General features: G+C 49.5%; 2 protein-coding genes across 2 annotated transcripts; one reads left to right on the top strand and one right to left on the bottom strand.

Annotated features, from left to right (window-relative positions):
* Positions 1 to 4087: 4087 nt before the first annotated feature.
* CHAF1A (chromatin assembly factor 1 subunit A) lies at positions 4088 to 42330 on the bottom strand. Its single transcript, XM_056843970.1, has 14 exons — positions 42282 to 42330; positions 39099 to 39874; positions 25104 to 25160; positions 23675 to 23916; positions 22268 to 22349; positions 21713 to 21781; positions 20788 to 21011; positions 18019 to 18187; positions 15636 to 15716; positions 14353 to 14445; positions 12797 to 13055; positions 9240 to 9736; positions 4876 to 4966; positions 4088 to 4191 (listed from the first exon to the last, which is right to left on the bottom strand). The coding sequence occupies exons 1-14, from the start codon at positions 42328 to 42330 to the stop codon at positions 4088 to 4090; spliced, it is 2793 nt and encodes a 930-aa protein (XP_056699948.1).
* A 7435-nt stretch (positions 42331 to 49765) lies between these two features.
* SH3GL1 (SH3 domain containing GRB2 like 1, endophilin A2) lies at positions 49766 to 129898 on the top strand. The gene is made up of 10 exons (XM_056844185.1): positions 49766 to 49876; positions 105984 to 106052; positions 107224 to 107296; positions 113963 to 114106; positions 118082 to 118215; positions 119995 to 120153; positions 123953 to 124056; positions 124889 to 125013; positions 126844 to 126897; positions 129702 to 129898. The coding sequence occupies exons 1-10, from the start codon at positions 49832 to 49834 to the stop codon at positions 129896 to 129898; spliced, it is 1104 nt and encodes a 367-aa protein (XP_056700163.1). The 5' UTR covers positions 49766 to 49831.
* The last annotated feature ends 1890 nt before the right edge of the window (positions 129899 to 131788 follow it).

Raw genomic sequence — 131788 nt, 5'->3', positions numbered from 1 at the left:
GGCAGGGCATAAATGAAATAAGTATCGACACCTTCTGCTCTGGGCCTTTGGGGTATTTTGGATAGCCAGCGTGGTGTAGTGGTTAAGAGCAGTGGACTCTGATCTGGAGAACTGGGTTTGATTCCCCACTCCTACACACGAAGCCAGCTGCGTGACCTTGGGCTAGTCACAGCTCTCTCAGCCCCACCTGCCTCACAGGGTGTCTGTTGTGGGGAGAGGAAGGGAAGGAGATTGTCAGCTAGGTTGATTCTCCCTTAAGTGGTAGAAAAAGTCGGCATATAAAAACCAACTCTTCTTCTTAGATGGGCAAGGGTTTGAAAGAGGAAGGAGAGCAGCAGGCATCAGAATTGTGATGTCTTTCCATCACTCACTTTAAGTCTGCAAAGGCACAAGGACTAATATTTCCTTGCAAACATTGTGCTGGTTGTGTTGTGTTTGTATATGTGGTGGGTGAGTGCTGTTCTCTGCTCATCTGTGGGGATGAATGTATAAGGAGTAAGTCCTGAATTTCCCACTGGAGGAGTCAAAACAGCTCACTTGATTCAAGTCCCCCATCTCTCAGCTTCTTCCATAAAATGTGGAGGGGCTATCCTACTCCAAACCCAAGGGCTTAAGTCCCGTTCTGGGCAGGGTCTGCAAGCTGTTGTTTCATCCCCTGCCCTTCAGGATAAAGGTAGTCCCCGGTGCAAGCACCGGGTCATTCCTGACCCGTGGGGTAATGTCACATCCCGACGTCTCCCAGGCAGACTATGTTTACGGGGTGATTTGCCATTGCCTCCACCAGTTGTCTAGACTTTACCCCCAGCATGCTGGGGACTCATTTCACTGACCTCGGAAGGGTGGAAGGCTGAGTCGCCCTCAGGGCGGGGGTAATAAACACTAGGGTAGATAGCTTTGAGTAAAAGGGGGAACATAGCAGCAGCAACTGTCTCTATTCTGGCAGGTTTCATTTTTAAAAGCATCTAACCCAAAGAGTTCTAAAGATTCCTGTGGCGCAGAGTGGTCTGCTGCAGTACTGCAGTCCAAGCTCTGCTCACGACCTGAGTTCGAACCCAACGGACGTCGGTTGCAGGTAGCTGGCTCAAAATTGACTCAGCCTTTCCATTCTTCTGAGGTCGGTAAAATGAGCACCCAGATTGCTGGGGGTAAAGGGGAGACGACCGGGGAAGGCACTGGCAAACCACCCCGCAAACACAGTCTGCCTAGAAAACGTCGGGATGTGACGTCACCCCATGGGCCAGGAATGACCCGGTGTTTGCACAGGGGACCTTTACCTTTTAACCCAAAGGGTTACAGTTTTACTTTTGAGGTGGAGAAGCACTCATATTGGACATCACCAGCTCACATGAATATTGGAGGGCTTCCAATAGGGGGAGTGGTCCTGCTGTAGGTGCTGCTGAACTCTTACTGTCCATTGGTTCTTGTAGGTTATCCGGGCTGTGTAACCGTGGTCTTGGAATTTTCTTTCCTGACGTTTCGCCAGCAACTGTGGCAGGCATCTTCAGAGTAGTAACACTGAAGGACAGTGTCCTTCAGTGTTACTACTCTGAAGATGCCTGCCACAGTTGCTGGCGAAACGTCAGGAAAGAAAATTCCAAGACCACGGTTACACAGCCCGGATAACCTACAAGAACCAATGAACTCTGACCGTGAAAGCCTTCGACAATATTTCTTACTGTCCATCTTTTAGAAAGAGGATACTACACCAGGGAGACGCTTTGGCAACTCAGAGGTTCTTGGCCTTAATAGAACCATGGGTTCCGCCAAGATTGCAGGTGCTACTAACAGGCTGTCCCTTGATAAGGGGAAGGGAGAGAGAGAAACATAACAGCATCTCTGCTGGTACAGGCCAGTCGTCCACCTAACCCGACAGAACCATTGGGCAGGGCTGGGAGAACAAGGCTTTCCCTTGAGGTTGCCTCCTGGCACTGGTAGTCAGAGACTTACAGCCTCTGCATGGGGACATTTCCTTCGGTCACCATGCCTAAGTAGCCGTCGCTGGACCTCTGCTCTGTGGATCTATTTAACCTAGCCTCCTGTGCTCGTGGCCATCACTACACCCATGGCCAGTGAATTCCACAACTCATTAAGTAGCATTTCCTTTCATCTGTCCTGACTGTATTGCCCATCAGCTGCATTGGGTGCCCCTGAGTTCTAGCATTATGGAAGAGGGAGAAAAACGTTCTGTGCCTCTTTCCGCCACCCCATGTATAATTTTATGAACCATGTTTCCCCAATTATCTTTTTATCCAAACTGAAGGTTTGAGTCTTTCATAATAGGAAAGGTATTCAAAACCCCTTAATCATCTCTTGGTTCCCCTTCTGCAATGTCCTTTTCGATATACAGTGACCAGAGCTGCACATGTAAAGACTGAATGAGGCCACACCACAGATCTACAGAGGGCACTGCAAGATTGGCCATTTTATTTTCAATCCCTTTCCTAATAATCCCTAGCACGGAGTGAGCCTTTTTCGTCACGGCTAGCCACTGAGCTGACATTTTCATTGAGCTCGCTGCAATCCTGAGAGCTTTTCCCCTATCATCTCGACCAATTCAGGTGCCATCAGCATATAATTACTTAGAATGTTTTTGCTGTAATGAGTATTTACGCTTACCTAACTTCATTTGCCATGCTGTTACCCAGTCATCTGTTTAGAGAGATCCTCCCACAGTTCTTCACAATGCATTTGGGTTTTTTAACATCATGAATAATTTGGTGTCCTCCGCAAACTGGGCCACTCTGCTGCTCACCGCCCCCCAATACCAAATCATAGAGTTGGAATGGACCACCAGGGTCATCAAGTCCAACCCCCTGCACAATGCAGGAAATTCACAACTACCTCCCCACACACACCCAGTGACCAGAAGATGCCCTCCCTCTCATCATCTGCCTAAGGTCACAGAGTCAGCATTGCTGACAGATGGCCATCTAGCCTCTTCTTAAAAACCTCCATGGAAGGAGAGCTTACCACCTCCTGAGGAAGCCTGTTCCACTGGGGAACCGCTCTGTTAGAAAATTCTTCCTACTCTAGATGGAAACTCTTTTGATTTAAATTCAACCCGTTGGTTCTGGTCTGGCTGCCTTGGGCAACAGAAAACAACGCCGCACCATCCTCTATATTAAAGCCCCTTAAATACTTGAACATGGTTATCATATCCCCTCTCAGTCTTCTTCAGGCTAATCATACCCAGCTCCTTCAACCTTTCCTCATAGGACTTGGTCTCCAGACCCCTCACCATCTCTGTTGTCCTCCTCTGGACACGTTCTAGCTTGTCTACATCTTTCTTAAATTGTGGTGCCCCAAACTGAACCCAATACTCTAGATGAGGTCTAACCAGAGCAGAGTAATAATCATTTATAAGCTACCTAGGAAGGTGTTGAGCTCCCCCTCGCAGTCTTTAAGCAGCGGCTGGACAAGCACTTGTCAGGGATGCTCTAGGCTGATCCTGCATTGAGCAGGGGGTAGGACTAGATGGCCTGTACAGCCCCGTCCAATTCTGTGAATTTATAAATAGACAGTACTGCTCACTTACTGTCCCCTTATTCCTTCTTTCTGTTTCACATGGTTTTACCAATTTTAACCCATAAAAAGCCCCATCCTTTTATTCCATTGCTGAGAAGTTGGTTTGGGAAAAGAGGGGAGGATAGGCTTATTTTTAAGTAGAGGCCAATGTTAAGTAAAAAAAAAAAAAAAAAAAAAGGTAAAGAACACAAAAGCAGAAATCCACAAAGTTTCACAAGGCACCTGAAAACTTCCATTTCAACTTAACAGGAAAGAGACGCACCACACATCTAATTACCTTTGTATGGGCCCCCCACCCAAAATTTCAATAATGCTTTTATTAGAGAGATTATGTGTAGTACTTCGCTAAAAAAAAAAAAAAAAAAAAAAAAACCACAGCTAAGCCTCTAAAAATACATCTTGAGCTTCCACTGGTCTGGAGCAGAACAAAGTGCTGTCTTCTCTTTACAAGGAATACAGAGTATGTTCAAGTATCTTGTACAAAAAAAAAGATACAAGAGTTTTTTAAAAATATTCTAAAAGGAATTCTACATACATACAGAGCAGTCAAGTTAGTCGAATATCAAATAGGGTGAGTCAAGTCGGCGGCCTCTGGCTCCAGGATCAGGTCCTCCACTGCTTCCCCTTCCGTCACCGCCGTGATGACGGGGTCCCTCGGTGCAGGCTCTGCAAAGACAGGACCTTTTCATGGGGTTGCAACATAAGCAAGCCTCATGATGGGGCAAAAGCCAGCGTGGTGTAAGGGTTAAGAGCAGTGGAGTCTAATCTGGAAAACCAGGTTGGTTCCCCACTCCTCTACATGAGCAGTGGACAATAATCTGGTGAATTGGGTTTGATTCCCTGCTCCTCCACATGAAGCCATCTGGGTGAGCTTGGGCTAGTCGCACTCTCTCAGCCTCACCTACCTCACAGATGTCTGTTGTGAGGAGGGGAAGGGAAGGTGATTGTGAGCTGGTTTGATTCTCCCTTAAGTGGTAGAGAAAGTTGGCATATAAAAACCAACTCTTCTATACAGAGCAGCAGACCCAATGTGTCTCTTCTCCCATTGCTTCTCTTCCCAATTGGGTTGTGTGTGTGAGAGCAGCTCAAAAGAGGGGGGAAATCTCAGTGGGGGGCAAGTGGGGGCTCTTCAGCTTTGCCAAACCAGGACGGGAGCAGAGGAGTGAGGAAAAGGGAGCTTTTCTAATCGGCTAGTCCTTTTCTCATTTCTGACATTTTCATGTGTGTCTCATTGGGAGGGTTAGTTGCTATTCCCGACAGCAGAAGGAGCCTTAGAGAAGCCCACAAATGGGTTGCACAACAAGGGGCACGCGGGACAAGAGGGCCCGTCTTCCGCACCGGTTCTCCCACCTGTGCTCTGCTGTACGTCCACCAGGATGCATTCGTCCTCATCCTCTTCCTCGGTGTCGGCCTGAAATCCGTCCGTTTCCATGGTTTCAGCCTGTGAATTAGAAAAGAGAGATGCTGTCCAATAATCAGGTTAACTGCACAAACACATGAAGCTGCCTTCGACTGAAACAGACCCTCGGTCCATCAAAGTCAGTATTGTCTACTCAGACTGGCAGCAGCTCTCCAGGGTCTCAGGCAGAGGTCTTTCACATCACCTATTCAACTAGTCCCTTTAACTGGAGGTGCCGGGGATTGAACCTGGGACCTTCTGCATGCCAAGCAGATGCTCTACCACTGAGCCACCACCCCTCTCCATGTCTCTCCACAGTCTCAGGCAAAGGTCTTTCACATCACCTACTTGCCTAGTCCCTTTAACTGGAGATGCCGGGGATTGAACCAGGGACCTTCTGCATGCCAAGCAGAGGCTCTACCACTGAGCCACGGCTCCTCCCCACAAGGGAGACTGGACAGTCGGGGGGGAAAAACACAAAACAAACACCATACCCTATTCTTCACGAACAAATGCCACAGGACAGGCTGTGTGTGCATGTCGTCACTCTGAAGGAGTGGGAGAAATGCATAGAAGCTGGCTTCCTGTTTTTTTAAAGCATGTGGGCCAGAGACATACTTGCACCAAGCTGCCTTCCACCAAGTCGAGCTGTCTACTCAGTACTGTCAACTCCAACCATGGGATTGGGGTAGGGCAGAAGGGCATGCAACCTGGTTATTTTCCTGGGCCTCAGCAGCTTTCAGCATGATCAGTCCTGGTATCATACTGGATTGACTCTTGAAAGGCCATGGCTCAGTGCTAGAGCATCTGGCAGGCAGAAGGTCCCAGGTTCAATCCCTGGCATCTCCAGTTAAAGGAACTAGGCAAGAAGGTGATGTGGAAGACCCCTGCCTGAGACCCTGGAGAGCCGCTGCTGGTCTGAGTAGACAATACTGACTTAGATGGACCAAGGGTCTGATTCAGTATGAGGCAGCTTCATGTGTTCATGAGGTTACTGCTTTACATTACTTCAATGATTCTGCTCGAATGACCAATAGGTCTTAAGCAGGACCACATTAAAGCACAAGCCGGCTTACAATCACCTTCCCCTCCCCACAACAGACACCCTGTGAGGTAGGTGGGGCTGAGAGAGTATGACTAGCCCAAGGTCACCAAGCTGGCTTCGTGTGTAGGAATGGGGGAAACAAATCCAGTTCATCAGATTAGCCTCCGCCGCTCATGTGGAGGAGTGGGGAATCGAACTCGGTTCTCCAGATCAGAATCCACCGCTCCAAACCACCGCTCTTAGCCACTACACCATGCAGATCTCATAAAACCTAGAATTTTGCTGGTTACAGGAAGAAGAGTTGGTTTTTATATGCCGGCTTTCTCTACCACTTAAGGGTGAATCAAACCGGCTTGCAATTATCTTCCCTTCCCCTCCCCACAACAGATATCCTGTGAGGTAGGTGGGACTGAGAGATTAATCTCTAATCACCAGATTAGAGTCCGCTGCTCATGTGAAGGAGTGGGAAATCAAACCCGGTTCTCCAGATTAGAGTCCACCACTCCAAACCACTGCTCTTAACCACTACACATTTTTGTAATCTTTACCATCTCTGATTTGTTATTAAACAAATATCAGGAAAGGTGAGTGCCTTCCTTTCCATTATCAAATGACTCAGCCAGTCTCTATCAACCTCTTAATAACAGACAATGAAAAAACAAGTGACTTATTGTACCTATACTGCCAGACCCACAAGGGCAGAGCCTACTGCAAAATGGAACCTCACTAAATCTGCCCTTCGACTCAGGCGACAGCAGAGCATTCAATGGGGCCACCAGATAGGCTCTCCTACACTTGGGAAAGGTGAGCAGATTTAAGTACTCTGGCATACTTTGCGGGAAAATACCCCAAAAGAGGCTGGAGCAAACTCTCTGTGCTCTATTGTGCAAGGTTACTGCTTTATGGTGGGTTTGATCCTTCGGTAGCAGCACTGGGGGGCAGAACAGTTGCACAGGGGAGGGGCTGTGGCTCTGTGGTAGAGCATCTGCTTGGCATGCAGAAGGTCCCAGGTTCAATCCCCAGCATCTCCAGTTAAAGGGACTAGGCAAGGAGGTGATGTGAAAGACCTCAGCCGAAGAGCCGCTACCGGTCTGAGCAGACTTCGATGGACCCTGGGTCTGATCCAGTATAAGGCAGCTTCATGTGTTCCTCCCCCCCATGAGAACTGCCTGATTGTGTCTGTGTAGTGGAGCACATGTTTTGCATGGAGAAAGCCTCTGGCATCTCCAGCTAAATGGATCTCGAGTAGCAAGTGTTGGGAAATCCCATTTTTCCCCTCCCAAAACCCTGGAGAGCCAATGTCACAGCAGTGGATCCATCATAGCGCTCTGTATTCTCCTCCGACTCTGCGGAAGGCAGATTCACATGTTCGGAAATAAGCGGGGGGGGGGGGAGTGAACAGGCCTGCAAAGGAAGGCGAGAGTCCTGGAGACTTGAGTGCAAGCCATGAAAGCTGGGAAGCTCCACAGTTGGAGTAGTAACTGGATCTGGCAAGCCTCTAGGTTGGATGCACCGCCAAAGGAAGTCAGCTCAGATGTATAAGGGAGCGGGAAGGTCTTAAAATAAACCATCATAAATCTAAGATTATGATCTTCACTAAGAGAAAAATGCCTCTTTTTCGCTGGGTATTAGATGGCTTTGAGGTTGACCAAGTCAAGGAGTTTGTTTACCTTGGCATCCTGTTTTCCCATAACCTAAATTGGAATGCCCATCAAAAAGCAGTGTCCAACAAAATTAAACCTGGGGTTAGTTCTATTGTCAACTTTTTTCACACCAAAGGTGGCAAATATATTCCAGGGGCTATTCAGGTTTTTAACCTGAAAATTACCCCAATTATCCTCTTTGGTGTTGCCATCTGGATAACAGTCATCAATGAATCTATAGATCGTCAGTTCTTACGAAAACTCCTAAATGCCCCTCGATGTGTTGCTGGCGTTACTCTTCGTTCCAAGTTTGGCCAAATGTCACTTGAAGCTAGGGCATGGTTGGCCGCCTTTAAACTACACCTTAAACTGTGCTTTAGCACTGAGGGGTTCCTAGCTTCTCTGAAGCATGACCCTTTTAAATCCTCATGGCAAAAAATCTTAGATGAGAAACTGTCTTTGTTGGGCTTCTCGCAGGATATGTTATTAGATCGGGAAAACTGAAGCTTTTACCAAAATTAAAAAGCGCATTAAAGAGCTTGACTATAACAGTACTAGTTTTCATTCTCGTCGCGTCTGTTCATCCCAGTTCTTTGGAATACCCCCTCCACGTGGTCTGCCTGCCTATACATATTATCTGACAACCCCTCGTCTCTGTAGAGCTTTTTGCTTGGCTAGATTGAATGCTAACCCTTCTATGGTAATGCAGGGCAGAATTCTGAATATACCATACTCAGACAGGGTCTACCCTTGCTCTTCTGGCTCTATTGACTCATCAGCCCATGCCCTTTTGGAATGCCGCTTTTACGAGGAACTTCGATCGCACTATATTTCCCCCCTTTTAATATACAAATCCAATGCCTCTGTGACTGACATAATGCCTTTTTTATTAAGCGATAGGGACCACAAGGCTACATTGTCAGTGGCAAGATTTGTTTCAATCATATCCCTCCAACACTAGATATATGCTGATCAAGATCAATTGATCAAGGAGCTTCTAAGGGATAAAAGGTATAAGGGAGCTGCCATAGAATCATAGAGTTGGAAGGGACCACCAAGGTCATCTAGTCCAACCTCCCCCCACACCCCCAGTGACCCCTGCTCCATGCCCAGAAGTTGGCCAAGATGCCCTCCCTCTCATCATCTGCCTAAGGTCATAGAATCAGCATTGCTGACAGATGGTCATCTAACTTCTGCTAAAACCTCCAGGGAAGGAGAGCTTACCACCTCCCGAGCAAGCCTGTTCCACTGAGAAACCGCTCTAACTGTTAGAAAGTTCTTTCTGATGTTTAGACAGAAACTCTTTTGATTTAATTTCAACCTGTTGGTTCTGGTCCAACCCTGTGGGGCAACAGAAAACAACTCAGCACACTCCTCTATATGACAGCCCTTCAAGTTCTTGAAGATGGTTATCACATCCCCTCTCAGCCTTCTCCTCCTCAGGCTAAACATACCCAGCTCCTTCAACCTTTCCTCATAGGACTTGGTCTCCAGACCCCTCACCATCTTTGTTGCCCTCCTCTGGACACGTTCCCACTTGTCTTGATTTTCTAAGGATAGGGCGAGAGACATAGACCACGCACACGCAATTGTCCGAGCAGCAGGAGATCATCCTGCAGGGCCTCACCTGACGGATACCCCGAGGTCTCTTCATGAACTTGGTGATGGACATGCTCCCCGTCGACTTCCGTTTCGCAGAGGGCGGGGCGGCCTGCGTCGCCACTGCCCCTGGCGAGTTGCCCCCTTCCTCCTTGGCCGCCGAAGGGGCCTGGTTGACGTAGTTCCACTGGCAAGGGACGGGGAGGTCCTCCTGGCCGAAGCTCTTCAGGACCTCGGGGTGGACGTACCAGCACATCCGGTGCTCGGGCCTCTTCTCGTACACGGAGTTCTCAGAGATGATCCGCTTCAGCCGGGTTTTGGAGGGGACGCCGTTCCCCTCGTTGATGGGAGTCTGGGCCCGTGGGGCGTTGGGGCTCATTGGGCTCGTGTCTCCGCTGCCAGGGGCCGCAGCAGCGCCGTTGTTGCCCGTTAGCAGCCCCAAGCGGCAGCAATCCTGGAACTCCTGGATGATCGCTTTGCTTCCATTAACGTTCCCGTGGAGCAATGGGAGGAGTTGCCCCAAGACTATGGCAGAGCAAAACAATTTTAGGCACTTGGGGTACATCCATTCCATTTATTTACTAGCTCCTTTGACCAAAGGTCTTGAGCTTAACCATAACAACAATACATAATACAACACCAAATAATCAATTTACAATACCCAACATATACTTAAGGTTAAAACACAGTAGAAAACAATTACTAAACATTGCATCACTAATACCATAACAATATATTCCCCCTGAACCAGCCTCATTGAACTGAAATCATTCAAATCACAAAATTTGTTTCAACATTTAACTTGCAGCTTACATGCTTATTTTGTTTTGATGTTTGAGCGACATCACCTCCGCCAAAAATCTTGCAACAGAACTAGTGATATCAGGGTGAATATCTCCCATTATGTGGGATATCACCCAGGACTCCAAGGGAAGTTTGTATTTAGACAATATTGGGGTGATCCAACGCAATCGAGGAGCTGACCAGTGCTGACAAAACAATAAGAGATGTTGTAGAGTCCCAATATCTCCAGATTTACTTGGGGTACATCTACAGCCCAACAACTCAAGTTACAGAAAAGAGCAACCAAAGGAGTAACCAAAATGATCAGGGGACTGGAGCAACTGCCCTATGAGGAGCAGTTAAAAATGCTTTGGGCTGTTTAGTTTGGGAAGAAGGCAGTTAAGGGCCGACATAATAGAGGTCTATAACATTATGCATGGTACGGAGAGAATGGACAGGGAGGAGCTTTTCTGCCTCTCTCATAAGACCAGAACGTGGGGTCATCTGCTGAAGCTGGAGGGGAAGGGATTCATAACCGATAAAAGGAAGTATTTCTCCACACAACATATAGTTAAATTGTGGAACTCCCTGCCCCAGGATGTGGTGAAGGCTGCCAACTTGGAAGGCTTGAAGAGGGGAGTGGACCTGTTCATGGACCCGCTCTGAACCCGATTTGCCGGGAATGAGGGCGGGATATAAATCTAATAAATAAATCAAGGACAGGGGTATTCATGGCTACTAGTAAAAATGGATACTAGTCACAATGCATACCTATTCTCTCCAGGATCAGAAGAGCAGGCCTGTTATATTAGGTGCTGTGGAACACAGGCAGGATAATTCTGCTGCAGCTGTCTTGCTTGTGGGCTTTCTAGAGGCACTGGTTGGCCATTGTGAGAACAGACTGCTGGACTTGATGGGCCTTGGTCTGATCCAGCAGGGCCGTTCTTATGTTACAAGGGCCTAAATGCAAAACTGTGGCCGGGGTATTGTTCCCAAATATTGAGTTAGAGCCCACTTATCTGTTTTGGAAGCAACAGTGCTTTTCTCCAGCACAAGATCCCTTCTCCTAATGGGGGAAGGGCTTATGTGCCCCTCCACTAGTGGATTGGATCCACAGGATCCAACCCATTATGGATTATGCTGATGGCAATGTGTGTTGTATCTTTGCATCCTGAGTCCCTTCTTTGTAACACCCCTCCCACCTTCTGACTTGGATATGAGGAGACTCTGGGATCTCCAGTCTGACTTGCATCTGACTAAGGGAACCTAGATTCTTGAAAGCTTATACACAAAATTTTCATTCGTCTCTATGGTCCTACTGGATTCTAACCGAACCTATTATGGAGGTGCCCAGCTTAATATTAAGTGTTTTGATTTTTTTTAAAAAAACCTCCCTCTCACCTTATCCAAAGTTTAAGGCAGCTTACAACCAAACCATTAAAACAAAGAGACCCATCAATGCAAAAGCCAACATATAAAGAGAAATTGACAGCTGACAACTGTCAATTAGAAGGTCAGTCCAGGACAATGCCGTCAAAAAAAGAACAGTTGCATGGGGGGTGTGGCAGGGAACCTCTGCTTCACTTGCTGAAGAACCCTTGTTCAAACCCTAGCATCTCAATGTGGTTTACGGGAGCAGGTGTTTGGAAAGACCCCTCCCTGCCCAGGTTCCTGGAGAACTGTCACCAGCCTAGAGACGGATGAATTATTCCTCCTTACGTTAGGTGCAGAGACTTAAGTTTCATAGATGTCCGTAAGTCTGTAAGTGAAAGGAGTGAGCACGCTTGTTGCCCTTGAAATACTGAGAGCCGCTAAGTTAGGTGAAGGGGAAACAACAGGGAGATGGAGAAACTGGGCTAGTCAAGCCAATAACGGTATCATGAAGGTACAGATAAAAATCTAGGGAATTTCCAGTTGTTTACCCCCCTCATCCTCCTGGTTGGTTGCCTTTAAGTTACAACTTAAGGTGCACTTTAGAACTGAGGGGCTCCTAGCTTCTCTGAAGCACGACCCTTTTAAATCCTCATGGCAGAAAATCTTAGATGATAAATTGTCATTGTTGGGTTTCTCACAGGATATGTTATTAGATCTTGGGAAAACTGAAGGTTTCACCAAAATTAAAAAGCGCATTAAAGAGCTTGATTATAACAGCACTACTTTTCGTGCTCGCCGCGTTTATTCATCTCAGTTTTTTTTAATACCACCACCATGCGGTTTGTCTGCTTATACTTACTATTTGACAACTCCTTGTCTTTCTAGAGCCAGACTGAATGCCAACCCCTCTATGGTTATGCAGGGCAGGATTTTGAACATACCATAGCCAGACAGGACCTGTCCTTGCTCTTGTGGCTCTATTGATTCATTAGCTCATACCCTGTTGGAATGCCGCTTTTATGAGGAACTCTGATCACATTATATCTCTCCCCTTTTAACATATAAATCTAATGCCTCTGGCTCTGACATAATGCCTTTTTTATTAAGTGACAGGGATCCCAAGGCTACATTGTAAGTGGCAAGATTTGTTTCAGTCCTTATATCTCTCAAACATTAGATTTACGCTGCTCAAGATCAATGGATCAAGGAGCTTCAAAGGGATAAAGGAATATATAATTTCTAAGCCAACAGCTCCTGTGCCAGCAGCTATCTGCAGGAGGCTCAAACACTGTTCTGAGTCTCAGCTGTTTTAAAGGCAAAACGTGCCATTCCCTCCTCCACATTATACACCTACAACCCTTCTGGTCAAAGGCTCCCTTGCTGAATTCAAGGAGCTGGGCTTTTGGGACCCTTCCCCCCGCCCCTTACTTTGCTGGTCTTTTGTCTTCTTCTTGTCGCTCTTCTCCGTCTGCTCCTCGTCGCCGAGGCTCACATCCAGGATGAAAGCCTGGAATTGCTGGAGGAGCTTCAGATCCGAGCTCGAGCTGCCGCTGCTCTCCTGCCCTTCCCAGACGCAGCCGATCTTCACGGGCTGCAGGACCCGTAACCGCTTCCCCTTGGTGATCAGCTCGTCCCACTCCTTGGCCTTCAGCTTTTGGCGGACCTTCTGGTTCTCGGGGTCGCATTCCTGCCGAGGAGGAGAGGAAACGTGGCTTTCTGAACAGCGGCAAAGAATACATGAGTAGCCATCTCTGAACAGACTGCGGAAAGGTTGAAGGATCTGGGTATGTTTAGGCTGAAGAGCAGAAGGCTGAGAGGGGATATGATAACCATCTTCAAGTACCTGAAGGGTTGACATATAGAGGAGGGTGCCGAGTTGTTTTCTGTTGCCCCAGAAGGTCGGACCAGAACCAATGGGTTGAAATGAAATCAAAAGAGTTTCCGTCTAGACATTAGGAAGAACTTTCTAACAGTTAGAGCGGTTCCTCAGTGGAACAGGCTTCCTCGGGAGATGGTGAGCTCTCCTTCCCTGGAGGTTTTTAAGCAGAGGCTAAATGGCCATCTGTCAGCAATGGTCAGTCTATGACCTTAGGCCGATGATGAGAGGGAGGGCATCTTGGCCACCTTCTGGGCATGGAGTATGGGTCACTGGGGATGTGAGGGGGGGAGGCAGTTGTGAATTTCCTGCATTGTGCAGGGGGTTGGACTAGATGACCCTGGTGGTCCCTTCCAACTCTAAGATTCTATGAAGTGTGAAAAGCATAGTGAACACCCAGACTTGAGTTCACAATGGCGTCTGGACTGTGAGCATCTTCCAACTCTATGCTTGCACAGGGCAAGTTTAAACACTTACAAACAGTTCCCCTCTCCTGGACTGTTTTTACTTCAAAGTGCAGGAACTGCATGTTTGGGATACTCCTCCTTGACAGCCGGCATGGTGTAGTGGTTAAGAGCAGTTTTTATATGCCGACTTTCTCTACCTTTTTAAAGAAGAATCAAATTTAAAGGTTTGTAATCTCCTTCCCTTCCTTTCCCCACAACAGACACCTTGTGAGGTACATGGGGCTGAGAGAGCTCTAAGAGAGCTGTGACTAGCCCAAGGTCAGCCAGCTGGCTTCATGTGTAGGAGTGGGGAAACCAACCCAGTTCACCAGATTAGCCTCTGCTGCTCATGTGGAGGAGTGGGGAATCAAACCCAGTTCTCCAGTTCAGAGTCCACCGCTCCTAACCACTACACCACATTGGCTCTCCTTTGTGGGAAGTAGCATGCCTTCCACAAGCAGGCTGAGTTTCTCGGCCAATGGCTTCTATGCCACACTCAGGGTTGGGCTGCAACCTAAGATGTCCAATAGAAAGAGAACATGCATATTAAGGGTGTCCCACTCTCCAAAAGAGCCTTAGGACTGCTGGGTAAAAATAAGTGGGCAGATGAGAGCAGGGAACACTCCAACGACACGTGATGCCAGCTGATGCCAGGGGCTTACTTCAGTCACGCCTTCATCCTCTGAAAGGTAGCCGTGGGGCACAAAGAAGCCGTCATCTTCATCTTCCTCCTCCCCTCCATCCTCATCATCGTCCTGCAAAATTTCACACAGGCAATACTTTATACAGAAACAACAAAAGCAAGGGCGGTGGGAAATCAAGACAAATATTGGGGGGGGGGGCAGAGCTAAGGGGGAGAATCCAAAACGTACCACTGGAAGAGTGATGGAGGCAGTTTTGCTGTTCTGTATTTTTGCCCCAAGGAGAGTTCTAAAAAAACCTACCCCAAAACAGTTCTGCAGATTTTCAGTGGGCTGGATGGTTGGGGAAGGTATGTGGGGAGGAGCCACGGCATAAGTACATAAGAAAAGCCATACTAGATCAGACCAAGGCCTATCAAGTCCAGCGCTCTGCTCACCAAGTGGCCAACCAGGTGCCTCTAGGAAGCCCACAAGCAAGACGACTGCAGCAGCATCCTGCCTGTGTTCCTCTACATCACCTTATATAATGGGCACACTCCTCTGATACTGTAGAAGACAGGTATGCATAATGACTAGTATCCATTTTAACTAGTAGCCATGGATAGCCCCTCTCCTCCAGGAACATGTCCACACCCATCTTCAAGCCTTCCAAGCTGGCAGCCATCACCACATCCTGGGGCAGGGAGTTCCACAATTGAACAATGTGTTGTGTGAAAAAATACTTCCTTTTATCAGTTTCAAATCTCTCTCCCTCCAGCTTCAGCAGATGACCCCGCATCCTAGTATTACGAGAGAGGGAGAAAAGCTTCTCCCTGTCCGCTCTCTCCATACCCTGCAGACCTCTATCATGCTCAGTGTGCGCTGTGGTACAAGTTGGCAGCCATCACCACATTCTGGGGCAGGGAGTTCCACAATTTAACTCTGCATTGTGTGAAGAAATATTTTCTTTTGTCTTGTTTTGAATCTCTCCCCCTCCAGCAGATGGCCTCACGGTTCTGGTCTTGAAAAGCACCGGTCTCTGAGGGACCCCACTGCTCCCATCCCTCCATTGTGAGAGCTGACCATTGATTCCTACTCTCTGCTTCCTATTTTTCAGCCAGCTCTCAATCCATAAAAGGACTTGTCCTCTTAACTCATGACTATGGTTTAGTGATAAGGAAACAAAAGCCAGTGAAGGCTTCCGTCTGCAGCAAGCATATTAGGCACCAAATCTGGGTTTCCTCGCCCCAGTATTTTTGTTAGGGGCACAGAGGGCTCTGGAAATATACTTCCGACCTGTGAAGACAACCCAGCAACAGCCTTACCCCTTCACTGTGAGAGAGAGACTCGCCTGGCTCCTCTTCCTCCCACTCCTCGTCACTCTCCACTTCATAGTCCAGGAGGGTCTGTAAAGAAAACCAAACCGGCCCACTCTTTATAAAGGCATTTCTGGCTTCAGAAGCATTGCATGTTGTGCAAAAGAAGAAGAGTTGATTTTTTTATGCTGACTTTCTCTACCTTTTAAGGAGAATCAAATTAGTTTAACTGCATATTTGAATTCAAAACCATATTTAACAAGCCAGTGTGAACACAGGAACATTCAACAGGTTGGATTCCATGAAAGCAGAAACCAGTGACAGGTGTGGGTCTTCCTGCCCCCCACCCACCCCGGCAGCCATTTCCAGCACCAGCGTCAGCCCATATGGGTTGGGAAGCTGCACTGGGTAGGGGGCAAAATCGCTTTCTCCTGCCTATTGCATGAGCAGAGCCCCACTGATGACAGAGGGTGTGATCGTGCCCCTGCCCCCTTCCCCACAGGGGCCACAACCCAAGGAATAAAACTTACCTGGGGTCAGAAGCGGCTATGGGGTTGGTGTGGGAAAATTCCTGCACAGACCTCGCCAGGCCCTTATGCTGGATCCACTCCTACACACTCTCAATTTTTATTTTTTTGCCGCCAAGTCACAGCTGACTTACGGCAACCCCGTAGGGTTTTCAAGGAAAGACATTCAGAGGAGGTTTGCCACTACCTGCCTCTGTGTCACACCCCTGGTGTTCCTTGGAGGTCTCCCATCCAAATACTTGCAAGGGTCGAGGGTGAGAGAGTGTGTGACTGGCCCAAGGTCACCCAGCAACTTTCCATGGCAGAGAGGGGATTCGAACCTGGGTTTCCCAGATCCTAGTCCGACACCTTAACCACTACACCACGCTGGCTCACTAATACTCGCAATAAGAACATAAGAAAGGCCATGCTGGATCAGACCCAGGCCCATCAAGTCCAGCAGTCTGTTCACACAGCAGCCAACTAGGTGTCTCTAGGAAGACCACAAACAAGACAACTGCAGCAGCACCATCCTGCCTGTGTTCCACAGCACCTAATATATTTGGGACGCTCCTCTGATCCTGGAGAGAATAGGTATGCATCGTGACTAGTATCCATTTTAACTAATAGCCATGAATAGCCCTCTCCTCCATGAACATGTCCACTCCCCTCTTCAAGCCTTCCAAGCTGGCAGCCATCACCACATCCTGGGGCAGGGAGTTCCACAATTTAACTATGTGTTGTGTGAAAAAATACTTCATCAGTTTTGAATCTCTCTCCCTCCAGCTTCAGCAGATGACCCCATGTTCTAGTATTACGAGAGAGGGAGAAAAGTTTCTCCCTGTCCGCTCTCTCCATACTCTGCATAATTTTATAGACCTCTATTATGCTCAGTGTGTGCTGTGGTACGATGTTTTCATTTGATGTATTTGGGGGGGGGTGTCTTTTTATTTATTTTAACAGCATTCTTATGTTCTGTGGTAAACCACTTTATAAATGTGCAAAGAAAAACTGGGGTATAGATCCTCCAGAACAGAGCGAGTACATCTCAGCTTCACCTTTCTATCTCACCATTCTTTACGGAACATGGAATTCTCTTGTGCCTATGCAGCTTCCATTATATTACAGTTTGCCTGCTTGGAAACTCAAAACTACGGATTGACATGCTTAGATTTCTGAACTGAGCCTTTCTCAGGACGGCTGATCAGTGATCGTGATCAGTGATCGTTGGGGGCTTCTGATATGGGCTAAGCCTAAATAGCCACGCAATGGCAGACAGCGACAACATTTGCACATTACTATTTCCAACTGGGGAAAAAACTGCACGCCTTGTGATAAGTTTTCAGATACGTAAAAAGAAAACTACCTCTGAAGAGGGAAGACAGCCAAGTAAGGAACTTGGCTGAAGACGCGGCAAAACCAGAGTTAGATCACACTCTTGCAAAAACTTGCAAGTGGTCTCATTTTAAACACTGTTTGCTGGAAAGAAAATTAAGAACATGAGAACATAAGAAAGGCCCTGCTGGATCAGACCAAGGCCCATCAAGTCCAGAGGTCTGTTCACACAGCGGCCAACCAGGTGCCTCTAGGAAGCCCCCAAACAAGACGGCTGCAGCAGCTTCCTGTCTTCTTTTTTGGGAGATCTGGCCATGCTGTTTTTTTTAATCTTGCCAACAGTTATATTGTGTTTTATTGGTTTGCAACTTATTTTTTGCTCTGTTAGCCAACTGGAGTTTGAGATAAGGTGAGATCTGAGCATTTCAAATGAACAAATGTTATATATGTTACAGTTTATTCTCGTGGCATCCTTTTGAAACATATACAACTGCCTCATTGTGAGAGCACAGATGCAACGCCACATTCGGGGCAAGATAAAATTCACTCACTGTGTCTTTCGACCACGGGTTCCTTGGCTTTATGAAAGAGGATTTCTTGTTCCACGTGCCCCAGTAGGAAGGCCGGTGATTCTCACAGAACTGCAGAAGTTTCATCTGGCCAAACTTCTTCCTCTCTGGGACATCTCCTGCTTGGCTGCTACCCACTATGACCACATCGCTGTTGAACAAAAAGCCGCTCTCAGTAATTGATGGGGGCCCACCGGGGTTCCCAGGTACCGAGAGAAAGACCTCTGGCACTTCGCTGAGGGTCTGAATGATCCCCCCCACACACACACACTTAATTAAAAGGGCCCTTGAACGGTCTTAAAAGTGGCAATGCAGGACTGAAAACAAAAGGGCTTTTATACCCATTAACCCCTCCAATTAAACTAAACCAACTCCAGTTATGAAGCAGTTAAAGTGTATACTGAAATTCAAAGAAGTCCTGTTATGCGGACAACACAAAACGTGGGGAGGGGGTGAGGGAATTAACTAAGGTCTTTCTCGGCTGAATTCTCAGGCAACCTGCAGAGTAGGATTTTGAGAAGGAGGGGAACAGAGGACTGCATGACAATATGTGGTTTCCTGCCAGCCGGGATTCAAATGAGCGTTGATCTAACCTTCTGGTGGTCTATGCAAGTCCCCACACAGCCGTAGAACTTCTCCAAGCTCAGCTATGAAACACACTAAGCGGGAATTTAAAAAAGAAAAGGAAAAAGGAAGCACTTTTGAACATGCACAAAGTGGATTGCCACAAGCACTGAGTAAGCACAGGTCAGGAAAGGGATTTTTCCAAGCAGACTTGATTCCCCCACACCTTTCATTTTGGAAAAACAGGGGTGGGGGGAACTGGCACTAATCTTCTGCCAGTTGCAGGTTTTCAAATGCCTGGGAGGGAGTTGTGAAAGAATCGTACCGTCGGAAGGGACCTCCAGGGTCTTCTAGTCCAACCCCCTGCACAATGCAGGAAAAACAAACAAACAATCTCCTTAACCCTCTCCCCCTCTTCTAAGAGTTTCAGAAGAGCCCTTTAGGATTACATCAGCAATAAGCAATCAAAGTATTACTAGATATGAAAATATAAGTGGAAAACAGGAGTTAAAGAAGGTAATAATCGAATTGTAACTGTAAAGTTCCAATATAATGTAACAATTCATTTGTACGTCTGTATGTTTAGTTTGGAAAACTAAATTTTAAAAATCCCGGTGAGGTAGGTTAGGCTGAGTGTGTGTGACCAGGCCAAGGATCACCCAGCAATCTTCCATAGCAGAGTGGGGATTCAAACCTGGGTCTCCCAGATCCTAGTCTGACACACTAACCCAGCGTTTCTCAGCCAGGATGGCCTGGAACCCTAGGGGTTCCACGAGAAATTGCCAGAGGTTCCGCGAGAAATAGTGATGAATAGGCTAATCATATGTAAAGCACATGTAATCATGTAGCCAGCGTGGTGTAGTGGTTAAGACCGGTGGTTAGGAGCGATGGAGTCTGATCTGGAGAACCGAGTTTGATTCCCCACTCCTGCACATGAAGCCAGCTGGGTGACCTTGGGCTAGTCACATTTCTCTCTGAGCCCTCTCTGCCCCACCTAACTCACATGGTGTCTGTTGTGGGGAGGGGGAGGGAAGGTGATTGTAAGCCGGTTTGATTCTCCCTTATGTGGCAGAGAAACTCGGCATATAAAAACCAACTCTTCTTCTTCATACGTAGGGGGTTTCCTGAATATTATTGTAAGGGTTCCGCAAGGTTAAAAAGGTTGAGAAACGCCGCTCTAACCGCTACAGCACACTGGCTCTCTCCTCACTATGTCATATGCATAATTTTATAAAAAATCTTATTTCGCTCCACCTCCCTCCAGCCTCTTCCACTAGTGGTGGCACACTCCCCCACCCCCGGAAAGACCTCTGGCTTCAATCCAACCAGTTGCCTTTTCTCTTTATTTAAAAAGTCCCAAGCTCTTCAGCCTCTCTTCACAGGGAAGAAGGAGTTGGTTTTTATATGCCAACTTTGTCTACCACTTAAAGAAGAATCAAACTGGCTTACAATCGCCTTCCCTTCCCCTCCCCACAACAGACACCCTGTGAGGTAGGTGGGGCTGAGAGAGCTGTGACTAGCCCAAGGTCACCCAGCTGGCTTCATGTGTCAGAGTGGGGAAACCAACTCGGTTCACCATATTAGTGGAGGAGCTCATGTGGAGGAGTGGGAAATCAAACCCGGTTTTCCAGATCAGAGTCCACCACTCCAAACCACCGCTCTTAACCACTACACCATGCTGGTCAGACCTCGGAAGCTAAGCTGGGTCAGCCCTATTTAGTACTTACTTGGATGAGAGACCATGAAGAAGAGTGGTTTTTATATGCCAATTTTCTCTAACTTTTAAAGAGTCTCAAACTGACTTACAATCACCTTCACTTCCTCTCCCCACAGCAGACACCTTGTGAGGTAAGTGGGGCTGAGAGAGTTCGGAGAGAACCGTGGCTAGCCCAAGGTCGCCCAGCTGGCTTCATGTGTAAGGGTAGGGAAACAGTTCCTCAGATTAGCCTCTACCGCTCATGTGGAGGAGTGGGGAATCAAACCCAGTTCTCCAGATTAGTGTCCGCCGCTCATGTGGAGGAGTAGGGAAACCAACCTGGTTCTCCAGATTAACACCCACCACTCATGTGGTGGACTGGGGAATCAAACCCGGTTCTCCAGATCAGACTCCACCACTCCAAACCACGGCTCTTAACCACCCCACTGTGCTGGGTGTCACCACCCCTTGTCCCAAGAAAAGCAACCAACCTGTTGACGTCGACGCTGCTGCTACGGAGAAGTGTAGGTCCAGATTTGCCTGGCTCTCGGCCCTTCAGTTCCTTCAAGAGGGAAGCGTCGCAGCTCTGGGCTTCCAGGAGACAGTCTAACCGATCCATGAGGTCCTGGTCGAAGGCCACACGGCAGAGCGGGGCAAGGACCATGTTCTCCTTGATCTCAAAAGGAGCGAACTTCCCACACCAGCCAGCAAGAGTCTGGAAGAGCGAAGAGAAAGAATTTGGTCCCATTTCTTAAGGTACCTTTTGGGCTGACCCTTTAACCTAGTCAACATTAAAAGCGTGCTTCACCACCAATATCAGCTTCCTGGAAGACTTAGGTGGAGTACCCAGCTTCCTACATACTCTGCCTATGTCTTCCAGTAGAAAGAAGCTATATTCATTGAAGAAAAAGGCTGCTAAGAGTTGGTTGCCATCAGAAGCTGAGGACTCTGCTGAATACTGGGTGAAAGAAGCAGAGGATGAAGAAGAGGAGGAACAGGAAGAATACTACTTAATCCAAAGAGTTGCTCCTTATGGAACCTTAGCCCCTGCCAAATAAGCTTTCTATAATGGTGCCTATCTCAGTTAGACTGGTTAATTGGATCATAGGAAGAAGGCACACAGAGTGACTTATAAGTGTGGGTCTTGCAGGAAGTAAGGTTAGGCTTGCACAGTATGCTATATACTGCAATCTGCAAAAGAACCAACTTATATTGCTCTGGTTATATGACGTCAGATGCATTATTTACACATTCCAGGGGGGAGAACTCATGTACATCGAATACGGTATTTAAAAGGAAGTGCTAGCCACTCTAAACTTTGAGGGAAAGCACACGAAAAAGATATCACAATAGACGGTGCACTGAACAGGTTTAAGTGAAACTCAAAAGGTGGCCGACAAAGAGTAACAGCCTCACCTTCGGAGCGGGCGGGGTCTTTGGTTTTTGGAAGAACCGAGTGATTTCTGCTTTCTCTGCTTTGATGCGCTAGGGGAAAAAATTAAAACACTGATACAGGAACTTTAAGCACAAGACTCATTTACATGAAAGAGAACATACCCCACCCAATCCATAAGACCTTTGCAAAACGCTACCCCCAAAGAGAGAGGCCATTTATGCAGAGTCAATTTTGATGCTCGCTCAAAGCACTTTTTAAAAAAATGCCTATTCACACGGTCCTGACGCAAAAGGAGAAATTCCACCCCCCCAATCGCCTGCTCCTCTTCTCCTTTGTTTGCATAGCCAATGTGCAGCTGTGATTTTGCATGCTTCCTTGAGGGGACTCTTCGAGGCGGAGTAAACACAAAAGGTCGCATTAAAGGGGCTCTTAAGAAATGCGAAGCTGGTATGCGCCGGCTTCTCAATAACTTCCTGAACCACCGTTCAGCATGCAAAACTAAAAAAAATAAGCGCGGCAATTCAGCCTGGAACGCGCTAATTGCCAAGCATAAATGGTCAGAGAGAGATCTTTACCTTCTCCTCCTCTTTCAACCGTTTCTCCTCCTCTTTCAACCGCTTCTCCTCATCTTTCTTCCTTTTTTCTTCAAGTTTCGCCCTTTGAAATAAAGCCCATTTTCAAGAAAAGACATAAAATGCAGAGCTCAAGCACGATTTAAAAACCCAGCAGATTGGCTCAGAGGCGTAGCCAGACGTTTAGAGGTGTGTTCTGAAGACAAGAAGATGACTATGCCAGGGGAAGAGGTAGTCAAAAGCTGCCATCACCTGCCCACAAGACTGTGTGGTTAATTTACAGGCCCCTAAATCTTAAGCAACAAATAAAATTAACATAATGTGAAGTTAATTTACATGACAGTTAATGGAATCCATGATCCAGACTCGGATCCGAGAAACCTGGGTTCAAATCACACATATGCCAGGGTTCCCCAACATGGAGCCCATGGGTGCCCACCCAGTTTTTCAGAAACTGGGTGTGGCCCCTGTAAAGCAGGGCTTGTTATTGGCTTTCCTCATTCAAATGAAAAGGTTTCCCAAGAGCTGCCGCAGCAGCTGGAGGATCACAGTGACTGGTAAGCAATTGGGCTTGTGGTTCCATTCCCCCCCTATTTATTTATTTTTCATATTTATAGCCTGCCCTCAATTCCCGGCCAAGCCAGGCTCAGAGCGGGTTACATCGTCTAAAACACAGAAACATATAAAACCATAAAACATCAATTTAAAACATAGTGTCTATAATGCTGTATCCAGACTCGGATCGGGGGGGGGGGTAGTTCAAAATTTCCTGCATTGTGCAGGGGGTTGGACTAGATGACCCTAATGGTCCCTTCCAACTCTATGATTCTATCCCAACATGGTGCCCACCACGTTTTTCAGAAATTGGGTGTGGCCCCGGTAAGGCAGGGCCTGTTACTGGCATTCCTCATTCAAATGAAAAGGTTTCCCAAGGCTCCGAAAGCCGCCGCAGCCACTGGAGGGTCACAATGACTGGTAAGCAATCGGGCTGGTGGTTCCATCCCCCCTTCAGGCTTTCCTTCTTTTTTATTCCCTATTCTCTCTCTTCCTCCCCCTGGGATTACCTTCATTTGTTTTTATTCCCCTTTGTGATTCTGTTGCAAAGTGAAGCTGTTTCGGTTTTGGCTGCGGCGGAGGGGCGCTCGCCAGTCTCCCCCCACCCCCCTCTCAAAATTCCAAAAACTGCAACAGGCTCAGACAGGTTGGGTATGCAACCTATGCTGTCCTTGGCCTCCTTGGAGGAAGAGTAAGATTTTAAAAAGCACTCGGTTTTATTTATATGCACACGCTCACTCAATAGATAACCTGGTACAAGACAAAGGAATTGAAACCCTTTTTTTTTTAGTGGAGGCTAAGGAAAGAAGGAACCTGAAAACTTCTCATCCCATGCTTACTAGAAGACCTACTTACTCCAGCGCTTCCTGCCTCTCCTTCCGTTTTTCTTCCTTTGCTCGTAGCTTTTCAGCCTTCTCTCTCTCATCTTTCTCCTTTTTCTCTCTCCTCTCCTTCTCCTTCAGTTCCTTTTCCTCCTCCTTTTTCCTTTTTGCCTCCTCCCGGGAGCGTTCTTTGGCGGCTCTCGCCTCCTCCTTCAGCCTCTCCTTCTCTTCTCGTTCAGCCTGCAGCTTCTGAAGTTTATCCACACGTTCTTGATCCTGAGTAGCAAGAGAGAGGGCCCGGTCAGCAGCCTCCCAAACACAAAGTTGGGGATTGTAAGCTGGTTTGATTCTCTCTTAAGTGGTAGAGAAAGTCAGCATATAAAAACCAACTCTTCTTCTTCTGTCCCGTCACCTAGCCATGGTTGGCAACTGTGTGCCCCCTGTGGGCTGGTGGGCTCCTCCCACTTCTAATCACACTTGCAAACTGTGGTTTGGTGCCAACCATGGTTAGAAAAAAGGCTGGCATTAATGTGTCGTGGGGGGGGGAGTCCCCAGCACCCCTGTACTTACCAAAAGTGAGGAGGAGAGGGCAAGCTGGAGCAGCCCACCTGGCAATGGCCTGCATGCATCAGAATTCAGCCCTACCCCTGCCACCCAACATGCAACAAGGAAGTGGAATGCAAAGATCCATGAGGCATTTGATCTTGGTATTCAAACACAAGAAAGAGCCTCCTGTATCTCAGACCCAGCTTCTTACATTCCTGTGTCCTCTTCACCTGATCACCCTATGGGTTGCTGAATTCCCCCTTTGGGTTGTTGAAAGAAACATTTTCAAAATAAGTGCGTAGATTAATCTTAACATACACACACACCCCAGTCTTGTTCACAGGATACAGGAAATCAATGAGAATGTGTTCACGCAAGCAGTTTACATACCCCTACAACAGTAAAAAAATCAGGAAAAGAAGAAGAGTTGGTTTTTAGGTGCCGACTTTCTCTACCACTTAAGGAGAATCAAACCAGCTTCCAATCACCTTCCTTACCCTCCCCACAACAGACACCCTGTGAGGTAAGTGGGTTTGAGAGAGCTCTAAAAGAGCTGTGACTAGCCCAAGGTCACCCAGCTGGATTTGTGTGGAGGAACGGGGAAACCAATCCGGTTTTCGAGATTAGAGTCCGCTGTCCTAACCACTGCTCTTAACGACTACACTACACGCCTTAGTATTTATGTCCTCCAGAGAAGTAAGGTTGGCAAAAGGACCAACTTTTAGACAAGCTGCAGAAGAACAGAATTGAGAGAGCATGGCATTAGACAGATAATGTCAGGTTCTAGCCTTTTGGCAGAAGTCCTGCAACATGAAGACGCGATCCAAAGTGGATCACAGAAAAGCAGAGGTCTACATTTGCTAGGTATTGCTAAAGAAGTGTAAACAAACTTTCTCGATCATCCAAAAAGACCTTACTTTCTGCAGCCTCAGCTTCTCCTTTTCTGTAGCGCTTCGCTGGCTTTTCTGATTCACCTGGAAATGAGAAGCACACAGATGTTTCTTTAAAGCAACCAAATTGCTTGTGCATATCACTAAGACAAGAGGGGGGAAGGCCAGGGCACTCAAGTGAGTGTGCAGCTTTAAACCAATGGGGAAAGGGACACACTGATACATTCTGCTGGGGGGAAAAACCTGCAAATCAATTTAAGATACTAGGAAAACCAGTGTGATGGATGGAATATCTGGTTTGGGGTTGAAATCCTCATTCGGCCAGGAAGTTTGGTGGGTGACCTTGGACCAGTGACTCACTCTCAGCCTCATCTACCTGACAGGGTTGCTGGGAGGATAAATTGGAGAAGCAGAGAATGCTTTACACCCATCTGAGTTCCCTGGAGGACGGGTAGGACACAGACATGGTAAATTAAGATGAATCCACCAGGGCTAAAATCAAGACTTGTAAAGAGTTATTTGCTGACCGCCTCCTGCAACAGTGAATCACCTCTGGGCAAGGAACTTTTGTAAATGGGGTGAGTTGTTTCTTTTTGGCACCAGTGTGTTGCAAATAGCTAACTCAGGTCTGTGTAGGGTGCAGATATGAAGCTCACTCACCCACTTACTCTGTAAAATGGACACATTGGAGCTTTGGGGGGAAAGCTGATCTTACCTTCTTTCTTTTTTTTTTTAACATCCCTGCCCTTTCTCCAAGGAGATGAGGCACTGTACACATAGAATCATAGAGTTGGAAGGGGCCAGACAGGCCATCTAGTCCAACCCCTTTCTTACCGGTAATACAGGTTCAGCCTAGAGAGCATCCCTGACAAGTGCTTGTCCAGCCTCTGCTCAAAGACCGCCAGTGAGGGGGGAGCTCACTACCTCCCAGCCGATTCCACTGTCGGACAACTCTTACTGTAAAAAAATGTTTTCCCTAATATCCAGCCGGTACCTTTCCACTCGCAATTTAAACCCATTATTGCGAGTCCTATCCTCCGCTGCCAACAGGAACAGCTCCCTGCCCTCCTCTAAGTGACAGTCCTTCAAATACTTAAGGAGAGTAATTATGGGAGACTCAATTGTTTTATCTTCCACTTCATCCTCCCAACAGCCCTATCAGGTAGGGTAGGCCAAAAGGGACCAAGTGGCCCAAAGCCACCCAATCAGCTGACTAAGGGTTTGAACCTGGGTCTACCTGGTCCTAATCTAACACTAACCACTATACCACACTGACCCTAAAACACAATTGCATTAATTCTATGGAACCAATGTGTCTCTCAAATGACATTTTCTATTTTTGAATGACCGATGCAGCCCCTTTTAAAGCATAAAACTGTTGTTACGCACCCGGTTCACATCGCTACAAATCCCTTACATCCAAGTTGGCTTTTGTTTAGGGTTTTTTTATGTGCTGACTTTCTCTACCACTTAAGGAAGAATCAAACCGGCTTACAATCCCCTTCCCTTCCCCTCCCCACAGCAGACACCCTGTGGGGTAGGTGGGGCTGAGAGAGCTCTAAGAGAGCTGTGACTAGCCCAAGGTCACCCAGCTGGCTTCATGTGGAGGAGTGGGGAAACCAAACCTGGTTCTCCAGAGTCTGCCGCTCCAAACCATCACTCTTAACCACTGCACCACGCTGGCTCTCAAGATTTAGAAACAACTGTTTTGGCAATATGGTCACTATTATTGCATTTGACTGAATAATTAAACAACCCCTGCTCTTGTGTTGATATTGGAAAAGTACTTCCAAATGTGGTAGATTACAGAATGCTTTCAGGTACTTGATGAGGGGGTTTGGTCTTACGCTCCCCGCCTTTATGCAAGGCAGCTTCTGATATCTCTTGCTTCACACCTGCCTCAGATGCCTTCATCTCTCGCATCTGGATGAGTGTTTGAAGGCAAAAATTAAGGAACAAGGATGGGACAAGAGCAGGGAAGAGTATATCGGTCGTAAAAAGCCTCCATTTTTTTGACGTCAGTGAAACTCAAAATAAAAAGTTCCAAATAAGCAATTGTGGATTTTTAAGAAACCAACTTTTATCAGAGTAATAAAATCATGTTATATTATTTCCCAAAAAACATTTTATTAACTAGGGCGGGGACAGCTATTAATAGACAAAACTAACCATCCCCTTTTAATGCGCCATAACAACTGCAGCCTGTTACCAGACATGTTTACTGAGAAGCACAGGATTTAAGAGGGGCCTTACTCTCAGGTGAGAGAGCACGGGATTGAAGCACTGCCAAAGCGTAACTATACAACACTGAACTTCTCAACAATCACATTTGTAACTCTTCTTTATTCAAGTCAGCATGGATATTTTCTGGGATCGTTCCGCCCCGAAATTCCAAATGCCTTCTCTTTGGCATGATAAATAATGAGGATGAAAGGGTCTTGGAGCAGAAGATCTGTGTGATATGACCGATGCTGGCCTGTAATATTTCCAGTGATGGATTTAACGTTTGAATCCTCATCCCTACCGTATATACTCGCGTATAAGCCGAGTTTTTCAGCCCCAAAAAAGGGCTGAAAAAGCCGAACTCGGCTTATACGCGGGTCAATACAGTAGGGGAGGGGGGGAGGGAGGAGGGAGGGGGGAACTTACTGCTGCCGCCGCCGCCGGGCCAACGCCGCTTCTGGCGGCCGAGAGCGGCCTGGGGCGGCGGCTCCGGCCCTCGCCCGGCCGCGCCGCCGCTTCTGGTGGCCAAGAGCGGCTGCCCCGGCCTTCGCCCGGCCGCGCCGCCGCTTCTGGCGGTCGAGAGCGGCCTGGGGCGGCGGCTCCGGCCCTTGCCCGGCCGCGCCGCCACTTCTGGCGGCCGAGAGCGGCCTGGGGCAGCTGCCCCGACCCTCGCCCGGCCGCGCCGCCGCTTCTGGCAGCCGAGAGCAGCCTGGGGCGGCCTTCTGCAGCTCCAGGGAGGCTGCCCCGGCCCTTGCCCGGTGGTGCCGCCGCCGCCGCCAGGCCCGCGTCGCTTGCTCCTGCGCCGGGAGCCCAGGTAAGCCTGCGGGGGGGGGGGTTATAAGCCAACCCTCGGCTTATATGCGGGTGCCTAATTTTTCCCCATTTTTGGGGAGAAATTAGGCACCTCGACTTATACGCGGGTCGGCTTATACACGGGTATATACGGTACATCTATGCAGTATTTATTTATTCTGCCTTCCCTCCCAAGAGATCAGGGCACTGTTAGAACATAAGAAAAGCCCTGCTGGATCAGACCAAGGCCCATCAAGTCCAGCAGTCTGTTCACACAATGGGTCCTCACGAGCACAAAGGCTTTTGAGAATTGGTGGGATGCCCAGTCATGAGCTGGACCCATCAGGCTGTGTATCCCAGAGGCCGTTTCTCCGAGGGTGTTTTCAACACCCTTGTGGGGGCAGAAAGGTGGGATACAAATTTTGTGAAATAAATAAGCACAGCGCCATAGGCTGGGAAAGGGGCCCCAAAGCAGTCACGTTATTATTCAGTATCCCTGAAGTCTCCCCTAAACCCTCAGGGAGAGATTGCTGATTTCGTAGCTCATCCAAATGGCAAATACAACATGCTGGCTATGTAACAAAAACTAATCTTATTTACACAAAATGTATTCAATGACACCAAGTAAATAACAACAAAAATACAGCTGATCTAGCTCTGAAGTACACAAATTGTACAACTAACAAAACAACAAGTTCAGGAATCCAGGTCTTCCTTAACACATAATTTTCTTCTTAATCCAATTCAGTTGCAGGTCAGCGTTCCCGTAGCAGGCAAAATCACAGGTAACATATTACAGCACAGGTTTAGTTTTGATATAGTTTGTAGCTCAGGCATCTGTCTCCCAAAAAAGCCCATTCATTTCCAAACTGTGCTATCACCTAGTTATTTTAGTCCCATTCCAACAGCAACCTTAAACCACATCCTTCCCATTCTGGGACTAAAAGTCACTGGAAATAAAGCCTACAGAGGTGCAATTACCTGAGCATTTAAAGAAATAAGACACCCATTTTTCTGTCAGACTTTCCCCTTGTCAGGCTTCAGCAAATACACGGCGTTTCAGGCAATAGAACTTGAATCCAGGCAGAGCAGCGATTCAAAGATTTATTCCGAAAGTCAATGATTTCAGTAAGGAGGCAAACAAGGCTGGAATACATGACTGGGGTGGACAGGATACATATATAGGACTGATACAATAGGGTTATAGGAACAAAGAGACAATGTAGTCCTGCCGGTAACGACTTCAGTAAAACTGAAACAGAAACCATTAAGAGCAATCAGAGGAGGAGACGGCCGAGCTCCCGGCTTTGTGCGCGGGACCCGATATCAGATGGGAGATTTACACGGGCGGGTCCCAATACAAATGTAAATCCCTGGCCGGAGTTTGTGTGCAAAACGGGTGGGGGGGAGAGAGTGCACGGAGAACCCCATCTTGTTTGGGACCGGAGCTGTCAGAAGCCCTATCTGACATCCCGCCTCTCCAAAGACCCCCTCCCCGGGTTCCCAGGCTTGTCATGACAACACTGATGGAACTCTGTGATCAGTTCACGTGTTCTGCTGCGACCCACTCATCGTGACTTGAGTTCAACTGTTTCCAGTGCACCAGGTACTCCAGCTGACCTCTCCGCAGTCTGGAGTACAGGACCCTGGACATTTCAAAATGCTGATCCCCCTGCACCATGATGGGCGTCGCCGCCGGGGGTTCGGTGTGCCAACCGGGAGCGGGAGAAAAGGGCTTCAAAAGGCTCACATGGAACACAGGGTGTACCCCTTGCAGAGTCTTGGGGAGGTCCAGTTCAGCAGTGACCTCATTGATTACTTGGGATATGGTAAACGACCCACGTACTTTTGGCATAGTTTTCTACACGGACGCAGGGACTTTAAGTTCTTGGTGGAAAGGTACACCTTTTCCCTGACCACTAGATCCCACTGAGGTGCTCTGTGTTTATCAGCCTGCACATTGTATCGTTCCTTAGCCTGGTCCAACTGTTTAACAAGTCCCGGCCAAGTATTTCTGACGGTGTTAGACCATGCTGCCACCTCGGGGGGGTCGCCTCCCGGCGGGAGGGGAACCGCCCCCAAAGGGTCGAATTCCATCCCATAAACAGTCTTAAAGGGACTCTGCCCAGTAGCAGAGTGCACAGAGTTGTTATAGGCATACTCCACCAGGGGTAACAGGTCGACCCAATTATCCTGGTGATAATTGGTGAAGCAGTGCAAATAGCATTCAACCACAGCATTCACCCTTTCCGTCTGCCCATCCATCTGGGGGTGATAGGCTGACGATAAACCTTGTTGTACCTCAACAATTCCCAAAAAAGCCTGCCAGAATTTAGACAGGAACACCGAGCCTCTGTCGCTCACGATCTTCCGAGGAAAACCGTGCAGGCGGAAGATCTATTGAACAAATAGGCGGGCCAACTTGTGGGCTGAGGGCAACCCCTCGCACGGAATAAGGTGGATCTGCTTAGAAAACAGATCCGTGATGACCCAAAGTACGGTTTTACCCTGGCAAGGAGGGAGATTGGTTACAAAGTCCATACCAATCACCCGCCAGGGAGCCTCCGGGGTCTCCAGGGGTTTCAGTAGTCCAGGGGGCTTTCCCATGAGACGTTTATTGATAGCACACGTTGGGCAGGACCTTACGAAACCATCAATGTCATGGCGCATCCCTGGCCACCAAAAGCGCCGCCGTACCAGGTATAGGGTTTTCACGAAACCAAAGTGACCCCCCATCTTGGAGCTGTGGCTCCATTCTAGCGCTTCCCGGTGCAGCTTCTGGGGAACATAAGTCTTTCCTTCCGGGATCCCAAATTCCTCCACCCCAAGGGGGCCCTCCCCTCGTTCCTCTCCTCCCACCTGGTCTTTGCGGCAGAGGGCAGATCTCCAGGAACCTCCTGGGAACGGGGGGAATCATGAGTCTCCCTCTGTAGAAGGGCTGGCGGAGGCGGAGAACCCGCCGTCTGGGCTTGGGCCCGGACTCCCCGGGGGGGAGGCATCGAGTGTTCCCTCTTGCTGGAGGTCTGGTTAAGGCGCGGTACCCGCCGCCCGGGTCTGGGCCCGGGTCCGAATCCCTGGGAGACGAGTGGCACCACTCGTGCCGCCTTGCGGAAGAGCCGGGGCAGGTGAAGGGGGCGCTGCTTGGGCCCAGGTTAGAACTCCTGCGCTTGCCCCCTCCGGGCCCAAGCCCAGGTGTTCTGGGGTAAAAAGGGACCCAAGCAGCCGCTCGACTCTGCAGTCGTACTGCGGCATACAGGAGAGACCGTCTGCCAGGCAATTCTCCCTCCCAAGAACATGCTTAATGGTGAAGCAGAATCTAGAAAAGAAATCCGCCCACCTCAGCTGTTTGGCCGAGAGTTTCCTCTGCCCCAGGATGGCCTCGAGGTTCCGGTGGTCCGTCCAAACCTTAAACGGTACCACCGCCCCCTCCAAGAACTGGCGCCAGACCGTGAGGGCGTGTTTAATTGCCATGGCCTCCTTCTCCCCTATCGGCCAGTTGAGTTCGGCCCCAGAGAACTTCTTGGAAAAATAGGCGCAGGGTCGGAGCCTCCCCTGAGCGTCCCTCTGTAAGAGTGCTCCCCCATCGCCCTGTCGGAAGCATCCACTTGCAGGGTAAAAGGCTGGGAACAGTCGGGGTGAGCCAAGACGGGTCCGGTAGTAAACCAGCTCTTAAGCAGATCAAATGCCGCCTGGCATCGGTCATCCCATGCTACCCGATAGTTAGCGGCAGTGGCCACTTGGCCCCTCCCCTTGGTCTTAAGGAGTTCCGTGATCAGGAGGGCTATCTCAGCAAAATCTGGGATGAAACCCCTGTAGAAATTTGCGAAGCCCAGAAATTGTTGAACCTGTTTGCGGGTCCGGGGAGGTTCCCAATCCCGGACCGCCTGGACCTTCTCGGGGTCCATAATCAACCCGTTGGGAGACACCACAAACCCAAGAAAAGTAAGTTTGTCTTGGTTAAAGGCACACTTGGACAGTTTGGCGTACAGGTAGTGTTCCCGCAGCAGGCGCAAAACCTCCCGCACCAATTTCCGGTGTTCTTCCGGGTCTCGTGAATAAATTAAAATATCATCTAGGTATACGATGACCCCCTGAAACAACAGATCATGCAAAATCTCGTTGATAAGTTGCATGAAGCAGGACGGAGCTCCAGACAACCCGAAAGGCATTACACAGAATTCAAAAAGCCCAAAGCAACATGAGAAAGCTGTTTTAGCCTCATCTCCCTCCTTAATCCGGACCCGATAGTAGGCCTCCGCCAAGTCCAGTTTAGAAAACACCCTGCCCTCTTGTAGCTGGCTGATACGGTCAGGGATGAGGGGGATGGGGTACGCGTTTGTTTCAGTAACTGCATTAAGCCCCCTATAGTCCACACATAACCGGAGGTCCGAAGTCCCCTTCTTCTTCACGAAGAAGCAGGGTGAGGAGAATGCGGCCTTGGACGGGCGGATGAACCCCCTGGCCAGATTCTTATCCAGAAACTCCCTTAATACAGTCTTTTCCTGAGGGCTCATGGAGTAAACCTGAGCCTTGGAGGGCTTCATGTCCGCTGTTAACTCAATGGCACAGTCCGTGGTGCGGTGAGGGGGTAGCAAGTCACAGTCCTTCCCCTCAAAAACTTCCGCAAAGTCCTGATATTCCGGGGGTAGCGATACGGGAATTGCCGTCGCAGCAGTCACCCTCCCCCCAACGGGCATGTCCTCCCTGCAATGCCACCTGCATTGGGGGGACTCAAACACTACTTGGTGCTATGCCCAGTCGATGCTGGGATTGTGACCCGCCAACCAATTGCTTCCCAGAACCACCGGGTAAGCAATCCCAGGGGCTATGGTGAGGCTGATTTGCTCCCAGTGATCCCCCACCCCTAGCAACACAGGGTCAGAGCGCAAATGAACGGGGGGCCCCTGAAGATCCCTCCCGTCCATTTGACGGAAGCGCAAGGGCTGGTTCAACTCCACCGCCCCCAATTGTAATCGGTTAAATACGTCTTGGTCAATTAAAGTTCTGGAGCAACCAGAGTCCAAAATGCCCACTACTGCAACTGGATCCCCTCCCTGGGGATTCCTTAACACCACGGGCACCAGGAGAGTCTCCCCCTGGTCACTCACCCAGGTCGGAACCGGCTCGTTTTCTTGCAAAGTAGCCTCCTGTGCCGGTTCACTCACAGGAAGCTTTCTTCGTTTTTTGGCGGTGAGACATCTCTGGAACAGCAGAGATGTTCACATGGGACAGGTTCCAGGGTTGCACTTAACGCCGCCGTCCAGCGCCGGGTGGGTGTTCTCTCCGTCCTCTTCAGATCCGGAACTTGGTAGCTGGTCAGAGTTTTCTTGTCTGTCGCCTGCCTGGGCGATCCGCTGGTGCACTTGGCGGCAAAGTGTCCCGTCCTACCGCAACATAGACAGGAACCTTCTCTGAAGCGGCGTGCCCTCTCGTCCGGGAAACGTCCTCGATTCCCTTCGCCTCAGTGCACCTCCGTTGTAGTGTTCCCCTTGGTCGGGCCTCTGGAGGGGGGTTCCTTCCCCGGGCGACCCTTGGCGAACTGCAGGGTTAGCTTGCGGTGTTCTACTTGCCCTGCCAGGCGGATTCAGCCCTCCACAGTGTCAGGATCTCCCAGAGTCAGGCAGCCCTCCAACACTTCCCAGCGCAGTCCCTCGCGGAAGTGTTGGACCTTGGTGGCTTTGCTCCACTCTCGCAGCTTGCACGCCAGGGACTGGAACTCCTGGGTATATTCTAGCACAGACTGGGACCCCTGCCTTAATCTGCGCATAGCAATCTTGGCCCTCTCTGCCTGGTGAGGGTCCTCAAACCGGCAGTGCAGGGCTTCCAGGAAATCATCGAGGGAGCGCAAAAGTCCAGGGTTAACCTCAGTCGCTGCCACTGCCCTCTACTGCCTCCTTCTTTAGAAGCCCGATGGCGTACGGCACCTGGGATTCTTCGGAAGGAAAAGTCTCACCTGATCATTCATGAAACCAGAAAGTTGCAGTAGAAAGTGGGGTAACTGGGCGCAGGTCCCATCAAAAGAAATCTGCAGGTCCCGGGTGACTGTGCGTGGGGGATGAACAGGGAGGGTAGTCGCAGCGCCGATGGACGATCAGAGTCCTCGCACCGTCATCTCCCTCCTTAGGATCTCCAGCTGTTCCTGAAGCTCCCGGTTCGGTCGAGTCAGGTCGTGGTTCTGCTCCTGCAAAAGACGGCGTTCCTCTTCTCGGGGGTACGGGGTAGAGGTGACTGCAGCTCGGCCTCGGAGCGGTTCCTCCTCCCTGGAGTATAGGTCCTCCAGCGGGCCTCAATATAGGTGATCGAAGTTTGGCCCCATGCGGGGCTCCTTCCCGGGGTTACTTCTTCCCGGCTTGGGTCTGCTCCTCTCGGGGCTGCTTCCTCCCGGGGCAGGACCGCTCCCTGCTGTTCCGACAGGCAGCGGCGTTCGTACCGCCGGATCAGTTCGGCGGATCGGGTCGAACTGGGGAACATCTTTCTCAAGAACTAACTAGTAGAAAATAAAAAAGATGGATTCCAGCCTAATGTCAGGCTTCAGCAAATACACGGCGTTTCAGGCAATAGAACTTGAATCCAGGCAGAGCAGCGATTCAAAGATTTATTCCGAAAGTCAATGATTTCAGTAAGGAGGCAAACAAGGCTGGAATACATGACTGGGGTGGACAGGATACATATATAGGACTGATACAATAGGGTTATAGGAACAAAGAGACAATGTAGTCGTTTCCTGCCGGTAACGACTTAAGTAAAACTGAAACAAACCATTAAGAGCAATCAGTGGAGGAGACGGACGAGCTCCCGGCTTTGTGCGCGGGACCCGATATCAGCTGGGAGATTTACACGGGCGGGTAACAACTTAAGTAAAACTGAAACAGAAACCATTAAGAGCAATCAGTGGAGGAGACGGCCGAGCTCCCGGCTTTGTGCGCTGGACCCGATATCAGGTGGGAGATTTACACGGGCGGGTCCCAATACAAATGTAAATCCCTGGCCGGAGTTCGTGTGCAAAACGGGGGGGGGGGGAGTGCACGGAGAACCCCATCTTGTTTGCGGGGAAACCATCTTGTTTGGGACCGGAGCTGTCAGAAGCCCTATCTGACACCCCTTTGGTTTGAATAGCTGGCAAATGCCCTGCAACACGAGACGCCCAATACTGAGTCCTATGAGGAAAGGTTGAAGGAGCTGGATATGTTTAGTCTGAAGAGGAGCAGACTGAGAGGTGATATGATAACCATCTTCAAGTACTTGAAGGGCTGCCATATAAAGGATGGTGCCGAGTTGTTTTCTGTTGCCCCAGGTCGGACCAGAAACAATGGGTTGAAATTAAATCAAGAGTTTCTGTCTAGACATTAGGAAGAATTTTCTAACCGGTAAAGGGGTTCCTCAGTGGAACAGGCTTCCTTGGGAGGTGGTAAGCGCGCCTTCCCTGGAGGTTTTAAAGCAGAGGCTAGATGGGCATCTGTCAGCAATGCTGATTCTATGACCTTAGGCAGATGATGAGAGGGAGGGCATCTTAGCCATCTTCTGGGCATGGAGTAGGGGTCACTGGGGGTGTGGGGGGGAAGTTGTTGTGAATTTCCTGCATTGTGCAGGGGGTTGGATGGCCAGCTGGGTGCCCATTAAACAATTTTACCTGGACTCCTGCTGGTAGTCCTCCCAAATCGTAAGCCCAGTTCACATGTCTGTGTGTTAAGCCTGACTCACAAGGCAAAGAAAGTAGTTTAGAAAGAGAGCTGAATATTTTGAACTTCGGTCACCACCTGTCTCTTTAGGTTTTGCTCGGCTTGTGCTGGATGAAATGCGCTTCCTATTACAGATCTAATCTACACTGACTTTAGGACAAAATATGTGGTCCGGAAAGAAAACCCAGGAAAAGCACTCTTCCCCCACCAATTTTTCCAGTAGAAAAGTTGGAAACTCACTTAAAATATATAGTGTGAAGATTTGTGTGTAGGAATCTACAACATTTGAAGGTCATTCCTTTGGAAACTTTTCTTCTGGAAAAACTGGCGGGGGGTGGGAGTGCTTTTCCAGGGTTTCGGAAACCCAGGAAACTTTTCTTCGGTACTGGAAACTTTTCTTCTGCACTGAGAAAAACTTGTGACATATTTTGTTTTAAAAAGAAATTTACTCAAAAAAAATCTTGCTCACTTAAAATATATAGTGTGAAGATTTGTGTGTAGGAATTTACAGCATTTGAAGGTAATTCCTATAGGAATACTTGTGTGTGTCCTGACCTGGATGGCCCAGGCTAGCCCTGAGATCATTAGATCTCAGAAGATAAGCAGGGTCATCCCTGGTTAGTTCTTGGATGGGAGACCACCAAGGAAGTCTGGGGTCTCACCGCAGAGGCAGGCAATGGTAAACCACCTCTGCTCCTCTCATGCCTTGAAAACCCTATGGAGTCGTCGTAAGTTGGCTGCAACTTGACAGCACTTTCCAACACTACCGTGTGTGTGTGTGTGTGTGGGTGGGTACATGAACACACACACTTGGAGACAAACACTCAAAACCAAGATTAAACTGTGCATTCAAAAGGGTGTTACTAGCTTTAAGACAGGAGAAGACATTGTCTGTGGCGACTTTGATCTAGCCCTGAATCCACTGTCCTCTTGACCTGGCCCCCTGTGGTCAACCTCTACAGCTCTCTCCTCAAAGGACTGAAATAGGAACGCACAAGCAGCTTATTGCCTTGCTGAAGTCATTGTAACAAAGAGACATTTCTGTTTTAAGTGTGACTAGTTTGTGTTCAGTTAATTTGTAATAATGTATATGATAATAGAATACGGAAGAGTTCAAGGAAGCAATGGTGTAACGCTTAACTCAATATCCAAATATGTTGCTAGTCATATTGTGTCTGAAGACTGTTTCTAAGTAACCCACTTTTTATAGTAGACAAAAGAATTTGGGTTTTCTATTTTCAAACTTTTATTTTGCCCTTCCTCTCAAACATGAAAAGCTTCGATAAATAGGTAGCACAGCATATTACAATATGCACCTATCTCTCTGTCTTTACTATCGGGTGTGTTTGACATTTTGTATGTAATTAAGACACTGTCCTTCAGTGTTACTCCTCTGAAGATGCCTGCCACAGCTGCTGGCGAAATGTCAGGAAAGAAAATACCAAGACCACGGTCACACAGCCCGGATAACCTACAAGAACCAATAAGGCTTTTATACTTTTAAATTTATAAATATGCCCACTAGAACAATTGTCTAAGTTATAAATGATGTATTTTATATTGTTAGAGCAGTCAAATAAGTTTGGGCTGGATAGGAAAGTACTACACATATTTCAACATTTCCCCCAGATTTCCATTTTCCCCTCCCAAACACAATCCCCAATGGCTACAAAATGTTAGGACATTTTACATCTCAATGTAGCCCCATGGCGCAGTGGTAAACTGCATCACTGCAGTCAAAGCTCTGCTCACAGCCTGAGTTCATCCTGATGGAAGTCAGTTTCAGGTAGCTGGCTCAAGGTTGACTCAGCCTTCCATCCTTCCGAGGTCAGTAAAATGAGCACCCAGCTTGCTGGGGGGAAACTGTAGACGACTGGGGAAGGCAATGGCAAACCACCCCGTAAACATAGTCTGCCTTGTAAACGTCATGATGTGACATCATCCCATAGGTCACTAATGACCTCATGCTTGCACAGGGGACTACCTTTATCTTTTTATGTAGAAGATGAACCTGACCACCTATAATGGGGTTAGGCTGCATGCAACAAGACAATTCTGGCTGCAAGACATTGTTGTGGGCAGACAGAAATATAGGTACACATAGGTGAAAGAATTAGTTGATGGGGATGCCAATATTCATATATTCCACATACTTAGTTGTTTTAAAGTTCAAATAAAGATTTCTGACTACACAGATACACTAAGAAAGATGCTAGCTGTGAATCTGGGAAATTAGCCAACGACTTGTGGGGGTAATAGACTCCTATTATGTGATGTTAAGACCTTGGTTCATATCGCTTAAATGTCATTTTTCATCATGTTTGACATCTGACATTGAAGAATAGATTCACATATCTATCCCAGACAGCCTTGGACATATCTCATAGCCTTGAAGATAATGTTGAAAGCTACGATGACGTGATTATTCACAGATAAGATTCCTACAGAGAGGGTATATAAGGGATCTGAAATACAGGCTCAGCTGAGGTCTAGATAAAAGACCTTCTGGGCAGTAGGTTATATGTGTATAGATTCTGTTCTGTTATGATTTTCTGATCTGTGTATTTCATAAACTTATATATGCTAGCCTGTTTGAAGTTACTGTTTTGAACTGTACATTACGTTTGCCTATGTGATGTGAAATGTTTGAAATTGAATTATTTGAACAGCTTGCAATGAAATGTGCTTATTTCTTATGACTTCACTTATATATGACTGTGTTATATTTTGCATTATATTGAATGTATACTGTCATACTGCCTGATCACTTTATACTTTGAATATTGAACTGTAACACATTGTACTGCTTTATTTCACATTCTGTTATACTCTGCTTTAAAAGTTCTGAAACTTGCTTTTATTATTACTGGAGTCAGCAATAAAAAGAATCTTGCTGATTCAATAAGGTTGCCTCGCATACTTTGGTAACGCAGTCTAATAAAGCACCATATCTCTCAGTGAGATATTAACCTTATAGATTCCATTACAGATACAGTACCGAGCCGCTTCAACATCCATCAGGCAAGCAGAAGTGCAGCTGTGCCTGGCATATACTGTAACAAAAGGCTGGTTTGGAAGAATTTGCTATATGCCAGGAGGGAGCAGAATGCTCTGCCAGGAACTCCTGGAGATGGCAGACAAGAAACATACAAGAGCTGTGGCGGAGAAACAGGGAACGGCAACAGATGGAAAAAGGAGCAAAAAAACAGCAGATGCAGGGAAACAGAAACCGAAAGGGCCAACTCCGTGCCTTCAGCAGAACCAGAAGTTCCTTAAGCCCGCAAGCAATTCCCACTAGCTTTACCACTTATCTGTCACAAACACTAACCTTCCGGACAGGAGTTGAAGAGGCTAACGGACTGGCGTCTCCCATCTGCTCCTGGGCAGGCAGAGTCTCAGGTGAGGTGGTAGAAGAGAGAGAGCTGAAGGAGGAGTCTGTGCACGCAGAGTCCTCCACATGACAAGACCCGCTCGTTTCGTTTCCAGAGGGCAGGCTCCCTTCCAAAGGTGCAGCTTGGAGAGATCTGACTGCCATGATATCCTCCAAGAGAACCACAGGCATTTTCCCCTGGAACAGGACATCCTTGAGTTCACCCTCCTTGGCCCTGCTGACATCCGTCTCGGCAAGCAACACATCCGGCAATTCACCTTTATGTGCCGCAGCTGGGCCAAGGGGATCCGTTTCTGCCAGGACATCCACTTGGCTATTGCAGACAGGTCTTTGTGAACTAGGCTTACTTGCGATCTCGTTAGCTTTCTCAGTCAATACATCTTCCGCTTCTGACGTGCCGCGATCTCCCTCATCGCTCAGTCCATCGCTAGAATCCTCCGTCAAGTCTATCGCGGGTAAAGGTGGACTTTTATGGTTTTTCTGCACAAAGCTGTCTAGGGGGCCCTTCCCATTAATAAGTTTTGGAATAAACGGCGTTTCAGTTTCTGCTTGGCAACTGTTCTCCGCATCGTCCGGTGATGGATGCGACAAACCGGCACCCTGAACATTGTTCTGATCAAGAACACTGAGAGAGTTCCTTGATTTTTTTACTTCCGAGTTTGCATCAGGTTTTTCCTTTGGCACGGGATTCAAACGCTTGAAAGGCAGCCGAGCTGAAAGAGCAAGTGATCACAGTTAAGAGAAGTACTAAACATCTGAAGGGAAGAACAAGAGTTGGTTTTTATATGCCGACTTTCTCTACCACTTAAGGAAGAATCAAACCAGCTTACAATCACCTTCCCTTCCCCTCCCCACAACAGTCACCCTGTGAGGTAGGTGGGGCTGAGAGAGCTGTGACTAGCCCAAGGTCTCCCAGCTGGCTTCATGCGTAGGAGAGGGCAAACCAACCCGGTTCATTAGATTAGTGTCTACCACTCATGTGGAGGAATGGGGAATCAAACCCGGTTCTCCAGATTAGGGTCCACCGCTCCAAACTACCAATCTTAACCACACCACCACGCTGGCTCCTGGGGTGGTATCTCAGTGGTAGAGCATCAGCTTTACATACACTAGGCCCAAGGTTAAATCCCCTTCATGCCCAGTTAGAGGGAGCAGGGCTAGGAAAAGACCCTTCTGCATCTGAATTCCCCGAGAACTTCTGCCAATAACAGCAGACAGTTTTGAGCTACTCAGAAGCAAAGTCAGACTCAAGATTTCCCATTGCTCAGCACTTGCTTTGCATTCAGAAAGCCCCAGGATCAATCTCTGACCTCTCGGTTACATAGTCACAGCTGTTATTAAGAATCACCTTGCTTGGCCTGAGGCCCCAGGGAGTTGCTGCCAATCATTGCAGACAATACTGAGCTAGAGGCTTAAGATTATGTTCATAAATTGGACGTTACGCAGTTTACATACTGTTCAGATATTGCCTTCTTCTTTGCACATCAGATATTGATGTGCAAAGAAGAGAAGACCACCCTGCAGGGAACAGCAAGAGGGCTGTTAAATAGGATAGTGAAGTCAGCACCTTCTCTCCTGTTAAGTGTCATTCCTTGTCTGTCTCCAGATTGCGACTCTTAGGGCAATATCCTCCTCCTTCTCAGAAGTTCCACTCCGTCTCCTGTGCTCTCTCTCTCTCTCAGCTAGTCATGTAGTTAGGACACTATGGTTGTTTATGCATGGGTACTTTCACTCACGTTGGCCCCCAGTCTGAATCGGTTGTTCCTTGGAGTTATGCATGAGTTTTCCGTACATTAGACATGACCTCGAGCCCAGCCCTCGCAATGTCCGGGTCTTCCCATTCATCTGTTAACCTGACTCTTCCATTTTCCCTGAGCAAAGCCCGAGTGAAATCCCCATGCATAAGGCAAAGTGCTGGCCACACAATCTTGGCTTTCCTCACAGCCAATTACAAAACAGCATGTCCAGAGGCAGGGATTAAAATGCTTTCTGCTTCCTGGGAGCTCCTTCTGAGCAGAAGAAAAGCTTTTTAAAACCGAGGCTTGGATTTCCCCCCCCCCCTTTCAGATTGCTCTGTTTTGTTTTTGTTCTTAAAATGCTTTTTATGTAGCAATTGGGTTTTGGGGGGAGATTTTCACTCACAGTAAGCACTACAAGTAAGCCAATTACAAAGCAGGATTTAAAGGGGCAGGGACTTGATTTGAGCTTGGAGACTGCTGGTGCATAGATTCCCAACCAGAAAGCGTGGGTCCAGCAAGCAACGAACCTCAGGTAAAACTCCCATGCATAAATGACCTCTCTCTCTCCTCTTTACTATCAAGAATGTTAGTTTTTTAGTAAACCATCATCTACACTTTAATCAGGTTGTGCACCTTTGCTGTGCTAATTACTCTGCCGACACATACAAGTCAGCAGAAACCTATTTCAGCAATGCTTCTCGCTCTCAAGCACAGTGCTCTCCCCCTGTGCATGACCGTACACTGCCACAGGCAGAGTAGATTCAAGGAGACTCAGGTTTAAATCCTCAATAAGCCACAAAGCTCAAAGAGTGCCCACAGGCCAATCATCATCTCTCAGCCTAGCCTACCTCACATGGTCGAGGAACGCATAATATCGCGTAGACGTATTATCTAAAATACTAATTTTATAAAGCAGAAAAAATATCTAGCCGCCAGACAAGGTTAAAAATAAACAAGGGCCCGTCTGCAGGGTTATAATTCAATGATAAAAGACCCTTCCTGTCATGCCATTAAAGGGAACTCAAGGCAGATCCCCCCCTTTTCTATTTGCATTTTTGCTGTGATAGCCTTGAAAAAATAGAATGGTGTCCCTCACTCTATTAACACGGATAAGACAGCATTCATGTCACCACTGCTTCATCTTGCCCTCTCTACCGAGAGTGACATCTGTGCAAATGACTCATCTGGAGTAGCAGCATCACACCAAAGCTTGAAAACAACAAAGCGAGCAAACGGCATTTATGCACCTACCCAGCCCTACTGCATAGTATAACCCATAAGAGGCTAGGAAAATAATTGTAAGGAAAAGAATTTAGCCAGGCAATGCCAAGCATGAAATACATTAACCATCAAATAACTTTTTTGCTGTGACAATGTTTACCTTGTATGAGTTTCCTGGCAGGAGTCGCTGACTTAGCTTGACACTCCATCGCTGCAAAGAGCAAAATGACATAATTGGTGTCACCAATCAAATTCTACGTAAGACTGCTAGGATTAAATTAAGCTACCAGTTGCACAGGGCATACACACACAGACATCAGCCTCTGAGGTAATGGAACCCCCACTCCTCCCCCCACTTTACTCTGCAAACGTTTAGCTTTCTGGGAAAAGTCCTGATCAATCTCCCCTCCATGTTGACATCTCAGCCCTATTATTTACAGGCTCCGAACAGAATTACCAACTGTTCTCCCCTTCCTCAGTCCAGCTTCTTAGTTCCACACCACACCCCTTTTAAACCTTTCAGGGTGACCTGGCTTAATTCCTCTCCCCCCCATCAATACCTTAAACCAACCGTATTACAGGCCTGCCCCTCTTCTAAACACGTGATCCCAAATAACGACCTCTGTATCTCAGCCTCAACTCAGCCCCTAAGCATCACCATTTTAGCTCCCGCCTCTTTCTAGAATCTCCTTGTCACCAGGGCTGGCCAGTGCTCATGTGTGTATTGCGCATGGTCCCAGGCTTTGGATCATACGCAACCCCAGCCCTCTAAGCTCACACACCAAGCAGATTTCCCTCTGCAGAACCCCCACCCCAACGCCCACCAAGACCCCTCCCCAGAGCAACGTGCATTTTCTTCCTCTTGACACCTCCCTCTCAGCAAGACGTCCCCAAAAACCTTCCGCACCACTTTGACGACCCCCAATGCAATGCCAATCTCCTCTCTGAAACCCGCAACTCCCCCACCCCATCTTTAACCCTTCCAACCCCTTTTCCAACCCTCACCCCATCTATAACCCTTCCAACCCCCCACCCATCTTTAACCCCTTCAACCCCCCTTTTCTTCCTCCCCATCACTACCCAACCCCTCAGACAAATTTTATTGATATTTAACTCGCCCCAACCAGAGTTAATCCTTTCTTTGCACAGGGTGGGGGGCTATCCTTCCCCCACTGAATATATGGGCGGGGGGTCAAAATTACAGGGCAGGGGAAGATTTAACGGGGGCAAAACTGACTGGAGGGGGGAACCACTTAAACCTGCCCCTCCAGACCAAAACCATGGGGGAGGCAGGATTCTTGAGGAGACCCCCCATCTTCTTCCTCATCCTCCTCCTTCCCCCGCAATTAACTTTCTTCCCCTCCTCTACAATTATTGGGGAGGGGAGTGACCCTCCCCCAGTTATCAACTATGGGGGGGCAGAACTGCTATTGGGGGGGATCTTCGTTCTCTTTCCCCTCCCCCCTCCTACCTGACACTCGCCCTCCTTCGCCGCCTGAGGGAAACCGCGCGCGGGGAAGAGCCACGGCCGGGCCCCCCCTCAGGCCTCTCACCTCCCCAATGACATACCCGGGAGGGGGGGTGTTATCGGGTGCGCGCGCGCCTGCGCGTCCCCGGCGGGCCCCCTTTTTTTCCCCCCTCCTGCAGTCCGCGACTGGCTCCCTCCCCCCCGCGCCGCTCGCGCTTGTATTTGGCGGGAGTCTGAGCCACCTTCGCGCTCCTCGGCCCTGATAGGGCAGGGCCGAGGCGACGCGTTTGCGTAACACGCACGCGCAACTCACAAACACAAGCCCCTCCTCTCCCGCACACTCACGCGCTAAGCCTTCCTCTCTTTCCGGAAGCACTCGCGAGAGTAACGGGGAGAGGAACGAGACGATCTCTATCTCCCGCCCCCCTCCTCGCGACCATAGAGATGGGAGAAGGCTAGAAGGGCGCTTTCGTTCGCTGGATGTAGCAGGCGCGATTATGGTGGATTGCGCGGGCAATGATGCAGTCCTGTGGTGTTAATGTTGTATTTATGCAAAGCTGTTGTGCATTGAACACATGAAGTTGCCTTATACGGCCTTGGTCCATCAAAGTCAGTATTATCTACTCAGACCGGCAGCGGATCTCCAGGGTCTCAGGCAGGAGTCATTAATTTAGGGCATAATTAGGGTTGCCAGGTCCCTCTTTGCCACCGGCGGGAGGTTTTTGGGGTGGAGCCTGAGGAGGGTGGGGTTTGGGGAGGGACTTCAGTGTCATAGAGTCCAATTGCCAAAGCAGCCATTTTCTCCTGGGGAACTTTATTGGCTGGAGATCAGGTGTAATAGCAGGAGATCTCCAGCTAGTACCTGGAGGTTGGCAACCCTATGAATAATGCACTTTCCACTTTCAATGCACTTCGCAGCTGGATTTTACTGTGTGAAATGGCAAAATACACTTGCAAACGATCCTTAAAGTGCATTGAAAGTGCATTGTTTGGCATGTGTGAAAGTGCCCATAGTTAAATTCTGGAACTCCTTGCCCCAGGATGTGGTGATTGCTGCCAACTTGGAAGACTTTAAGAGGGGAGTGGACATCGTTCTTGGAGGAAAGGGAGTATTCATGGCTACTAGTAAAAATGGATACTAGTCACTCGAACCCCCAGCTGTAAGGGCTCACTGAGCTCACCAGAATCTATTCATAGCCTATATTTTGGCATCTGGATCCTCGAATCCTTTGTTGATGCACAGCTTAATAGTTCTAAAGTTTTATTCCATCACTGTATGGCCCATTTTCAAGGACTCCATTCCACCACTCTGTTCGCCACCATTTGAACCTCAAGGTCCTTGCAAGGGCAGCAAGGCCCTTTGGACCTTGCTGGATGTTGCCCTGTTGTTGCTGGTTACGAAGGGGCCCCCATAACAGTTCAAGCTTCAGGGCCCCAAAAATGTAGGTCCACCACTGGTCTTTAGGATTGTAGTCAATGTGGATTCTAGATCAAATCAAGCCTGAACTGACCCTAGAAGCTAAAATGACTCAACTGTGACTGTTGTACTTTGGTTACATGATGAGAAGACAAGAGTCACTGGAAAAGACAATCATGCTAGGAAAAGTTGAAAGAAGCAGGAAAAGAGGAAGACCCAACAAGAGATGGATTGACTCAATGAAGGCAGCCACAGACCTCAGTTTGCAAGACCTGAGCAAGGTTGAATGATAAGATCCATAGGCTACTAGTGACATTGTGGTATCCATTTTGCCCTATATTCTTTGCGTTTGGGAAATAAAAGTAGGGTGAGACCCTCCTCCCCACCCAATTCCTCCAGTTGATTTTCAGGTCGCAAGTGCCAATCAACACTGAGTTCACGAATGACTCCTTCTAAGGTAGGTGGGCGGGGATCACAGGCTATAATGATACCACCACACTTCTGGTTCCCACATGAATGTTATAGCGACTGTGGGGTACAAAGATATCATTAAAGGGCGCCAAACAAAGTGTAGAGTAGGTAGAACTGGCATTCTCCACTTTCTTCCCCGCAAGCCAATAGAAACCTATACCACTATACAAACATGAGTCCATTTTATATACATTCATTAATGGTAAACTCCATTACATACATATAAGCTTTGAACTGTTATACAAAAATGGAAACCGGAAGTGAAGATTGTCTTATCTTTTTCTATCTCTATAGACCCGTCCGTGGATGTACCAACTTTGACGGGAGGCGTTCCGGATCCCAACATTGGCTGGTAACTTAGCTAGGACTTTATTTCTATTGGTCAATCTTAGTCATTGGCATTATCAATTGGTTGATTTAGCCCTGAAGGCAGTGCCTCTTCTTCTTTCTCAGCAACCCTATTGGCTGGGGGAAAAGTGTCCTCCGATGTTTTGTGGCGTTTGTTTGCTAGGGTATTGTTTGCTGCAAAATGTACATCGCGATGATTTGCACATATATTTGTTTGCTATTATGTTAATAAGTGATGCATCTTGATTTTGTAATGACATATATAGTAAGTTTATAGAATAGCTGTTTACTGTATAAACGCGTCGGTTTTATTATTGTTTAGATCATATGTTGTGTTTTGCATAGAGTCCTATAAACTGGCTATTTGAAACAGAATTTTTTTGGGGGGAGGAGCGCTAGGGAGAAAAAACCCTTAAACAAACCATACAGTTTTGCCCTACCGCTAAAATCATTTGTGGCACCTTTCCATTAAAAAGAAAACCCCAATGATTTATTAATCAAAAATGATTTATTTATCAAGTCACAAATACCTCAGCCACACACATGCATTTCTGTATAAATAATTTCGATAACATTTTAAAAACAGGACCGCGTGCATTATGTGTACAACATATCATGTTTGTTTCAAAATTATACAAAATCACACTACCTCTCTATATATACGTACATGTATTATGCTGTGGTTGGGATGCATGCTCTGTTTTGCATGCATGAGATCTCTGGTTCAATCCCTGACATGTTCAGTCAAAAGCATCAGGCGATCGGTAAGACCTGTGTGAGCTGGAGAGCCTCTGTCTGAATAGACAATACGGCCCTTGATGAACTAAGGCTCTGATTCAGTATAAGGTGATGTCATGTGTTCATATAGCATAATCTTTATTGTACTATCATCCTTTTACTGTAATGCAGTTTCTTCTACCTTTATACTCTCTTCCTACATTCTAGTATGTTAAGCCTCAGTCAGTTCTTTGTTTGCATTGTTTAAAATTCTGAAATCCTAGCCCCACTGGATTGTTTTATTACATATTTTTGTTGTCTGACTGTATTGTGTTTCTTACTTTGTAATCTGCCTTTAGTCTCAGTGAGAAAGGCGGTCTGTAAAAGAAGTACACACACGCGTATACATGTATATACAATTCTAACATCATACATGATATATACAATACGATATTTACTATTTAAGAAAGGTGGACTATAAACACTATAAAATGAAAACCATGTAAATTGCATATAAATAATGCCATATATAAATACTTGCTCCCATCCAAGTTCTACCCAGGGCTGACCCAGCTTAGCTTCTGAGATCTGACCAGATCAGGCTAGACTGGGCCATCCTCTTGTACATGAACAATAAAACTTTATTGTGCATATTTAATAAAGTAAATTACTTATCGCTTCTCGGCCTTTTGGTTAGGATCAAGTGTAAATGAGTGAACAACTCAGTTGAAGGGACCCACCTCTAGCGCCCCACTGCTGCAATCTTGCCTCTTAGTGCCCCCCTAGGTAATCTCCCCCAGGGGGTGGTACTGCCCTCTTTGGGAACCACTGCTTTAAATCCACACAAGGAAGAACACAAAGAAGAGTTGGTTTTTATATGCTGACTTTCTCTACCACTTAAGAATCAAACTGGCTTACAATCACCTTCCCTTCCCTCCCCACAACAGACACCCTGTGAGGTAGGTGAGGCTGAGAGAGTGTGACTATCCTAAGGTCACCAAGCTGGCTTCATGTGGAGGAGTGGGGAATCAAAACCGGTTCTCCAGATTAGAGTCCACTGCTCTTAACCATTGCACCATGCTGGGTGCCATGGGAAGGCCTGGAAAAAAACTGAAAAATTGGGGGGGGGGAAACAGGTTTTTCCCCATTTTTCCCCAAAACCGTTTCCCCCCCCGGAAAAAAAACCGCCTTTGGAAAAAAAGAAAACAATTTTTCCAGGTTTTTTCCAGGACTTCCCATCTCTAGCCATGACTGAAGATTTTGAAAACTGGCATTATTTCCCTGAATGTAGAGAATGCATGAAAAGAAGATACATCTACCCCACGCTCATCTGCCCGGCCTACCTGTTATTATATGTATGGACAGGCCTCTGCTAGTAGTAAAAATGGATACTAGTCATGACGCATACCTATTCTCTCCAGTACCAGAGGAGCATACCTATTATATCAGGTGCTGTGGAACACAGGCAGGATGGTGCTGCTGCAGCCGTCTTGTTTGTGGGCTTCCTAGAGGCACCTAGGCTTGTTTGTGGGCTTCCTAGAGGTTGGCCACTGTGTGAACAGACGGCTGGACTTGATGGGCCTTGGTCTCATCCAGCACGGCCTTTCTTACGTTCTTCTGCCTGGCCCCTGCAGTCTCAGATAACGCAATAGCTCATGTAAGCACAAAACCTCTACATGTAATAATGAGAACGACCTTCCAAAGTCACAAAGTTGGTGCAATGAATGACTGAAACAGAAAAACACCAATAGGAACGATCCTGTTGCAAGAACAGAAGTTGACTTTTCTTCTTATTGACGCCTGCTAAGTTGTTCACACACACACACACAGTGTGCACTGTGTTATCCACGAAAGCAGCAGACGGGGACGCTCTAGACCCGCCTTTCCTACCCCCTCCCGCGTCTATGATTTGGCAGCGTGGAAGACCGGCTCTAGTTCCCCTCCCTTGTTTCCGGGGGAGAGCGGGGGGGGGGTGTACGGGACGCGTGCGAATATTCCTCCGCCAGGAGCGAACGGCACTGCGCTTGCGCAGCAGGAGGGCGGAAGTGGCACGGGTAATCGTGCAGCATCCCTTGAAGGAGTGGGGCTGGGCTGAGCCTGCGCCTGGCTGGCTGTTTGTCTGTCTCCCCCCCCCTTTCTGTGCGTCCGCCCCCGTCTTCGCTTCGTTTCCCCGTTCGGGACTACTTTCTGTGTCCGTCCGCTGCAGCCAGTCGCTGTCTGCCTGTCTGTCTTTAGTCCCTCCTTCTGTCGAGCCCCCCCCCGCCTCCTCCGCCTCCCCCGCCTCCCCTTCTGGTCTTCCCCAAATACTCGCCTGTTGCATGCCCCTCCAGCCAGCTGGGCCTCCTCTCTTTCTCAGGGGTTTCATTCCCACCCGTTTCTCTGGGTTCTACCTCACTGAGGACTAGCCTCTTGGGCGTCCAAGCCTTCAGCTGGGTGAGGTCTCGCGTGGCTTTGAGCTTCTTGGGTGGGGGGAGGTCTGCTCAGCCCACAGGTCCCCTCTTTCTGGGAATAGGTGTGTGTGTGTGTGGGGGGGTATTTTCTCCATTTCTGTGAATTAGGCATTTTATTCTGTGACTTCTATTAAGGTTCATCCAGTTTGGGGCTGGTCCCTTTCCTTGGGGTTGCTGTAGGTCCTTTTCCTTGCTATAGGTCCCTTTCCTTGGGGTTGCTGGTCCCTTTCCTTGGGGTTGCTATACACACTCTTTGGGTGTGTGGGTTTTTTTGTTTTGGTCTCTTTCATTGCAAGGGGGACTTCTTATATCTTCTTGCGGGGGAAGCTTATAAGCTTGCCTCTACTGGGGCTAGATATTTCTGTTTCATCGGGGGACTGTAGGGCCTCTGTCCCTCTTTTTCTGCCTTTTCATTCTCTCTTGCCTTTACAGGTACTGTCGTCTGGGGTGTCATTTAGGTCAGGGGGCTGCAGGCCTGTCGGCCCTTTTCACTGGGGGTGGGGATTGAAGGCTGGTTTCTCTGCCCTTCGGACTCAGGGTCTCTCTCCGGATCGGGCATCGGCGCGGGTACCCCTTTGCAACCCTGTCTGGAGCTGAGCTTGGATTCTTTGCCACTGGGTCCCCCGTCCATCTGGGACCGCTGCTTCTGCCCCCTTAGCTGTGAAGCTGGTCTGTCCCTCTTCCCCTGCTCCTTCAGCCTGGCTCTCAACGTTGCTCTCTTCCTCGGTTTAGACACCTCTGAATCCAAACCGTGGTCCGCTCCGATTGCTTCTCTCTCAGCCTGCGGTGGGTCTCCACGTCTACGGTGAGCCTGTTTCAGCACCCGGACGAGAGCCAGCATGTCTGTGGCTGGGCTGAAGAAGCAGTTCTACAAAGCCAGCCAGGTAAGAAACAAGAATACGTTCTTTGCCTTTTGTGGGGTGCTTTATTCAAACGGCTTTCTCTCCGGTTCCTTAGACGTCTTTCCCGAAAGTCAGCCATCTTCTGCCACTGTGGTTTTTCAGCAAAGTTCCCACTGCTCACGCTTCTGAGAAGTTTGTGCTGAAGCCACCACAGCTAGCTTTAGAAAAGCACTGCTCCATTGTTAAGCCTGCTTGCAGCCCTGATTCACACAAAATGGAGAGAAACTGGCGCAACGGTTAGCACCAGGGCAGCATTGGGCGTTTTGGTGGTGCACCGGGGCAGTGCTTCAGGATGCCAGAAGCGTGCTGGTGGGAAAACCTTGCACGGATCGGATGTGAGGCAGTGACCCTTGGCTCCACATCTCTGGGATTGTAGATCGCCCCCCTTCCCTGGGGCCCGGTGGGTACAACACCTCCGAAATTTGAGTTTCCACAGCTGTCGCCCAGAGCTTGCTGTGAGCATAAGGTGCCTTCTTGCCTGCAAGAGTGATCCAAACCTATTGACTCGTAAACAGTTAACCATTTGGTTGCTCAAGTAGGAAAACTTTGAGTCAGTTGTCTTCTTTGCGTTATTGAGCTCTGTCTGTCCCTGCTTTCACTGTGCTTTAACCGGTTTAATTGCGGAACCCCATAAAATGCTCCTTTTTTCCAAATGTAGACTTTGAATTTCTTAGGGGCAGATGTAGAGCTTGGGGTAACTCTTTGGGGAGTTGTTTGCTTGGCTGAATTGTTAGGGTTTTTTTAAATGTTGGGTGTTTGTATTCTACAGACTTCTACAATTCTGCATTCCCCCCCCCCTTGGTGTGATTGTTTTCAAACGTGGTTGGCTTTGGGCTGTAACCTGGAGTTCTGTGCTTGGAATTTGCAGTGGGCGGTATGCTTCCCAAAAGCCGTGAGGGTAGTGAAAGATCTGGGTTGGAGCCACAGTGCTGGGGAAAGCAGGGTTTACTGTCAGCCCTCCCACATTATACCGTTTCCCCAGTTAAAATACCCTCCTGATTGCTTTTAGCCCTGAGCTGGAGGAAGGAAATCCACGTAAGATGGAGGTCTAAGCAGTGTGGGAATGGGGCATTTTTTTATCGCGAACTGGCTTAAACCCACCCTCTTCCCTAGCACCAGTGAATACTTCTCCCACCTCAACAGCTGCTTTAAGAGCCAAATTGCACATCTGGATTTCCAAGGACACTGCTCTAGTGTCTCACGCAGTCTGCCCCTCTGACTGTCACACCTCTGTCTTTAAAAGGAAACGTTTCTGCCCCTTGTGAAACAGAATCCTGTTACTTTCTCCTTTGTGGTCTAAGACGTGTTTCAATTGCGCAAAGTCTCATGTGGTTTTTTGCACAAGTGTGCATCTAGCATAGTGCTCTGTCTAGTTTTGCAGCATGCCTATCGGTGTTGGATCGGGGCTAATTTTTCAGGTTTGGTCCCGCCTGGCGGCCTCTCGTCTTGACCTACACTCTTTCGAGTGGAGCCACGTGGGCCCTTCTTTCCTGCTCCTTGAAACCTGACAACCTTTGCTCGGTTTTTGCAATTTTTGAGCCAGCGGGAAGGTGAGAGGGGAATAGGATATGATGGGCCGGTTTTCTGTATCAAGGCAGCATTGCTAGCGTTGGCATTCCAAAAGTACTCGTTTTATCGTCTCAAGGCGGCTTTCGGATTGCGAAAGTGATATTAACGTCATCATTTGGCACATACGTAGTGCTATAGAGGGTTCAAAAAAACAAGAATCGCTGAGGATAATGAAGAGTCCTTGCACTCAACCTGCAAGGTAGATCTGTACAATTATCCTCGTATTGCCAGTGGGATGTGTGGCTAGGCAAAGGCTACCTGGGGTATCTGTGGCAAGGCGAGATTTGAACTGGAGATTGGCAGTCTAAGCCGCACACTTGAAGATTGCTTCTGTTCAGAGCAGAACAAGGCAAGTCTGTTCTTTTTAGCCTCGCCTTTCCTCTGAAGGGCTTGGGATGGGATACTACTGTTTACTTTCACAACGACCCTGTGAGGTAAGTCGAGCCAAGAAAGAAAAAGTCCAACCAATAAGCATTGGGGACGAGGGAGGATTTGAATCCGGGGTTTTGTCTTCCAAGTGACCGCCCAATGCTGGTTTGTAATAACCTGGGAGGTTTTTCTTCCCAAAACAGAATAAAACAGTTTGGGGAGGGGCTGTGGCTCAGTGGTAGAGCATCTGCTTGGCATGCAGAAGGACCCAGGTTCAATTCCCGGCATCTCCCGTTAAAGGGACTAGGCAAGTAGATGATGTGAAAGACCTCTACCTGAGACCCTGCACAGCCATGGAGAGGGGCCATGGCTCAGGGGTAGAGCATCTGCTTGGCATGCAGGTTCAATCCCAGGCATCTCCAGTTAAAGGAACCAGGTGATATGAATAGACCTCTACCTGAGACCCTGGAGAGCTGCTGCCGGTCAGAGTAGACATTACTGACTGATGGACCAAGGGTCTGATTCAGTATAAGGCAGCTTCATGTGTTCATGTGGGGGTGAACTAGGTTTGCCAACCTCCAGGTAGGGCCTGGAGATCTCCTGGAATCACAACTGATCTCCAGACAATAGAGATCAGTTCCTGTGGAGGAAATGGTTGCTTTAGAGGGTGGACTCCATAGCATTATACCCCACAGAGGTCCTTCGCCTCTTGAAACCCTTCAGCCCTCTCCAGGCTCCACCTCGGATCTCAGATTGTGTGTGGACTATAGGGGACTTAATGCTGTTACTGAAACTAACGCGGTCCGAGAATGGGAACCCCCCAGGACTCGCAAGCAGGTCCAGCAGTTCTTGGGGTTTGCTAATTTTTACCGCAATTTCATCCAAGGTTGCCCTGCCCATTACCTACCTGCTTAAGACGAAAGGCAAGGGGCAGGCGGCTACCGCTGCTCATTATCAAGTGCCTTGGGATTATCGTTGCCAGGCGGCATTTGAGGTTCTGAAAGGGCGCTTTAGCTCCGAACCCGTTCTCGCCCACCCTGACTGTTCGCGTCCATTCACCCTCCAGGTGGACGCTTCGGAAAAGGCCATGGGGGGCGCGCTCCTTCAGGGGGATGCTCAAGGGGTACTCCGACCCTGCGCCTATTTTTCCAAGAAGTTCTCGAGCCCCGAACTTAACTGGCCCATTGGGGGAAAAGAGGCATGCCCTCATGATCTGGCGCCAGTTTCTGAAGGGGGCAGCTGAACCCTTTTGAGGTCTGGACAGACCACCGGAACCTGGAGGCGATTTTGGGGCAGAGGAAGCTGTCGGCCAAACAGCTCCGGTGGGTGGACTTCGTCTCCAAGTTGCGCTTTACAATCAATCAGGGAAAATAGTCAGGGAAAATAGTCTGGCGGACGGGCTGTCCCGGATGCCGCAGTACGACTGCAAGGTTGAGCGTCCGATAGGATCCCTCTTTACTCCGGAGCACCTAGGCTTGGTCCCAGGAGGGGCAAGCGCAGGGGTGCTGACCAGAGCCCAAGCCCGGGCGGCGGCGTCTCTGGCGGACCCGGTCCCCTCACAGGACGAGGCGGACCTTACCCCCTGGTCCCTGGCAGTCCTGGGGGATCTTCCCGAAGCGGTACAAGGAAGGTGGGTTGGGGCTCTTCAAGAGGAGCGGGGGAATGAATCCCTCCCTTCCCAGGTGGGAGAGGATGAAGGACCCCTTAAAGATAAGACCTATGTTCCCCAGAAACTGTGGCGTGATGTGTTGGAATGGAGCCACAGCTCCAAGATGAGGGGCCATTTTGGGTTCATAAAGACTTTGCACCTGGTGAGACGACGTTTCTGTTGGCCGGGGATGCGCAAGGACATTGATAAATTCATCAAATCTTGCCCGGTGTGTGCTGATGGGGAAGTCCCCTGGATTGTTAAAGCCCCTAGAGACTCCGGGGGCGCCCTGGCGGGTGATCAGAATGGACTTCATCACCGAACTCCCGCTTAGTCAGGGGAAGTCGGTTTTTTGGGTAGTCACGGACCTCTTCTCTAAGCAAGTCCACTTCATACCATGCGAGGGGATGTCCTCAGTCCACAAGTTGGCTCGCCTGTTTGTTCACCAGATCTTCCGTCTACATGGGTTTCCACAGAAGGTCGTGAGCGACAGGGGGTCAGTGTTCGTGTCTAAATTTTGAAAAGCGTTCCTAGGATTGGTTGAAGTACAACAGGGTTTATCGTCGGCCTATCACCCGCAGACTGATGGTCAGACGGAAAGGGTGAATGCGGTGGTGGAATGCTACTTACGTTGTTTTGTGAATTACCACCAAGACAATTGGGTTGATCTACTACCGCTGGCTGAGTATGCGTACAACAATTTGGTACACTCAGCTACAGGCGTGAGTCCGTTCAAGGCAGTTTATGGAATGGAATTCGATCCCTTGGGTGCAGTTGATCCCCCGCCGGGGGGGGGGGGAACCCCCGGAAGTGGCTGCATGGGCTAACACGATAAGGAATACTTGGCCCCAGTTAGTGAAGCAGTTGGAACAGGCGAAGGAAAGGTACAAAGCGCAGGCGGATAAACACAGAACATCCCAATGGGACCTTAGGGGTCGGGGAAAAGGTTTATCTCTCCACGAAAAATCTCAGGTCCTTACGTCCGTGTAAGAAACTGTGTCAAAAGTATGTGGGACCGTTCCCAATCTCCCGGGTTATCAATGAGGTCACCGAAGAGTTGGACCTTCCTAAAACCTTACAGGGGGTACACCCAGTGTTCCACGTGAGTTTGTTGAAACCCTTTGTGCCGGCCCCCGAATGGCACCCCGAACCCGCTGCGGCAACCCCAATTATGGTTCAAGGGGAACAGCATTTCGAAATCTCCAAGGTCTTAGATTCCAGAGCACGGACGGGCCAGCTGGAATACCTGGTACGCTGGAAACACCTGAACTCTAGCCATGACAAATGGGTCCGCTGTACACGTGTGTGAGGGTCTCTGTCTTTGTGTCTCTGCTTTCCATCACCTGCGGTGTTATCAGTGAACTCGTAAAAGCAGTTCACACCTTCTGGTCTCAGGCGCCAGGCCTGATGGCCCATGTATCTTCCCCCCCGCTGTTCTTCCTGCCAGTACTCCCTCAGGCCGGTGCGGCCTTGGAAGTGTGATAGCCGCACCAGACTTCCTGGGATCCGTCTGATGTTTTGTATTATGCCAAGCTTGTAACTTCCCATAACAATAAGTGTGAACCCCAGTGCCCCAGTGCCCTGGAGTCAATATATTCTGTAAACCCGTATAGCCCCTCACTTGCAACTTTCTACCTGTGCCTGTCTCATCTCCTGAAGGCTTCAATAAATCTATTGTTTCTGTATCAACGTCTGAGCAACTGATTTGGAGAAGCAAACTCAGAGAGGGGGATCTCTCACATTAAGTTGCAAGTCTTTGCCTCTCGGACTGCAGCTGTACCGCTTTGGACAGAATGTCAGCCGACGAGGACACCACCCCTAACCCCGATGCCCCCAAGGAACCGGACGAGCCGGAGAAGCCGGACCCGAAGGAGGAGGGAGCCAAGCCAAAGAAACCGAAGGGTCGCGCCCCCGACCAAGATCGGGACGGACGTCCCCGGGGGCTTACTTATTGGCTGGACTCTCCCAAGGGCTGGTCGCTCTCGCGGACTGCGGCGAAGGATCGCCGGTTGGCCTTCCCCAGCACGGGACTCGAAGGGGACCCGGCCCGCAAAGAGGCCCTCATGGAGGAAGAACGAAAGCAGTGGCAGGAAGACCGCCGGGCTATGCAGGAGCAGATGGAGATCATGCAACGCGTAATGGGTGAGATGGCCACGACCCTAGATGCGCTGAAGTTGCAACCTCCAGCCGGTGCTCCCCCAGACGGGGCGCCGGTAGTTCCGCCCGCAACCCCTGCCCCCCCGGCCCGTCGGGACCTGAAAGTCACGTATGACGGGTCGGGAGACCAGTTGACCTTTTTTATGGTCCAAGTAGACATTTTTATGCGGGAACAAGGCCGAACCTTCGTTTCTGAGGAGTCCCGGGTGCAGTACGTGGCTTCCTTACTGCAAGGGGAGGCGGCTGCCTGGATGGTGTTGCAGTATGAACTCCGCTCGCCGGTGCTGCGAACCCTGGACGAGTTCATGGTAGCACTCCGAAACCGTTTTGAGGACCCGACTCTGGGTGAGCGGGCTAAAGCCTCCCTGATGCAACTGCGCCAAGGGACTAAGTCGGTGGCGCAGTATGCAAGTGAGTTCCAGTCACTGGCTAGCCGAATTCTGGACTGGAGTGAAGCTACCTTGGTACAATGTTTCAGGGAGGGTCTCAACCCAGACCTCCAACATTGGGCCTTCATGCAAGGGAACCCCCCGGATGTGGAAGGTTGGGTTCGCCATGCTGCTGACATCGAGAATCGCAAACAACTCCTGAACTTGTCCAAGCAACGGCTTGGGCGAGACCCCAGGCCCCGAGGTGACCGTGGCCGGGAACTCCGGCAAGGGGGTGACGGGGGTCTCTCGGCCGCGGAACGCCGCAAGCGGTTCGAGGCCGGCGTCTGCCTGATCTGCGGGGGAAAGGGTCACTTTGCATCGCAATGCCCCTCTCGCTCAGGCCGTCCGACCCCCCCCCGCCAAACCCAGGCCGAGCCGACGAAACCGGCCGCCGACAGCCAGCCTCGCCGCAGAAGTGGACCACTGAGCCGGCGCTCCGGCGCACCCTCCGCTCTCCACGCGCGCCCCCAGGATGGGGCATCCGACTCTACGGTCCCATCGGGGTCCCGGATTACAAATACCGTCTTTGATTCGGACGGCTCCCCGGAAGCCACCACCCCGTCCCCCTCTTCCAGCGAGGAGGAAGAGTGGGAACAGCCGGCAAAAAACGCCGTCGGTCTGCTGTAGAGGGGGCTCCGCAGCAGACCGTCCCTATCGTTGTGCAAGGAGCTCCACCGATGGTAAGCGCCCAAGAGGACAATGTATTTGTGCGTGTTCATCTGTCCCTGCCCAAAGGGGGTCCCCCGTTAGAGGTCCCCGCGTTGGTCGACTCGGGGTGTGCCCGCACCATGATAAATGAGGAAACTGCCAAGAAGTTGGGTGTCCGGCGCAAGCGGCTTCCGGGACCCCTCCGTTTTTCCCAAATGGACGGGAGTGACTTTAAACGGGGCCCTGTGACCCACAGAACTGCAGCCGTGATTATGTCCGTGGGGGAACATTGGGAACGGTTGTATTTCACCATCGCCCCTATTGTAACCCCTGTGGTGTTAGGGATGAACTGGTTAAGGGGACACAATCCCTCCATTGATTGGGTTAAACGGGTGCTTTCCTTCCCCGAAAACCCCTGTGGGTTGCATGACAAGGAACGGGTACTCAGAACTCCAGCCGCCGCACTGGTAGGGTCCCCCGCCCCAGTCTCTCCTCAATTACCCTCTGAGTACTCGCAGTTTACTGATGTTTTCGATGTTAGAGAGTGCGACGAACTGCCTCCCCACAGAGAAACGGACTGTGCCATCGAGATTGTAGGGGAAGGCAAACTGTCTAAGGGAAAGGTTTACCCCATGAGCCCTAGTGAAAAGACTGTATTGCGAGACTATCTGGATGTCAATCTGGCGAGGGGTTTCATACGCCCCTCCAAGGCTCCTTATTCAGCCCCAGCTTTCTTTGTAAAGAAAAAGACGGGAGATTTAAGACTGTGTATTGACTTTCGCAGACTGAACGCAGTCACCCAGTCTAATGCTTACCCCCTCCCTCTTATTCCTGACCTTCTAGCACAATTAAAGGAGGGCCGAATCTTCACCAAACTGGACTTGGTAGAAGCCTACCACCGCATTCGCATCAAAGAAGGAGACGAACCCAAAACGGCCTTTTCCAGTTGTTTTGGGATGTTTGAGTACCTGGTCATGCCGTTCGGACTTTCGGGGGCTCCGAGTGTCTTTATGCAATTAATTAATGAAGTTTTGCATGATTTACTGTTTCGGGGGGTGGTGGTATTTCTCGATGACATTCTTATTTACTCTGAGACCATGGAAGAACATGTGCGCCTAGTGCGAGAAGTGCTCCAGCGGCTGCGGGAGCACAAACTGTATGCTAAGGTGTCCAAGTGTGAATTCCACCAACCTTCTATTACATTTCTGGGGTATGTGATTTCCCACCAAGGGTTGGAAATGGACCCCGCCAAGGTCCAGGCGGTGCGGGACTGGGAAACCCCCACTACCCGCCGCCAACTTCAACAGTTTTTGGGGTTTGCCAACTTTTACCGGAATTTCATTCCCAACTTTGCCCAAGTTGCGCTTCCCCTCACTGCCCTGTTGCGTACCAAGGACAGGGGGGCTAGCGCCGCACTCCCCTCAGCCCGTCTGCAATGGTCTCCCCAGTGCCAGCAAGCTTTTGAACGTTTAAAGCTACTTTTTTCATCCGAACCCGTTTTGGCTCACCCGGATTGCACCAAGCCCTTCGTGGTGCAGGTGGATGCCTCGGATGTAGCCATGGGCGGGGCCCTATTGCAGAGGGATGAGGGGGGACGGTTGAGGCCATGCGCCTACTTCTCCAAGAAGTTTTCCCAGTCCGAAATCAACTGGGCCATTTGGGAGAAGGAGGCAGCAGCGGTCAAACATGCCCTTACCATATGGAGACACTTCTTAGAGGGGGCCGAGCTGCCGTTCGAAGTGTGCACAGATCACAAGAATCTTGAGGCTCTCAAGGGAGCTAGAAAACTCAATGCCAAACAAATTCGGTGGGCCCAATTTTTTGCAAAATTCCGGTTCACCCTCAAACATGTCCCTGGCAAAGAAAATGCCCTAGCTGATGCTTTGTCACGACTTCCCCAGTATCGCAACGATTTCGATCGCCCCGTCGACTCCCTGTTCACTCCCGAACAGCGAGGGGAAGTCCCTGGCTTGGCCGTCACCACCCGATCCCAAGCCCGCCAACCGGAGACCCCCCCTACGCTCAAAGGTATCCCGGAAGCATTCCAACAGCGACTCCGGGACGCCTCCTTACAGGAGGAGGAGCACCATCTCCTCCCCACTGGCTTGGAACGAACCAACACTTGGTGGGTGCAAGGGGGGAAACTATATGTCCCATCTTCCCTTCGCAAAGAAGTATTGGGACTTGTACATGGGGCCAGGCTAGCGGGTCATTTTGGTTTCATAAAAACGCTTCACCTGGTTCGAAGGCAATTCTGGTGGCCCGGTATGAGATCTGATGTAGAGTTGTATGTGCGCAGCTGCCCCACCTGCGCCACAGCCAAGAAACGGATGGGAAAACCCCCGGGGCTTCTCAAACCGCTTGAGAACCCCTCCCGTCCCTGGGAAGTCATCGCCATGGATTTTATCACCGACCTACCTCCAAGTCGGGGGAAAACGGTTCTCTGGGTTATCACAGACCTCTTTTCCAAACAGGTTCATTTCGTTCCATGTGCAGGTCTTCCTTCAGCCCAGGGCTTAGCTAAACTGTTCATCACGCACGTCCTCAGGCTACACTCGATCCCGAGGAAGGTCCTCTCCGACCGGGGGGTCCAGTTTGTTGCCAAATTCTGGCGGGCTTTCCTAAAGTTAATGGGAGTGGAGGAACAGGGCCTTTCTTCCGCCTATCACCCCCAAACGGATGGTCAAACGGAACGAGTAAATGCGGTAGTAGAATGTTATTTGCGTTGCTATGTAAATTTCCACCAGGACGACTGGGTCGACCTGCTGCCATTTGCCGAATATGCGTACAACAATGCGCCTCATTCCTCTACCGGCTTTAGTCCCTTCCAAGTTATATACGGGACGGATTTTGGCCCTTTCGGTTCTGCCCCCGTCTCGCCAGAGCTCCAGTCTACCCCTGATCTTCAGGAGTGGATTCAGGTGGTTAAATCCACCTGGCCATGGTTGCTCAAAAATCTGGAAAGGGCAAAAAGCAAGTACAAGGAACAAGCAGACAAACACCGGTCTCCGGGATGGGAACTCAAGGTGGGGGAGCAAGTCTATCTGTCCACCAAAAACCTCCGCTCTCTTCGCCCCTGCAAAAAACTGAGCGACCGTTATGTAGGACCTTTCCCCATTACCAGAGTAATCAACGAGGTTACCGTGGAACTGAGTCTCCCTAAGACTCTCAAGGGAGTTCATCCAGTCTTCCATATAAGCCTCCTCAAACCTTATGTAGCAGCTCCCCAGTTCCACCCCCCTCCCGCTCATGAGATTCCTACCGTAGTAGGAGGGGATACCCATTTGGAAATATCCAAGGTTTTAGATTCCAAATGGAAGAAAGGGAAACTGTTTTACTTTGTTCGCTGGAAAAACCTTGGCTCCGCTCATGACGAATGGGTGGCCGCACCCCACATGGCAGCTCCTCGCTTGGTCCGAGAATTCCACCTCGCTTATCCCGATAAGCCTCGTCCTCTCGGAGGGGGGCCTTAAGGGGGGCAGAATGTGAGGGTCTCTGTCTTTGTGTCTCTGCTTTCCATCACCTGCGGTGTTATCAGTGAACTCGTAAAAGCAGTTCACACCTTCTGGTCTCAGGCGCCAGGCCTGATGGCCCATGTATCTTCCCCCCCGCTGTTCTTCCTGCCAGTACTCCCTCAGGCCGGTGCGGCCTTGGAAGTGTGATAGCCGCACCAGACTTCCTGGGATCCGTCTGATGTTTTGTATTATGCCAAGCTTGTAACTTCCCATAACAATAAGTGTGAACCCCAGTGCCCCAGTGCCCTGGAGTCAATATATTCTGTAAACCCGTATAGCCCCTCACTTGCAACTTTCTACCTGTGCCTGTCTCATCTCCTGAAGGCTTCAATAAATCTATTGTTTCTGTATCAACGTCTGAGCAACTGATTTGGAGAAGCAAACTCAGAGAGGGGGATCTCTCACAACGTGAATGCCCCCACCCTCATAGCTGAATTCCACTGTAATTACCCCACCAGACCGAGAGATCCGGGGGAGGGGTCTTTGGGGAGGCGAAATGTCAGCTAAGGCTTCCTGGCTTTCGGCCTCTGCCCATCCCCCCCCCGCACCTACACCTCAATGGAGACCTGCCCGGCTAATCGTTACTGAGTTACCAGGTCCCGCGGAACAATGCCTGGGAGCCCTGGCAATCACCTAGCTATTTCACACATTAGTTTCATGTATGGTTTTTCCTGTGAATAGTTACCAGCTGTTACCTTCTGTATTGTTTCCTTATACCTAAACCATCAAGGCAACTCTGCCTCAACTCGTCCCTTTTGTATTGAGTCCTGAAACTAATCAATCCTATTGTATGAATCCTTTAAATGTACTGGTGTTTCCCCATGTCTGCATTCTAGCCTTATGTCTCAACGGACCCACTGAACTCGCTGGCTTTCTTAAATAAAACTTTTAAACTCGCGATTATGTTTGGAGTAAAGTTCCTTATGAAACGCAACGAGGTACTGGAGCCTTACAGGAACACAGGCAGGATGGTGCTGCTGCAGTCCTCTTGCTTCTGGGCTTCCTAGAGGCACCTGGTTGGCCGCTGTGTGAACAGACTGCTGGACTTGATGGGCCTTGGTCTGATCCAGCAGGCCCTTTCTTATGTTCTGATGAGATGAGAGACTGCCTCTTTCCCTCCCTTCAACAGCACCCTTGATTCTTCCATGAAAATACATTCCAGATGAAAGTGCAGACATGCTGGTTGCTTTAACACTGGACCTTTGCACTGTGCGCCGTTCCATGCTCCTCGACGTATTGATCAGAGCTGGGGCTTTTAACCCCTCTTTCGCCCTTTGGCCGTCCTCTTCGTTTCCCTCTCCGAACTTCAGGGCCGGTCCCGGCCGAGCTTTCGAACGGTGAACTTAATTTTTGTCTTGGCCGCTGGTCCTGCCTCACGTGTTCCCCTTCTCTCTGGAGTCCCTTGGCTTCGTCCGAAGGAGGCTTTAATTCGGAGAACGTGTAGGCCGCGCTTTGGGGGAAGGTAGCCAGCTCGAAATTGCAGCTGGCACAGCCGGGGCTTGTGACAGCAGAGAGGGCGCGGTTTTAATTAGACGCTTCTCCTCGTCGGGTGTGATGGTGGCGCGGAGATACGAGGCGCCGTTGCTTGATGCGGGGAGATAATTGCTAAGGAAATGGGGGATGCTTGCAGGCGGAATTTGAGCTGCCTCTGGGATTTTATTTCCCTCCCCAGCCGGACTTCAGAAAGCGAGACAAGGGCGCGTCTCTGAGCACGTATAGAGGGCGTGTGCTTGGCTGTGGAGAAACCATCTCTCCCACGAATTTGGGGTGAATTCTGGTCAGGAGACGTGACCTTTGCCTTCCTTTGAACCCTGTTGGAAGCAAAGAGGTGAAGTTGGGGTAAGAATCTGTTCGCAGTGCTGGGGCAGTCTGCTGGTGGCATTTCAGGGGTTCGGTTCAGTAGCGTGGTGTGGCGGTTAAGAGCGGTGGTTAGGAGCGGTGGACGCTAATCTGTTGAACCGGGTTGGTTTCCCCACTCCTCCACATGAAGCCTGCTGGGTGACCTTGGGCTAGTCACAGCTCTCTTAGAGCTCTCTCAGCCCCACCTACCTCACAGGGTGTCTGTTGTGAGGAGGGGAAGGGAAGGGAAGCCAGTTTGATTCTTCCTTAAGTGGTAGAGAAAGTCGGCATATAAAAACCAAGTCTTCTTCTTCTGCATGGTGTGACAAGTGTAAAGGAACCCATGATGTTCACTTAACTAGACTACTCTTAGTGGGGGTATTTGGGAGGGGAGGAGACATGGATTTTCCCCTTCTTCTCTCCCCACACCACGTAAGACTTTAAGAAAAGCCTCTCTCTCTTCCCCCCCCCCCAACCGCATTAACACCCATAGTATTTTTCTCAGCACTCCACACCGCCAACAGTTTTGGCCTTGAGGCGTAACAAAGGCAGTCCCGTCCCCCACATAACGTCAATTGAATTTCTGTTACGAGAGGGACAAAACCTTCTTTTACCACCCCCAGGAGCAGGGCACTAATCATAATAATAATGCGTTAAAGGCACGATCTAGCCTACAGTTCAGCGTTTTTATAGTCCCACAGACTTCTGTAGGCCTTCCTTTGGCACAGGTTTGGCTGGTGGCGTTTACAGGATTGGTGGCGTGTAGTGTTGGGAGAGGGTTCGAGTCTTGAAGAAGAAGAGTTGGTTTTTATATGCCCACTTTCTCTATCACTTAATGGAGAATCAAACCGGCTTACAATCACCTTCCCCTCCCCTCCCCACAGCAGACACCCTGTGAGGTAGGTGGGGCTGAGAGAGCTCTAAGAGAGCTGTGACTAGCCCAAGGTCACCCAGCTGGCTTCACATGGAGGAATGGGGAAACCAACCTGGTTCACCAGATTAGCATTCACTGCTCATGTGGAGGAGTGGGGAAACAAACCCGGTTCTCCAGATTAGAGTCCACCGCTCCAAACCACCGCTCTTAACCACTACGCCACACTGGCTCTCGCGAATTCAGTTGTGGGCCTTTGGCTAGCTGCTGGCGATATTGGGTGGATGATTATGTGGCCGTTGTAAAGATCTGAGGTTAGGTATGTGCATTTGCTTAAAATGAACAGCCACCAAAAAAAATGCAAACCATATAGGCCTCCCCCTGCAAGGTGGGCCAGCATTGGTCCCAAGGGTGGGGGTGGTTAAAGCCAAGAGTCACTGGATGCTTAAAGTTGCACAGTGAGCCAAGATTAAGAGTTTTAGCTCCTGAGAACTACCTTGGTGGACCAGACTCAAAGTCTGTGTCAGCCTGCATCCTATTTCTGGGCCACCTAGAGAGCTCAAAACCTTGCCAACTGGAGAGCCAGCGTGATGTAGTGCAGGGGTTGGCAAACTCATTAGTCAGAAGAGCCAAATATCAACAGTTCAACGATTGAGATTTCTTTTGAGAGCCAAATTTCTTAAACTTAAACTATATAGGTAGGTACACTGTTTATTAACTTAATAAACTTTAATTAAAGTTTTAAGTCTTAATTAAACTATAGGTACACTGAATAAAACTTGATATCATACTTAATAGTGATCTTATTTATTGATAAAAATTAAATTGTAAGTCCCTGCCATTTCCCCCTCCCCGTCCGGAGTCCTCGTCTGGAGGCCTGGTCTACCGCCATAAAAGCCTATTGGTAGACCTGGCCTCCGGCTGAGTCCCATTGAGAGGCCAGGTCTACCCATTGGCTTTCTTGGCAGTAGACCTGGCCTCCGGAGTCCCATAGAAGCCAATTGGTAGACCTGGCCTCTGAAGGGGGACTTTTTCCCCTCCTCGGAGTCCAGGTCTACCGCCAAGAAAACCAGTGGGTAGACATGGTGTCAGGCTGCTATCTCGGTTTCGTTATTGCCTCTGTCTCTGTGCTGTATTGTCTGCCCCCCAAGGTCGCATACCTAGGCCTGGGAACTCAGCTCCTGGGAAACTGTATTCATGCGTGTAATCTCCCGCCTTGCCTGCCTTATAATATCTCCCAGCTAGTGAGCCTCTCAGAGCTGTCATTTTATTCGTTTGCACTGTATGCCTATTTGATCAGTAAAAACCATCTGTTTGGACTCTATATGACTTTGTGGTGATTTCTGGTTCTGTGGGCCAAGGGCTGACATTATGACAGCTCTCACTCATCTTCACCGTTCTTCTAGCCAGGCTGGAGCCCAGGGGGGTTCGCCTGCCACTTGGATGGGAGCTGTGCAGCTCTCCAGGTGATCTACTACCCTGGAGCCCTTCTCAGAGGATCCTACTCTGTTACAAGACTTAATCGCTGAACTTTTCCGGACGACCCGAGAGGTTTGCCGCTTGAGGGAACTGGTACAGGCGCAGTGGCAATCTCTTACAGGACGTCTCTGGATGTTAACATCGGAGGATACTGATGCTCGTTTAGATCTTCAGGACTTGGATCAATTACTGGACGATGCCCGATTGGCGACTGAGGATTTACAAATATTAACTGGACTTTTGGATAATCTTATTTCTCGACAAACTCTTTCTACCATGGCGGGAGCCCCGCCGGAGGGTTTTTCCCTGATCCCGGATGCGGCCAGCTGCCAGGCTGAGGCCAAGCGAGTCGCTATTAGCACCGCTCTTCTCCTTGTGGAATGTACAAAGGACACCCCGGTAGCCACCTTGGCTCAAGTTTTGACCCCGACGTTTGGAGCCGAGGCATCCGCACTGGCGGTTCGAGTACAACCTCTGCTGGGCGGGGAACCTGACCCCATACTCTTGCTCCTCGAGACAGAACTTCTGCCGCGCATTACGGCAGAGGCTGCCCTAAGACTTGAGAACGCCAAAGTTCTTGCGGATCAGCAAGCCGCCGAAGCGGCTAGGGTCGCAAGAGAGAGAGAGGCGGCGGAAGCAGCCAGGGCGGCTGCAGCAAGGATTAGGAATCAGGCGAACGTGGACACGCGCCCCAAGGACTATGTACTGGGACTATCAGGTCTAACTTTTTCCCCGGCGTTTGTCCCGTCGCGTGCGACCCAACGCGCACGCCGTTTGGCTGACCGACGTCGAGACTCAGATGAGTCTGAAGACGAGGATTTATATGGGGATAGCTCTCAATGGGCCACGAGCTTCCGAACCAGTAAGCCTCATCTTACTGGTGGCCCAAGTGAGGAGGTTCATCTTTTACGAGCCCAGAATCGGGAGCTCTCCGACCGTGTTGATCAACTCCAGGAAGTAATGGAACTTATGCTTCAAGAGAACAGGCAATTACAACACACCCTGATAGCTCAGAGACAGCCCGTTCCGATACCGGGTCAGGGGGTACCCGTACAACCACCCGCTAATGTGCCTGCTCCACCCTTACCTCCTGGAGCTCCTGTTGCTCCTCCGCCCGGACCACCCGTGCAACCACCTGCTAATGTGCCCGCTCCACCCTTGCCTCCTGGAGTCCCTGTTGCTCCTCCGCCCGGACCACCCGTGCAACCGGGTCAACCCGCGCCCGGCCCTTGGAAGCAACTCAAATTGAGGACTACGTATGACGGATCTCTTGAGACTTTGCCTTGTTTCTTGCATCAAGTGGACAGTTATATGCGAGAACAAGGTCAACTTTTCCCCACGGAAGATAGCCGGGTGCGGTACGTAGCTTCCCTCCTGACAGGCAAAGCGGCTGACTGGATGGTCCTCCAGTTTGACACCCGCTCTCGTGCGATTCGTTCCCTCAACAACTTCATGACTGCCCTGAGAAGGAGGTTTGAGGACCCCTTCCTGGGGGAAAGAGCCAAAACGGAACTCTTACAATTAAAACAAGGCTCCGCTACAGTTCGGGAATTTGCCGATGAATTTCAGCGACTGGCAAGTAAAATTGTAGGCTGGCCCGAGACCACCCTAATCCATCATTTCAGGGAAGCCTTGCATCCTGACATTTTGAACTGGTCTTACATGCGGGGCGATCCCGATACCCTCGAAGGCTGGATCCTATTAGCCGAGGAAGTGGAAAGCCGCCGCCGCTTTATTTCTCTCGTACGTCAAAAACACAAGGAGAAGGGCACCCAAAAGCCTCAACCCAAGGCACCACTGCTCGTCCCACGAAATCCCCCACGTCCGCTCCAGGAACGTGAAGCCCGATTTCAGAGGGGTGCCTGTCTTACATGCGGAGAAATGGGCCACTTTGCAGCCGTTTGCCCACGCCGCCAGGAATTATTTCGTCCCAGCACGACAACCCGCGCCCGAGGTCGTCCACCACGCAGAGGCACCGCGGCCACCCGCAGCGCAGCTCCGGGAAGGTCCACACCCTCTGCACTCCATGCCGGGGACCCAGCCTCCCTGCCTGCTTCCAACGACCCCGCCGGGTCTCGGATTACAAGTGCCCCATTGGGGGACAGCTTTCCCTCTTCGGATGAGGAAAACCCTTGGATTTCTCCAGCCTTAAACCTGGAATCTCCCCTCGACTTGTCAAAAAACGGCTCCGGTCTGTGGTGAATGGAGCATCTCCACAGACCTCTCAGGATCTTCCTATCAAACCAAATGCTCCTACCAAAATCAAAGAAGTGGACTCCACCGTCTACGTGGATGCAGTTTTACAACAACTTAACGGAGGTCCACAAATCCCCGTCAAAGCACTAATTGACTCCGGTTGCTGTCGCACTCTCATAAGTGAAGCCACGTTTGCTGCACTCAGAGCCGACTCAGAGGCTTTACCCGCCCCCGTCCAATTTGCTCAAATGGACGGGAGCCAATTCCAGGGGGGTCCAGTTGATCACCGCACCATAGGGGTGGCAATGGGAATTGGTTCCCACTGGGAACAAATAGACTTCACTATAGCCCCTATCCGATTTGAAGTGGTCTTGGGAATTAACTGGATTAAAGGACATAGTCCCAGTATTGATTGGGAAACAAACACTATCTCTTTCACTAGTCCCACCTGCGACCAGCATCGGCAAAACTTTGCTCTGCCATTTCCGCCCGTTCCAGCATTAACCTCTACTGCCCCAGTACCACCAGCTCTACCCGCTGTATACCGGGACTTTGAAGATGTCTTCGACCTTAGGGAATGTGATGCCTTACCCCCCCACCGGGCCTCAGACTGTGCGATTGAAATAGTGAAGGACTGCACATTAACCAAGAGTAAGATTTACCCTATGAGCGCTTCCGAGCGCACTGTCCTCCGGGACTTTTTGGACAAAAACCTCGCCAGAGGGTTCATTCGCCCTTCGAATGCCCCAAACTCGGCCCCCGCGTTTTTCGTCCGGAAAAAAGAAGGCGACCTTCGCCTATGCATTGACTTCAGAAAGCTCAATGCGGTTACCCAGACCAACGCCTATCCTATCCCATTAATATCGGATATTTTGGGACAATTACAGGAAGGCCGTGTGTTCTCTAAATTAGACTTGGTGGAAGCCTACTACCGAGTCCGTATCCGCGAAGGGGATGAACACCTCACTGCCTTCTCTAGCTGTTTCGGAATGTATGAATTCCTTGTAATGCCATTCGGATTAAAAGGGGCCCCGGGGGTCTTCATGCAACTCATCAATGAAATCCTACATGACCTTCTATATCGTGGGGTGGTGGTCTACTTAGATGACATTCTCATTTATTCGAAAACTATGGACGAGCATGTGACTCTGGTCAGAGAAGTTCTACAACGCCTGCGTAACCATCAACTGTTCGCTAAACTAGCTAAGTGTGAATTTCACCAAAGCAAACTCACGTTTTTGGGATACATCATCTCCCACCAAGGTCTTCGCATGGACCCCGCCAAAGTCCAAGCCGTTCTCGATTGGACTCCCCCCACCAACCGTAAGCAAGTACAGCAATTTCTGGGATTTGCAAACTTCTATCGGGGATTCATCCCTAACTTCGCCCAAGTGGCTCTACCCATTACGGACCTGCTGAAAACTAAGGGAAAAGTAAGCTCGGCTGCCTTGCCCTCCGCAAAAGTCCTATGGACTGAGCAATGCCAAGCCGCCTTTCTGGCCCTCAAACGCCTCTTCACTTCGGAGCCGGTGCTACGGCACCCAGACCCAAATCGAATGTTCATTGTGCAAGTCGATGCTTCCGATGTAGCCATGGGAGGGGCTCTCCTCCAGCAAGGACCGGACGGTCTTCTTCACCCTTGCGCTTACTTTTCAAAAAAATTTGCGCACGCTCAATTAAACTGGCCCATCTGGGAGAAAGAGGCCTCTGCAGTTCATCATGCACTGACTTTATGGCGGCAATTCTTGGAAGGGTCTAAAGTACCCTTTGAAGTTTGGACCGATCACAAAAATCTAGCTGCCCTCACGGGGTCCCATAAGCTATCGGCGAAACAACAACGGTGGGCGGAGTTCTTTGCTCAGTTCCGTTTCACCCTGAAGCACGTCCCTGGGAAGCAGAACGTTCTCGCGGATGCCCTCTCCCGTTTACCACAATATCCGGTAAAACTCGAAAGACCCACCAACTCTCTGTTCACCCCTATGCAACGTGGGGCCCTACCTATGCTGGCTGTGCAAACCCGATCCCAGCATCAGCACACCTTCCCTAACTCGCAAGCTCCGCCAGCCCAACCGGCTGCCCAGCCGCCACCGCAACAGACCGGAGTTCCCGCCCCTCCTACCCCTCCGACCGCTCAGCCGCCTGCAGTCTGCGCGCCGCCGCACGTAAGCACTAGCCCTATAACTGTTTCTCAGATCTCCATGACCGACGGGGGGGCTCCCTCCAAAATCCCCATCTCCGAATCCTTTTTAACTGTCCTTCGGGACCAGTGCCTTTTAGAACGTTCCGCTCATACCCTACCTCCTGGTGTTTTGGAACAAGGGGGGTCCTGGTACAAACACTCAAAATTGTATGTACCCAAAGCTCTCCGGAAAGACGTTTTACATTTAGCTCATGGAGCCAAAACAGCTGGGCACTTTGGGTTTCTGAAGACCCTTCACTTATTGCGCAGACAGTTCTGGTGGGGGGGAATGCGTTCCGACATTGACTCCTTCATCCGCAGCTGTCCCGTTTGTGCCGCTGCGAAACGATCGCAGGGCAAACCCCCGGGACTGCTACAACCTCTTGAAACGCCCAGCAGACCTTGGGAAGTGATTGCTATGGACTTCATGACTGATCTCCCTCTCAGTGGGGGTAAAACTGTGTTGTGGGTTGTTACTGATTTGTTTTCTAAGCAAATACATTTGATTCCATGCGCAGGGATCCCCTCTGCTCAGAAACTGGCCCGCCTCTTCGTGACGCATATCTTTCGTTTACATTCGTTTCCGCGTAAAATAATTTGTGACCGCGGAAGTGGTTTCGTTTCTAAGTTTTGGAAAGCTTTCCTCAAGTTGGTGGGGGTGGAACAGGGATTGTCTAGTGCATACCATCCTCAAACTGATGGTCAAACTGAACGTGTCAATGCTGTACTTGAATGTTATTTGCGTTGTTATGTTAACTACCACCAGGATAACTGGGTGGAACTGTTACCTTTAGCAGAATATGCCTACAATAATGCCATGCATCAATCCACAGGTTTTAGCCCGTTTTTTGCTGTGTATGGACAAGATTTCAGTCCCATCGCTCCTACAGATGATGTAGAGGGGGAGGGGAACCCCGACATTGCCTCCTGGGCACACGCCCTCCGTACCACTTGGCCCTGGCTCGTTAGCAACCTCGACCGGGCCAAACGTAAATACAAAGCGCAAGCTGACAAACATCGCTCCCCCGGGGGTGATCTGCAAGTGGGTGCTTTGGTTTACCTTTCCACCAAAAATCTCCGTTCCACCCAACCGTGCCATAAGCTCAGCGCCAAATTCATTGGCCCTTTCCCCATTACTCGGGTCATAAACCCTGTCACAGTGGAACTGGCTCTCCCCAAATCCTTGAGGCGTGTGCATCCTGTTTTCCACATAAGCCTCCTCAAACCCCATGTTGCTTCTCCACGATGGCATCCGGACCCACCGCCTGCGCAACCCATCATGGTGGGGGGGGAAGAACACTTCGAAGTCTCCAAGATCCTTGACTCCCGTATTCACCATGGCAATCTGCAATATCTAGTTCGTTGGAAACATTTCCCCCCTGCCTATGACGAATGGGTGCGCGCACGGGATGTCTCCGCCCCCGACCTCGTCGACGCCTTTCACATTGCCTTTCACCACTTTGTGGTGATTTCTGGTTCTGTGGGCCAAGGGCTGACACATGGCCTCTGAGGAGGGAAAAAAGTAAGTAAGGTATCCATAAAATTAAATCATAACAATGACTGACAAACACTGTACATTTTCCCCATCTGCATTCTCAAAACTCTGCAGGGGGGCTTATTGTTGAGTTGTGCATCTGAGTGGCAAATCCAAGGCAAAACCTCCCATTCACTGGCAGGGCGAAGGTCTCGCCTGTCCTCGCCGACCCCCGAGTCACGGCCCCTCCCAAGAAGCCGGCTCCTCTCTCTCTCTCCCCCCCGCCCCGGTCAGCCAAACGTCCTCCCACGCTCAGCCAGGGATGACAAACGGACGACTCCGACGACTCTTCCACCCCTTGCAGACAACGAGGGGAGCTGAGGGAGGGGGGCGGGCTCCCAGCGGAACAGCAGGCCGGGAAAGAGGCGTGGGCAGCCGGGGAAGCAGGAGGCAGGGCAGGGAAACAGCCCGGCGCACCCCACCTAACAGCTGGGCAGGCGGAGCCCCGCCAGCCTCGAGACGGCCCAGCGCGAGGCGGAGCCTGCCTCTCCCCCCGCCTTGCAGCAGCAGCCTGGGCGGGCGGCCGCCGCCTCTCCCCTCCACCTCTGATCCCTCCCCTCCGGAGAGAGAGAGAGAGAAGATTGGAGGCTGGGGGAGGGGGCCACCGCCTGCCGCTCGCCTGTTGGATCCTCCCTCCTGGAGCCCGGCGGGAGCGCGGCCCTCTGCCTGGCTGGGCGCAGGGATGCGGAGGAGCTGCATCAGCCAACAGACGGGGGGGAGGCGGGGAGCCGCATTCAATGGGCCAAAGAGCCGCATGCGGCTTGGGAGCCGTGGTTTGCCGACCACTGGTGTAGTGGTTAAGAGCGGTGGTTTGGAGCGGTGGATTCTGATCTGGAGAACCGGGTTTGATTCCCCCCCTCCTCCACGTGAACGGCGGAGGCTCATCTGGTGAACTGGATTTGTTTCCCCACTCTTACATGTGAAGCCAGCTGGGTGACCTTGGGCTAGTCACAACTCTCTCCTCCCACCTCACAGAGTGTCTGTGGTGGGGAGGGGAAGGGAAGGCGGTTGTAAGCTGGTTTGAGTCTCCTTTAAGTGGTAGAGAAAGTCAGCATATAAAAACCAACTCTTCTTTTTCTGGTGGAGGTGGTAACCTGGAATCTGGGCTTCACAACTTCATTGGCCCTCCCATGGAGGTTCCCTTTGCTGGTTCTCATATGCAGTTTCCAGTTACAGATGCAAAGAGAAGCCGCAACTCTGCTGGATCAGGCCAAAGATCCTTCTAATCCACTCCATTTGATTTGGCTCATGGCCTGCAGTAGGCTTCCAGCGAAGCACAAAGGCCACAGGTTTTTCATTCCAATCGAACCCGCTTCTCCAAATTAGAGTCTGCCTCTCCTAACCACTACACCACGCTGGGTACAGGGAGGTTCCTTTTACAGAACCATGTCCAGTGTCTGTTCTCCATAGGAAGAGTCCTGTCATATCAGTTCCAAAGTCTGTGTTGTCCACTTTGCAGACAGTCAACCAGATTACCCTTAAATTAATTTCAGTATTATTTAAAACCTGTGTACTGTGCCATATTAGCAATATTCTCAAGGCCATTTCCATGCCCCCCCCCCCAATATCCTGTGAATCTCACAAGTGGAGTCTGAAGATCGCAACTTTTCCCAGCATCTGATATTTCAAGATACCCTGCCTCTGACATAAGACCATAACATAAGAAAAGTCCTGCTGGATCAGACCAAGGCCCATCAAGTCCGGCAGTCTGTTCATTCAGAATAACGGAGACTTGACATGGGTAAGGATGGAATGCAGATCAGTTCTGACTAATGACTGGAAAAGTTTTTTGAACTGTTTGGTTAAAGGTAAATTCTAGACAAGGGAAACACTTAAATTTAGCTATTGTATGACATATGAGCCCTGTGGCGCAGAGTGGTAAGCTGTAGTACTGCAGTCAAAAGCTCTGCTCACAACCTGAGTTCGATCCCAACGGAAGTCGGTCCCAGGTAGCTGGCTCAAGGTTGACTCAGCCTTTCCATCCTTCCGAGGTCGGTAAAATGAGCACCCAACTGGGGGTAAAGGGAAGACGACTGGGGAAGGCAGTGGCAAACCACCCCGTAAACAAAGTCTGCCTAGGAAATGTTGGGATGTGACGTCACCCCATGGGTCAGGAATGACCCGGTGCTTGCACAGGGGACTACCTTTACCTTTATGACCATCCAGTATTGGTTCCCAAGTGATATCTCGTAAGTAGTCAGCCCTTTTCATGAGTCTGCTGATAAATGCTGTTTTTGTAAGCAACAAATCTTCATAATTAACAATGAGGAAGGATTTATTGGCCTGGGCTCTGAAACAAAGTGTTTGAAATCTTCAGACCCTCTTGCCCTGATTTTATACCAGCTATTTGGAACAACTGACTTAAGAATTAGAACCATAACTGTTTGAAGATGACAGCTGATTCAAAATACTGTGTTTTGGTATTCGGTTAAAAGTGGTTGGATTGTAGTCACTGTTCCCTATTTGGCTGTCACTAAGAAAATAAAAATTAAAACCACATGACGAATTAATTTTTTTTAACTAGTATTCATTTTGACTAGTAGCCATGGATACCCCTCTCCTCCATGAACAATGTCCACTTCCCTCTTAAAGCCTTCCAAGTCGGCAGCCATCACCACATCCTGGGGCAGGGAGTTCCACGGTTCTGACCCTGCAGGCTTTGTTTTCTCTCTCAGCAGGGGCTGATAGGCAGCAGGTCCGCCCCACTCTTAATGGCTCCCCTTGCATCTCATTCAAGTGCCACAGTTCTTTCGCCAAGGCTTCTGTTCTTCCACATGCGCCGGGGAAGGCTTGTGAGGGGGAGCGTCTAGAACAGATGGCCACGCATTGTTCTTTGCCTCCTCCTCCGCCGTCTGCGTGAATATAGAACTTCGCTTCAACTCCTTTCGGTGTGTGTGTGTGTGGGGGGGTTTGCCTGGTTTTAAGCCATCTGTCCCCTCCTTGTTTGGGAATTTGTTTTAGGGGACCTGCAGGGCTCCAGAGGACGTCATTGTAGCCGCACGCCTCTGGGGAGCTCTCCCGAGGTCTGGCTTCCAGCCACGTCCGCGTCAGATTTATCGGGTGACTTCCTGATCTTGAGGGGAGGGGAGCCTGAGAGGACATTTTTGTGCTTCGGACCGGGGGAAGTGGTTTCGCCAGCGATGGGTGTTGTGCGCCCTCGGGGGGCGGGGAGGGAGAGTTGAAGGGGCAACAAGGAGAAGCGTCTCATCTTCAGCCCACTTCTGTCCCCACGCACAGTTTCCGCTGCAGATGGTGGCCCTGTGTTCGAGTCCACTTTCATCTCACCCGCCCTCCGGCGACCAAGGTTTCACCGAGGCTCTCTCTTCACTGGGAAGCCCACATGAACACATGAAGCTGCCTTCTACTGAATCAGACCCTGAGTCCATCAAAGTCAGTATTGTCTACTCAGACCGGCAGCGGCTTTCCAGGGTCTCAGGCAAGGGTCTTTCACATCACCTACTTGCCTAGTCCCTTTAGCTGGAGATGCCGGGGATTGAACCTGGGACCTTCTGCATGCCAAGCAGATGCTCTACCACTGAGCCATGGTCTGTTTTATCCTCATGACTATAGAACAGCAAAAAAAGGGGGGGCAGGGAACTCAACCAAATACTTGGAGAGAACTTCCAAGGTTGAGCTACGAACGATACACGTTAAGAAAATAATTACATTTATTGCAAGGTGCACACTATAAGATTGTTAAAAACACAGGGACTGTAATACAGGCTACCTATAAAAATATCAGTTATCAAATTCTTATGCACAGTTGATACACAATCGATGTAAATGACCAATCCTAGACCAGATGCGTTTCGGCCTGAATAGGCCTTCCTCAGAGGTCATAAATACATCTGGAAATAAACCTTATGTGATATTTTTGTCTAATATTTTGTGTGGCTGGATGTAAATTCTTAGCCCAAATCACACAGCGGCCAACCAGGGGCCTCTGGGAAGCCCACAAGCAAGACGACTGCAGCAGCATTGTCCTTCCTATGTTCCACAGCACCTAACACAATAGGCATGCTCCTCTGATCCTGGAGGACTAGAAACTTAAGAGCTTAAGAAAAACCCTGCTGGATCAGACCAAGGCCCATCAAGTCCAGCAGTCTATTCACACAGTGGCCAACCAGGTGCCTCTAGGAAACCCACAAACAAGACGACTGCAGCAGCAATATCCTGCCTGTCTTCCACAGCACCTAATATAATAGGCCTGCTCCTCTGATACTGTAGAGAATAAGTATGCATCATGACTAATATTCATTTTTACTAGGAGCCGTGGATGGCCCTCTCCTCCATGAACATGTCCACTCCCCTCTTAAAGCCTTCCCAGTTGGCAGCCATCACCATATCCTGGGGCAGGGGATTCCACAATTTAACTCCGCGTTGTGTGAAGAAATACTTCCTTTTATCTGTTCCTTTTATCTTTTGTGTCTGCTTTGGCCCAAAGAACCCGCTGGGAATAAGGCTGGATTGTGAAGTCGCTGAAATTGGGCCAGAGGGGGAACAGCCTGAACCACCTCTGGAAGGCCCTTCCAAAGGGGAGGGGCAACCACCAACAAGGCCCTCCTTGAGAAGGCTCGCCTCTCGAAAAGAGGGTATCGCCAGCAGCCTGCGTCGGGCAGACCTAAAGTGGTGTATGTCTCCTGTGTCCCTGCAGACAGCCCTGTGAGGCAGTCTCAGACAGGGAGGGAGAAAGCCAGTAGACAGTGAGAGCTGGCCTGGGGAGGTTTTTAAGAAGAAGTTAGGTGGCCATCTGTCAGCAATGCTGATTCTATGACCTTAAGCAGATGATGAGAGGGAGGGCAGTTTGGCCATCTTCTGGGCATGGAGTAGGGGGTCACTGTGTGTGTGTGCGGGGGAGGTAGTTGTGAATTTCCTGCTTTGGGCAGGGGGTTGGACTAGATGACCCTGGTGGTCCCTTCCAACTCTATGATTCCTCTTGGTGTCAGCTGCCAAGTGTGCATGGAAAAGATGTTGTGGTTCTCTGTGGGCTAGATGGGACTCAGGTGTCGGTGTGTTGTCATTCCTCCCCCCCTCTCCGCCCCACATTTCAGAAAACGGAGGTTTCAGGAACGTCAGCCCCTACGGATGGTGGGAAGCGCTGGTTTTTCTCGTGACTTATTAACCAGTAATAGAACTAATTTCTTTTTTAAAATCTCCCTGGAGCCACAGCGGTAAAATCGGGAGCATGTTTGTGCTTCGGGGAGGTTCTTAGGTACATATTTTCCTCAGGCGTGGAGGACTAATATAAAATTCACACCCCGTTGCTAAGTAATTAGTTGGGTGCTCTGTGTGTGAGTGTAGTGTGTGAAACAGTTATGCAATAAATATCTCTCCCCTCCCCTTTCCTGGAATTTGTACAAAGGATTGGCAGAAAATGTCAGGAAAAGTCCCTGCTTTTGTCAGGCCGGCTTAATTTTGTTATGCTTTTGTTTGAACTCCCGCACAAAAGGGGGCAAGGAGCAACCCCCTGCGACTCATGGGTAAGGCCGTGTCTCCTGGAAATCCTATACACAGCGGGGCGTGCGGTTGTAGGATCTGTGGCCTCTCTGCGGTCATCCCAATTGCAGGCTGAAAAACGGCGTGATATACTAAGAAATTTGGCGGGGGGGGGGGCTTACTGTGTGAGTCTACACCCAGCGAGTCTTACGGCCCCTTGAAGGATGTTTATTTGCTTCATTATCGTCCTTTTCTTTCTCCCCGATGAGGACCCAAAGTAGCTTACGGCCCCCCTTTCTTTCATTTTATCCTCGCAACAACCCTGTGAGGTAGGCTAGGCTGCGATTGTGTGACTGCCCAAGGCTCCCCAGCAGGCTTCCATAGTAGAGTGGGGATTCGAGCCCGGGTATCCCAGATCTAAATCCGACACTCTAACCAAGGGGTGTCAAACTCAATTCTTACGAGGGCCGGATATGACATAAATGCCACTTGGTCGGGCCGGGCCATGCCTTGCCAGCCCAGATCGAGAGTGGGGAGCTGGCTGCCTCGGTTGACTTGTGGGCCGGATAAGAGTTCTCAGGGGGCCGGATCTGGCCCACAGGCCTTATGTTTGACACCCCTGCTCTAACCACTACACCACGCTGGTAGAATTTTTAAAAAAAAATACTGCATTGATACTATGCCTTTCTCCTCAATGGAGGCCCAAAGCAGCTTACATCTTTCTCGTCTCTGTTTTATCCTCATGTGGAGGAGTGGGGAATCAAACCCGGTTCTCCAGATTAGAGTCCACTGCTCATGTGGAGGAGTGGGGAATCAAACCCGGTTCAGCAGATTAGCGTCCTCTGCTCCAAACCACTGCTCTTAACAACTGCACCATGCTGGCTCTCCGTTTGGCTCATGACGGCGCCTTCCTCACACGATCGGAGGAATGCGCCACAGTTGGCTGAGCGGAATGCTCGAACATAGTCCTTTCATAGGGAAATTCGGCTAACCGTGGCAGCACAGTTCCCTTGAAGACCCGGGATGTTCCTTTACCCCCAGAGGAAATGGTTCTGAGCAAGAAGCAGTGTTCCGCGAGTCACCAGCTAGCTGCGTCATGGCTTCTGGGAGGCCGTTCCTGATGGCCTGGAGTCCATCTTTACATAGTATGCCTGGGATTCCACCTGCGTAATTGCCAGAACAGTGTTCTCGGCAATCTTCCTGGCTCATGGTAGTTTTCTCCAGCAGTCCGTGGTATTGCGCAGATAACTAGGAGCTCTTGTAATATAGGGCCTGTGGATGGAACCGGCGGAGCTGGACGCTCGTACCCTGAAACTGCCAAGTTCCAAGCCAGAAGGGAAATCCAGGATTCCCCATTTTGTGGACTTTGGGTAGCAAGTTCATGTTTGGGGAGGGGCCGTGGCTCAGTGGTAGAGCATCTGCTTGGCATGCAGAAGGTCCCAGGTTCAATCCCCGGCATCTCCAGTTAAAGGGACTAGGCAAGTAGGTGATGTGAAAGACCTCCGCCTGAGACCCTGGAGAGCCACTGCCGGTCTGAGTAGACAATACGGACTTTGATGGACCAAGGGTCTGATTCAGTAGAAGGCAACTTCATGTGTTCATGTGTGTTCACTTCTTTGTGGTATCCTCTTTTGAGTTTGGAGGTAAAGGCCTTTAAAGGGTGGTGTAGCAGAGATGCCTGCCAGTATGGTGTAGTGGTTAAGAGAACCCACGTGGTGTAGTGGTTAAGAGCGGTGGATTTTAATCTGGAGAGCTGGGTTTGATTCCCCATTTTTCCACATGAGTGGCAGACTGATGAACTGGGGTTGGTTTCCCCACTCCTCCACATGAAGCCAGTTGGGTGACCTTGGGCCAGTCACAGCTCTTTTTGAGCTCTCTCAGCCTCACCTGCCTCAGAAGGTGTCTGTTGTGGGGAGAGGAAGGGGATTGGAAGCCGGTTTGATTCTCGTTAAAAGGTAGAGAAAGTCAGCATATAAAAACCAACTCCATCATCCTGTATCAAATTGGATTCTAACACTGACCAATGACTAGGGAAACCTGGGTTCAAGAGTCCACTTAACCCTAAAACTTGGCTGGGCGACCTTGAGTGTGCCAGTCTCCCTTTCTGCCTAACCTACCTCGCAAGGTTGTTGCGTGTAGAAGGAAAACCACGTAGGTCTTCCTGAGCTCCTTGGATGAAAGTGAGAGAGATAAATTCATAGTACATGGTTGCCAGTCTGCCATGACCCACAATCCTGTCGAGGTGACTAGATTGAAAAGGTTATTGCTTTTCTTTCATCGGTTGTCATTTTATTGTCAGCCTGAAATGGCATTGGTACAAGAAGCAGGAGGGCTGGTAACTTTTTTCTGGATTGAATTGTTTAGGTTGCAGTAGGGGGTCGTCCCCCATTGGGGATCGTCCACCCCCAGTTTTCTAGGTAACCCCTCGAGGGCCAAATCTGAGATGCCAGTTTATTATTCCCCCAATACTAACCTAGGCCTTTTATGCATGGCTGTTTCCTCGCTGTCACCCCCATACGCACACTGCTTTGGTGCTTTGCTTTGATTATGCATGCCTTTTCCGACAGTCAGAGGTCTCCTCACCTGCGGGTTTCCGCGGGTTTTCCCTGCGTCGGAAAAGGCGTGCATAATCAGAGCAAAGCCCGGAAGCAGTCGAGGGATGATCGCGAGGAAACAGATGTGCATAAGAAGCCCTAGAATGGAAAGAGTTGATGTCCTTTTTAAAAATATATATTTTTATTAGAGATTTTTAACAATTACATACACAAACTCACATACATACAGTCTTATCATTTCTTCAGGGAAGTCAGTAATTACATGCCTTTTCTAACATGCTCATTTGAACTGTACAATAAGTTTAACTGCCAGGTCAGCTACTCTAAATGACTTGTATAAACTTCCTATACAAGTAATTGTATAATTTCATCATTCCCAGTGCTGTCTCAACTTCTAATCTTCTAATTAACCAATTCTTTATAATTATAAAATTATGAACGATATCAAACATTACTAGACTTAATTATGCCTTTCATTGCTACTTCAGCTAGGCTATAATACTGCCTATCCTCTACTTTGAGTATCAATCAATCATTTATTTTACGGTCATTTGACCAAAAAAAGAACAGATCTAATCAGAAGTAACAGAAATTTACAATAAAAACAATATCAATCAGTCGAAGAATACACAAAGTAAAATATATCAATAAAATCCCATAACTAAAAAGACAAATACGCTAGTTTCTAAAATGTTTATCAATCAGATTTTATCTATTTATAAATTGCATCTATTTATAAATTGAGTATATATTCTACATTACACATTCAGATTTGCATAATCACAATAAAGCTTCCATTCCTTTTCAGATTCGTCCATCAAAGTTCCTTTCAACAAGTTAGATAATTTTGCCGTCTCTGCTTATTCAGGCATTTTTTTCCTGCCCTCTTTCCAATTCATGAAAGAGCCGATTATATGTGTAACATGGGTGGGGGAGGGTTTTGGGGTGCAGATGCCCAAATCGTGCCCATTCTTGCCTCTCGTCTCTCTCTACCCCACCCTCCATTTTGTTATTTTCTTGCGGTTTTTTTCCAAACCCCCCCCCCCCAAACAGGCACTCCGGCCTTCAACAGCGGCTGTGGCAGGAGGGAGAAAGAAACACCCAAGTCCGCACTCCATGGTTTCCCCGTTCCGTTTTCTGGCCGAACGGAGGTGACCCCTCCGTTCTTTAGAGAGATGCTAAATCGTTGGCTTTCTGCATTAAATGCCTTTTATTAAGTCAGTAAAAGACACAATTTTTCCTAGTACCTGATAAATCTAGATACTTGGTCTTACCTCCAGCTTATTTTTATCATCTTGAGTCTATTAATTATAGGAAGGCCTTTTACCCTTGCCAGATGCCAGGCCCTATCGTCTGCTGTTTTAGAAGGGAAATATAAGAAGATTCCCTAGAGGTTATGTCCGTGTGGGACAGGGGACATTGAAACCATCGAACACGCACTGATATGTTGCCCATTCTACCACGAAGTCAGATCAAAGCTTATTTCCCCCCTACTTGGTAAATTCCCTGATGAGTCAGTTGAGCTTTTGGCAAAGAAGCTCCTATTAGGAGAAGACCCTCCGCTTACGCTCCAAACTGCCAAGTTCTGCGCCGTTGCCATTAAAATACGCAGAGCTTTATTAGAGAATGATTGCTAGAATATGTTCCGATTTCAATGTGGTAATTTTAACCAGGGGTTGCTTTTGTTGACCTTACACCTTTATATGTACGGGCAGTCTGCGATTCTGCGGTGCAAAACGATTGTGTCTGGAAATTTTGATGCGTTGGCACGTGATTGGTCAGTTGACCGTAAATTAACAAAAGGAAAGTCAGTAAAAGAGGGTAAAAAAGGATTTAGATCAAATCGATGCGTGGAATTCGCCCCCGTGGGGTTCTTGCTCTTCCTGTGTTTGCCGTCCCAGTTCCTCGGAAATACCGCTGCCTGTCCGGTGGCACGCAGACCTTTCTTCCCGTAGGCTGTGTCATTGTTTTGAATTTTATTTCAATAACCTGCACCCTGCCTGTTGAAAGGGCTTGTGTGCGCGCTGCTCGCAAAGCAAGATAAAATAGGCAAACAGCCGCGCTCGATGGTGCTGTTCCAAAGCGACTTGGCAGGTTGTAGATACAAGAAGCTGACTTTCAAAGAAATAGGGACTGATTAAAAGGGCGGGCAAACGAGAACAGGTTGGGCCAGCTGCCTAAATAGATAAAGGAGGGGGCTGGTGAACCTTTTCTGCGGAGGGTATTCCACGACTGGGGCGCCACTGCTGAAAAGGCTCCGCACATCTGGAAAGGAGCCTCTGGAGATGGGAGTGCACTGGGCCCCCTCTGTTGCTCTGTGCTCCTTGTTAATCTCTTTGAGGGGTCAGAAATGTGTTCTCTGTCTCCCGTTGACCTACTGCTTCCCAAACTCTCTGCAGTCAGTGGCCCTTCCTGTCCCTCTCCCTGTAAGGCTTTTTAGGGCTGCTTTTGGGTGGGCAGGGGCCTGGCAGGATGCCACCTAGTGCACCCAGAGGGCAGGTGGGATGTACCAGTTGCAGTGCCCTGACCCTGAAGCAGACCCGCAAGCAGGCTGCCGTTGATGTTGCAAGCTGGCATGGATGCTGCCTCATTCACCTCTTCTTCTCCCACCTCGGTGAATGAGTCAAATGTCATGGCGCCCAGAAGCATCCCTCACCTCCTCCCCTTGTTTGCTTGCCTGCCTCATCTTTCTTGTGGTCAGGGCCATGGTGGCACCCTTGGCTACAGCCACTCTCTCAAACGGTGGCAAGGAGAGGAAAAAGAAAAGAGCAAGAATCCAGCGGCATCTTAAAGACTAACAACATTTCTGGCAGGGTATGAGCTTTTGTGAGCTAAAGGTAAAGGTCCCCTGTGCAAGCACCAGGTTATTCCTGACCCATGGGGTGACGTCATATCCCGACGTTTTCTAGGCAGACTTTGTTTATGGGGTGGTTTGCCAGTGCCTTCCCCAGTCATCTTCCCTTTACCCCCAGCAAGCTGGGTACTCATTTGACCAACCTCGGAAGGATGGAAGGCTGAGTCAACGTTGAGCCGGCTACCTGAAACCAACTTCTGTTGGGATTGAACTCCAGTCGTGAGCAGAACTTGGGACTGCAGTACTGCGGCTTACCACTCTGCGCCACGGGGCTCTTTGTGAGCTACAGCTCACAAAAGTGCGAGAGTCCAGTGGCACCTTAAAGACTAACAAAATTTCTGGCAGGGTGTGAGCTTTTGTGAGCTACAGCTCACTTCTTCAGATACAGCTAGAATGCAGAATTCTAGTTGTACCTGAAGAAGTGAGCTGTAGCTCACGAACGCTCATACCTTGCCAGAAATTTTGTTAGCCTTTAAGGTGGCACTGGACTCTTGCTCTTTTCTACTGCAATTGGCAGACTAACATGGCTACCCATCGTGATCTGTCTCCAAGGAGAGGAAGAGAGGGGGAGTTGTGTGCTGCTACCACGAGCGGTGACACATATGCTCTCGCGCATGCGAAGGGTTGAGTGCGCCCTCCCTTCCGAGATGTGTGAGCGAGTATGCATCGACCATCTTGTTTACTACTGAGCAGAGAAGGGGGTCAAGGGTTGACGTTGGGCCCTCCTGAGATCCCAGAGCGTCAACAGCTACAGGCCAATGCTGACTCCTCGTTATTGACCCAGCAGCTTTTGGTCGGCTTCACCTTGCACTTTGCTTGCGACACTGCACAGACTTTCCGCATTCCATCGCCGGCCCGTCACCCACTCCGTTCAGTGCGTACAGAGCAGCGGTGACGTGTCAGAATGTGCCTGGCATCCTCGGATGAGGCTAGCCCAAAGCCTTCCTCCAACCTTCTACCAGTTGTCGCTAGGCGAAGAGAGGGGAAAATGAGCTCTCCGTGGGAGGGAACAGGCCGGGCCGTGGTTCGCGTGAAGCTGTCAAGCAAGATTTTGGGGAGCCGGCTTTCTGGGATCCCTGGGTGTTGCTGGGGAACTGGCTCACCGAGGTGTGGGTGGCATTGCTTCCAAGGCATCCCGTCTGCCAAAGGAGGGACTGGATTACTTGGCGATCCACATTCAAGGGAGTCTTGGCAGTTGATTCACCCCATCACTGACAGGTGCTAGAACCTGTAAAACTGGAAGCCAAGCTTCCACAACGCCAGCAATCCGAGGTGGGACCTAGAGGAAGCGCCGTCTTCTGCTTGGCTCCCTTGCCCTGGGAGATCCAGGATTTCTGAATGGTGTCCTGAGGACCACTTAGAAGCTTGGTAGAGGTTCCTGTGTCCAGGGAAGGCAAAAGCCAGAGAGCAGATGAAGAAAAGCATGTTCCTGAACACCAAGAGCAGGGGGGTCGAACTCATTTGTTATGAAGAAGAAGGTTAGAGTCTGCCGCTCATGTGGAGGAGTGGGGAATCAAACCCAGTTCTCCAGATTAGAGTCTACCACTCCAAACCACTGCTCTTAACCACTACACTGCGTTGGCTCTCAAGGGCCGGATATGACATAAATGTCACTTGGTTGGGCCGGGCCATGCCTCACCAGTCCAGATCGAGAATGGGGTGGGTGGGTGTGGCCGCCTTGACTGGGGGGTGGCTGCTTCATATGCCTCGTGGGCCGGATAAGAGCTCTCAAGGGGACGGATCCGGCCCACGGGCCATACGTTTTGACACCCCTGACCCAGAGGGTCAGATTAGAGTCCCATAGCAACTTAGAGACCAGCGAAATTCTGGGAATCTAAGTTTTGAGAGTCAAAACTCTGGGAGCTTTCAGCTCTTGAAATCTTATACCCCCCAAAATCTTGCTGGACTTTAAGGTGCAACTGGATTAAAATCTAACTCTTCTACTACAGACCAGCACGGCCACCCTCCTGGGAACCCAGAGGGTCAGGGGAAGTTGTTGGTTGCAGAACCAGGGATGGGCGAGAAGAACAGAACATAAGAAAGGCCCTGCTGGATCAGACCAAGGTCCATCAGGTCCAGCAGTCTGTTCTCACAGTGGCCAACCAGGTGCCTCTAGGAAGCCCCACAAACAAGACGACTGCAGCAGTATTATCCTGCCTGTGTTCCACAGTACCTAATATAATGGGCGTGCTCCTCTGATACCGGAGAGAATAGGTATGTATCATGACTAGTATTCGTTTTGACTAGTAGCCATGGGTAGCCCTCTTCTCCATGAACATGTCCACTCCCCTCTTAAAGCCTTCCAAGTTGGCAGCCATCACTGCATCCTGGGGCAGGGAGTTCCACAATTTAACAATGTGTTGGGTGAAGAAATACTTCCTTTTTAAATCGTTTTGAATCTCTCACCCTCCAGCTTCAGCAAATGACCCCGCGTTCTGGTATTAGGAGAGAGGGAGAAAAGCTTCTCCCTGTCCCCTCTCCCCATACCGAACAGGCAGCGGCCCCACAAGAGGCACAGGGATCGGGGGAAACAAGCGCTCTGTTCTGCAACTGCTGGCCAGGAAGAGCCGTGTCAAATATCTTTTTATTGTTACCTTTCAAAACAAGACAAAACAAAAAATACCGGCTCAACCTGGTTTGGCCTGAATCGGGCTGTCCGGTTGAATTCTTGTCAGGCTTATTGGTCCTCACCGACAGGTCTAACGAACCTTAACCTTATTCTGTCTCTCTGTCCCAACCCTTTGTTACCTAGAGCTTAATCTTCTCTCTGGATCTTGCCAGCCCTCACTCTGGAAATTGGGTGACCCCTTTTCCCTGGAGCTTTGTGTTTCGAAGGACTTGGCCAAACCTACACTGCCAGTGTAGCGTAGCGGTTACAGAGCTACAGTGAGAATGGTGGAGAGCCGGATTCCGCTCTCTCCTTCCTCTGTGACGCTCACTGGAGTAACCTTCAGCCTCTTGTTCTCTGTTGGCCGAACCTACCTCACAGGGCTGTTGTGAAAATGAAGAAGAGTTGGTTTTTATATGCCGACCTTCTCTACTTCTTAAGGAAGAATCAAACCGGCTTACAATCCACCTCCCCGTCCCCTCCCCACAACAGTCACCCTGTGAGGTAGGTGGGGCTGAGAGAGCTCTAAGAGAGCTGTGACTAGCCCAAGGTCATAAGAACATAAGAAAAGCCCTGCTGGATCAGACCAAGGCCCATCGAGTCCAGCAGTCTGTTCACACAATGGCCAACCAGTTGCCTCTAGGAAGCCCCCAAACAAGACGACTGCAGCAGCACCATCCTGCCTGTGTTCCACAGCACCCAAGATAATAGGCCTGCTCCTCTGATCCTGGAGAGAATAGGTATGCATCATGACTAGTATCTATTTTAACTAGTAGCCATTAATACCCGTTTACTCCATTAGGAGGAACTAGTAGCCTTCCAATTTGGCAGCCATCACCAACTTGGTGATCACCCAGCAGGCTTCATGTTTAGGAGTGAGGAAACAAATCCAGTTGACTGGATTAACCCCCGCCACTCATGTGGAGGAGTGGGGAATCAAACCCAGTTCTCCAGATCAGAGTCTGCCACTCATGTGTAGGTATGGGGGAAACCAACCCAGTTCTCCAGGTTAGCGTCCGCTGCTCATGTGGAGGAGTGGGGAATCGAACCCAGTTCTCCAGATGAGAGTGCACTGATCTTAACCGCTACACCATGCTGGCTCTCCTTGGGGCTTCAGCCACCAAACCCAGACCCTCCTATGGAGAGGTGTTCACACACCCAAGGGCTATTGTGTTTTCTCTCTCAGTTAGAAAAGGATGCTCTCTATCCGGGAAGGGCACCTTCTCCCCTTTTCCACCTCCATAACTGTGACAACTTCTCTTCCTCCCCCGCCCTTCATCTCTTCACACCCTCATAAGATGCCTTGAGTTTCTCGCGATAAAAACGGGATTGATAATACGTAGCAAGCCTTCCGCCTTTGCCCTTTGAGAGAAGATGTCTGTCTTCCGCATCCTTCACCTGCCAAATCCCATGATCCCTCTACACGGCCCCGCTCCTGCGCTTGTTGAAGCCCCCTCCGTACTGTAGTCTTCCTGAGGGTCTGTGCTACTTGGAGGTGCTTTTGGCCCACCTGCTCCCATTGTTCAAATGAAATCAATTTATTACCGTCATTGACCAGCAAAGAAGATATACAAAAAGATTAACATTGATTAAAAGGATAGAAGACAAGAGTCACTGGAAAAGACTATCATGCTAGGAAAAGTTGAAGGCAGCAGGAAAAGAGGAAGACCCAACAAGAGATGGATTGACTCAATCAAGGAAGCCACGGCCCTCAATTTGCAAGACGTGAGCAAGGCTGTTAAAAATAGGATGTTTTGGAGGACATTGATTCATAGGATCGCCATGAGTCGGAAATGACTTGACAGGACAACACACACAAAAGGATAAAAATGTAGCAATATATCTGTTCATAAAAAGATAAAATTATAGCAACATATCTGTTAATAAAAATCACTAATTAGAATAAAACGTTTACAATACAATTAGATATTTACTTCATATTACCCATACAGTGATATCTTCCACTCCCCTTGTCAGAGTTAGACTAAGTACTTCTTTGCTTACACCTAGCCTTGCATATTTGACGACTTTATAAGTCATCTCATTATTCCTATCTGAGAGTATTTTCATTAGTTGGGTGGATCTTTGACTAGTTGGAAGGCCAGCCAAAAAGGGTAGTATGAATTCTTGCCGTATTTGATTTGAAAAAAATAATAATCAGTGGGTTATAGATCAAACCAAGCCTGATCTGACCCTAGAAGCTAAAATGACTAAACTGAGGCTATTGTGTTTTGGTCACATTATGAGAAGACAAGAGTCACTGGAGAAGACCATTATGCTAGGAAAAGTTGAGGGCAGCAGAAAAAGAGGAAGACCCAACAAGAGATGGATTGACTCTATAAAGGAAGCCACAGCCCTCAGTTTGCAAGATCTGAGCAAGGCTGTCAAAGACAGGATGTTTTGGAGGACATTGATTCATAGGGTCACCATGAGTCGGAAGCGACTTGACAGCACTTAACACACATTTGATTGTAAATCCTGCAGTCAAATATCACATGTTCCATTGTCCCATTGCTTCAGAGTTCCAGTTTTTGGGGGAAGGTCCTCTGGACCGATCTCCCATCTCCTGCAGGGAGAGGCACCTGGGGGCCGTGGAGCACAGCTCAAGCCACAGGCTCAGGAGATGTGTTAGAGACCATCTAGTCCAACCCCAGCACAATGCAGGAAATCCAAAGCACGGGCATCCCAGACTGTGGACTGTTCAGCCTCTGTCTGAAGATCTCTAGACGGGGAGAACTCAGCGCTCCCCCAGGTCATTGATTTCATGGTTGCTTTTATCAGTTTGAGGTTTCTCCTAATGTTTGACCAAAATCTCCCCTCCTGGAATTTATGCCCATTGGTCTGGTTGAGTCCCTCATTCTTCCGCAGATGATGCGTAGCCAGCTGCATCCTTCAACTTTCCTTCCTAGGACTTATTTTCCATAATACCAGAATGTGGGGTCATCTGCTGAAGGTGGAGGGTGAGAGGTTCAAAACTGATAAAAGGAAATATTTCTTTACACAACGCATTGTTACATTGTGGAACTCCCTGCCCCAGGATGTGGTGATGGCTGCCACTTGGAAGGCTTGAAGAGGGGATTGGACATGTTCATGGAGGAGAGGGCTATCCATGGCTACTAATAAAAATGGATACCAGTCATGATGCATACCTATTCTCTCCAGGGTCAGAGGAGCATGGGTGCCATGGAACACAGGCAGGATAATGCTGCTGCAATCATCTTGTTTGTGGGCTTCCCAGAGGCACCTGGTTGGCCACTGTGTGAAGAGACTGCTGGACTTGATGGGCCTTGGTCTGATCCAGCACGGCATGTGGTTTTAGATTATCAACTTTGTATTTGTTGCCATATGGGCTTTTTAAAAATATATGCACGAGCGCTTTATAATAAATAGTTTTATCGAGTTCTTTTCCACCCAGCCTTAGGGTACACATCCCTTCTCCCCCACCCCAGAACCTAGCTGCTTTTACAAACCAGTTTGTGCTAAGCAAGTGGGAACGGTGGGCCAACTCGGGGCTCAATAAGGGATTGGTCTGCAATTCGATCCTCGTTTTTGGCTACCTTGTGGATGGGGGGAAATATGGGGCCCTGTGTTCGGGTTTGTACGTGAAGGTATTCCGCCGCGTCTTCTCCAGGCCGCCTGCTGTTAATGATTAACCAGCCCAGCGCGGCAGCCTGCGCTCAAGTCCCCTTCGCACGTGACTCTGGCTAATGAACTCCTCCGCACTCTCTCTCTCTGCCTCTCGGAGTAAATTTCCTGGGATTTCTCCAGGGCCGTCGCCTGCCAAGGTTGCTCTCCTCCCTGCATCTGCCGAAACCTTGTGTCTCAAAAATTATGAGTCAGCAGGCCCCTTCCAGCTGCAGCGGGCGGGGAGGGGAGAAACGCTGGACCAGCAGAACGCCTAAAAATGGGCCTGATGGGGGATCGAGCTGGTCTCAGAACAGGCAGGACGAGAACGTCTGTCTTCCACCCCAGGAATTTTATTGCTTTTTCCTAAGAAGCCATTCCCCTCCAGATGCTGTGGCCCGTTCTATAGGAATCTATCCTATTTCTAGCTTTGTACCTACAGTACTTTTCTTGTTGGACTGGAATCCGCTGGAAAGTCTGCACTGTTCCCCCGAGGAATGGACTCTTTCCTAGTGACCCACCAGTTGGAAGGGGTTCCCCCCCTCCATGCCCAAAGTTTGCGCCGAATGTGGTGCTTCTGAGCGTGTACAGAGCACACTGCCTGATCTGGTGGCCAGCCCGGCTTAGCCCCCACTGTGCCCTGTTGGAGGACAGAGATTTAGAAGAGAGGGAACACCACCTCTCCACGGGTGCGACCCCAGATGTTTCAGGAAAGCTCATACAAAGCACACAGGTCGGCTTTAGGTTTTCCGGTCAGCCTTTGATTCCTCTGAGCTGGTGCAGAGGAGAGCGAGGAGGATGATCAGGGGCCTTGGAGACCCAGCCCTACGAGGAAAGGCCGAGGGAAGTTGGGAATGTTTAGTCTGGAGAAAAAGAGGTTGAGGGGAAACATGATTTGTTCTCTTTAAGTATCTGAAGGGCTGTCACTTAGAGGAGGGCAGAGCATAGGACTCGCAATAATGGGTTTACGTTGCAGAAGGAAAGGTACCGGCTGGATATTAGGAAAAAGCTTTTTACCATAAGAGTAGTTCGACAGTGGAATCGGCTACCTAGGGATGTGGTGAGCGCCCCCGCGCTGGCAGTCTTTAAGCAGAGGCTGGACAAGCACTTGTCAGGGATGCTCTAGGCTGATCCTGCATTGAGCAGGGGGTTGGACTAGATGGCTTTTCTGGCTCCTTCCAACTCCATGATTCTATGATTCTCCGTTGTCTCATGTCCCTTTGACTCCACCCCCTCAGAGAACGTGACAAGGCTTCTACCTGCCTTTGCCAGAACAGTTTGGGTTGTTTGCATTAAATGCTTTTGGCTTTTAAAAAAACAACTAATAGACAAGTGTGTGTATTTTGGCTTGTTGCTTTCCTTTTGTCTGCTGCTTCTCAGGAATTCATGGGCGGGGGGCGGGGGGGAAGCAACCTTTTATAATCACAGAGCCGGCAGATGTCAAAAATCAGAGCAAGAGATCAACAGAGTGCTCATACAAGAAAGCCCACTTGCATCACTAGGTTTAAGCAACATAACTTTACTGATGATTGACGTGCTGATCTGTAATCTGTAAAATTTCCTCAGCCCAGTCACTGGCGGTTGGTTGCCAGTCTTTTCTTAGGAACTGGCGCGTGCAAGGTCTCACAGTAAGCTGTAAATACGCGCAAGGGCACCCTGTGTGATTATTTTAGTGCTTTGGTATAAATCGGCACCCCATTCACACTTGGATCATCTGCAGCTGTTCACCTCTGTCACTTAAGAACATCAGAAGAGCCCTGCTGGATCAGACCAGTGGTCCATTTAGTCCAGCATCCTGTCTCATACAGTGGCCAACCAGTTCTGGAGGGCCAGCAACAGGGCATAGAGGCTGAAGTCTTCATAAGAACATAAGAGCCCTGCTGGATCAGACTGGTGGTCCATCTAGTCCAGCATCCTGTCTCACACAGTTCCTCTGAAGGGCCAACAACAGGGCATAGAGGCTGAGGCCTTCCCCCTTCCTGGCACTGGGATGTAGCGGTTGACTGCCTCTGAACGTGGAGGTTCCCTTTAGTCACCATGGCTAGTAGCCACTGACAGACTTCTCCGTGAATCTGCCTAACCCTCTTTAGAGTTAGGTGTTTATGCCAGTGGCCATGGCTACATCCTCTGGCAGCAAATCCCTCATTTTAATCACTCGCTCTGTAAAGAAGTTACTTCCTTTTGTCCGTTGTGAATCTACTGCCCATCGGCTTCATGTGATGACCTCAAGTTCTAGTGTTTGGGGAGAGGGAGAAAAAGTTCTCTTTACTGACTCCACCCTGTGCATAATTTTATAAACCTCTATCCTATCTCCTCGCCTCCCTCCCGTCATCTCTTTTCTAAACTAAAAAGTCTCTTTCTGTAAAACACCTTTAAGAAGCCGTTGAGTCCCACAATAATTTTTGCCTGTCATTCCATTCCCATACTAGCTATACTAGCATCCCAGCAGTTTCTCCCCCAATTTAAGAAGGATGTAGACCAGCTGGAACGTGTCCAGAGAAGGGCAACAAAGATGGCGAGGGGTCTGGAGACCAAGTCCTATGAGGAAAGGTTGAAGGAGCTGGGTATGTTTAGCCTGGAGAGGAGAAGACTGAGAGGGGACAGGATAACCATCTTCAAGTACCTGAAGGGCTGCCATATAGAGTGGATGGTGCCGAGTTGTTTTCTGTTGCACCAGAAGGTCGGACCAGAAACAATGGGTTGAAATTAAATCAAAAGAGTTTCCGTCTAGACATTAGGAAGAAGTTTCTAACAGTTACAGCGGTTTCTCAGTGGAACAGGCTTCCTTGGGAGGTGGTGAGCTCTCCTTCCCTGGAGGTTTTGAAGCAGAGGCTAGATGGCCATCTGTCAGCAATGCTGATTCTATGACCTTAAGCAGATGATGAGAGGGAGGGCATTTTGGCCATCTTCTGGGCATGGAATAGGGTTCACTGGGTGTGTGTTGGGTAGGTAGTTGTGAATTTCCTGCATTGTGGAGGGGGTTGGACTAGATGACCCTGGTGGTCCCTTACAACTCTATGATTCTATGATTATGAAGTCATCCCCCCCAATAACAGCAGGGATCTCTACTCAGACATAATCTCCTCCCCCCCGCCCCCGCAAGTATTACCAGGCCCAGAGCTAGCAGTGAAGAAAAGAAGAGTTGGTTTTTGTATGCCAACTTTCTCTATCTTTTAAGGAGACTCAAACCGGCTTAAATCTCCTTCCTTTCCCCTCCCCACAACAGACACCCTGTGAGGTTGGTGGGGCCGAGAGAGTTCAGAGAGAACTGTGACTGGCCCAAGGTCACCCAGCAAGCTTCATGTGGAGGAGTGGGGAATCAATCCCGGTTCTCCAGATCAGAGTCCACCGCTCTTAACCACTACACCACACTGGCCAGGTTACAAATATGGGAGTCTCTGGTTTGAATCTCACCTTTGCGAAGTTTCGAGGCATGCTTGGGCCTCTTGCTCTCTTTCAGCCTCAGCCTTGTGGTATGGGAATTATGATCTCCTACCATACAGGATTGTGGCAAGGATCACAACAGAATGAAGCATGCACGGTGTGCTCCATGCCGCCGCAACCCTGAGTATCCCTGCCAGCATGTTTCTGAGTGCTAAGGACTCTCGTAAGGCGTAAAGCCGCGATCCTCAAGAGGCCGCGTTCTGTGCAAAAACACACACCAGCCTTTTATGCGTGGCTGTTTCCCTCGCTGTCACCCCTCCGATGACTTCGTGTTGATCATGCATGCCATTTCCGGCCATCAGAGGTCGCCTCGCTCTCCCTCGGCATTTCCCCACGTTTTGCCCGCGTTTTCAAATTCAGGATAAAACAGGTCCCTTGAAATGCGGGGAAACGCAGGGGGAGACCGCGAGGCGACCTCTGACCGTTGGAAACGGCATGCATGATCAACCCAAAGACCCAAAGTTGTTGGGGGGTGACCGCGAGGGAAACAGCCATGCATAAAAGACCGCTGTTTTACTTAAAGTTGCTTTAAAATGTGGTAAATGTTCCAGGCCGTAAGCTCGCTGTGAGTTAGGCATCTCCCGTGTGACTTCCAAAACCCAAAGTAGTTGAAATCAGTCGCATGGGAATCGTGCTGTTCGCATGCCCAGAGGCGTGGTTTTCAAGTTTTAAGAAATCCTCATCCAAAAGTGCGTCTCGAAGCTCCCTTTGGCCTTGGGAAAGCTGTTTGGCTTTGGGGTTTTTTTTTGGGGGGGGGTTGCCCTTCGCTTTCACAAGCCCTCCCTGCGGATTCAGAAAAATGATAAAAAACACATCCTACTTCTTGCGTAAGTGCTGTTTCCTCCACCACATCCCATCAAAATGCAACCCCATCACTTTCGGAGGCCCGCTCTTGTTGACAGGAAACGGGTCAGCTCCAGAAGGTGGGAGGCCAAGAGGCAGGCAGCCCCTGAGATACAAAAGAGGATTCAGCCCTCATCCCCCTGGACGCCAGCCAGCTGGGGGCTAGCGCCTTTCTCTCTCTCTCTTTATTAAAGCAAAAGACTCTGGATCAGAAAGCAGCCACTGTTGCGTTAAAAAAAATCAGAGGGCTAATGAAAAAAGCTGGGAGATAACTGGGAAGAGTGGACCTGAGCATACGAAGAGTGCCTTTTCTTCTCTAGTGCATTTTATGGTGCTCAAGGTAGCATACCTGCTTCTCTCTCCGTTTTTGTCCTCCAGTTAGAGATATTAAAACCATATTGTCCGCATATAGCAGTAGTGATGAACACATGAAGTTGCCTTATACTGGATCAGACCCTTGGTCCGTCCAAGTCAGTATTGTCTACTCAGACTGGCAGCGGCTGTCCAGGGTCTCAGGCAGGGGTCTTTCCCATCACCTACTTGCCTAGTCCCTTTAACTGGAGATGCCGGGGATTGAACCTGGGACCTTCTGCGTGCCAAGCAGATGTTCTACCACTGAGCCACGGCCCTTCCCCATCAAACCGGCTTACAATTGCCTTCCCTTCCCACAACATACACCCTGTGAAGTAGGTGGGCCTGAGAGAGCCGTGTCTAGCCCAAGGTCACGCAGCTGGCTTCATGTGTAGGGGTGCGTAAACCAACCCAGTTCACCAGATTAGCGTCCGCCGCTCATGTGGAGGAGTGGGGAATCAAACCCTGTTCTCCAGATTAGAGACCACCCCTCTTAACCACTACACACTGAAGCATTTTTGTTGGCCAACAGACAGGGCGACAAAAGTCGGATCCATTAGCTTCGGCACTATGTCATTTATATACAGATTGAAGAGAAAAAACACACCCCTGTTTTACTTGCTTCCCTGTTGAGATTTCATTTGTTAGTGAGCCCAAGGTGCCCACTCTAATTTTTGTATGCGTGTCCGAATGAAGCTCCCTTAGGAGAAGCAACAGTCTTTTGTCTACGTCTTTGCTGTTTTTGACCTTACCACGACCCTGTGTGGTAGGTTAGTCTGATGGCGTTACTGGCCCAGAGACCATCTGATGGCTGAGCTGGGATTTGAACCTGGGTCCTAGTCCAGCCCGCTAACCACGACACCGCACAGGTGTCTCCACTGCAGGTAATCACAACCCCTCGTTTGAGGAAAGGGGGCGACGTTTGCCATTAATTTCCCACTTACGTTTTGCAAATAAGGAAGAAGGGGTGTCCACAAATTTACTTTATTTGTAGCCCACCTTTCTCACTGAGACTCAAGGCATATTACAGTTTAAACCAATGCTATCCCAATAGCATTAGACATCTGATAACATCCCAAAACAATTCTCTGTTTGTTTTAGTCTTAATTTTTATTATTTGCTTTATCTCACCAGTTCATAATGTGTGTTTCAACAGGAAATATTTCCAAGTGTAACTTGCAACCCCTCCCCCCAAATCCATTTGGGATGAAATTCTTGGGGAATGCGCCCCTCACCCAGTGGATCCTATCTTTCGAGTCTCGGGCCTAGAGGAGAAAGCATCTCTCTTTTTTAGGAGGTTCCAGTTCTCATTTGCTAACGATTGGCCGTGCAACAGAGAACGTGGGTGCAAATCGTAATTCTGAACTCAGCCCCAGCAGTTAGATCAAAAAATAATAACATAAGAAAAGCCATGCTGGATCAGACCAAGGCCCATCAAGTCCAGCAGTCTGTTTGCACAGTGGCCCACCAGGTGCCTCTAGGAAGCCCACAAGCAAGACAACTGCAGCAGAATTATCCTGCCTGTGTTCCATGGCACCTAATATAATAGGCATGCTCCTCTGATCCTGTAGAGCAGGGATGGGGAACCTTTTTTCTGCCAAGGGCCATTTGGATATTTATAACATTATTCGGGGCCATACAAAATTATCAACTTAAAAATTAGTCTGCTATATTTGGTCAAACATTTAGCCAAGAGGCACGACCAGAGACAGCTCCGAGTGTCTGCCACATAGAGCGACTGGCTTTTGAGCTCTGCTGTCCCCAGCTGGGCCCAAGAGATTCAGGCAGGGCAGCATCCTTCTGAGCTAGGAATCTACCAGGACCCATGAAGGGCCAGACCAAATGATTTCGCGGGCCTTATACGGCCCCCGGGCCTGACGTTCCCCACCCCTGCTGTAGAGAATAGATATGCACATCTAATAGATATGCATATCCACAGCACCTCATATAATAGGCCTGCTCCTCTGATCCTGGAGAGAATAGGTATTCATCGTGACCAGTATCCATTTTAACTAGTAGCCATGAATACCCCGCTCCTCCATGAACATGTTCACTCCCCTCTTAAAGCTTTCCAAGTTGGCAGCCATCACCACATCCTGGGGCAAGGAGTTCCACAATTTAACTAAAAAATCCACACAATGGGGCCATGTATAGAACAGAGGAATGTTTTTACAAACTTGAAGGAAAACTCCAGGTTTGCAACAACAACAAAAAGTTCCTAAACTTACAAAATTAGCTTAAAAAAAACAACAACCCCAAAGCAGAAGAGATGTGTGTATTTATGCAGACGCTGAAACTCAAACACGAAAACTGCTGAATGAGAGCTTGTAAAACCACATTATGCGATCTTGGCGGCGACCTGGCCAGAGGTGGTTTGGAACGGGAAGTGCATCCTGCATCCTTTCCGTTCCAAGCCTCCCCTTCCATCAGCTGCCCGGCGGTTCCTAGGAGGGATGAGTGCAAAGGGAAGTGCATTCTGCGCGTTTTCTGCTCCAAGTCGCCTCTCCTACCTTGGCCCGCTGCTGGTGTGGTGGAAAACATGTGTTGCACACCATGCTCACTTTATCACTCCAAACCGTGGCCTATCACAGCAGGGGCACCAGGAATTTGGAGAGAAGAAGAAGCGGAGGAGGAGGGTTTTATATGCCGACTTTCTCTACCTTTTTAAGGAGAATCAAATCGGCTTACGATCTCCTTCCCTTCCTCTTGCCGCAACAGAAACCTTTGTGAGGTAGGTGAGGCACAGAATCATAGAGTTGTAAAGGACCACCAGGGTCATTTAGTCCAACTCCCTGCACAGTGCAGGAAACCACTTGCCCCTACACCCCCAGTGACCCCCACTCCATGCCCAGAAGATGGCCAAGATGCCCTCACTCTCATGAACTGCCTAAGGTCATAGAATTGGCATTGCTGACAGATGGCCATCCAACCTCTTCTTAAAAACCTCCAGAGAAGGAGCACTTACCACCTCCCGAGGAAGCCTGTTCCACTGAGGAACCGCTCTAACGGTTAGAAAATTCTTCCTAATGTGTAGATGGAAACTCTTTTGATTTAATTTCAACCCATTGGTTCTGGCCCGACCTTCTGGGGCAACAGAAAACAACTCGGCACAATCCTCTCTATGACAGCCCTTCAAGTACTTGAAGATGGTTATCATATCCCCTCTCAGTCTTCTCCTCTTCAGGCTAAACATACCCAGCTCCTTCAGCCTTTCCTCATAGGGTTTGGTCTCCAGATCCATCACCATCTTTGTTTCCCTCCTCTGGACACACTCCAGCTTGTCTGCGTCCTTCTTAAATTGCAGTGCCCAAAACAGAACACAATACTCTAGGCGCAGTCTAAGCAGAGAGAGCTCTAAGAGAACTGTGACTAGCCCAAGGTCACCCAGCTGGCTTCGTGTGGGGGAACCAAACCCGTGTGGGGGAACCAAACCACTCCTTCGTGTGGAGGAGTGGGGGAACCAAACCCGGTTCACCAGATTAGAGTCCGCCCCTCTTAACCACTGTGCCACACCTGCTCTCAATGGGGTGTTCCTCCTCCCACCCCCCCGGAAAGCCCAGGAAGCCTCAAAGGTTGAGCTGGAAACCTTAAACTGTAACAAAATAATTATATTTATTATAAGGTGTGTACACTATAATTAAAAAACCCAGGGCCTGGAATACAGGCTACGTATAAAAACAGTTACAAAAATCTCATACTCAGTTGATATACATTCAGTGAAAATTGACCAGTACAGGGCCATACACGTTTTGGTCTGAATAGGCCTTCCTCAGTGGTGATAAATGTACAACCTCCGGTAGTGAACCTTATGAGGCATTTTTATCTTCTTCTTTAAAAAAAAAAATTATTTAAGAAAAAAGAAATTACAAAATCAAACACAACATGCTTACACAACATACATGCAGTATACCGCATCTTCCTAAAGGAGCCGTCTATTACCTATCTTCTGTAACTACTAAGGTCAGGGTTGTCAAACATAAGGCCCGCGGGTTGGATCTGGCCCCTTAACAGCTCTTATTCGGCCCGCAAGGTAGCCACCCCCCTACCCTCGATCTGGGCTGGCGAGGCATGGCCCAGCCCGTCCCGGGGACATTTATGTCATACCCGGCCCTCGTAACAATTGAGTTTGACACCCCTGACTAAGGTAATAAAAATATCCCAACACGAGATCCCAGCATATAAGATTTTTCAGGCCCTTTATGCTGTCTTATAAACTAAAGCATTACTTATTTCCCTACTCTCCGACCTCTAATCTCCCACTTTTTTTTTATTCAACTTTTCCCCTCAACAGCACATTATATGTGACTACTGCAAAATTATTTGTTTATGCTTTATAACCTTATACCCTAAGCATGGAACTAATCAAAGGGAAGATAACTAAGTCCTGTTACCAAGAGGCATTTTATCCTATGTGGCCAGATGTAAGCTCTTAATTCAAACCTTGCGTCCTGCCACATGGAATTTTACTCATGCCCCTCTCTGGTACAGACCTATCAATGTTTCCGGATATGTGTACATCAACCAGTGATAAATTGCATTGTCCCCTCCCTTTCAAGCCTTCATGGGGTCCCCATGTGTAACAATACAGTAGGGACATTCTCAGGATGCCCTCTCACTGGTCGGAGGAAGGTCACTCCTAAATTTGTGGGAGACAGAAAAATTGCACACTGTTTTCCAAGTGTATCTGGCCGCTGTTTTCCTTTCCTGGTCTTTAGTGTTGATAAAAGCTGGCTGTGATCAGTCCGAAGTTGTCACATGCTCATTCCCCCTGGGTGTGCATTGCGTTGTGTGTGTGTGTTTGTATACAAGCATACCTCAGAGATACCCCGGGCTCGATTCCAGACCACTGCAGTAAAGAGACTATTGCAATAAAGTGAGTCACGCAAATGTTTTGGTTTCCCAGTGCATATAAAAGTTATATTTACACTATACTGTAGTCCAGTGGTTCCCAAACCTTTTGAGTCACAGAGCACTTTTCAGGAGAGAAATTCGTCATGGAGCACTAATTTTCACCTAGCACCTATATACTAAACCGAACGACAGTAGTATTTTTCTTTCCAGTCTCTTCATGGAGCATTAGGAGAAGGGGAGGGGCCGTGGCTCCGTGGTAGAGCCTCTGCTTGGCATGCAGAAGGTCCCAGGTTCAATCCCCGGCATCTCCGGTTAAAGGGACTAGGCCAGTAGGTGATGTGAAAGACCTCTGCCTGAGACCCTGGAGAGCCACTGCCGGTCTGAGTAGACAATACTGACCTAGATGGACCAAGCGTCTGGTTCAATAGAAGGCTTCATGTGTTCATGTTTCGTGGAGCACCAAGTGCTCCATGGAGCACAGTTTGGGAACCACTGTGTGTAGTCTATTAAGTGCGCAATAGCATTATGTCTAAAAAAACAATGTACTAAATAATGAAAAAGTTTGAAATATTGCAAGAATTACCAAAATGCAACAGAGAGACACAAAGCAGGCACATGCTGTTGGCAAAACGGCGCCGATAGACTTGCTGAAAAACACAATATCTGCAAAGCGCACAAAAACGAGGTATGCCTGTATATGGCTGTTTGGGAACAGAGTCCTTTATCTGACCCTGCTTTAGGTCGAGTGTGTGTGTGTGAGCAATCAGTTGAATGCCAATATCAGATCACAGTCACGTATTTAGAAGAAGAAGAAGAAGAAGAAGAGTTGGTTTTTATATGCTGACTTTCTCTACCACTTAAGGGAGACTCAAACCGGCTTACAATCGCCTTCCCTTCCCCTCCCCACAACAGACACCCTGTGAGGTAGGTGGGGCCGAGAGAGTTCAGAGAGCACTGTGACTAGCCCAAGGTCACCCAGCTGGCTATGTGTGTAGGAGTGGGGAAACCAATCCAGTTCGCCTGATTAGCCTCTGCCGCTCATGTGGAGGAGTGGGGAATCAAACCCGGTTCTCCAGATCAGACTCCACCGCTCCAAACCACCGCTCTTAACCACTGCACCACCCTTTATTCTGTGAAGTAGCAAAATGGCCTTTGCAAGGGTCGGTCTGCCTATCAACCCCCCCCCCAACTTTTGATTTTTGAAATGTTTTATTTATATTGTAAGCCGCCTTGAGTCCTACAAAGGGAGAAAGGCAGCTTACAAACGTTTTAAAGAAATAAATAAGAATTTTACTGAGAGGTTGCCTGAACGCCATGGCAAGAGGGGAGATCTCTAGGAGCACCCTCCCCTTTGCCTTGCAACTCTTCCCCACCCGCAGGACTTCCTCTCTCTCCCCCCCCCTTTCCATTTGAGCAACATGGCCCTACGTCCACTGTCGGTTGGCTGGTGAACCGCTGACATGTCGTCACTGTAAAACAGGGCAGCTTCGAGAGGAAGTTGTGAAGCAAGCCCAAACGGCCGTCATGGCGGCGGTGGCAGGATTGCTAGAGCCCGTTGCATTTCCTGGGGAGAGGGACGGCTCACTAAGTTAACCTTGGGCTAGTCACACCCTCTCTTGGCCTAGCCCACCTTTATGAGGTTTTGATCAAGGAAAAATGGTGAAGAGGGGAACATCCGAGGCCAGGGATGTCAACATAAGGCCTGTGGGACGGATCCAGCCCCTTGAGAGAGCTCTTATCTGGCCCAGGATCCAGCCAAGGCAGCCACCACCACCCCACACTCTTGATCTGGGCATTTGGGGGGGGGGTCCGTTGTAGGCTCGCCGCCACCACCCTCGTTCCCGATCTGGGCTGGCGAGGCATGGCCCGGCCCGATCGAGTGACATTTACCGTATATACCCGCGTATAAGCCGAGGTGCCTAATTTCTCCCCAAAAATGGGGAAAAATTAGGCACCCACGTATAAGCCGAGGGTTGACTTATAACCCCTCCCCCCCCCCGCAGGCTTACCTGGGCTCCCGGCAGCAAGCGGCATGGGCCTGGCGGTGGCGGTGGCGCAGCCCGGCAGGGGCCGGGGCAGCCTCCCTGCAGCCGCAGGAGGCCGCCCCAGGCCGCTCTCGGCAGCAGGAAGCGGCACGGGCCCAGCGGCGGCGGCGGCAGTAAGTTCCCCCCTCCCTCCTCCCTCCTCTCCCCTACCCTACCGTATTGACCCGCGTATAAGCCGAGTTCGGCTTTTTCAGCCCTTTTTTGGGGCTGAAAAACTCGGCTTATACGCGAGTATATACAGTATGTCACTTGAGAGCCAGCGTGGTGTCGTGGTTAAGAGCAGTGGTTTGGAGCTGTGGACTGATCTGGAGAACCGGGTTCGATTCCCCCACTCCTCCACGTGAGCGGCGGAGGCTAATCTGGTGAACCGGGTTGGTTTTCCCACTCCTCCACACGAAGCCAGCTGGGTGACCTTGGGCTAGTCACAGCTCTCTCAGCCCCACCTACCTCACAGGGTGTCTGTTGTGGGGAGGGGAAGGGAAGGTGATTGTAAGCCGGTTTGAGTCTCCCTTAAGTGGTAGAGAAAGTTGGTATATAAAAACCAACTCCTCCTTCTTCTCCTTCCCCTTCTTCTCCTCCTCCTCCTCCTCCTGCTGCTGTAGCAAATGAGTTCGACTCCCCTGGTCTAAGCTGCTTTGGGGAGAAACATGGTGTATAAATGAAGTAAGTGATATATATTAATGAGGAGCCCCGTGGCGCAGAGTGGTAAGCTGCAGTACTGCAGACAAAAAACTTTGCTCATGACCTGAGTTCGATCCCGACGGATGTCGGTTTAGGTAGCCGGCTCAAGGTTGACTCAGCCTTCCATCCTTCCGAGGTCGGTAAAACGAGTACCCAGCTTGCTGGGGGGAAAGGGGAGATGACTGGGGAAGGCACTGGCAAACCACCCCGTAAACACAGTCTGCCTAGTAAACGTCGAGATGTGACGTCACCCCATGGGTCAGGAATGACCCGGTGCTTGCACAGGGGACCTTTGCCTTTAATAAATATTAATAACCTCATTTGATGCTTCTGGGAGGCACTATGGAGCCTCCCCGAAAGCAGAAGTTTGGGTTAGCAGCCTGATGCTGTCTTTCAGCAAGTTTCGACAAATGTGGGGCTTTACGCAAATGTGGGGCTTCATCGCTCGGCAGTTAAGCGCACGCTCTGCGTTCTGGTGATTGAAACCCTGGTGATTGCACTTTGGGTGTGATCGAGCACGTTCTGGGTGGTATGGCCCTCGGCTGCTCAGCAATTCCACTTCAGCAGAGGGTCTGAGGTAGTGGGGCTGGAATTCTGCCCCACAACCGTGGAGAGCTGCCACCAGTCAGAGCAGGCTGCCCTGGCTTGGATGGGCCAGTGGTCTCACCATGTATAAGATGCCTTTGTCTACAGCAGGGGTCCCGTTTGAGACTCCTTGAATGTAGAGAAAATGGGGTATAAAAACCAGCTGCTGCTGCTGTTATGCTGTTCAGCATTTTGCTCTGGCAGCCCTGGAGTAGAATCGTAGCAAAGAAACCGGGGAGACAATATTAAAAATATTTAAAATACATTGTTAATTTCATTATATGTGATCGCTTCACATCCCCAGTCAATGTGGTGTGTGTGAGGGAAAACATGACCCCAACCTCATCAGAGCACACCCTGCAGTTTACAAATAGTTAGGGGGGTACAAAACTCCACAGGGTGATGGACCTCTTTACGGTTGAGGAATACGTAGGGCTGGGGTGTCGAACTAATTTGTTATGAGGGCCGGATAGGACAGAAATGCCATTTGGCTCTCCAGATTAGTGTCCGCTGCTCATGTGGAGGAGTGGGGAATCGAAGCCGGTTCTCCAGACTAGAGTCCCCCGCTCATGTGGAGGAGTGGGGAATTGAACCCAGCTCTCCAGACTAGAGTCCCCCGCTCTTGTGCAGGAGTGGGGAATCGAAGCCGGCTTTCCAGATTAGCGTCCGCCGCTCATGTGGAGGAGTGGGGAATCGAAGCCGGTTCTCCAGACTAGTCCGCTGCTCCAAACCACCACTCTTAACCACTACACTAAACAAAGTTTTGTCATATTCTCCCCCACACACGCACACACATACACTTTTCAGGGGCAGTTTGATCCCACTTCCTAGAAGGGGAAAAATTTAACCTTTTGGCTTTGACCAACCCTTTTGTGTGCGTTTACAAATCACTTCCCTCATCGTTTGGGAATATGGCAGCGGTACAGGCGATGGGGGGGGTGTGTTAACAAACATCAGGGTCTCCTCCTAGGAATGCAGAAATCCAGCGCCGGAGGGAACCCAGAGCGCGAGCGGAGTCCGAGAACAAGGCGTCCGTCTGTCTTAACGGCCGAGAGATGTGCCGCGTCGGGATCCCTCTCTCAATAGCTGGCCGGCGCTCCAGCGGCCAACCCTGCCAAATCCGCGCATGGGGTGGAATGCGGGGCTGTGGGAGTTCCCCCTTTGACACACTTGGACTGGCCTCAGATTTGGGGGAGGGAGAGGCTTGGCTGCGGGCCGCCAACGAAAGGCCCCCGGCCAACTCAAGCTGTGTCTCATTGAGCGTTCACCCAAAAAAAGAGAGAGAAAGGCGTTACTTTTGAAAGCACCAGCCGTGGCGCAGAGGACTCGGAGGAGGAGGGAGGAGGCAGAAGAATAGTTGGTTTTTATACCCCGCTTTTCTCTGCCTTTAAGGTGTCTAGAAGCAGCCTACGATTGCCTTCCTCTTCCCCCCCCCCATCAACAGACACCTTGTGGGGCAGGCGGGGCTGAAAGTGTTCAGAGAGAACTGCGACTGGCCCGAGGTCACCCAGCAGGTTTCATGGGGAGGAGAGGGGAATCGAAGCCGGTTCTCCAGATGAGAGTCTGCCACTGCTGGCTCGAGCACAACCTTCGTTAATCCAGCATGCTCTTTCCCACAGTGGCTAGCCAGATCCCTTGGAAGGCCCAAAGCAGGGAAACGGAGGCCGGCACCTCTCTACATTGCTGTCCCCCTAGCAATTGGCATTCAGAGGTACACTGCCCCTGAGCAGGGAGGTTCTGTTAATCCTTTGGGGCTAACAGCTGTCGATAGACCTCTCCTCCACGAACATATCTAATCCCCTTTTAAATGGTGTCGGCGCCTCCTGTGGCAGTGAGTTCCGTAAGCAGTTTGCACACTGCACGGAAGAAGAGTTGGTTTTTATATGCCGACTTTCTCTACCACTTAAGGAAGAATCCAACCGGCATACAATAGCCTTCCCTTCCCCTCCCCACAACACCCTGTGAGGTAGGTGGGGCTGAGAGAGCTGTGCCTAGCCCAAGGTCACACAGCTGGCATCAGGTGTAGGAGTGGGGAAACAAAACCAGGGAGGAATGGTTAATATATGGGTAGAAGAAGAAGAGTTGGTGTTTTATATGCCGACTTTCTCTACCATTTAAGGGAGAATCAAATCGGCTTACAATAACCTCCCCTTCCTCTCCCCACAGCAGTCACCTTGAGAGGTAGGTGGGACTGAGAGAGTTCGGAGAGAGCTGTGACTAGCCCATGGTCACCCAGCTGGCTTCGTGTGGAGGAGTGGGGAATCAAACCCGGTTCTCCAGATTAGAGTCCACCTGAAGGTCCGTCCTGAATCATCCACCAATCAGTTGCGCTGGGTTCTTGTATGATGGGCAAGGGGGGAGAGAATTTCTCTTCAGGTGTGTGATTTGTGTTTCCCTCCGACGAACTAGAACACTGATGCCGTCTTAACAGCGTGGGTGTGACTCAGCCAGGCAAAAGGCCAGGGAGAGAAAGGGAGGCACAATCTGCAGTTATGCCTAATTTATCTACAGCAAGCATTGTGAGCTTGTTGCATTTGATTCAGCTATTCAGCAACCAGCAAAAGGGTGGGGTGTGTGGATCTGGGGGCGGGGCATGTGTGCCGCAAAGGTCCTTGTAATGCAGAGGCATGCGCAAAGATTGGGGTTGCCAGCCTCCAGGTAATAGCAGAAGATCTCCTGCTATTACAACTAATCTCCAGCCGGTAGAGATCAGTTACCCTGGAGAAAATGGCCGCTTTGGCAATTGGACTCTATGGCATTGAAGTCCCTCCCCTCCCCAAACACTGCCCTCCTCAGGCTCCGCCTCCAAAATCTCCCACCGTTGGCGAAGAGGGACCTCGTGCTCTTGAACCAGGTGCGAACGCGTTACATCAGCTCCTGGGAGCCAGAACCCAGTTGCAACTTGTAGTCCAAAAGCTGGCTCCATTCCATCCCCGTTCTCTCGCTGAACAACTCCCTGGGCACTTTCACACAGCCCAAATAATGCACTTTCAATCCATTTTCAGTGCACCTTAACGATTGTTTGCAAGTGGATTTTGCCAGTTCACACAGTAAAGTCCACCTTCAAAGTGCATTGAAAGCGGATTGAAAGTGCATTATTTGGGCTGTGCAAACCGGCTTACAATCACCTTCCCTTCCTCTCCCCACAACGGACAAATTGTGAGGAGCCCCATGGTGTAGAGTGGTAAGCTGCAGTTCTGCAGTCCAAGCTCTGCTCATGACCTGAGTTCGATCCCGACGGAAGTCGGTTTCAGGTAGAGCCAGCTCAAGGTTTACTCCGCCTTCCATCCTTCCGAGGTCGGTGAAACGAGGACCCAGCTTGCTGGGGGTAAAGGGAAGATGACGGGGGAAGTCACTGGCAAACCACCCCGTAAACAAAGTCTGCCTAGGAAATGTCAGGATGTGACATCACCCCATGGGTCAGGAATGACCCGATGCTTGCACAGGGGACCTTTACGTTTAGGTGGCTCTGAGAGCTCAGAGAGAACTGTGATTGGCCCAAGGTCACCCAGCAGGCTTCAGGTGAAGGAGTGGGGAAACCAACCCGGTTCACCAGATTAGAGTCTGCCGCTCATGTGGAGGAGTTGGGAAGCAAACCCCAGATTAGAGTCCACCGCTCCTAACCACTACACCATGCTGGCTTTCTAGCCTAGTAAGCATAGGCCTTTTATGCAGGGATGTTTCCCCACTGACTGCTCCCTTTTGATTCTGCATGCCTTTTCTGCCCATCAGAGGTCGCCTCGCTCTCCCCACGTGTTTTGCCCACATTTTCCAGATTCTGGCTAAAACAGCATTTGGAAAACACAGGAAAAACGCGTGGAGAGAGCAAGGCGACCTCTGACGGGCGGGAAAAGGCAGGCAGAATCAAAAGGGAGCCCCGAAGCAGTCTGCGAGGGTGCCTGCGGGGCAATGTCCCTGCATAAAAGGGCATAGTCTGCCTAGTAGTGTAGTGGTTAAGAGCAGTGGTTTGGAGCGGCGGAGTCTGATCTGGAGAACCGGGTTTGATTCCCCTCTCCTCCACATGAGCAGTGGAGGCTAATCTGGTGAACTGGATTTGTTTCCCCACTCCTACACACGAAGCCAGCTGGGTGACCTTGGGCTAGTCACAGCTCTCTCAGCCCCACCTACGTCACAGGGTGTCTGTTGTGGGGAGGGGAAGGGAAAGTGATTGTAAGCCGGTTTGATTCTTCCTTAAGTGGTAGAGAAAGTCGGCATATAAAAACCCATTCTCCTCCTTCTCCTCCTCCTCCTCCATGTCGGGATGTGGCGTCCCCCCTTGGGTCAGTAATGACCTGGTGTTTGCACAGGGGGCTTCTTTTACCTTTAGGAAACACAGCTGGGGGCAGAGGTCTTTCCGGGACACCTGTAACCACGGCCGCAATGCCCGCTGTCCATTTGAAACAGCAGAAAACCTTTGCAGGAGCCCGAGATGCCAAATGTCAAGCATCTTCCGGGTGAGTCATGAAGGAATTTTCAGAAATGGCCAGGAGCGTTTGTCATGACGAAACCCGCTTACTTCTGCACAGAGCCCCGGCCATGCTGGCGAGCTTCCACCTTGGCAGCGGAGGTGAAACAAGGCAGGTTTGTCAGCCTCTGGTCAGTTTCACTTTCTCCGGGGGGGGGGGGGTAACCCGCAGAGCCGAACCTGTCCCCTTTACTGCTGCCGTTCCCAACTTATGCAGATAGGGCTTGCTCGTGCACTATCCCTGCTGGACTCTCCGGGCCGGGGCCAGTCGGACGGATGCCCAGACCGGGAGGAGGCTTTTCAGGGGAGGGGTTCTTGGCCACACGCAGAGGGATTTGCAAGCGCCGCAGCTAGCAGAGAGGCTCTGCGGAGTTGGGCTGATCTGACATCGCGGGAGAACTTCGCAGAAACGCAGAGGGGGTCCCCAGGCGAGTGAGATGGTGGACATCACCCTCCCCGCCCCCCCAACCAAGTCTTAAAAAAAAAAGGTGCTTCCCTAGCCTTTCAACTTGAAATCCTTCAAATGGAGATGCTGGGGGTTGAGTTTGAGGGGGTCTTTTTGCATGGTAGCAGCTTTGATACCTCTCTGTAGATGAGGATTCCATCTTGTCTAATAACCACGGGTAGACAACCTTTTATCCACTCCGCCCCCACCTTTTCAACCTGTTTTCTCACGCTTCCTTTCTTTAAAAAAATGTCAGCTCTAATTTTTCTCGCCTCTATGGAATTGTTTTTTGAGAGCGCTGATTCTGTGGACTTAGGCAGATCATGAGAGGGATAGCAGGAAGCTTTGCGTCAGTGCTTGGCTCTCGTGGCCCTTTCTTGCATGCCCAGGATAGTGCTGATCGCCACATCGGGTTCAGGAAGCAATTTTCCTCCAGGCCAGATTGGCCAGGGATCCTGGAGGGCTTTGTGCCATCTTCTGGGCGTGGAGTGTGTGGAGTGTGTGTGTGTAGTTGTGAATATGTAGTTGTGTGTGTAGTTGTGAATTTCCTGCATTGTGTGGGGGTTGGACTAGATGACCTCATGTGGAGGAGTGGGGAATCAAACCCGGTTCTCCAGATTAGAGTCTGCCGCTCATGTGGAGGAAGGGGTTAACCAACCTGGTTCTCCAGATTAGAGTCCGCCACTCATATGGAGGAGAGGGGAATCAAACCTGCTTCTCCAGATGAGAGTCCACTGCTCCAAACCACCACCCTTAACCACTACACCACACTGAACATAGTCGTTTCTGAAATTAGGGGTGTCCGTTGGCCATGTTTGTTTGAGTTTCTTTTTGCCAAACTGTGTCCCTCCTCTGTTTTTGGTGCAGCTGGTCAGCGAGAAGGTTGGTGGCGCCGAGGGTACCAAGCTAGACGATGACTTCAAAGAAATGGAAAAGGTGAGTTCAGAAGAGTGCCCGAGAGGTGTTTGTGTGTGCGTGCGCGCGCACAGCATCCTCACCAGTCCCACAGCAACTGCACCTGGTTGAGAATGGAGCCCGTTAGGACATTGTAAGAGCACTGCTGGAGCATCTTGTTTTCCCACAAGGGCCAGGAGTTAGCATTCTGGGAGAGGGAGGGAAAGTTATCTCCGTTTTCTTCACCCCGGCATCATTTTATAAACTTCTATGAGGCTCCCACCTCAGTCATAAGAACATAAGAAGGGCCGTTCTGGATCAGACCAAGGCCCATCAAGTCCAGCAGTCTGTCCACCCAGTGGCCAACCAAATGCCTCCAGGAAGCCCACAAACAAGACAACTGCAGCAGCACCATCCTGCCTGTGTTCCACAGCACCTAACAGAATAGGCCTGCTCCTCTGATCCTAGAGAGAATAGGTATGCATCGTGACTAGTATCCCTTTTGACTAGTAGTCATGGATAGCCCTCTCCTTCATGAACATATCCACTCCCCTCTTAAAGCCTTCCAAGTTGGCAGCCATCACCACATCCTGGGGCAGGGAGAAAAGCCCTGCTGGATCAGACCAAGGCCCATCAAGTCCAGCAATCTGTTCACACAGTGGCCAACCAGGTGCCTCTGGGAAGCCCACAAACAAGATGACTGCAGCAGCATTATCCTGCCTTTGTTTCACAGCACCTCATATAATAGTCATTCTCCTCTGATCCTGGAGAGAATAGGTATGCATCAAGACTAGTATCCATTTTGACTAGTAGCCATGAATACCCCTCTCCTCCATGAACATGTCCACTGTTCACTCCCCTCTTAAAGCCTTCCAAGTTGGCAGCCATCACCACATCCTGGGGCAGGGAGTTCCACAGTTTAACTAAGTCTTTTTTTTCCCCTACACTGAGAACCCCCAAACTCCACAGCAGGGGTGTCGAACTCAATTATTATGAGGGCTGGATGTGACGTAAACGTCACTTGGTCAGGCCGGGCCATGCCTCGCCGGCCCAGATCGAAAGGGGGGTAGGGGTGGCTGCCTTGCGGGCCGGATAATAGCTCTCAAGGGGCCGGATCCATGCCCTCCAGGCCTTAGATTTGACACCCCTGCTCTACAGCCTTTCCCCCCCACTCCTCTGCCCCAGCAATTCTTTTATTATCTCTCTTTTACAGAAAGTGGACCTCACCAGCAAGGCCGTCACAGAAGTCTTGGCCAGAACGACAGAGTACCTCCAGCCCAATCCTGGTGAGTGCTGAGCCCCGGCCGGCAGGGTGTTCTCCCGAACTGACACCACGCGCAGGGTTATCAGCACGCCTACATTCAGTAAAACATCAAAGCCACGTAATAGGCTGACTTCAACTGTACCGACAGAGAGGTGCAAAATTTGGCCACCTTGACGGTGGTCCTGTTAACACAATCTGAAAGGAAGATGAAGAAGAGTTGGTGTTTTATATCCCGACTTTCTCTACCACTTAAGGAAGAATCAAACCGGCTTACAGCCACCTTCCCTTCCCCTCCCCACAACAGACACCCTGTGAGGTAGGTGGGGCTGAGAGAGCTGTGACTAGCTCTAACAGCACTAAGAGTGTGACTAGCCCAAGGTCACCCAGCTGGCTTCATGTGTTGGAGTGGGGAAACCAACCCGGTTCACCAGATTAGAGTCCACCGCTCATGTGGAGGAGTGGGGAATCAAACCTGGTTCTTCAGATCAGAGTCCACTGCTCCAAACCACTGTTCTTAACCACTACACCACACTGGCTCTACATTTATCAGGAACAGTCTTATACGGTTCAGAGACCGAATGTCCATATACAGAGGATAGTACGATAATACGTGGTCGACTGTTTCGACAGTGTCCAGTTGTCAGGGTCAAACATGTTGAGGGTATGTGCATACCTCCCTTCTGAGAGAAAGAAGGTAAAGCATTAAAGCGGGCCAAGATGAAGGCTGATTGGCATTTAGGGAGTTCTAAACATATAGGTGGGAGCCAGCATGGCGTAGTGGTTAAGAGCGGCGGACTCTAATCTGGAGAACCGGGTTCGAATCTCCACTCTTTCACACAAAGCCTGCTGGGTGAACTTGGGCCAGTCGCAGCTCTCTCAGAACTCTCTCAGCCACACGGAGGCAGGCAGTAGCAAACCACCCCCGAACATCTCTTGCCTTGAAAAACCTACGGAGTCGCCATAAGTCAGCTGTGACTTGATGGCACACACACACAAACATATAGATAGTCTTCTGGAGAGCCAGCATGGTGTAGTGGTTAAGAGTGGTGGTTTGGATCGGTGGACTCTGATCTGGAGAATTGGGGTTTGATTCCCCACCCCTCCACATGAGCGGCGGAGGCTAATCTTTTGCCTGGCTGAGTCACACCCACGCTGTTAAGACGGCATCAGCATTCTAGTTCGTCAGAGGGAAACACAAATCACACACCTGAAGAGAAATTCTCTCCCCCCTTGCCCATCATACAAGAACCCAGCGCAACTGATTGGTGGATGATTCAGGACGGACCTTCAGGTGGACTCTAATCTGGAGAACCGGGTTTGATTCCCCACTCCTCCACATGAACGGCGGAGGCTAATCTGGTGAATCTGACCGTGGGCTAGTCATGCTCTCTCAGCCCCACCTACCAAGTTGTCTGTTGTGGGGAGGGGAAGGAAAGGTGATTGTAAGCCGGTTTGAGTCTCCCTTAAATGGTAGAGAAAGTCGACATATAAAAACCAATTCTTCTTCTTCTTGGAGTTTTTACCATGGTTGTCTGCCAACCGTATAAGACTGTTCCTGCCTCAATTCTCCTGAATTATAAAATGTATCAGTCTCCTTTCTGCCAAAGGTTGTGCTCGGGGTGATTGAATTTGGACACCTGCTATTTTTTCCAAAGTTGTATTGATGAAGTCCCTTTCCCACGGAGTTTCAGGTGGCCTATGCGGGGAGAGGGAGCTGTGCCCCCCCCCTCGACCTGTTATCCTCACACCCTCCCTGGATCCAGTTCAGTTGGGAGCCCCCTCCCTCCAATTTCCTTCTAGCTTCAGATGGAGGGCAGGCAGCAGCTGGTGGGTGGGAGTGATTCTGGGGTCCCGGGTGAAACTTGAGGACGAGGCCCCCAGAGTCAGTGGGGCAAACAGCTGTAGGGCAGCGGGGGGGGGGGGGGGCACAACGGCCGTACAGTCGATTAAGCTCTCCCCCCGCAGAAGTCTCAGGCAGCAGCATTGACTCTGTGGCACTTCAGGGCAGCAGATTAAGGGGGCTAGCTGCCTTCCTGTGCAGGGCCCCCCCAGTTGCCCCATGGCTAAGACCACTGCTTGCAATAGCCAGGTGTCAGTCCGTCATCCTTGGATCTGACACCTTTCTGAAGCCCTCTCCCCTTCCCTGAGAACTTTTGTTTGATCAGCAGTGTAATATTTTGTTGTGTAAATTAGAATCCTAGAAACATAGAGTTGGAAGGGACCTCCAGGGTCATCTAGTCCAACCCCCTGCACAGTGCAGGAAATTCATAACTATCTCCACCCTCACCCCCAGTGACCCCAACCCCATGCCCAGAAGATGGCAACAAAAACCCTCCAGGATCCCTGGTCAATCTGGCCTGGAGGAAAATTGCTTCCTGACCCCAAAGTGGCGATCTGCATTACCCTGGGCGTGTAAGAAAGGGCCATGAGAGCCAAACACTGGCTCAACCCTTCCTGCCCTCCCTCTCATGAGCTGCCTAAGTTCATAGAATCAGCATTGCTGACAGATGGCCATCTAGCCTCTGCTTAAAAACCTCCAGGGAAGGAGAGCCACCACCTCCCGAGGAAGCCTGTTCCACCGAGGAACCGCTCTGTCAGGAAGTTCTTCCTAATGTTTAGCCCGAAACTCTTGATAATGTAATAACTCTTGATATTATAGGGTTGAATCCTAGGAGCTGTCTTCTCAAGGGCGATCTCCCCACCCCCTTTCCTGTAGCAGTCGGTGTCAAGAAACCGAGTCCCTTAATGCAGTTTCTTGTTATTTTATGCATCCGTTCAGGCTTCAGGCCTGCTATGTGTGTGTAAAGTGCCGTCAAGTCACAGTCGACTTATGGCGACCCCTTTGGGGGTTTTCAAGGCAAGAGACTAACAGAGGTGGTTTGCCAGTGCCTTCCTCTGTATAGCAACCCTGGACTTCCTTGGTGGTCTTCCATCCAAATACTAACCAGGGCTGACCCTGCTTAGCTTCTGAGATCTGAGCCTGGGCCATCTAGGAAAGCTGAAGTTGCAAAATAACTGTGGTGTTGCTTGAGATTCAGCAAGCCGTGACCTTTTTGCTGCTGAGATAAGAGTCCAGGTGCTGGGAGGAAGGCAGTTTCTGTCCTGGCTCCCCTCCCATCTCCAAGGCCGAGGACAGCGGAGCCACATTCCATCCAGTTAGCAAAGATGAAATCGTGAACTTCGACACCTGTGAGAAATGGGTGGGCTTAGCCAGCATGGTGCAGTGGTTAAGAGCAGTGGTTTGGAGCGGTGGGCTCTAATCTGGTGAACTGGGTTGGTTTCCCCACTCCTCCACATGAAGCCAGCTGGGTGACCTTGGGCTAGTCACAGCTCTCTTAGAGCTCTCTCAGCCCCACCTACCTCACAGGGGGTCTGTTGTGGGAAGGGGAAGGGAAGGTGATTGTAAGCTAGTTTGATTCTCCCTTAAGTGGTAGAGAAAGTTGGCATACAAAAACCAACTCTTCTTCTTTTCTCCTCCTCTTCTTCCTCCTCCTCTCCTTTCTTCTCTCCCTCCTCCTCTCCATTCTTCTCTCTTCTTCTCTCTTCTTCTCTCTTCTTCTTCTCCTCCTCCTGTCCTCCTCCTCCTCCTCCTTCTTCTCTGTAGATAAGCCCCCCACTGCCCCATCTCACTCTGACCCGGGTCACACGGCTAGTAACAGGGTTACATAGTTAATGGACATCACCAGCCATGGAACTGATTGGTCATATGAGCTCCGGCTGACTCAGACCCTTGACCATAAGGTTTCGCATTTTCAGTCCAGCTTGGCTCTCAGTTCCCCTATTCATAGCTCCTGGATACAACCGGGGAGAATTTTGATTTCGTACCCACTTTATGGGTCAGACAGGCTGTCTGTCTATGCTGATACCGAGAAAGAATGGACTTTGAATGCTGGAGGATTTCAGCTGGGAGGGTGACATCTGGTGATCTGAACGGATGTTGTTACTGCGTAGTTAGCCACTGTGGTGTAGTGGTGAAGAGCGGTGGACTCTATAAAGAACTGGGTTTGATTCCCTGCTGCTCCACATGAGCGGCGGACTCTAATCTGGTGAACCGGGTTGGTTTCCCCACTCCTACACATGAAGCCAGCTGGGTGACCTTGGGCTAGTCACAGTTCTCTCCGAACTCTCTCAGCCTCACCTACCTCACAGGGTGTCTGTTGTGGGGAGGGGAAGGGAAGGGGATTGTCAGCCAGTTTGATTCTCCTTAAAAAGGGACAGAAAGTCAGCCTATAAAAACCAACTCTTCTTCTTTTTCTTGGTTTAGCCTTTATTATTTTAATCCTCACTGTCCACTGTTCTTTTTAGAAATATTCTCACACAATTTAAAACAAACCACTTTAATTTTTGTCTTCAGGTGACTACAGTGTAATCCCAGTACCTAGGCCTACGTGGCTACAACTAACAGGTTAATTGTTTTGTGAAACTCACGCTACAAGTGGTCTTCCTTGCAGAGGTGGCTTTCTTGACTTTAATCGTTGGAAGGTTGCCCTTTGTCTTCTGGCTGTTTGGGTAGTGAAAAAGGGGCTGGTGGCAGCTACTAAGACTGAGGTGTGAGGACTCATACCCCAGGGTTTTGTCATTTTGTGCATTGCCAGCCCGTCCCGAGAATCCCTTGGGCTAGGTGTTCTTTGACAGACTGTAGTTGCCAAAATCAAGGGGACAGCGTGCCCTTGAGAAAAGCACCGAGTCTTCAGTGGAAGCAGGATGTTTAGCAAGAGAGGAGCAAAGCTCAGGACCTAAGACGTTGCTGCAATATATAATTGTAAATTTTTATAACCGCGCACCTCTTCAGGGGCTAATTTTTGGGAGGCCACAAAGCAAGGCAAAGATATCAGTAATCCTTGCTAAAGTCTGCAGTATGTCCACCTGACAAGGTAGAGCCTGAGAATTGTGGCGGAGCAGAGATTCGAACCCAGATCTTTGCAGCCCACGTCACATATTCTTAAAAGAGTGGTGTTTTCCCTCCAACTTTGCTCCAGCTTCATTGAGGTCCTGTCCACAGTGACTTTCCTTCCAAGGAATCTGTTGGGGGCTACCCCCGAAGCACAGTACAGCAAAGAGAACTCTGGGTTGCTTTTTAAAGGCAAAAACTCCGTCGGGCTTTGTGGTTTCACCCCCCTGAGCCAAGAACTTGCCCAAAAATGTTTATTCCATTAGTTGTTCTTTTAGAAGGTTTCTGTCCTAGTTATTTGCATCAGCGTTAGCCTCTCGTGGCCCTTTCTTACATGCCCAGGGTGATGCCAATCGCCACTTTGGGGTCAAGAAGCAATTTTCCTCCAGGCCAGATTGGCCCAGGGATCCTGAAGGATTTTTGTTTTGTCCATCTTCTGGGCATGGAGTAGTGGTCACTGAGAGTCGGGGGGGGGAGGAGGCAGTTGTGAATTTCCTGCATTGTGCAGGGGGTTGGACTGGATGACCCTGGAGGTCCCTTCCAACTCTACGATCCTATGATTTGTCCCGCAACTGGAGCACAGAGAAGCTCACAACAAGAGAACTTTTTTGTGTTAAGTGCCGTCAAGTCGCTTCCGACTCATGGCGACCCAATTATAAAAATAATTTAATAAAATTATTAAAAACAAGAGCGCAAACAGCAGCCCACAGGGGAAGGAAAGCAGTAACAAAAACAGCATTAAAACTTCAGCGACATAAAATTGACAGTCCCCAGTTAGAAGATGCACCGAGCCAGTAGCAGTTAGAGTGTTGGGTTTGGAATTCAGGCGCCCAGGTTCAAATCCCCATTCGGTCCTTGAACTCGTGGTGCTGGGCTGCTTGCTTTCTCTCGGCTGACCTACCTCACAGGGTTGCTGTGGGGGACTGATCGAAGAAGGGAGAGAGCCATGTACACCATCCTGAGCTGCTCGGAAGAAGGGCAGGGCAATAATGTGCCAGATCAATAGCTATAACTAATGTTAGGAACTAAACAACGGTGATTGCGACTCAAAGTCAGATCACGAGTCTCTGTTAGGCCAAGCGCGAGGGCAGGGTCTGGGGGCCACTCTAAAAAGGCCCTGTCCCACATCCGCCCGCATTCTGCTGTCTTAATGCAGGCATGTAAAGCAAGGCAACTTCGAACCAACAGAGGCAGAGAACACCCTCCCCTTAGCAGCTATATTTTAGGCTAGCCATTGCAGGTACCACCGCACCCCTGATCTTCCCATTTTGGAACTCCGGATAAGTGCTCGACGACGTCCCCCCAATCGCACCTTGAAAACCCCCGAGCCAGGCCGTCCCGGCTCGCTCACGGCTCATCTTGCTAGCCACTGTCGGAGGCAGCGCGCTAGGCTAGACGGGTCTTTTGGCCTGAGACAGCCGGGGAAGGCAATTCTCGTATCTTTCCATCGCGTCTTGGAAGCGGCCGGCTTTCCAGCTTGCCACTTGTCACCGTTTCTGAAAAGTGCTTCTGAGGATTGAACGGCAGCTGGCCAGAAAGCAGGGAAACTCGTAGACTCTTTTCTCCCCCCCCCCCCCGCATTTTGGCAGACTTCGCACTGAACTATTTTCTGCCTGCTATCTGGGTGGAAGGCCTTTAAAAAAAAGAGAGAGAATGGGATATTTCTTGGAGGCTAAGACAATAGGGTTTTCTGGGCCAGCAAGGCCGTCTTTTCAAATATAAGAGCTGGCACTCAATCGGCCATTGGCGAGGCTGCGAAGTGGAAACTTGAACATGGGCCTGTTTCTTTTCCACCAGCATCCCGGGCCAAGCTGACGATGCTGAACACGGTGTCCAAGATCCGGGGGCAAGTGAAGAACCCAGGCTATCCGCAGTCGGAAGGCCTCCTCGGCGAGACCATGATCCGCTACGGCAAGGAGCTGGGGGATGAGTCGAACTTTGGTGAGTGTGCCTCTCGAGGAGCCGTGAGTTCTGTGCTGTTCTCGTATTGTTTTCTCGGAGCATTCGGTAAGTGCCACATTAAATAAAATACAAAAAACAGTATATTTTGTCCTGGTCGAGGATAACAGAGAAACTGCCCCTCCCAGTAGATTCTTGCGGATACGAGCTTGATTCTCATGGAGAATGTTGGCCACGCTGCAGCTGTTAGCCACAGTGGCCCAAGTGGAGCCTCTCTGTTCAGAGGCAGTCTACCTGTGAATGCCAGTTCCTGGAGGAAAAACAAGGGAAGGCTATTATCTCCATGCTATGCTTATTCCTGGCCACATCTGGTCAACCGTTTATTTATTTATTTGATTTATATCCCACCCCTCCCCTGCAATGCCGGGCACAGTGCAGCTCACAACAACGTACTACACAATTTTAAAAAACATATAATTCCTGTGAAAATTCCTTTTTTAATACTATTTTATTTAAAATGTATATCAGATTACACACATACTAACTTATACATAAGAGCCCCGTGGCACAGAGTGGTAAGCTGCAGTACTGCAGTCAAAAGCTCTGCTCACTACCTGAGTTCGATCCCAACGGGAGTCGGTTTCAGGTAGCCAGCTCAAGGTTGACTCAGCCTTCCATCCTTCCGAGGTCGGCAAAACGAGTACCCAGCTTGCTGGGGGTAAAGGAAAGACAACTGGGAAAGGCACTGGCAAACCACTGCCTAGGAAACGTCGGGATATGACATTCCTGGGTCAGGAATGACCTGGTGCTTGCATAGGGGACCTTTACCTTTACCTTTTTTAACTCATACAGCGTATTCAGGCTTCCAAGAGTATTGGTGTATATATTGCCTTCTAATACAGTCTATTTATGTTTTACACAAAAAGAGTTTAATTAAAATCTATTCTAAGTCCAGTGCTAACATTCCACGGTAGACTGACAGAACCAGAGTTATATTTAATTATATCCTCAATTTGTAAAAATAATCACTATATTCTTTAACATCTTAAGATTTCTTATGGTGCCTGTGACAAGGGAGGGGTGAAATCTCTCCCTCGTCTCCTACTTTGTTTTACCTCAGAGAACTGAGACGCCAAAGGCTTTATTCAGTTCGACACTAAAATAACAGGATTTTTATTATGCTTCACAGGGAAAGATGTTGGAGGAAAAACTAGTATTAAGGAAAGGTATACATCTTCTATATAAATAATGAGTTTCTCCACAAGTACAGCACAGATGTTATTTCAATTAATCCAGGTTTCCAACTCTTTAAGGTAGCTTGGCCCCAGAACCTGCACAGAGGTTCATGTGTATACTCTGGTTCCTAAAACTAGGAATCATAGACTCATAGAGTTGGAAGGGACCACCAGGGTCATCTAGTCCAATCCCCTGCACAATGCAGGAAATTCACAACTGCCTCCCCCACACACACCCCAGTTACCCCTTCACCATGCCCAGAAGATGGCCAAGATGCCCTCCCTCTCATCATCATCTGCTTAAGGTCATAGAATCAGCATTGCTGACAGATGGTCATCTAGCCTCTGCTTCAAAACCTCCAGGGAAGGAGAGCTCACCATCTCCCGAGGAAGCCTGTTCCACTGAAGAACCGCTCTAACTGTTAGAAAATAATTCTTAATGTCTAGATGGAAACTCTTTTGATTTAATTTCAACCCATTGGTTCTGGTCTGACCTTCTTGGGCAACAGAAAATAACTTGGCACTCTCCTCTAACTGACGGCCCTTCAGGTACTTGAAGATGATTATCATATCCCCTCTCAGTCTTCTCCTTATGGAGAGTCTCCCTTCTTCCTTCCTTTTTCTCACCGTGGAATTCCTTCATAACGCTTAAGAACCAGCATGGTGTAGTGGTTAAAAGCGGTGGAGTCTGATCTGGAGAAACGAGGTTTGATTCCCCACTCCTCCACATGATCGGCAGAGGCTAATCTGGTGAACTGGATCTGTTTCCCGACTCCTCCACATGAAGCCATGTTGGGCTAGTCACAGCTCTCTTAGAGCTCTCTCGGTCCCACCTGTCTCACAGGGTGTCTGTTGTGGAGGGGGAAGGGACGGTGATTGTAAGCAGGTTTGATTCTCCTTTAAGTGGTAAGAGAAGGTCGGCATATAAAAACCAGCTCTTCTTTTTCTTCTTAGATTAATTTCCTCACAATACTTGGGCCAGAAATACCTCTTTCCTGTGAGCTCTTGACCCATTGAACCAGAAATCACCACAGAGACAGTCAGAATCCAAGCAGATGGCTTTACTGATCAAATAGGCATTACAGTGCATCAAGAATAAGATGACAGCTATGAGCTGTCTTGCTCAGCATTCAGCAATATAAGGCAGAGAAACGGCGGGAGATTACAATGCATAAACATAGAGTTATTTCCCAGGAATGGCGTTCCCAGGCTTTGGTATGTGAAGCCGTCCTTGGGGTCTGGACGGTTCAGCAGAGAAACGAAACAAAACAACTGAACCGAGATAACAGCCTGAATAATCAGAGACTATTCCTCCCCTCTATGACCAGAGTAGGGACCTTTTTCTGGAGACCTTTTTCATGGTGTAATGGTTAAGGGCGGTGGTTTGGAGCAGTGGATTCTGATCTGGAGAACCGTTTTTGATTCCCCGCTCCTCCACATGAAGCCATCTGGGTGACCTTGGGCTAGTCACCGTTCTATTAAGAGCTCTCTTGGTCCCACCTGTCTCACAGGTGTCTGTTGTGGGGAAGGGAAGGGACGGTGAGTGTAAGCCAGTTTGATTCTGCCTTAAGTGGTAGAGAAAGTCGACATATAAAAACCAACTCATCATCTTCTTCTCCCTCACAAAACCTCTCTTTCGTCACCCTTCCAGGGTTATCCCCAGTTCCACTAGGCACAACCCACCATGCCAGAACTCAGGGTGGAAAAAAAAACGTTTTTCCCAGCTGCTCAGAGTCTCCTCCTTTTAAGCTTCCCCCACTCCCTGTATGTCCCTCTCACATACAGTAACTGACAGACATCAACCCTAATCCGTCACAGTGCCCTTAATTGTTTTGGTGGCAGGCGCCAGCCAAGTAGTGGTAAGAGCAATCTCAACAAGGAAAGGATCACGGTTCGGATAGGCATGGCTTCAAAACAGAGTTTCAAAACAGATAAAAGGAAGTATTTCTTCACACAACGCATAGTTAAACTCTGGAACTCCCTGCTCCAGAATGTGGTGACGGCTGGCAACTTGGAAGGCTTTAAGAGGGAAGTGGACATGTTCATGGAGGAGAGGGCTATCAGTGGCTACTAGTCAAAATGGATCCTAGTCATGATGCATACCTATTCTCTCCAGGATCAGAGGAGCATTCCTATTATATTAGGTGCTTTGGAACACAGGCAAGATAATGCTGCTGCAGATATCTTGCTTGTGGACTTGGTTGGCCACTGTGTGAACAGACTGCTGGAGTTGATGGGCCTTGGTCTGATCCAGCAGGGCTTTCTTCCTGCCCCAAGATGTGATGGCTGCCAACTTGGAAGGCTTTAAGAGGGGAGCAAACATGTTCTTGGGCTTATCCATGGCTACTAGTCAAAATAAATAGTAGTCATGACGCATACCTATTCTTTCTAGTATAAGAGGAGCATGCCTGTTATATTAGGTGCTGTGGAACACAGGCAAGATAAATGCTGCTGCAGTCGTCTTGTTTGTGGGCTTCCTAGAGGCCCCTGGTTGGCCGCTGTGTGAACAGACTGTTGGACTTGATGGGCCTTGGTCTGATCCAGCAGGGCCTTTTTTATGTACTTATGACTGTTAATGTAACTAAAGAGGCTGGGCAGGAAAAAGGAAAATAAGGGGAAGGGGGTGGAGTGGGGGGGAAAGGGAAATCACCCTACAGTCTGAGCTGGCCAGGCCTTTCTGATGTTGTTTTCTTACCAAGATGGGCTTTGGATTGACCCCGCTTTCTGCTTCTTCCTTTTGCTTCCCTTTTCCCCCAATCTTTTTTTTTCTCGGCATACGAAGGTGATGCACTGCTCGATGCCGGCGAGTCCATGAAGCGCCTGGCCGAAGTGAAAGACTCCCTGGACATTGAAGTGAAACAGAACTTCATCGACCCCCTTCAGAACTTGTGCGATAAGGACTTGAAAGAGATCCAGGTAAATCTCGGTTTAGAGCAGGGCTCCCCAACACGGTTACCCGCCAAGTGTTTTATGGAAGGGGCGTGATCAGGTGGGGCATTTGCCAAGCAAATTGGCCATTGGGGATTTGATTGGCTGGGCCATTTTTTAAAAAATGTTGCTTTGGCAGCAGCGGCCACCCCAGCACAAGGATCTTCACTGTGTGATTGCAGGCAAACCGGGGCAACCATTTTGTGTCTAGCGCCTCCTCCAGCGGCAGCCATTTTGTGGCTGTGCCCACCACACTGTATCAGAATTCCAAAGGTGCCTGCAGGCTCAAAAAGGTTGGGGACCCCTGGTTTAGAGGCTTGGAGGGCATCAGCTTGGGTGGGCAAGGGGCGGCTGGGTGGTTCCATGGTGGCACCAAGTAGCCCGCTAAAGCTACTCTTCTACCTGGTTAAAATTCCCTATGCCAGGAGTGTCGAACTCAATTGTTATGAGGGCCGGATATGACATAAATGTCACTTAGTGGGGCCGGGCCATGCCTCGACAGCCCAGATCGGGGCTGGGAGGGGTGGGGTGTCTGCCTCGGCTGGCTCGCGGGCTGGATAAGAGGTCTCAAGGGGCCGGCTCCGGCCCGTGGGCCTTATGTTTGCCACCCCTGCCCTGCGCATTTTGTCCAAAAGGCTTGTTCAGGGGAATCTGTTAGTCTTGCAATGATTTTTCGAAGAAGAGTATAAGATCAGTAGCAAATTGCCGGTCGAAGGACCCTTCTATGTACTCGGGTAAATAGAATATATTTATAGAAGAATATATATAAAAAACCACTGCAGGACTAACAAATTCCCCTGAACAAGCCTTTTGGATGAAACATGTAGGGAATTTTAACTGAGTACATAAAATATATATATATTTTTACCTACTTTGTACCATCAGCCTTGGCCTGTTTTTTTATCTCCTGTGGCTGGTTGCAGCCCTTTTATTTCCCCTTTACATTTTGATGCAACGTTTTTTTGTGCTTCCTGATCTCCACAGTCCAGTCTGGTGTGGTACCTCTGTGCCAGTCTCCCGGTGGCTGACAGGGGCCCGTGCCAATCCAGATACTCAGCAGTGAGGGCACAGTGCCCCTAGGGCAAAAGACATTGGGGGGGAGATTGTGATTTTGTCCCTTTATGCATGGCTGTATCCTCGCGGTCACCCTGCCAACTTCTCGGGGCTTTGCTTATGCTTGCATTTTCCGACCGTCAGAGGTCAGCTTGCTCTCCCCGTGCGTTTCCGCATTTTTTGCCCGCGTTTTCTGGATTCGTGTTTAGCCAGCGTCCAGAAAACATGGGAAATGAGGCTTTCTCTGTATGCATAATCAAAGCAAAGCCCCGAAGTAGTCATAGAATCATAGAGTTGGAAGGGGCCATACAGGCCATCTAGTTCAACCCCCTGATTCATGCAGGATCAGCCTAGAGCATCCCTGACAAGTGCTTGTCAAGCCTCTGCTTAAAGACTGTCAGTGAGGGGGAGCCTCACCACCTCCCTAGGGAGCTCATTCCACTGTCAAACAACTCTTACTGTAAAACACTTTTTCCTAATATCCAGCTGGTACCTTTCCTCGGCGGGATGACCGCGAGGAAAAAGCCATGCATAAATAACCTTTGATCCTAAGCTGCAAGGCCCACCTAGGAAGGCATGATCCCGCTGCCCAGATGTGCTCCTTGGCTTCTGAGGACCCTGGAATGCCGCCAAGTGGGACACCAGGCACCTGGCAGCCTCTATGATTGTCCCACGTGCTTTCTAGCTGTCACTGAGCTCCCTCATTCTCCCCAGCACCACCTGAAAAAACTAGAGGGCCGACGCTTAGACTTCGACTACAAGAAAAAGCGCCAGGGGAAAATTCCTGATGAGGAGCTGCGGCAAGCCCTGGAGAAGTTCGAAGAGTCCAAGGAGGTCGCGGAAACGAGCATGCATAACCTCCTGGAGACTGATGTGAGCATGCCTGCAGAGCCCGGACCCCCGAAGCCCCATGGTTGCCCCTCAGGCTGGGACGCAGGGCAAGCCCACTGAGGGGAAGCCGAGGTGGCGGGAGTGGGTTTGTGGTTAGTGGGTCTGCTGAGGACCTGGGTTCAGAGCTTCCCCCTTCCAGGTCCATGAAGTTCACTGGTCCATTTCGATCCAGTTCTCCGCACGCTCATCATAACCTGTGTCCCAGAACTGTGGCGAGGATAAAAGGGAGTAGGGCAAACTGTGTGTGCCAGTCTGAGCTTCTTGGAGGAAAGATAAGGTGTCCCTGATGGATAAGCATGTGAGCTGGGATGTCCCTGGTCCAGCGTGATGTAGTGGTTAAGAAAGGTGGTTTGGAGCGGTGGACTCTGATCAGGAGAACCAGGTTTGATTCCCTACTCCGCATGAGTGGCAGACACTAATATGGATTTGTTTCCCACTCCTACACACGAAGCCAGCTGGGTGACCTTGGGCTAGCACACCTCTCTTAGAGCTCTCTCAGCCCCACCTATGTCACAGGGTGTTGTGGGGAGAGGAAGGGAAGGGGATTGTAAGCTGGGTTGATTCTTCCTTAAGTGGTAGAGAAAGTAGGCATATAAAAACCAACTGGCTTCGTGTGGAGGAGCGGGGAAACAAATCCAGTTCACCAGATTAGCCTCCGCCGCTCATGTGGAGGAGAGGGGAATTGAACCTGGTTCTCCAGATCAGAGTCCAATGGAGGAGTGAAAGGCCACATAATCCACTCCAACCTCCTTCCAACAGACCTACGGTTGAGGACAGCTAGGGTTTTACATCTGCGCTGGCCTCTCTACCCCCACTGTATTTATACCATGGTTTGCAATTATATGGGGACCCTGGCCACTTGAAAGCTGCAGTGGTATTTTTTCATTTATGAGCATCATCTATTATAGGGGTGGGGAACCTTTTTCCCGCCAAGGGCCATTTGGATATTTATAACATCATTTGCGGGCCATACAAAATTATCAACTTAAAAATTAGACGACCAAGCCCCAAGCAGGCAGCTCCCCCAGATGACCTCTCCCCCGCTCGGGCAAGCAGGCAGGCATCCAACCGGTAGCACACTCGCCCACCTGGTGGCACAGGATAGTCTGTTGCACCAGCTGGGCGTAACCGTCCAGCTGCATGCCGGAGTTGCTCCTGCTCCGCATGGTCAGGGCCAGATTCTACAGCCGGCTCCTGCTACCTCCGCCTGCAGGGATGAAATGAGGACACACTCGCTAAGAACTCACACACACACACACCCACGCACATTCTGGCCTGCCCACTTTAACCCATCCATTGTCGCCACTTCCGCCCCCAGCCCTCTTGTAGTACAGAGGGGATACGTTTCTCCACGGCCTGGGTGGGAAAGGGCTAACACAGTTTCTTGGGCAGTCCTAGCAGCTCCATAGCTAATGACTCTTTTGCAAGGTGGGGGGAAGGTTCCTTTTCTCAGCAAAACAAACTCATATCCGCCTTGAATAGAGGCTATTCCTGTCTGTGGGAGGGGGCAGATTGCCAGTCTTAGATCCTTCTGGGCTAGAGATCTGCCAGGACCCAGGAAGGGCCAGACCAAATGATTTTGCGGGCCTTAAACGCCACCCCCCCAGCCTGACATTCCCCCTGATCTATTACTTTACCTGTTGGCGTTTTATAGGACTTGGGATAGTTTTATGGTTTTATGTACGATGATTTCACTGTAGCTAATTGGTTTTATTGTACGGACTGTGTGTTGTGAGCCACCTTGAGCCTAGCTTTGGCTGGGGAGTGAGGGCGGGGCACAAAACTAATAATAAATAAATAAATAAAGCCCTGTGTGCATTCTACATGTAGTGAAAGTGTTAAATCAAAAATTTATTTGCAGTCATAGACCATCAAATAAAGTGATTTACATAGTTAAATAGTATAGGGCAAAACAAATGCAAAATGGGTTTGATATTAAAACGGTTAAACATGGCAAAATTAACAAGATACATAGTTATTTAATACCAAGTAAAACAATGGGTAATGAGCCCCGTGGCGCAGAGTGGTAAGCTGCAGTACTGCAGTCCAATCTCTGCTCACGACCTGAGTTCGATCCCGACAGAAGTTGGTTTCAGGTAGCCGGCTCAAGGTCGACTCAGCCTTCCATCCTTCCGAGGTTGGTAAAATGAGTACCCAGCTTGCTGGGGGTAAAGGGAAGATGACTGGGGAAGGCGCTGGCAAACCACCCTGTAAACAAAGTCTGCCTAGTAAACATCGGGATGTGACATCACCCCATGGGTCAGGAATGACCCGGTGCTTGCACAGGGGACCTTTACCTAAAACAATGGGTTAAATTACAATGCTTGATAATAGCTGAAGATTACAGAGGATAAAACTAGGGGGGGGATAAGGATACATTATATCTGTAGGATCAAACAGTATTCATTCTCTATTTCCTTGGCTATTATAAGTTCTTAAGGAATCTCTGCCTGATTTTAATTACTAGCCCGGCAAACCTAGCCATGCTTGCAGATAAGTTAGCCATTGTATCCGACAGGAGGAGTGCTGAGCGTCGCTTTCTCAAAGGTCTGGGGCAAAAAGTGTTAAGTAAGTAAAGAGTGTTACGAAATGTAAATAAGCGCATGTGGTTTCTACACCTCGACATGTGGCTTGGCAGAGCCAGTCTTCCCAGGAAGCAGCTTGAGCGGGCAGCAGATTCAAGAGGACTTGTTGTTTTGTGACCTCTTGACTGTCTTGTTTCATTTCCTCTTCTTTTCCCCACAATCTTTGCTCCGGAATAAGGGAGGGTCCCCGTTTCAGGGTTTCCGCACCCAAAAGGTGTTCTCAGGTTTGTACTTTGCTTGAAGCTTAAGTCTAAGCCATCTCATTGCTTGCGTATTATTTTATTTTAAACCTTTAAGTGCCCACAGATGTGCTCAAACCGAAAAAATGTAGTGCTGCAGCAAATAACTGAATATATTAAGAATGATTATTGCCATATTTGCAGAAGATCTGCACACAAATAATCATTCTTGATATATTCGCACTGTTTGCTGTGGCACCATATTTCCCTCCCTGCAAATGCATTCAAGGCACTTGGAGTATTTATTTATTAGTTTTAAAATTTGAAGCATGCAAAACAGCCACAGGACAGAAGCAATATAATGGCAGTAAAAGTGTATTTGGCTAGTAAGTGCCTAAGAAAGTAAGTTTACTCTTTCCTTGCCTCCTGGAAGAAAGCAATCAAAGTGCCCAAGGGACCTCTCTGGGAAATACCACATAACGCCTGTTTTGTGAGAGTACGAACTCGATTGTGTTCATACGGAGAGGTTGGTCTCGTTCCCATTTTGCAGAGAGTGCGAGTGCCCAAAACCAGAATGAATCCATTTTCCAATTATCTAGATCGTAAATGAATACCCTGTTCCAAGTTAAAACGGGGACGAGCGATAACCGAGAGATTTGCCTTTTAGCAGGAATCTCCCAGCCATTGCTTGCCCCCATTTTTTCCCTCGGACCAGGGTAATTTATTTTTATTCATTTACTTCATTTGTGCCCCGCCTTTCTCCCCAATGGGGACCCAGAGCAGCTTGCCTCATTCTCTCCTGCATTTTATCCTCACGACAACTCTGTGAGGTGGGTTAGGCCGAGAGTGGGCACTGGTCCGAGGTCGCCTGGCTAAACTTCCATGGCCGCGTGGGGGTTCACCCCTGGGTCTCCCGGACCCTAGTCCAAGACTCTAACTGCTACACCCTGCCCCACAGCTACTTACCGCATCGGATGGGTTTTAAACCCAACTTGTTGGCTTTAACCTTTCTCGCAGATCGAACAAGTGAGCCAGCTTTCGGCGCTGGTGGAAGCCCAGCTGGTCTACCACAAGCAAGCGGTGCAGATCCTGGACGAGCTCGCTGATAAACTTAAGCGCAGGCAAGTGCGGGGCTGCGTTGATTCTTGGTGTAGGAATAAAATCAAAATGCCCGCTTAGCAAAGCATGCCGTTTGGCATCCGGTGCATAACCGTGGCCCTTGAGCCGTTCTCGTCAAGCAGAAGCGACAAGGAGAAAGCCATGGGGTGCCAGACTTTCCTGAAGTCCAGCTCTTAGTGGTCGAAACCCCGCCCTGGGTGGGTGGGGCTTTCAGTGTCAAAATGGCAGGCAGGGATTTTTTTAAGCCGTCACCTTTCACGTGCAAGTGGCTCTTTAAATTTCCATCCTCCGGGAGCCTTGTATCACTCTCAGGTTAAATGAAATTTGGGGACTGTGTTACATGAATCATCGTTTCAGAGGGTACCTGTGGGGGGGGGGGGGTCTGCAGTAGAACAACTAGATTCGAGTCCAGTAGCACCTTAGAGACTAACATGATTTTCAAGGCATAAGCTTTCAAGAGTCAAAGGTATCTGATGAAGGGAGCTTTGACTCTCGAAAGCTCATACCCTGAAAATCTTGTTGCCCTCTGAGTTGCAGTTGCCCTCGAATCTAGCCTTTTGTGTGGTTTCGTTGTTTCGTTTTGTCCTGTCTGCCTAGTCACTCGTGGTAGCCCCTGGCTGTGTTTCGGTGGAATGTGCAACTAAGCATTTTACACATTTTTTTAAAAAAGACCACGTAGCATGTGCTTTCAGAACTTCTTCATCCAGTCTGCCGAACCCTCGTTTCACATTTATTCACGCTCGCAACACTTATGAGGACCGACGATGTCGTCTTGGCCTCTGTTTGCACTCCGCGGCTGATTCTTTTCACTGATAACCATATTTCTCTCTCCAGAATGATGGAAGGGTCCTCGCGCCCCAAGCGGGAGTATAAACCGAAGCCCCGAGAGTCGTACGAGTTTGGAGAGTCCGACCAGTCCAACGGAGGCTTTTCCTGCAACCCTGCCCCCAAAGTCTCAAGTAAGGATGGCTCAGGAAGACCCCCCTCCCCAAGGATAGTCAGTACTTGCGGGGGGCTGTCCTAAGGGTGTCCCTGAAGCAGTGACCCCCCCCCCCAGCCTGTGACTGAACCCAGAAAAGATTATCTGTGCCATATTTATTTATTGTTTCCACTTGCTACACCACTCTCCCTGGCCAAGACCGGCTCAGAGCGGCTTACAAAAATATAATCAATAAATCAGTAAAAGCATTAAAACAACATTTAAAATAAAATAGTCCTGTAAAATCGTATAAACATTATCCTAGTTTACCTAAGGCGCCTCTGGAGTGTAAAACAGCAAACAGAACTGCAACTAGGCGAGCAGATGGAAAATCCCGAATTGAATAAGGGAAATATAACCACAGTGGAGGTAGGCAGAGGCCAGCATTTATAGAAAAAGGAACCGTAACCAGCCTCAACCGTAGGCCTGCTCTGTCTTACAGGCCCTGCGGAACACTTTGAGGTCCCGCAGGGCTGTGATCTCACTAGAGAGACTATTCTGCCAGGGCCAGGGCAGAAAAAGCCCTGGCCCTGGTCGAGGCTAGCCGAACATTCCTCGGGCCAGGGACCACCAAAAAGATTGGTATTAGCTGAGCTAAGAGTTCTCTGGGGAACATACCAGGAGAAGCGGTTCTAAAGAACAGGGATGCCGAAGATGCCCATGCAAATAAATTGGACCCATAAAATGTTTTTCAGTAGATGTCGGCTGTAAGTTTGGGAAAGGGTTGGAGAAGAGAGGAGTTTTGACCCTGCATCAGTGGGGGGAGCCTGTGCTATCTGGACAAGGCTTGAGCTTTTGTAGCAGCCCCCACAATCCCAGACCCATCTCATTAGTCATAAAAGGGGGAAAATTCCATTTCAGTTTCAGTACCTTTATTGGCATACCATCAAGCAATATAAAAAGGGGGGAAATATTATTTCCATGTTTGCAGTACTAGACTTGTGGTCCTAGACTCCGGATCCTGGTAAAGTAGATGGCCAGAAAATGGCCAAGATGCCCTCCTTCTCCTCATCTGCCTAAGGTCATAGAATCAGCATTGCTGACAGATGGCCATCTAGCCTCTTCTTAAAAACCTCCAGGGAAGGAGAGCCCACCACCTCCCGAGGAAGCCTGTTCCACTGAGGAACTGCTCTAACTGTTAGAAAATTCTTCCTAAAGTTTAGACGGAAAGTCTTTTGATTTAATTTCAACCCATTGGTTCTGGTCTGATCTTCTGGGGCAACAAAAACAACTCGGCACCCTCCCTAGTTGCTGCTTCTCCCGGGAAGCAAAGCAGGCTCTTGCAAGGCCAGCAATGCTAGATTGTCATTTCATTTCAGATATTTTTTTGCTGGGAGAGCTCACAGCATGGCCGGCTATAGGACAGAATCGAGATGTCAATTACGGAAAAGTGACCTTTTAAGAGCATGTGCTTTGGCTACTTTTTTTTTTTTAAATTGTCATAACAACAGGGTGGGGGGAGATAAAGGGATAAGAGACTCGCCTTCCTTCCGTCTTTTTGGATACTGGCCCCGCAAGGCCCGAAAGCCGCCTCCAACGCATCTGTGCCGCTGTGACCTCTGTGGTTGTTCCGGGGTGGGGGAAAGGTTCCATGTTCCCCCTCTCCTTTCTTTGCCGCCCCATTTTCTCCACCATACTAAACCTCACTTGGGGGTCTCTGATGCTACTCCACGTGACTCCTAACTAACTGACCGCCAGCCCGCCCTGCCTTTCCTCTTTAACATCTCGTTGAGAGCAGTTGACTTAAACGTTGTTGTTGGATTTAAAAAAAAAAAAAAGCATGTCTGATTTTTTTTTCTTTTGGAAGCAGCTTCCTCCTCTTTCCGATCCGAAAAACCATCCCGGACCCCCAGCCGGAATTTTTGTGAGTTCCCCCGCCTCGACTCCCTTCCTCTATCCCTTGCATGCAGCGTGGACTCTCCCTCTTACCTTCCCTCCTCCATCCTTTTCCTGAAGCTAATAATTTACGTTGCTGGATTCTTTCTTTTTTTTTTGCTATATTAACTTTTCAGTTCCAGACCAACTTGTGTCCGCAAGCAGGGCTTCGTGTGTGTGTATGTGTGTATTTTCCTGTCCATTGTAACCTGGTGTGCATTTGTGCATGAACATTTAGAGATTTCAGCATCCAGTTAATCTTTCTATCCTTTAAAATCAAGTTTCTAGAACGTGTGGATGTGAAGAAAGTAGGCAGTGCCTGGTGATTATCTCAGAATCTTCCGGTAGCCAAATATTGGGGCTTTTGGTGTCTGGTGGAGCTGTTTTGCCAAGAAGCAGAGTCGGTTTTGGTGGGGGGGGAGTTATATTTTGGCACACAATTTTTCTCTTTAAAAAAATGAAGGATAAGTTGCGTTAGAAGTCAAGCTGGGACTATTATCACAGAAGAATGAAAATGCCCATTTTGTCCAGCTCAAGTGGACTCCCTAGCCCACATTGTTTTTAGCATGTCCACTGAATAATACCGCACGAAATAAATATATCACTCCCTGGATAAAACAGCTAAAGACCCTTTTTCGGCAGTAATACTGCATTATCTGCTGTCAAATTGCATGAGAGATGTGGCAGCCTTTCTCTTTATAGTGTCAAGGAAAAAATTAATTTCATTGCCCCTTTTTAAATGAAATGTTAGATGAATAGCCAGTGGCTGTAAAATCTAGGGAAAGGAAGGTGGTGCTGTGTGGTGGTGGAAAGTGCCATCAAGTCACAGGCGACTTACGATAACTCCAGAGGTGGTTTCAAGGCAAGAGGAGTTCAGAGGTGGTTTGCCATTGCCTGCCTCTGCATAGGTATTCCCTGGACTTCCTTGGTGGTCTCCCATCCATGTACTAACCAGAGCGAACCCTGCTTAGCTTCTGAGATCCGGTGAGATCGGGCTTGCCTGGGCAATCCAACGGTGATAGATGGTGTATTTGCTTTCTTTCTGTTGTCAGAACTTCGAGCACAGAGAAACCCAGCATGGAATGGAGAACAGTGGTAGCCTTCCCATTTCCCTGGTCTGCTAGCTTTCTATATGCAGAGACTTCCCCCCCTTTTAATGGAAGGGGATAATCAACCATGAAATCAGTATTGACCTCCTGTAATGATTTTGTCCCACATGGCTCTTCTATAATCCCCCCCTCCAAACACACACATCTTTGTCAGGGTGAATTTGTAAATTGCTGAATTATCTGGGGTTGACAGTGCAATCCTGAAAACGTGAATTCTCTCATACCCTAGCCAACCTGCACTGAGGAACTGGGCAAGTCCACAGTTCATTGCTGAGGGCAGCATGTCCGGAGCCTCCTCCTCCTCCTCCCCAAGGGAGGACTGGCCTGGGGAAGTCGCTAGGGAGTTTGACTTGCGTCCGAGTTCAGTTACTCTGTTAGAGTCTCGGTTAAGTCAGTGCAGAGAGAACGCTACCACTCTCTTAGGGTGTTGGGAGTGGGGGATAGGATTGCATCCTGCCACCCAAGTATGAATTCTCCCCCATCAGCCGTAACCCTGTTTGGGACTGGCATCGGCCATGGTTCAGCTAATCAGGGTTCCCTCGTAAGGAGGGTCTGAAGCTGGAAAAATTAACCCAGAGGATGAGGAAAACATTGTTAACCTTGGTTATGCATGCCATTTGGCATCTGTGTTAACTATGGTTAAGTTGCCCAGGATTCTCTCAACAAGTTGGCAAACAAAACCCTGGTTAAGAGGAAACCCTGGTTAACATTGGTTCCAAAGTCAGATTTAATCTAATGTTTAAGGCCAGCATACAAAACAGGCACATCTTGAGAAATCTGGATCATTTAGCAACAATAAATGTAAATTAACCTCCCATAGATAAGATTGATAGATGGATAAGGAAAAATGGATTCAATAACATAAAACTGATTAGATACAATAGATTAGATAAGGTAAAGTATGATAGATGGATAAGATAAGATAAAATGGATTAGATAAAATGGATTAGAGAGATAAGGTAAAGTAAGGTAGATGGATAAGATAAAATGGATTAGATTGGATGGATGGGTTAGATAAAATGGAATAGATAGATAGATAGATAGATAGATAGATAGATAGATAGATAGATAGATAGATAGATAGATAGATAGATAGATAGATAGATAGATAGATAGATATTTTAAAAGCCACTGACACTGCCTGGCTGTAGATGTGGTGAATAAAAAGTAAGTACAATGAAACGATTGCCAGTGTTGGCATCTGTAAAAGGCATCCTCTGCCTCCAGTTCTGGTCTGTAAAATGGGAATAAAATGGAACAGCGGTTTGTGAAGGTGAAGGCAATCGGATCGTTCAGGCACTTTGCACTTTTAAACAACGGGGTGTAAATGACAGTAGCAGCCCATGACAATCAATTATTATTATTCCGTGTGCCCCCCTAAGCATTCTCACCAGTGGGGAGACCCCACCTTTCTCACCAGTGGGGAGACCCCAAGTGGCTTACATCGTTGTCCTACATTTTATCCCCACAACAGCCCTGTGAGGCTGGTTAGGCTGGTTAGGCCGTGGTCACCCAGCAAGCTTCCATAGCAGAACGGTTTGAATTTGGGGGTTCAGCCCTAGCGAACAGTGGGGTTTCTGGTTCAGATGGCGGTTGGCGTGGGAAAGCCAGATCAGGTACCGGTCGTCAACTCAAATATAAGGGTCGCCGTGGCCTCACCTTCATGCCTTGGTTTCCTTTTCAGCTCAACTCGACCAGCCCTGCTGCAAGGCGCTGTACGATTTTGAGCCTGAGAACGACGGGGAGCTGGGCTTCAAAGAGGGCGACATCATCACGTTGACCAATCAGATCGACGAGAACTGGTACGAGGGCATGATCAACGGCCAGTCGGGCTTCTTCCCGCTCAACTACGTGGAAGTGCTGGTCCCGCTACCTCAGTGAGGCAGCGGCTGCAGCCTCGCTCAGCTTACCCGTTCCGGGTTCTCAACCTCCGTTCTGCCCCCTCGCCTCCTGCTACACCGAGAATGCTTAAGGGGGCGCACGGAAGTCTGGACTTCCTTCTTTACATTCCGAGTGGTAACCTGACACTAATTTTTATTTTTCCCGTCCAGCCGGTGGAAACGGAAGGGTTGATTGTATTGGCACGAGGCTTGGTGAAAGGGAGCAAGCTTTTTTGGGGGGAGGGGGCGGGCACGAAACACAAGCGAGGTTAAATCTGACCCCACACATCTCCCTAGTCTTCCCCATTTTGGGGTGCTTGAATAGAAATGTCAAGCCAAGTAGGGCCTGCACTTGTCCTTCGTGTGCCTCTTGTTTTTCATTTGCAATCTGTTCTCTTCCTTCTCCCACTGCTCATAAAGCACACTGCCAGAGCTGGAAACTCGGGGTGCGCAACTTGGTTTGTGGGTCTCCTTGGGTGAGTGTGCGAGACCTATCTTTGTGGGCTCCGTCTGTGCATCCCCAAGTAGAGGACGAATTTCTGAACTTATCGCGGAGCGCATTAAACACTACCAGAGAACTTCTCTGTCTTCGGCTGCCGCGGGAAGCGGAAGCACTCCTATTCAGACCAGTTGCAGCCATCTTGGATTTCTGTTTTGATTTTCTCCCCCCGTCTCTTTCAGATTTTATGCATACCTAGAAGAATTCTTCTAGGGAAACAGATGTGTGTTTATATGCGAAGGAAGGGACTGAGTGCTTATTCTCACCAAGATCTGGGTTGTACTGTTTCAGACCATGGATCGCTGTTCAAAGCATCGAATGCTGTTTTGTACCAAAAATAATTCCCCGCATCTAGCAAACAAGCACATCAGGCAAAAGGTAAAGCTAGAATCCTTGACATTCTGGCATTCTGCATACAGGAACTTTTTATTTTGATATGAACCAGCATTCAATCTCCAGAAGCAGGCTGACCCAGTCACTGAGAACTAGGCCCAAAGATAAGGGTTCGGAGACTGAGCCAGTGTCCTCCTGGAAGGAGCGTGAGGAGAAATCCTTTGAGTTACCCCACAATAATTGACCACACATGGGCCTCCGAGCCCCTTTCCCATTACTGCCTCAGCATCTCCCTTCCCTCATCTTTGGGTGGCTGCCAGTAATGTGGTCTCATCCGCCATGTTGTGCTTGTGAAGAATGGAGGCACCAGCAGCCATACCGAACGGTCAGGTTCCTGGGTAGACACCAGGCTCAGTGGCAACATGCTCAGGGGGCTACCTCCAACTTAAGATCAGCATCCTTGTTTGGCCACCCGCTGTGATCTTTTGAAAACCCTGGGCCCTCGCGTTCCAGACCTTTCTCCTGCTTTGGAACCTGAGGGCCTCTGCTGAGAAAAAGCAGTCAGCCCGCCCTGAGCCCCGTCACTCGTCCCACTTTAACGTGCCTTGTCTTGACTTCCTTCAGAACCGGGGCCCTGTCCACAGAGGAGGAGCCCCCAATCGTTCCGTCCACACCCTTTGTTCCTGGTCTCCCAACCAGGCCCATCTTGTCCCATTCTCCGCCCTCCGAGGTGTTAATTTTCGCCCGTACAAATGGGTCGAAACTGGTTTGGCGCCGCTTCCCACAAAGAACCCCTCGCCCCCGCTACAAAACTACTCTAGGGGTTCTTTTGGGCGGCTCGTGCTTAGCGTCTACGTCCCCCAAGGGGACACAGAGGCAGGCGGATCTGTGGGCAAAGAAAACGTTATGAGAGAACCAATACATTCCAGTCAGGGTCCTGAAAGTAACATTCCCGGATCCGTTCCTCAGGGGCTGTCTCATTACATCCCTTCCCTATCGAGTGAGACAACGCAGCCGTCTCCCGCTATATCGTTGGGACTTAAGCTCACCTTGAAAAAT

This window comes from Euleptes europaea, chromosome 2 (genome assembly GCF_029931775.1).
Source record: "Euleptes europaea isolate rEulEur1 chromosome 2, rEulEur1.hap1, whole genome shotgun sequence".
NCBI lineage: Eukaryota > Metazoa > Chordata > Lepidosauria > Squamata > Sphaerodactylidae > Euleptes > Euleptes europaea.
The sequence above is the reverse complement of the archived record's forward strand: the minus strand, read 5'-3'. Positions and strand labels throughout refer to the sequence as shown.

Bases quoted from the DNA above. Each gene is read 5' to 3' on its own strand.
- CHAF1A (XM_056843970.1), bottom strand. From the start codon at position 42,330: ATGGAGTGTCAAGCTAAGTCAGCGACTCCTGCCAGGAAACTCATACAA. The intron at 39,875-42,281 runs GTAAACATTGTC...TTGCTCTTTCAG, and splicing joins TGCCAGGAAACTCATACAAG to CTCGGCTGCCTTTCAAGCGT. The intron at 4,967-9,239 runs GTGAGGCCCTGC...TCTAATTCACAG, and splicing joins GACCTCGGGGTATCCGTCAG to GCTGAAACCATGGAAACGGA.
- SH3GL1 (XM_056844185.1), top strand. From the start codon at position 49,832: ATGTCTGTGGCTGGGCTGAAGAAGCAGTTCTACAAAGCCAGCCAG. The intron at 49,877-105,983 runs GTAAGAAACAAG...TTTTTGGTGCAG, and splicing joins AGTTCTACAAAGCCAGCCAG to CTGGTCAGCGAGAAGGTTGG. The intron at 106,053-107,223 runs GTGAGTTCAGAA...TCTCTTTTACAG, and splicing joins ACTTCAAAGAAATGGAAAAG to AAAGTGGACCTCACCAGCAA.